The sequence below is a fragment of the Dermacentor albipictus genome, chromosome 2, assembly GCF_038994185.2.
Source record: "Dermacentor albipictus isolate Rhodes 1998 colony chromosome 2, USDA_Dalb.pri_finalv2, whole genome shotgun sequence".
Taxonomy (NCBI): Eukaryota; Metazoa; Arthropoda; class Arachnida; order Ixodida; family Ixodidae; genus Dermacentor; species Dermacentor albipictus.
In genome coordinates, this window is record NC_091822.1 from 151521547 (window position 1) to 151665725 (window position 144179).

The 144179-nt window shown below is 45.6% G+C and overlaps 3 protein-coding genes and 1 pseudogene across 13 annotated transcripts in view; 2 read left to right on the plus strand and 2 right to left on the minus strand.

The window, feature by feature from the left end:
• Positions 1-1015: 1015 nt before the first annotated feature.
• Positions 1016-26249, plus strand: LOC135899851 (succinyl-CoA:acetate/propanoyl-CoA:succinate CoA transferase). Its single transcript, XM_065429238.1, has 7 exons — positions 1016-1407; positions 11430-11582; positions 14599-14838; positions 15849-16037; positions 17579-17794; positions 21882-22019; positions 25051-26249. Exons 1-7 carry the CDS (start codon positions 1233-1235, stop codon positions 25362-25364), a joined length of 1425 nt encoding a protein of 474 aa, XP_065285310.1. The 5' UTR covers positions 1016-1232; the 3' UTR covers positions 25365-26249.
• Positions 26250-27177: 928 nt separating this feature from the next.
• Positions 27178-102623, minus strand: LOC135899850 (arginine-glutamic acid dipeptide repeats protein-like). Of its 9 annotated transcripts, none has more exons than XR_011512190.1 (18): positions 102399-102620; positions 88655-88895; positions 87992-88190; positions 87464-87544; positions 87115-87259; positions 86372-86467; positions 80766-80962; positions 77130-77291; positions 73197-73521; positions 67275-67515; positions 64373-66022; positions 57227-57371; positions 55051-55409; positions 50080-50379; positions 47310-47640; positions 44436-44608; positions 33173-33397; positions 27178-31250 (listed from the first exon to the last, which is right to left on the minus strand). XR_011512190.1 is itself a non-coding variant. In XM_065429237.1 (18 exons), exons 2-18 carry the CDS (start codon positions 88726-88728, stop codon positions 31169-31171), a joined length of 4539 nt encoding a protein of 1512 aa, XP_065285309.1. In that variant the 5' UTR covers positions 88729-88895; positions 102399-102618; the 3' UTR covers positions 27178-31168. The 9 variants fall into 9 exon arrangements, 7 of the variants coding, with proteins under 7 accessions (XP_065285309.1, XP_065285306.1, XP_065285307.1 ...); XM_065429237.1 differs by lacking the exon at positions 33173-33397 and having other exon boundaries at positions 27178-31316; positions 47310-47539; positions 47627-47640; positions 102399-102618; XR_010563737.1 differs by having other exon boundaries at positions 31181-31316.
• Positions 102624-110474: 7851 nt separating this feature from the next.
• The window catches only part of LOC135899852 (polyamine-transporting ATPase 13A3-like), a 165075-nt gene continuing 131370 nt past the window's right edge, over positions 110475-144179 (minus strand). For all 3 annotated transcript variants that reach the window (XM_065429240.1, XM_065429239.2, XM_065429241.1), the window contains exons 13-28: positions 142871-143133; positions 141842-141989; positions 139125-139259; positions 138164-138323; positions 135262-135501; positions 134382-134569; positions 132875-132970; positions 130744-130823; positions 128816-128858; positions 127814-127923; positions 125729-125898; positions 124725-124875; positions 122285-122442; positions 120578-120666; positions 117195-117281; positions 110475-116294 (exon numbers count right to left, since the gene is read on the minus strand). In XM_065429240.1, the coding sequence (XP_065285312.1) occupies positions 115974-116294; positions 117195-117281; positions 120578-120666; positions 122285-122442; positions 124725-124875; positions 125729-125898; positions 127814-127923; positions 128816-128858; positions 130744-130823; positions 132875-132970; positions 134382-134569; positions 135262-135501; positions 138164-138323; positions 139125-139259; positions 141842-141989; positions 142871-143133 (2439 nt within the window). In that variant the 3' untranslated portion in view covers positions 110475-115973. The remainder of the gene's footprint in view (positions 116295-117194; positions 117282-120577; positions 120667-122284; positions 122443-124724; positions 124876-125728; positions 125899-127813; positions 127924-128815; positions 128859-130743; positions 130824-132874; positions 132971-134381; positions 134570-135261; positions 135502-138163; positions 138324-139124; positions 139260-141841; positions 141990-142870; positions 143134-144179) is intronic.
• LOC135899918 (U2 spliceosomal RNA) lies at positions 141494-141653 on the plus strand (annotated as a pseudogene).

Sequence of the window (144179 nt, forward strand, 5' to 3'; positions counted from 1 at the left end):
AAAGTATCTCGACCTTGCGAGGCACGGCTGCGCGTGCCAGGGGAGCTGTCCGTGCGAACACTCCCTGGCACATACCTGCCTCGGCGGCCCCAACCTACGTACCGTTCTGCTTCGAGCTTTGATCCCCCCACTGTCCCTCGGGTGCCCTGGAGTTCCTGCGCCGCCTACTCTACTATCATCTCAGGTGTTCTCCTGGGACTTCCGTTTCTCGGTTACATGTGCCCTACAGCTGGATCATTACTTATAATAATAAAAAACCCGAAAGCGGCTTTTGCAACATACCGCGCCCGAACGAGAATTACGGAACGCCAACGAGGAATGTGACCACAGCTTCGAGCTCGTAACGTCGTCGAGTGACACTCCTGCAACAGGCGTGACCGCTGAAAACCGCATACCGCTGGAAACTTGAACAGGATCATCCCTCGGTTGCATAACTGTCAGCTGTACGGCCAACATGGACCACACCCACACCATCCCGCAACATAGAATAAAGAACCGACTTATAAAGCCCAAACACACGGCTGCACGCACACAACACAACACTTCAAGCGAGACGCCATGCTGCTACGCTGCTACTGTTGCCGGATTAAAACTAACTACTGTCACCAAGTCTAGCAAGCGTCTCAGGAGCTGGCAACCTCGGCGCGTAGCAACATGGCGGCGCTCTTGCGGTTCCCGATTTTAATGCATGGGCCCTATGGGTAGCTTGTCCTCTAGAGTCAGTATAGTAACTCTATGATATATATATATATATATATATATATATATATATATATATATATATATATATATATATATATATATATATTGCGTTTTCAGCCCTCGCGCAAATAGTCGCAAATAGTTCCTTATGAAAAACTTTCGTATCAAATGCTCGTGGGCTTGTGAAAAGGATCCTTGAAACATATGCCATGCCTTGAAATCAGAAACTCTATGCCTTGAAACGCTTTTTGCTTCGCCGCCAAAACGGATGCGAGAAGCAGACGACGTCAGAGTGACGTTTGTGACGTCGCTTTCCGCTTCAAGAGCGACGTAGCGAACATTCACTCGTGCAGGTGCTGCGAGTTCCGCTGCATGTTTTTGTGTTGTTTAGTTCGGCATACCTGCGATTACGGACTGCCGGATAACGGCGGGGAAGATCGCGAGGACAACTCCACCGCTTTGTAGAGCCGTACCGTGCCGCGTCTGACAAGTCGCGCGTCTTCGTGTTCACGCTTTCTTGCAACCCAGCCATGTCATTCAAGTCGAAAGCGGCCTCGCTCTGCCAGCGGTTCATCCGTCCGGGCCTGGCGTTGAAAAATGCGCACCGGAGAGGCTACTACTCGTACTGCAACGAACCTTTTCAGCCGCTGAAGCGCGATCCGAAGTGGATGAAGGCTGAGGAAGCGGTCACCGCGATCAAGTCCGGTAAGTATCTCGTAGTAGCCGACAAGAAACGAGCGAAGATCCGCCCTTCGTGAGTTCTAAAAGAAATTGCGTTCGTGATCTGTGGACACGCCTTTCACTTTCTTCGTGTTCCCTTTTTTAGCGCTGTCGCATGTTTTGTTTATTTACTTTTCTTTCAGAGCGGGCGTCTAGCACCGTAACTGACCTTGCGCCGCCTATATGACTTCCTTTACCATAAATCATAAAACCATAAAAGCTCATGTCCACGCCGCTTGTATTGGCGCAAATCTTTTCTTGCGTTACGACGTTTGCTGTCTATTTGACTTTCGTAAAATTCGGAAGCGAACTTAACGGTGTCATTAGGTGAGGTTTTATCTTCGTCAGCAACGACATCCTCTGCATTTGTGGTGCGCCCGTAAGCGGTCTGGAAGCGATTTTGGACCTGTTGTTAACGGTAATTTTAGCCCACTGTGAACTGTAAACTGCAACGAAAAAAGAAACAAGAAGCAGGAAAAGAGTTTCAGACTGCCGTCTTCGTAACATACAGCCACGCTGTCGGAGAGGCACGCATGTGTGTATTTATTCGTGCGTGACCTTGAGGTCTGCTCTTGCTGTATTACGTTTCCAGATACGGAGTTTCATATTCCTTGCGTAAACAGCCAAGAGTTGCGGCGCGCCCGCGCTTATGGGGCGCCTTCTATTTTGGGCGTAAAAGTCAATCAACATCGAAGTGTCGTGCACGGGCACTTCGGCATCGATGGCTCGAATAGATTTGCTACAACACCGCGCGTTGACCTCGTACCTGTTAACGGCGCGTGCGGCAAGCTTTCAACCGGTACTTGGGAAAGGAAACGAGACCCGCAAACGAGAATAGACAAAAAAGAAAAATACAAAAGAAAAGCGCGCTGGGCAGTTCTTTCGACTGCATTATTTATCAGGCTGCCAGTTTATTCTGTGCTTCCATTCGTGGAGACAGCAGTTGTGGAAATTTTCTCGTTCGACCAGTTCTCTCGTCATTTGGAGTGAGGTGTACCAAAGCGCATTTGAGCACTGTGGTGAACGAGACGTCTTCGTGCGTGGCAAACAGAGGATACAGAAAGAAGGGCTTTGAAATATTTGTCTTTTTTTTTTTTACTAACTGACGTCGTGGTGGGAGGCTGACTAGAAACATCATTGTGCTGTCTACCCAGCGAAAGTCAACCATGTTGTCTAGCGGTGACGGCCACTTTCGATCGCTATCGAGCCCGATCCGGATCGAAATTCTCAACCGCAGCTCGGGCGAAGGAGTCAATCGCGACCTAGAAATTCGATCCCGAGCTGGCTCGATCGCAATCTAAAGTGCGCCGTGTGATCGCCGTTGGTATAATATTCTGTAAATGCACACATATTGGACAGAAACGGAGCCCGGTCACAGTTTCTGTTGTGTAGGTGGAAGTATTATTATTAGGTGTAGGTATTACCGCTTTTGCTCCTCAACACTGTGACAGCAGAGGTTGCCTGCTGTTTTTTTCCTGACACTTCTCTTGGAAAGACAGACTGAAAGCTCTAGGCAGGTGTGATTGGCAGGTGTGATGCATGTGTCAGGTTGGCTTTGGCCAGATCTGTCAGCTTCTCCCTCTTTCTTTGTTTTTCTTGCCGCTTGGGGAAAGAAAATGAAGCCATATAACTAAAAAGCACTTTCGCAGGGCACTTGCCAGGCATTGAAAATGAGAACTGCCGTTATCTTCAGCTGTGATATGCCTGCAAGAAGGGGTAAAACAACTTCCCCTTAGTACCTTGACGCGACCACAGTCCCAAGCTGATAGGGAGGTCTTTTGTACCTTTGGAACTTGTTTTGGTCACATGACGGCATGCCCGATTATCTTCTTGTGCTAACATGCAAACAAGAGCTCGCTCACTTCGAGAGCGAAAGGAAGGTTGAAGCCACTTCTCAATGAATGCAAGGCTCTCGAGAGAGAACTCGAAAGATAGTGCCTTGGCTGCAGTGGGGTTTCTTTCTTCCGTGTTCTTCTCTCTCTCTCTCTCTGTCTATCTCTCTCCTTTTTTTTCCCCGGTAGTTGCTAGCTTTTGTCAGTGTGCAGAGCTCCACAATTTAGTTAGCACACATTAAGTGCCCTATATAACTTGCTCAGTTGGCAGTGAATGAAACGTGATAATAAAAGCATGGTTTCAGACATTGTCTGATACGTGTACTACATTGTGTGTATGCTATGCCCTTGCTTCCTTTCCTGAAGGACGCATATAGTTCGTTTGCAAGTTAACTATAAAAGGTGCAGGTAGCACGCACACTCACACTTTTTACCCTAAACCCTTGCCAAGTCTAAATTTTGCAGGGATGCTCTCTCACAACACAGAACACTTCATGGCTGCACACTTGCCATGTTGACTGAGTGACTGCAGCATTCCACTGTTGTGAATGGGATTGTGGTGTCCACATTCTTATGGGGACACAATGCAAATAACTTCTCTTCTGAAACTTTGTGCACATTAAATAAACCTAGGCGGTTGAAATTAATCTGTAGCACATGCTGTGATGTGTTTCGTTGTGCAGCTGTTGCTTTTGGATGATTACAATTTAGGGAAGCCTATAAATTGGAATCAGTTGGCACAGGACAGGGGTAATTGGAGATTGCTGGCAGTGGACATAAAACAGGCTGCTGCTGTTGCTGCTGCTGCTGCTGCTGCTGCTGATGATGATAAATTGTTAATCATAATGCAGTATGGTTTCATTATTGCCTTTCATTCATTGCCAAATGTATCGGAATTTATTTAATTGCAATCAGTGGAAAAGGCTCATTCACTATCCTGGTTTGGTTTAAAGAAAGCTGCAAATCTCAACTTGATAAATTTGCAGTGGTGTGTGCAGCTAATGACCTCTTGGTATGAAGCTTATGGTGTTGTAAAATTTTCTTTTGCCACTGGTGCTTTGCTGAATGCAAATAATCATGTGTACATCACACATGAAAAGGAACATTTTAGAGAGTGAGATGGTAGAACAGACACGAAAAAATAAAATCCAATGAGATGAAAGGACAAGTGACAGCACGATATAGGTTGAAGTTGTCGCTGTGTGCCTTTAGAGAATGTTGTACAATTATTAATGTGAAAACGTTGTCAGAACAGCATCCACATTGTTCATTGAAGATTGCAGCAGCATGGCTGATCCAAAACCAGCTGTGACCCAATACCTAGCCATTCGGAACACCTGGCATTCCATTGTGCACACGTGTACACTTTTTCTGAAACGTGTGAGCCTCAAGTACTATGTTTGGAAGCATTTATAGAATTTTCGTATAGCAATTGTATTTACCATGAGCAGAAATTTGGTACTATGCCTGAAAGGAGGCAAAAACAATAGGAAGCCCACCGATGCCTCAAAATTCCCATACCAGCTTCTCATGACCTCAGATTTTAGTGGAAGCATGTGCTAGAGGCCATTCAGTTTGCCGATAAAGATAACAGTTGAATCTTATTTGAGAATAAATGCAATCTCAACCTGGCCACTTTTTTAGAGAGTTCTTGAACAAAAAGGGGGAGCTCAAAATAAGTAGAATGCTGTGGTTCAGTCAGAAAAAATCCCTTTCTAAAGCTGCACTGATGTTTATCTTCAGTATTCTATAAAGGGACACCGAACAGAAACATTAATGCAGCTGTATTAGCAAATTAAGCTTCTACAATGCCAAGAAAGCCATTCTTACTGCAAAAGGAAGCTTCGTAAGCCAGAAGAAATGCAAGAATAATAGAAGTGTGGTGATGCCATGCCAGTTCTCAAAAGCCACTCACTAGGCCACATAGCAAATTTTGTTTATATGCTGGAAGTTGTCACGTGCCCTCTAAGGAATGTTCTACTGCAAGAATTTTTTGAATTATTTCATTAATAGCAGACTTAGAAATACGTGAAGTGCCGCGAGCCCATGTTTTGAGGAGGCGAGCGTCACCGCCAACATAGAAACTCTCTCCACTTGCCCCGTCTAGCCTCCGCAAGCGAAATTCCTTCCCTGTGTTCTCGCATATTAGAGCCAAAGGATCGCATGGTGAATATGTCAGGGGCCCCACCTTCTCTTTAATACGAAAGCATTATATGTCCCATGAGGCAGAAAATTCGGCGTGATCAAGAGATGGTACCAAAAATGGCTGACAGTGAAACAGTAAAAACACGTCAAAAAATGTTGGGATTGACATCAAATTTTTAAGGAAGGTTCCTATAAACAAAGTAAATTAATGGGTTTGAAAATAAAATTTAGTTCATTTGGGTTTGGGTGGGAGTCAAACCCGGGTCTCCGTGGTGCGAGGCGTGCACATTTCTGCGATGCCACGCTGGTTCCACGGTTCTGACTAAAGGTGTGCCTATTTCGTATGTCTTTGCACACATCACGTTGCAGCTGCGATGTTAGAGGCTTAAGGTGGAGTAAAGTAAATGAAGGTGAATTAAAGTTGATGAAGGTTGATTAAAGTGGATCAGGGTAGAGTTGTGAAGGACATGTGACAATGTATGATGTCACATATCATGGACGCAACCATTTCATTAGAAAAGTCAAAATGCTTTTGCATTCAAATCACGTAAGGATACTTAAGTGACTGTCCGTTTCTTTCTTTCTTTCTGACATTTTTGCTTAGTGGTGCACTTCTGGTGACGGTCACGCAGCTGAGCTTTTGCATTGGTCTCGTTCCACACAGTGGACGATTTTGCGTGCTCGGCACGAGAAACCTTATTAGGGGTATAAGTCAGTGCCACACTCACGAGCACTGAGGCAGGTGCTGAAAGAGCATGATCGCGGCACTGGAACGCGGTAGGAAATGACACAGTTTCATTCTCTGCGCGTGACTGCACAAAGTGGGAACAAGCAGACAAAATGGAAGTACACCTCTCTTGCTACGGTACAAAGTAAAACAAAAACACACTGACATTCGGTTTTCTTGTTTGTTTCTCTGAAATTTAATTCATCTATTAAAGCAACAGATTAAACAAATAACTGACGTTGCCTTGATTAATTCTCAAACTCACGTCCTCCCCTGTCACTATGAGTGACGTCACAGCACGGCCATGTACGTAGGCACACATGGGGCGTACTATTGCGATTGACATCTACTCTCCAGCTGGGAGCATGGCACCCGCAAGGAGAAGGGCAAACAGCGTTTGGTTTGAAATTTAAGCTCTTTCCGTGGCGCGTAGGGATGTAATACATAGCAGGCACAATCGTTAGCATGCATTCTATGCACTGCGCTTGTAACCTTGTGAGGGGCCCTTTAAGTTCCCACACCGACTCGCTAAAATGTCATCGATTTTAATAGCATGTACTCGGGACTGGTCTGTTGTTAATTAAAGTTGTACTGCACTGTATTCTGAAGCAAGATTTGAGAACATTTGCTCCGCCACAATGGCCTAAATACAAGAAAATATTTTAACATTTGTGACTGCACAGTAGTGTACTGGTGCTTAAGTTTCAGTGCAAAATATTTAAAAACTTGAGGATTTAAAGAAATGCTTTATCAGTTAGAATTGATTGAGTATTTCAATTTGTGTTCATTTAGTTACAGCTGTCTTGCATTAATCCAGACTCTTAACGAACAGAAAATTTGTTTGAATTAGCAGAAGTGTCCGAACTTGGATAAATGAGAGAGAATTATGAGTCATTATATAAGCAAATAAACATGTGAAACAATTCTTTACACACTATAAAAATGAAGGACTGGCCACCACTGGGTTCCATGATAAAGAGACTGGGAGAGTGCCACTCAGTCTTTGTTATCGAAGTCGTGATTGTGTAAGTAGCTTGGTGGCATCACTTTCCAGCGGAACCTGTCATCACGCCCAGTAATCTAACCATAAAACCATATGCATGTCTTGGCTATGTTCTGTGTTATGAATGTCCTCTAATCGGATGATTTTGGCCATGTTTCTGTGCCCCGGAAAGCGCAAAATCGTGGGTTAATCAAGGGCTTTGTTTGAATAAGGCAACTTTGAAATTTGCTCAAAACATAGTGAGCCAACCAGAATATTGAAATTTGTTTAACTCACATTATCTGTATTTGAATTGCTACAAGTGGGTTGGACAGTCGTTTTCTTCAGCTCTTCTCTTTACTTCTTTTTTGCTAAGGGAGAGAGGCTGTGTAGATGCAGTTTGGTGCGAGCCCAGTGACATCAATAGCATTCAACGAATATCCTCTGAACATCTACTGACAAGACATGTATAACCTAGGGGTGTGCCGAATGCATCCTGTGAAAATCCCTCACACGATCATTTGGCTGCACCTTCAGTGTTCTGCAGGCACCCCTTGCATGTCCACGAGGGACATCATGCGGACAGGCTGTATTCATTTTGTGCACATAAGCTAGGCCCTTTGGCATAGGGGTGCCATAATGCCTATCATGTTCACAGCATATGCTGTGTGACAGATGCAACGGTCAGAGCACTCACGCACCAAGAACGCATACATTTTGTGCGCATGTTATGCACACACAAATGCCAGTATACTCCTCATTCTTCTAGACCTTTTGCTAAGTGCAAGTGGCTTATTGAACTGAAGTTTCCAAAGGAAATTGCATCAGAAAATTACCCAAGTACAATGTATATAAGAGCTGCAGACATGATGGCTTCGGATTGTAATTGAACATGCGAGAAAACAAAATTCTGTTAGGAGGAAACTCGGACAAAGCCTTTTGGATGACAAATATTCACATGTATGCCAAAAGATGTCCATGTGCAATATCCCTGGGACAACCGTGGTAGGATATCCGAAGCAGGAAGTCCATTGGATGTCCTGTTCGTCTCTGAAACAATGCATGGACATGAGACATGATTCAAATGACCTACGGACTAAGCGTTTTCACTGGGATGTTCAAGTGATGAAGCTATAACTGTTCTAGATAAATCAACACACCAACAAATAGCCAGAGAAACATTCATATAAATAAAGCTTTACTCCGTCACCAACATATATTTTATTAATACAAGGTGTCATGTGCGAAGCATGTCCATCGTGTAGATAGGAAATAAGGACACTTGGTGGGCACGTTTTAGTCTTTGACCCTTTGACCTCCTTGTGCCACTGTCTCTTAGCGGCATGGATTACTCTTTGGCCCTATCAAAGATATGCTATATCTCTGTGGCACCGATAAGGTAACAAGCTCAAGAGGGATTCTAAAGGACAATGTGAGAACTGATAATACTCATATAATGGCTGCCTTTCTGTACCGGATCAGTTCTGCTCTACTTTTGGCTCTTATGCAAGAGAACATGTGAGATCACAGCTACTGAAGGCAGCTGCATCCATGTGAAGTGTTCAGACTGCCTACGTGTCTGTAATTTGGGCTGGCTGTTATAGAATCTCTCCAAAACTTTTTCAAATTGCAGTTTGGAACACGCTCAAGAAGGGTACTGCAAAATGGGACCTAAAAGCCAACTGCAATGAAATCTTGTAAAGCAAGAAACTGTAATTTGAAATAGTGAAGATACAAAGGAGCCTTCATGCAAAATCTCAATCGCTACTAATAGTGGCTCAACCTGCCCAAGAATCCAAATTAAAATGCGGCAAGCATCATTAGACGTTGGCTTGCCCATAATAAAATATGGACATTCTATGTTGCTTGTCAATGCATGCATCCATAGTGTAATACTTTCAATGTTGGGGTTCTGTGCAAGAGGTCCTGTGTTTGAATCTTACTTAAGGATGATTTTAATAATGTTTAATTATTTATTACACAGTTGTTGGAAATGACGAACTTACAAAGTCGAAGAGATGTTTAAGGTCGGAAGGACGAAGTTTAGGCAAATGCACATACTTCCTATAATTCCCATGCCGGCTGAACCGCCCCGACTGTAACTCCCATAGACACTAGCATCAGAATTCCCTCTAGTAATTCTTGTATGAAACTATGTATTGGGTGGTTCCTTAGCTTTCCTCTTGCTACGCTAGGTGTCAGCACATGTCTTACTGGTTTGCTTTGCCTCCTCATAGAGGGTGCAGGAGCCTTGAGGCACGTAAATTGAGAAATCTATGGTCGGGTAGACATATACAGCTCCTCTGTAAAATAATGGTTTGAGCCCACCATGATGTTGTATGTCCTAGCCTGTGTGGAAACAAAGCATCGTTGGAGCAGCATAAATTATAGACTGTGTGCTCACAATTGGAAATGAGCTTGCTACATGTTTTTCTTGCAACTCGAAACTTCATCTATCTCACATTTTGTACAGATGGTCAGCTGTCTGCTGCTGTCTTGTTTATGGCAGTTTAGTTCTTTTCTTTTTCTGAGCCGTTGCTGCTGTCGTGCTGCTTGCTAAGAAAAATTCCATTAGTGGTGTGTTACTGTGCAACAGTGTTAAGCAATGCCTTGATGAATCATAACCTGTTCTTTATTTTTGTAAAGGTATTACAAATACCCTTTCATTCCTAAGCCGACCATTTCATCTATCTGGCATAAGTTGATGCTTCTAAATAATTTACACATAATGAATTCCTTGCTGTGGAGGAATATATGTACAATGCAATATGACATGCAGTATAAAGTCATTGTCAGACCAATTATTTGCGGACTGTAAGAAAATTATGGAAATTGCAAAATTAACCTGCCGTAGCTTCCTTCAAAAAAGTTGTTTAACTGTGGTAAAATGGCACATGTAGCGTCGGCAGAGTATTATACCCCTGTAACAAGGCACGTGTAATGTCATTTGCAGCGAATGAGATTGTGTCTTAATGCAATTTTTGTTGCTCCTACACGGGCATAGTGAATGATATTTACAGCTAATGACATTCGCCCATTGAATGAGTTTCCCAAACTCATGCAATCGTGACTTGTCATTTCGACAACAGGCGCTTAACTAAAAATTACAAAATCGATAAGTTAAAATGAAATGTCATCAGAGTAGAGGCTGTCATAATGGCTGTTATGAACTTTTAAATAATTTTTTGATGTACAGCACAATATTTGAAGTAGTTGTGAAAATATCTTCTTGTTCTTAGTCTAGACTGAACACTACCACCTCTTGTCGGCCATGTTTACAAACACTCGTCTGTTTCTTTCTTTCTTTCTTTCTTTCTTTCTTTCTTTCTTTCTTTCTTTCTTTCTTTCTTTCTTTCTTCCTTTCTTTCTTTCTTTTTTTTTCGTTTCTGCAACCAACCACGGAAGCAAACTCTGCAGCTTCGTCAGTGGAGAACGAGAAGCCAAAAGCGCACTGGACCGATGCCGAGGCGCACACATTGCTGAAAGTGTGGAAAGACCACCTCACTGATTTGTGCAGGGCGAAGCAAAGCCCAAAAGTATACATGTCGATACGCAAGGCGCCAATAAACATTGCCATCAATTGCGAATGCCATTTTGTGTACCTGTGTAGACAGGGAACACAAGACCCCAATGACTTTCGGCATGAATATCATTAACTTTGAATAACATTACATGTGCCGTGCGAGATAGGTATAACACACTATGATGTTCATTGGAAAAATAAAATCTGGCCACTTAAGTTCAGTCAGGAAAAAAATCTGGCCTTTAATCCTTTAACTGCTAAAGACGAGTGCGACTCATCTTAAAATTGTTTAGCAAATCATGCTGAAGACGTATCAGACTCTTCTTTTGTGTCACTGTCAGGAACTGCACTCGTCTTCTGTAATCTAGCACTGTAGTGTGTTTTTTCTATGATAGCAAAGGGCCCATAGAGCACAAATCTCAATAAATTTATTGGATACCAGTGATCTTGTTTGTTTGGCAAGTGGTGTTGAGAAATGCCATTGTCCAGTCACATGCACTTTTGTTTCTCACGCAATTGCATATTTCAAGTGACCTTGTCATTGAGCTCCTATGAGGATTTTGGTGCTTGATGGGTCTGCCTACACATTACTTGCATTTGAAATCTTCAAGAGTAGTTCTGTTCAGATGTGCAGTAAAAAAAAATATATATATATATATTCTCTTCCTTTTTTTCTTCCCCTGAATGTTTATATAACATATATTTTGACTAGCAGTTAGAGGCTTAAGGTGCTGTATGTGTGTAATTTTTCTTTGCCTCTTCAGCACCTAACTCTCTTCTTCTTCTGATTGGCCACAGGCGACACAGTGTTCATCCATGGAGCGGCAGCCACTCCTCGAGGCCTCATCCCTGCCATGGTGGAGCACGGAAAGAAGGCTGGTCTCAAGAATGTCACTGTCTGCCACATCCACACAGAGGGTGCAGCGGAATACAACCAACCAGACTGTCAGGGTGAGTCGGTGCTTTTGCTTGTGGTGTGTGGAGCAGGAGCAGTCGCTGCCTTCAGTGTTGAGTTTACTGTTTACTTGTGATGCTATATAAGTTGCATCGGAACTCCGTCAGGCTTCAGCCGAACCTTTTTATTAGCTGAGCACAAAATGGACTGTACTAAATTTGTTCTGCCGCTGTGGTTGCGCTTAAGAGTAGACTGGAAGGCCTTACAACAGTCACCACACGATCGGTTCTGTTAATAATCTCGTTTTGTATTCAATATTTATATAAGATGCATTTTCTTCCATTGGTTTCTGTTTAGGTGCCTTTTCATATGCTGAGAAAGCAGTAGCACATGTTTACATATTTAAATGGCAATAAACTAGTATTTAGGGGAAAGAAACGTTCAGTATTAACTTCTGCACGAAAGCGGAATACAGTTAATTGGTCTAACATTGAAAATCTTCACATTGTAGCCTGCTCAATGCTATTCAATCAAGTAACAAGTATTTGTGCAAAGAAGCTTTATTTTTTCATTGTTTGTTAAGTGGTGCAAAGCTGGGAAAGTAAGCTCCTGAATGGCTGAATAATCCACTTGATTTTCTTGTAAATTCGTGTGCCATGGTGGCTTAGTGACATGACATTTCGCTGACAAGCATGGGGATCTCGAGTTTGATTCCCAACCATGGTGGCCACATTCTGATGAGAGTAGAATGCAGAAGTACCCTAGATTTTGATGCACATTAAAGGGGCCCAAGTGGTCAAAATGAATGCAGCACACTTTGCCACCTCTCATATCCCAGGTATTAGATGCAAAACCCTATGCATTTTTGTTTTTTCTTAATGAAAATGCAGCAAGCGACTAAATTTTGTGACAACCTTGTTGTCGCCATCTTCGCAATAGCCTATTTTCGTGTGACAATAGACCCCACCTAAAATTACTGAAACCAGGTTTTATTACATTTCACTCTTCAGTAGCATGATTATCTACAAAATTTAGGTCATAAATTAATGTAAAATTTCATCATGGGATATTTTTTTAGTCACTAAATCAATCAATCATTTATCCAATCAATATATGCAAATAGTTGGGTAGATACGTATAGAGAAGGTGTGAAATATTTAAAAGAAGCTGAGGTTCCAATAAGCAAATAAGTTGTTTTACACCTCTTCATTTGCTGTTGCTGTTACAAACGGAACTCATTTTCATGCAGTGTAGCTCTGGCATAAACATTCCAAGGTTATTTGGTGTTTGTGGCCCACATATTTATGCATTGCACCAAGTAAAGTTGCTAAACTACACGTGCACGTCAAAGATTGTGAAACCCCCCCAGTGTCTGTGTCTTGGGAATGTAGTGACGCAAGTGCCTGTTGACAAAGGTAGCGGCCTGGCATGCTGAAATGCCACGGCACCCTGCAGGGTGAGAAGAAATGAATGGTGGCAAACCATAAGAGCAGTCAGACACTTAAAAAAGAAATGGGCATGAGGAACTGAGAGGTCGTGCTAAACATAGCACGGGTGGAGCTTTGACAGGCCCACACTGCACTTAAGAAAGCTTAAACGCATGGTTTAAAACAGGAAACAGGTGAAGAGGAAACACCACTTTGAAAGCAGGCCAGGTTGCAATGAACTTGCCTGCGTCAGTTCGCGTTGCTTGTTGGTGTTGTGAAATTGTTGACTGCGCACGTGCATTTTTAGCTGGTGTGGCATTCATGCAGTGCGAGAATCTTGCTTTGTATTTTGTGTGGCCATTTATAAAAGCTGACTGGGACATTGTAAAGTTGTTTACAAGCAATAGGGTGTCTTTTCTTTTTCTGTGTTTCTTTTCTTTTCTAAATGTGTTAAGAGTTCAGAAAGTTTTTCGGCTGCACGATGTGTACAGGGTGTGGTAATTCGTATTGTCGACAGAAATAATTATGCAGTCAGACCTTGTTGCCAGGAAGTCAGATGCGGCGCAAGCACTCTCTTCCTTCGCGTCTCTGCCAGCTTCTGTCCCTTCTCCTTCTTCCCCACACTGCTGATTGATGTTCAGGTGTCAGCCACGCGCTAGACAGTTACGGCACGCTTGGGTGGCTTTCCTCTTCTCTGTCAATCAATCTCTCTTCAACATGGGAATACTCTTGTTATATTTGATACTCGTTGAAAGCGGATATTTGTCACATGCGGATATCGGCAAGAAACATTTGCTTTACTTTGTTATATCCAATAATTTGTTGTACCTGTGTTGTTTATGTGAGGTTAGAATGTAATTATACCTTCACTCTGGTGTAGTGAAGAGCACTAGTACAGCATGCAGGGCTTGGTGTCAGTGACTCGTGTAATGCTCAGAAATAAAAAAAAAGGGGGGCAACATGATGTGAACTCTGTTATGCTTCCTATAGCTTAAGTGGAAAAGGAAGTAGATGATCGTGATTCGGCAAACATCATGAAAGGGGCTGATGCACAATGTATCTTTGGGAATGCAGTCCGTGTCTTACAGGAATGCTGTAATTCTGTACTGTGGTTGTGTTCAGGAGGCAGACACACAAGCTTTCAACTTGTTTACTCTCTATTATTATTATTATTATTATTATTATTATTATTATTATTATTATTATTATTATTATTATTATTATAATGATGTCCACAAAGGATTAAAAGAAATAAGAGAATACTGTGGAATCTGTGCCGTTGTGCTGATGTCAGCACTGTGGCCTTGGTGCAAGGTTGGAAAAAAAAAAAGGGCTTGATTGTCAAATGTTTTTTTGGTTTTAGAGTTGTAATGTACTAGTCAAAACTGATTCAGTGCTTCTCTTTACCGTCCCTGCTGCCAAGTGTTGCTAATGAAAGTGATTATTATTATTATTATTTTTTTACTTTTATCACTCCCCTAATGGATAACTCCCCCTTGCATGGCGACCCATTACAATCAATCGTAGAATTGATTTCTACAATTGATCTTCCTCCTAGTCAGTGAGATGTGAGGAACAGACCTGAAGCAAAACAGATTGCACTGAAAAGATTACTGCAGAGCACCTTCGCTTCCTCGCTGCGCAGGCATCTTCCGGAGCATGTCGTTCTTTGTCGGAGCCAACTGCCGGGAGGCCATCAATGCTGGTCGTGCCGACTTCGTGCCCATCTTTCTGAGTGAAATTCCCCAAGTCTTCCATCGTGGTGTGCTCCCTGTCGACGTCGCTTTGGTGCACGTGACACCGCCTGACATTCACGGTTACTGCAGCTTGGGCACCAGCGTGGACTGTGCGCGAGCAGCTCTCACCCATGCCAAGTACATAATCGGTAAGCAGGAGGCTGTGGCAATGGCTAGAAGTAGTGTCTATCGTGCAGTATACTTTTCTTTCTCATTGATTGTGTGGTGATGATAATGACACGTTATTGACAAAATGAAGGAAAAAAAGCATTGTTTTCTGGTGTTGCATATATATATATATATATATATATATATATATATATAAAGGTTAGTAGCATCCCTGAAGATATGTCCTGCATGCAAAAATCTGGCGGGGTCAGCAAAATGGAGCACATATGTTAAAATGTGTTAAAGTGGTTCAACTCTTCCAGGCGTATGCGCTCCTCATATGTGTGTATCCACAAGTGCGGATGTTAGTGGGTAGCTTGGAGTCTGCGACAATGTCACATGAGGTGTCTGGGGGAAAAAAAAAAGAGAGAGAAAAAGTTGGAAGGCGATTCAACTTGTATTTAACATTGACTAAAGACAATGTCTTCATAAGCGAGTTGGAGACGAGACTGAGGCGAAGTCACTGTGCACAGCACTCTGTCACATCACTCCTCGTGTAAGGGGAGTAGGAGAAGCCTTGCACTGCCTGACTTTTTTTTTTTTACTTCCCTATCTTCAGGATAAGCCCACATTTTTAGACTGCACTATCACCTGGATTGGCACATGAGAGAGGCTAGAAACACACACATCCAATATAGAAAAGTGGGGGTAACTTGATAAGGAAACATTGCCTTTAAAATCTTTTTTGTTCAAGTCGCATGCACACGACAGTAGAACTGTTGTGGCTTATCAACAGTCGTCTGTATTGTTGCCTTTCTTCGACTTGAAATCCTGTGCGCTTGTGTTGTGGGTGCCAACTCACTTTAAAAAAAAATTTTCTCTTCTTCCTCACCCCCTTTATTCTTTTTTGTACCATGTGCCTGAGATTGATGAATATACGCTGTGCTTGCCATTTGCCTTTTGCCTGTGTTTAACTGGCTCGCGTGCTGCCCGATGTGTAGGCTGACTTTCCAAGGTTTTGGTTCTTGTTCTGCTTCTATGCTACTTTCAGGGCAGGTAAATGAGCACATGCCGCGCACGTGGGGCGACGGAAACATCCACATCTCGCATTTCGACGCCCTCGTGAAGCACGATGTCAAGTTGCCCGAGCACATGCCAGCCGTGTTGACCGACGTGGAAAAGCAGATTGGCCGTAACATTGCCGACAACTTGGTCGAAAACGGTGCCACGCTACAGCTTGGTGAGTGAATCCAGCCTCGCAATTGGGGTCGCATACCATAGAGCTTCCTATATAAAAAAAAGGGGGGGGGGGACTTTTGTGCTAGTCTGTCAGTGCAGCAAATGTGGTGGCTTAGCCAGCGTGGGATGATGATGGTTAGGACATGGAATTACCTAAACTTTGTCTTTCTGGCTTCAAAAGGCCTCGCGAGAGCAAGATAATTATTTTAAACAATATATTGCATATATTGCATTATAAATGCCACAATTCTCAATGGTTATGCATATAGACTAATTGCCTTCTTGTGCTTAGAAAACTATGAGGGCTTGGAAGTTTAGAAAGACATAATAAATAGCGTCAGAAGAATGTTAGGAACTACAAGCACCAGGATTAGACAAAGTCATGTATATCCACTTACCACCGTTCCCATGGTAACTGAACGACTGCAGCTCCAGAGTTTGCGCCAGTAAATTTTGTAGGAAACTCTGTAGTTTCAACCACTGTAGTGCGTGCAAGCGTGAAGTGTGCTTCCATTTCTTGGCTGCACTTCTGTGATGCAAAAAGCGGTTTACATCTCTGAGCATGGATGACGCATATTTTTTCCCCCAACCAAAGGCTGCTGAAAATTTTTTTTCTTTTGTTCAGCGTGCAACATTCGCCATTGTGGCAACAACCAAGCAAGTGTCTGTGCAGTTCATTTGTTTATGCCTCCTACCTTTCACCAAGCTTCCGCACTCAGTCTTGATACGTTTACTGTACTGTTCTAACAGTCTTCGAGGAATTTCAGCTAGATTATGACATAAAGGTTCATGCAAGGATAGCTGGTTCTGTTGCTCTTGCATTTAGTGCACCATGCCACGAATGGGATTCAATAGAAAGATAATGTTTCAGGAATAAGATAATGTTAATTTTTTGAAGGTTTTAACAAAGTGCCCATTCATTTATCTTTGATAAGGGTCAAGCTTGGGCAACTCTTGAAATCAATCACGTTCTAACTACAGTGCCTAGCTATAGTGGCATTGAAGAACTCTATTGTGCTGCTGAGTGGGTCGTATGATACGTGTTAAAAACAAGTAAGCCTTGACATGCAGATGTCGCTGCTGTATGCTGTTGGTAAAAAAAGTTTGTGGACCATGCATGGTTGCTACAGGTGCTCAATGTTTCAGCAGCGTATGTGCGCACAACGCGAGATCAAGATGCTAGGTGTGCACCTGAATCTGCGACACCAGCTGAGGGGAAGTACAGACTTTTGTTGGCAACTGTGGCTCGCAAACTTCTTTCCCCCGTAGTACAGGCGGCTAGTGCAGCATTGCAAGGGGGTCCATGTGCACCAGTATGTTTGTAAAAGCTGCTTGAAGTTTTTCCCCCTTAACTAGCCCTTTGTATGATTTTCGTTCTGCCACCAGCTGCTCACTTGCATTTCTAGATTGTTTAGAGTGCTGCATGTGTTGCGACTAGTACAAGTAAACCCTTGACCAGTTGATAGTTGGTACTTCTTTTGTCGTATTTCTTCTTTTAGTTTCTAAACACCACCCATCCTTGTTGCGCAAACTACATGCCAGGTATTGGGTCGATTCCGGACGCCGTGCTGAGCTGCCTCAAAGGCCACAAGGACCTGGGAATCCACTCGGAGATGTTCAGTGACGGTGTGGTTGACCTGGTAGAAGAGGGCTGTATCACCAACAACAGGAAGGTCATCGAGAAGGGCAAGATCGTGGGCAGCTTCTGCATTGGCACCCAGAGGCTTTTCGACTTCATGAATTGCAATGCTGGGCTTGGTTAGTGCTGCGCATTTCATTTCTTATGCACATAATTTTGTACATATCAAGCACCCTATGCTCGGGAAGTAGCTGCTGAAGCAGTTGTACCAATGTACCAAGCACCATATCAGCATTTTGCTGGCATCCAGGTTCAGCAGTTGGATAATCCTTGTCCCTGTGCCAAGTACGTACTACCACATCTACGTGCAAAATGATTGCACTTTTTGTCAAAGAAATTGCCGCTAATTCAGGGGTGCAATCATTATGCAGGTTAAATTTCCCATCAAAAGTATCATTCTTTTTCATCCCGCTGCGGGATGACAACAGGTCAACAAACAGGCGGCTACTGCTGTAACAGTGCGGGACACCAAAACAAAAATGGCTACCGGCGGAGCAGGCCGAATACGCCGAACGCATTTTTTTTTCTTTTCGTAAGTACATTACGCGCATTAAAACAGTTTCTTCCGTATCAGTAATGAATATTGGCATACCGTTAATATCAGCAAGTCTGTGGCAATAACGTAGCCATGTCCACTTTGAGGGGACAGAAACAGAGACGGGCGTGCTTAGCTGCCAGTGGCATAGAAACACATGGCGGGTATGCTGCGAAAATTGCAGCATTCGTCTTCACTACTATCCTAATACGGCATGTTTCCGCTAAGGGTGGGCGAATATCTTAGCTGTGTTACAAGCGTCGGTGTATAAATACGGTACACATCTAATGTATCAGTGTAAACGTGGCTACTATCGTTTCCGCTCGCGATTTGTTGCGTGCCCATGAGTGCAGACGAGAAGAATCGAAAGGTAGCCTTTTTTGTTCTTTTTGTTTACCACACTTACTATGAAGCCTACAAATAATAATGCCAAGGCAAGTTTTTTTCATGGAAGTGTAGAAAGTGATGAAAGGAATAAAACGGGGCATCTGCTTAAGAATGTTTGGTACATGCAGACCGCTTGGTATGTCTTGAAGAGTCGCATTCGACAGCATTCGACAGATGGTAAGCGCGATCATCATTAGCTAGACTTGGCACACGACATATCGCTGCAGCAAGTTCGGGGTGCGATCATTACACGGGAAAAAAGAAAATAGAATTTTGACTACAAAATTCAGGGGTGCGATCATTACGTGAGTGGGATCATTATGCAAGTAAAAATGGTACGTGCTTGCAGTCGTTCAAATGTGAACAGTGGAATGCATGGTTTCTGTAGGGATAGCTGTGATGGGCCCACTACCCTGGTCGTTTGATGTCTACTGGTGCCCATTGCTGTAATCCCGAAAATTTCTTGCAAGAAAAATACAGAGAAATTAATATTCTCATTATGTTATACCGCGAGGATTCAAACTTACGACCAACAGATTGGCAGTCCAGGATTCTACCCCTCAGCCACTCTGCCACCCTGCTGATGCTACAGCAGTGAAAAAAAAAAAAAACTTATTCTGAAGAGTGTGATCACGGTAGCAGCTGCCATGATTGGCTAATGCCCTCTGAATGTCCGTATAGAGCTGGAATCCTGGCCTTCTTCGTGTTCTAGCACATTGCCTCCCAGTTACGGTGGCGTTCCTAAGTTTTCTTCATCTGCATATTGTAATAACATTGATTCAGCGCTTCTTCTTCGTCTTCATTAGTCTTCTAGTAATCCTCAGCCTATTCTCGTGTTTACTGGATGGCGCCGACGTCCTTTTGTTTTCATTCAGGATAATGTGACGCCTATTAATGGCGCAACCCAAGTATAGATTTTAGAAAAGCCCAGTGAATCTAGCAACAAAGAGCTAAATGGTTGATTTAGCAGAGACCAGTAGCTAAGTTCGTATGGGTAAGAAGAGGAAGAAAAGCTGTCTTTCCTAATTCACCGCCAGGTGGTGCATCTTCCACCGACAAGTACGACTCGGTCTTCGTTTACTTCTCGAAAAGAGATTGCTAGCTAGCACCTGCAAATGTTCGCACCAACAAAGACTGCACGAAACAGTCTAAGGCTTACTGCACATTATATTTCGCCAGCTATCGTACGACTGCTTTGTGGTATGGGTGAAGCTGCAATTTTTTTGTGCAACATAGAGAAAACCAAAGGGTGTGATCATGTATGGCCTTCTGTGATGCATCTTGAGTGGTGTCTGTGATGCATCAGGATTCCTCATACAACTCTTCGGCCTTTGCTAGGTTGCATAAAAACCACTTACTCTGCTAATTTAATTTGGACTGCAGGTATAGTACATTAAGCACTGCCACACTGTCATGTATGTTGGCCACAATGGGGAAAAGATGCTGAAAATGTCAGTGTTGGACTCTTGTGTAGCTAATTTAGTCATAAGCATAGCGTGTGCATTGAACATATTGGTGTAGACAACCTTATGGCTTGCTTTATGCGAGGATGCAATGCTGACTTGCTTGTTTAAGGACTTTGGTAAGATTATGTCAGTGAAGCACATTGGAACAAGTAAATGTTGTAGGTCTCCAAAACTGCTAGCGGTTACCATCACTGCTTTGTTTTATTAGGTAAATCTGGAAGATGTTGTTCTGCCGTAAGTGTGGTTGTGTAGATTGAAACGAATTCTAGGAAGCAGCTTCCTTTCTGCACCAACATTATTCTTGTAAAACTCGAAGAATATATCAAAATTCATGCTATGCTCGATTCTTCCTCCCTAAACAACTGCATTTTTCTTGACTTTCCAACACAATTGACAAGGTGTGCTATAAACTGCTTCTGTACAAACTACAATAGCTTGACATAGTCCCTAAACTGCTCACCTGGCTATAATTCTTTCTTACTAACTGTTCCCAGTTTGTGCCGGCAAATAACGTAAACTTTGAGCACCCTGCTGTCTGATCTAAAAAATTAAAAAATTAAAATTAAATTATGGGGTTTTACGTGCCAAAACCACTTTTTGATTATGAGGCACGCCGTAGTGGGGGACTCCGGAAATTTCGACCACCTGGGGTTCTTTAACGTGCACCTAAATCTAAGTACACGGGTGTTCTCGCATTTCGCCCCCATCGAAATGCGGCTGCCGTGGCCTGTCTGATCTGGGGTACCTCAAGGGACAGCGCTAGGCACTTTACTGTTTCTTGTTTGCATAAATGACTTACCCACATGTGTTTCCTCATACCTGTCTGCCAATGATTGTGCTGTTTATCAAGAAATAACCTGCGCTGATGATACCGAAGTCCTTCAATCGAGCCTTGATACTATTAACCGTTGGTGCAACACATGGTTGATAGAGCTTAACATAAGAAAATGCAAACATATGTGCACATCTAGAACATCACGTGTTTCTGCCATTTACTACATTGGTAACACTTCTCTGGAGACTTGTGCTTTCATACAAATAGAATATTGGGATGACTAACTGGTCATCCCAATATTGGTCATAACTTTACACAAGCACCTTTATCCTTAAAATTACGCCTGTACAAAACACTCATTCACTCTAAATTAGAACATGCTGCCTCAGTCCTCGCTAGAAATGGTTCAAACTAAGTCGGTCCGTTTCATTCTTTCAAACTGCAACAGAACAGCGAGCATATCCTTAATGAAATCAAGCCTTGACCTGTCGTCTCTTGCATCTCGTCGCAAGTTATTTCATCATCCTCACCTACCCACAGAGTTTATATTGCCTCCACGGTTTGTTTCATCTCACTTAGGTTATGCACAAGAAATTGGAATTCCTTTCTGCAAAACTGATCTTCTTTTCAGTCATTCTTGCCATGGATATCAGAAGAGTGGAATCGCCTTCCTGCACAAATAACCATCACAGGCCATCACTTGTTCAAGAATGCCTTCGCTAACATTATATAATTAGGATTTTTTCATATTTTTGCTAATTCTTTGTTTTTCCATTGCTGATAATTTATGACCTTCTCTAATGCCATTGGAACTGACGGTATGTTAAATAAATAAATAAATGGTGATGGTAAATTCGCAAAAGTTAGTGTGGTTTACTCTACATTTCTTTAAATGAAGCAAAAATGATCTTTTCTCACGCAATGTAAGAGGATGTGTAGTGAACAAAAGCTGTCGCAACTGTATGGGATATGTATTGAAGTTGCCAGCAGGCTATGTGCCGACAGATTCACCACAACATCTCCAAATCTATTCTTATTTGCAGTGATGCTGGACGTTTCCTACGTCAACAACCCTCAGATCATCTGCCAGAACCCAATGGTCACAGCCATCAACTCTTGCATTGAAGTTGACATCTGTGGTCAGGTTGTGTCTGATTCTATTGGCCCAAGAATTTACTCGGGTAAGTAGTGTTCATGATGCATCACGCTAGTGCCAGACTGCTGCAGTCTTGAGTGGTGAGGCGATATAAAATGTGTGGGCAAAAAATGACGAAGTGCATCTTCAGAGTTCACTTGTGTAGTAAGAGAGCCCTTCATAAGTGGAACAAGTACTGGACAAACCTGCTAATAGCACACACTTACTAAGTACTAGCTCTTGTCAACGAACATGCCCGTTTATGCATTCTCCGTTTCTGTTTCCATCACATGTAAATTCAATGTTTTGTTTCACATGGACTCCACTGTGAAGCACAGTAGACTGGAAAAATAGTCCAGCAAGTTTTCGCTGGTAAAACTCTATTATATCATTGTATCTGGGGCCATTTTACAAAGTTTCTGTATAACAAGTACTACTAGTAAACCTACCTGTTACGAAAGGCCAGCCACCCAAAGTGGACTGCAGTGTTACTAGTTGTTAGGCTTTGGTTGTACCGTTGTACCATGCATTTGCTAGCAACACTTGCCAGAACTTGCATAGCTTCAGCCTGAGTCTGCCTTGGGCCTGGCAATTTTTATTGCTCACAGTGTCATAACAAAATGCCATGTTCATGTTCGTTCACATTCACTGGTGTGCATAGTCTCTAATGGCGAGTTTGGCAAGTTGCACTCGTGTGCACCAAGGCGCCCTGGTGCACTGTTTCATTCAATCATGGTCACACCAAGGTGCCCTGGCACAATTTGCCGGGTTTACCATAAATGAAATCTCATGCCTAATCACAGCCCAATGTTGCGCTTCCTGGGCAGACTTGATGCCATCAAATGTGCATTGCAATCTTAAAAGCTGCTGCCTAAAGCCTGCATTTGTCCGTATTTTTGAGAAAGGAAATTGCAAAAATACCGTATTTGCACGATTCTAACGTGCGCCTTTTTAAATATAATGTGCGTTCAAATTTGCATGCACATTACAATGGTAACTGATTCTACTCAAAATAAAAAACGAAACCAATACTTACTTACAAAAGCTTAATGCAAGCTAGCTAGCCATGCTGCCATCGAATGGGTCATCTGAAGATAGTGACACTAAGAGAGATTGTAAGGTGTGATCATGGTGCGTGAAATGCCCTCCCACTACAATGGTTGCGCGAGCCTTCAATAAGTGCCATTTCTAATGCATTAAATGGAACCGAGCGAAAAGGAGGTGTCGTCGGACTCCAATAGCAACTAGCCACCAAGGTTCAGCTGTGTGCGTGTCCCTTTCAACATGGTACACATCGACTCGGGTTTCCTTACTTGATGTGTGCATTAGAATGGACACCAAGTTACTTCTCTTTACAGCGAAAGCCTTAGATCTCTCTTTCAAGGTTACATTGCGAGGCACAGAAAATTCGAGCACTCGTGCATTCGTCGTCTTCCACATAGAATCCACTAATCATGCTTAAATAGATAATTAATATGAAGTGAATTAAGGCACTCAAACCCACGAACATTGGTGGGAGTCAAACTCGTGACCTGTAGTGTTAATTAGGGTAATGTTGATTAGGGCACAGTTAGGTTATATAGAGTTAATTAAGGCATTCAAAACCCACAAACTTTGGTGGGAGAGAACAAGTAACAACACATTCAGATAAGAATGGCAAATAACTTAATGGATGTCTCTTGAGTGCGCAGGCTTTTGCCTTCACCCTCTTTGGCGCATGCTAAAGTGACTAAATTTTTTTAATATTTGGGCAGTAATATAACTGCATGTTATGGTGGCATGGTAGAATCTTGCAAATACTTCTGTGATGGCTGTAAATGAAAGCAAACAGATGACCTTCCATTAATTTGACCCTGACAAGTCTAACGAAATTGATCTATTTATCTGGCGAGTCACATTAAACGAGAAAAAAAAAAAAAAAACGCCAGAACACACTGCCGGTTAATTTTGCAGTACTTGCGCGAATCGAATGTGCACCCACTTTCTGTGTGTGCAAAGTAAAAAAAAAAAAAACTAGCGTGTGTTGCACAACAGCAGCCAGATTGCTAAATTCAACTTCGCCACAGTACATTTGTGTTATGTGGCAAAACATGTGAACACTGCAAAGGCAGTTTTTGTTTTGTATTCTTTAGCTCTGCACAGGCAATTTCTGGCCCATTTTTCTCTGTGGGAGGGCAGGAATAAAAGGCATGCATTAGAATAAGGTATATGTGTGCTGAAGAGTCAAGATCAAATTATGCGGCAAAGCTCGAAATAATATTTAGTGCTCCTAAATGTGCATGGCTGCCAGCCAGTACCGAATCCAGAGTCGAATTTAATGGAATTCTACTGTACCAAAATCTGCCTTTTTTTATGGTGTACTTCTGCGAAGCAGGCAATCACAAATATTTTAAAACTGTATTAGTAGGTTTAACAAGCACATCTGTTTGCGTGCTGGCAGACGTAGTGTCCCAGGTAATGTCTACCTAAGTTAAAAAAATATAACAGATCCAATACAAAGCAATGAAACAAATTGGTTACGAGTTCTCTAGCACTAGCATAACGTTTGTGTACTAATTGCTTTGCTAATTTGAGATCAATTGAAAAACTTTCCATATTGAGGGCGCGACTCCAATGAAAAAGCTGTTGTGTCCCATAACTTCCCATTCAATCATTTTCCCGAGTGCTACGTCATGCGTAAATATTTTCCCCTTTAGTTGTAGCGTGCTTAATATGATAAATGCCACATTATTACATGCTCGCGCAACACTGGCGGTCCCGAAAGTGATTTGAAGGAACGAACTCCTCCCACTGCCCAACCTTGGTGACCACCTGCACGAGACCGTTGCTGCTGGCTTCTGCTAATAGCAAGGTACGAGTTGCGCACAGTTGTAGTCTGCTCAATGGCCAGGCAGATGACCAGGCAGTGAGGCCAAGCGAGGCAATGAGCGGAATTGGTTCTTTCAAAGCACTTTTCGCACTGCTGCAGCGTGTAGGCATGAACAGCAACCACATTAACACGGGTTCCGCTGCGGTGCCGTACTGCTGTCCACTCGTCTCCGCGAATCTCATTGCTACTTCATCACCACATTTTACAGGTTTCGGTGGGCAGGTCGACTTCCTGCGGGGAGCAGCTATTGGCCAAGACGGAAAGGGCAAGCCCATTCTGGCCATGCCTTCTGTGTCTGCCAAGGGCGTGAGCAAGATCTGCACCTACATCAAGCAGGGTGCCGGCGTCGTGACGACTCGTGCCCACGCCCACTACGTAGTTACCGAGCATGGAATCGCCTCGCTCTTTGGCAAGAGCATCCGCCAGCGCGCCCATGCACTCATCAACATAGCTCACCCCGACCACAGGGAAACGCTGGAAAAGGAAGCCTTCGAGAGGCTCAAGTGCATGCCCTCCCCCTAAAGAACTTGCCTTGTTCTGTAGAGGCACTCGTACTTCATCATTTCTACTTGCTCGGTGATTTCAGTTTATGTCCAATGCAAGCAGCATTCGCGGGATAGATATAAAGGAACTTTTGTGTATAGCATTTCTTTGGCACATATTGAACTCGACAACGTTCTTTGCATAGTTAATAAAAATGACCAGCACTCGTTCAATGGGGCTATGGATCACCACTAGTTTTTGACAAGTTTTCCGTTATGGCCACTTTCACTAAATCCAGGTGCAGGCTGTGCACTGCAGAAAGAGAGTGCTGTTGGCTTCACCAGTCAGTTAAGTTACATCAACACTGCCATTTTCAATTTAAAAAACGGTGAAATCGGGCTGGATGGAGTTGTTTCACAGCTTGGCTAGAGGTCCTAATGACAAGTATTTTATCGCCTCAAGCCATTTTACATTGGCCATAGAAACTGTTGAAAGTCTTTGTATATCGCCGTTGTTAGCAAGCTGAGAAAGTTTACTGCATTTTTTTTTGTTTTTGCAACACTGCATTTGACCAGTCTTCCAAGCTGCATGAACTGTCTCCATCAAGCTGTGCCTATAGAGGCTCACGATATGTAAAATATTGAAGCACAGCACCCCCCCCTGCCCCAGACATCCTTATATATATATAGCTCATGCTCCTTTCAAGTTCTACAGCCATTACATGTCCCCGGTGCAGTTCTCTCAATGTAAACATTTATGTGCACAACTTTCGAACTTGAAGAGGAAGTGCTGAAAGCATAGTGCTTACTTTTTAGCTCAGAAGCAAAGTTGTTGCTTCTCCTCACTGTGTACAATTGTACAATAAGTTTAGAAAAAGATGCATATACTGTGAACAAGTCAAATAAACAGCAATATTTTCCAGCAGATTGAGTCACTGGTGTCACTTTTTCTTTTAGGGGAAGAAGTAATGAATATTTATTGTCTGCGATACACAAGTTTTACACAAACTCTTCCAGGTGCCCAAGTAGATATAAAATTACAGTCGCCTCGCGCACTTCACAAAATGTACACCATAGGGAGCAGCAAGGCTGGGACAACACTGGCTGGGATGGCCTCGGAACAGAAATTTGCAAGGTGGGACGGGACAACATTTAAGTATGAGACGAGAAGAGACTTCCTCCTTGCTGGCTGCATCTTTTTCTTTAGTCCTGTGGCCCAGGAGGCACTTGCAAAAGTAATGGGTGGGGGGAAACCCTTGGGCAAGGTCATTTTCAATGCCGAGGAAAGGCAACCTACAAGGAGCTGCATCTCGGTGCTCGTTGAGGTGTAAATAAGATGTAGAAAAGGAAAAGCAATGCTGCATTTGTTTTAGAAGGCACCTGTATAGACAATGCACGAACAAGGAAAAAAAAGAAAGTGCAGGAATACAACTATTTTTTTTTTTTTAACGGCTGGCCCGTCCCACCGGGCTGGAAGCCGCCATTGACAGAGCGACATGGAAACAGTCAAGCCCTTGCCAGCGCACCCCACAAGGAATATGCAAGAGAATCGCGGGGGTGAGGAGAACTGTGCCCAGCTTGTACTAGAAGAGTCTTATTTGGTGCGACTGAGTTGAGATTTTGGCAGCCCCACTGACAACGCTCGCGGAGGAAGAAAGGCAGGGGACACGGCCACAGTTATTTACATCGATTGGCAATAAATACACAAACAATGAAAGCATTTGCAGGCACTACGGAGGCAGCTGGGCAACTTGGAAAAGATGCTTGGAAACAAAAAAAGGGGAAAAGCAAACCTCTCAACTCCAAAGGGAGTTCTTGGAGGACAGTGACATATTTCGGGGAAGGTGCGCATGTCTGAATGAGCACATTTATCATTTATTTACACAAAAAACAACATTTTGCTGAAGTTCCGTGGCATTGCACATGCCGGTCGGTGACTGACCTTGCCACATTTTTTTTTTTTTCTGAAACTGCCCACTTGTTGCCTTTTCGATTAAGGCTACGAGCGATGACAAAAAAATGAAGTGTGAGGGATGGGACAGTCTGTACAGATGCAGTTCGTATCTTCGTGTGTTCGCTTCCCGGCTCTCCCGCTTCCAAAGCTCGGGAGGTCTGCAACGAGGAAAGCCTTTTTTTTTTTGCTCTTGTACTGTGGCGGTTGATGACTTTTTTTTTTGCATTGTTCTTGTAGTAGTTGTAGTAGCGGTAGTAGTTAGTAGTTGGTGATGGGTAGCCTGTCTTTGCACTAACTTTTGTTTAAAAAGTTTTGCGAAGGAGTTGTGTGTGTTTTTTAAAAGTGCATTCGTTGGGGGAACACCCACATTTGCATACAATTGCATTCCTAGTGATACGCGCGACACAGGTTGGCACGCACTACATGACAACAAAAGCATGCACGTGTTGCAGATGCCAGAGAAATATCCATCTAGCAATTTTTATATATATGTATATAAAGAAAAGAAGAGACAAAACAAACAACTTGACAGACCACCCACTGGTACAGTGAAAAGTTGCATTTTCTTTCCTTTCTTTCCTCTTGCAAGTTGGCTAGTATGTACAGGGAGCGCTATCTCATAACTATGTTACATGAACAATGCGTGGCTGGCCCATGAAACTCTTGCAAAAAAAAAAAAGTTACAAAATAAGATTAATTTATCCCTTTTCTTTTAAACGTAAATATACTACCATGCTAAACATGTTATGTTAAACACAAAAACAGCACAATAAGGCCCTTTTAAGAGGTCAGTTGCCATCAACACCCCCATGCCACCAAATTGAAAATGGCGCACGTTTTTCATTGTCTGTGGATAGAATCCAGCGGGTGTTGTGTGCCGTCTGCCACTTCGGACACATTGAACAACATCCACACGCTAACTGCGCTGATCGCCTCAAAGCCAGGCGTACTGCCCAAAATTACTCTCAAATGACCGTGAAAGAAAATTGATATCCACCCGACTGCAGCACGAAGCTACAAAAGAAATGCATATGGATTTCTCGGAAACAAACCTTCATGGCTGAACAATGATTCATTACTGGTCCAGGGAACTTTCACTGCAAAATCAATATGGGTTTCCTTCATAGCGAAATGCTACAGTCGGATGGATGACAATTTTTACGTTTCGTGAACCTTTCTCCGCCTTTGCTGATTTGCCATATCCAATGTCCCTGTGCTTCGAATCGTCAATCAATTCGGCCTCACTTTGCAACTGCTAGCCTCCCGGTTGTGGATGGTAAATGCCATGAAAAGGCGTCGGTCCCGGGTTCAATCCGTGGACCAGGGTGAAGCTTTCTTTCTAAAGAACTCATACGGGCTTCCTTTATAGCATTGCGCGACAGTCAGGTGGATGAGAATTTCGCCCTTTCAAGAACCCTTCTGCACCTTATGGTCTTCCGCCAAACTGACTTGCCACATTCGACCAACCGTATCTTACAAACCTTTAAAAAAATTATATCTTTTAAAAAATCAGCCAGCCACTAGTCGGGCTTCCTCCAAAAATCTTGCAAGAACACTCACACACACACATACATGGCACCAGAAGAATTGCTTTTGCACAGATACAAAATAAGCACATCTGAACAGGCACACACATACAAGCCAAGAAAAAAAAAAAAAACAAACCTTATTTTCAATTACCTATTATACCACACCGCTCACTTGCGAGCCCTTTTCACCAGCTCATTCAGTACGGAGCGAAGGCTACCACATTAACAGGAGAAGGAACACGAGGTCGGGGAGGGGAGCCATTGCATGATGTGAAAACTTAAAAAACGTCTGTGGTCCTAACTAACACTGGGCGAGGTGAATAATAAAACTGTTCGCAACAACTGGCGGCACAACAAGTTTGCAGGAGGAATAATAAAATGCCGCAATGTGGGGCCAGAGCATCTTGTAGCCTTGCGAGAAAGGAAAGGCAGGTTCTCTTTCTTGACTAGTAAAAAACCTCTACATGCAAAGTGTCCACAAAAAAGAAATACAAACAACCTCTGCAAAATGAGGTGCTGTGCCGACTGCTGTTTTCACATAAAAACAAACTTGATACTTACGTACTTTAAAATATTAAAAAGTAATGCTTGCAAAAGGGCAGAATAAACACTTTACAGGACAAGTTCAGTACCTACACATGAAAGAGAGCCAAAGGTATCTTTTTTTTTCCCGGAACAGGAAAACAATCGTCAATGAAAAGTGTGTGCGTGCACACACACGCGCACATATATATAATATATAACACATCTGTTTGTGTACATACATGTAGAAAATAACTTTATGAGAATAAACAAGAAATAAACACACCACCTTTTTATCCTTTTGGGTTTCGAGGAATGACTCAACTTGCCTCTGTCACAAAGAAACACAAGTCCTTGCCAGAGTGATCAGATTCAAAGACACGCTGCAGGCTGGGATGACACAACCTCATTTTGTCCTCGTGAGGGGTGGGGTGCGGAAGATTGAAAAATGCCATCGCATAGGGAAGTGGGGGGGTTGAAGATCGTTGTAGCAGCAGCAGCTGCAGTTTGCAAACACACACTGGGCCACCGTCGAGGAGGTTATATGATGTGCCCCCTTTTGCACCTTGTCACATACTTCTCTCTAGATTGTGGTAAACCAGTGCATATTGACTTGGAGAGCGCAAGAAGGTGCAGACTAGTGCTATATATATAAAGCAAAACCTTTTTGTAATATCTCTGGCACGGCACATCCCTTATCATGTTAAACCCGATCAAATCATTATTCCAATGGAAAAAAAAAAATAACACTACATAGTGAACTGCCACAGCAGAGAAGCTTGAGTCGATGGTTATGCATGCGTTATGAGCTGGGCGTTTTCATTCCCTATCTCGAGGTCGCTGAATTGTTTGGGGGTCTGAAAGTCCCGTTTCCTTCAAGACATTTATGTGTAAAGGTCGTTTTGTAGAATTTTGATTTAAACTACTATGCTCCTTCTTCAATACTTTAGTACTCCCTGGCTGTCCAAGCACACACTGGTGCAGCCGAGTCCGCAGCAGCTAGCCACTGAGCTACCACGATTGGTGAAGGGCTAACAGCACTGAAATCGTTAAAAGCAATTCAATCGCCTGTACCAAGTACTCTGAGCAACTTCCCTTGTTAGGTGAAGCTCCCGTTACGGCAAACACATCACCCAGAAAAATGTGCCAGAGTAACTAGAGATATTGTCCCGGTGTACCCCACTGCATCAAGTGTGCTTGATTATCCATAAATTTAACAATAATTAAATTATGGGGTTTTACATGTCAAAACCACGATCAGATTATGAGGCACGCCGTAGTGGGGGACTCCGGACCACCAATTTGGACCACCTGGGGTTTTTAAATGTGCGCCTAAATCTAAGTGCATGAGTGTTTTTGCATTTTGCCCCTATTTCCGGAAATGTGGCCGCCGTAGCCGGGATGTGATCCTGCGACCTCATGCTTAGCAGCCCAACACCATAGCCACTAAGCGACCGTGGTGGGTGTCCATAAATTTAAGCTGGGAGCCCGTAACTTGTTTGATGACTTTCTCCACCTTACATCATGTTAATATGGGCTGGTTTACCACAATACAACACCAACTTCAACAAGGCGACACCTTGTGCAGTTCTCTCTTAAGCTTAGGTCATAAAAGCCTTGTATTCTGTGGAGAGTGAGAAGGTATGGGGTGGAAGAGTGGCCGGGTGACGGTTGTCACGGCGATTGCATTTCCCGTGCCGGCCTCTGCAGCTGCTGCGGTGGCGGCAGTGATGGCGGGTCGAGCCAGGTGAGAATACCGCCACCAGATAGGGGAAAGTTCGCAGGAACCATTGCGTCGGCAGCGGTGGCTGCGCTGTTGACGGCGTCTGCCCCGCCGCCTCAGTTGATGGGCGGCCGGCCACCGCGGGCAGCCTCCTCCAGTGTCCTGAGCTTCAGCTCCCGCTCCCGCTGCTGCTGTTGGCTGCAGCGACGAGCCGTGGCACTACAGTCACTGGACAAGTCTTGCCTTGGGACTGTGGGGCGCCACCTGACAACCCCCAGGAGATGACAAATCACTGGCACACCACTGTCGCGGCAAGATTACGTGCCCCCCCCCCCCCCACATCCCCACTATGCTACGTCCTTTACGCAACATCGTCAAGCTGACATGAGAAGGTATACACACATGAAAAGAAGGAAGGGTGACGACGTTTTACCACTGACCTCTAAAAGGACAAAAAAAGAGTCAGTATGCTACCCTTCTGCAATACTCACCACTCCTTCTGCTCCTTCCTCCCTCTGATAAAAACACTCTTATTGTGAGAAGAGGCTTGCTAAGCTAGGAAAGATGCAAAGAACAAAAGATGGCTGACTATGCCGCGTGGAAATTTGTGCATCAGCTTGGCATGACATCACAGACTTCGATGGCATCTGCTCAGGCTTAGCTGGCTTTCTGTCGGTAAAGAAACACTGCACTAGCTGCGTCCACATGGATGTGGTAAAAGCACATTGTATTAGTTTATTGTATCACACATACCCATACAAAATTGTCTAGATTATTGCACATTTTCCTCTCCAGCAAGCTAGCGCCATTTAGTGTCATATTTGAAAGTTTCCGCTCTATCTTGCGGCATCCTGGTTTTGCTGTTGCACTGCGAAATGCACCGCAAGTACCTGCAGGGTGTCGGCTACATTCCGTCAGGTTTTCCTTCATTTGTCCATATACACTAATTTACACGATGGTTATTTTGTGGAAACGTGCCGTACTGTATCAGGATAATAAACTTCCCAAGCGTGTCCGCAACATGACACGTCCAGTGATATTTGAAATCTGTGACACCACATTGCTGTGCGGGCGATGCGGTTCAGGTACAACGTTAAAGGAAAAACTTTGACAATTTTTTTTTTTGCCGTGGTCAACCTCTTGCTGCAAAACACTTTCAAATCCGTGATGTCACACTGACGTGCAGGCGATGTGTTTCAGAGGCAACATTAGAGTAATAACTTTGACCTTCATTTTATTTTCTTGCAGCAAAATGCCTTGAAATCCGTGATGTCATACTGACGTGCAGGTGATGTGGTTCAGGCACAATGTTATAAAAACTCTGACTTTCATTTTCTTTTATCATGCTCAACCTCTTGGAACAAAATTCACAAAAATTGAGTTCTGGAAGATTGCTTTATCAATTGAATGCGATTTGGGGTTTCTCTTAAACAAATAACACCTGGGAAGTACAGCTAAGTAACCTGAGAAGGCACCCAAGCAACGATGCATTCAGGCTTCCAAAGTGAACATTTTGCATGGCTCTGTTGTTTCCTTGCTGTTTGATGACATACAGTCATTCTAAATGCAAGTATGTACTGAGGGAAAGTAGAGGACATCACACAACTAGACCCCACCAAACGAAATACTAAAAACAAAAGCGTGTTTAAAAACAATAAGAAACAAAAAAAGAATGCGGAAACAATGTGTGTAACAAACTTGGCCACCCACTACTCCAATAAGCTACATCATCATACTTACAGTTGGCACTATTTTGATATGCTACCATCACAGTTCAAAGCCATCTGGGGAGTTAACACATTAAGTTACACTATCAAACAAACATTCTCAGCTTTCAAATTATGAGCAGTGATTGAGACACTACATGTGAATAGAGTGGATGATCCAAAGCTAGAGTGGAATACGCAGCTGCATGGCCAGTGCTCTAGCGCATGCAATGTGCCAGGTGCCGATTGATGACCAATGAGGTATAACATCTCAAGAAGCTGGGCAACGAGTATTGCACATGATCTATCGTAAGACATTCGAGTGTGCTGGTATGCGCAGGAAAATTTTCGCAAATGCAGCTACGGGTACAGTTGGAGAGCTGCTGGTTGAAGCTGACTTGCACTTCCATTTACCTTAGTCTGAATTTTCACGTAACTGTCTGGACACATCCGAGGCGAAGCTAGCACATGGTATCACAGCATCCAGTGCACAGGTGTTTGCCTCCACAAAGCTATGGGCTACTTGCAGCTCAGCCACACCCTCAGAAATTCTGAAGGCAGTTGCACTGTCAGAAAAAAGTGCTCCTCCCAAAGGACGTAAGCGAGTGAGTAACAGGAGGGGCCCCGGTGGAACAAGCCCTGAAAAAACCAAGGGGGGCGCGAGAAGTTGTACAGAGATCTGGCTGAAGAAACAGATTCGTTGATACAATCGTGGGAGCAATGTTTGGGCCATTACGGCTTTACTTTGCTAAAAAAGTGGTGCTAGGCTGGAGGAACTACTACATGTGATGTTGTTACGTGAAGTATCATACTTAAAAACACAAAGCAAACATTAGGCACTACCTTTGCTAAGCAAGTAACGCTAAACTGAGAAAACAAAAAGGGGGGAGGCGGGCAGAAAATCTTAAAAGGAATCGTAGTGCGATTATGATGTCAATAAAATTCACGAAAAAAGAAACTGCAACCTTTGCTTGTTAAATTTGTTGCTGTGCTAAAGCACTGCACAGGCCTGGGCCCGCCCGAAAGTCTCGGCTGTCTACAGCATTTTTCAGTGGGCCCAGGCCTAGGCCGAACTCGGGTTCACTCATTAAAGGGCCTAAGTCGTGCCTTTGAGCACACGAAAACATGTATTGCATGGTCGATAGCATTCTGTGCGAAGCTGAAGTGAAACAAGAGCTGGCTCTTAGTCTACGTTAGCACAGAAAATAGAAAAACAGATGGCCAAATTTTTTTTCTTTTCCACAAAAACGAACACTGTTTCCATGTAAGGAACAATTATACAAAAACACTGCTCTTCAAACCATTTCCCTGTTACCGTTTGTTATGGATGCATACAGCACGCCGTGATCCCCTGCGGAAGATTGTGATCGTATGATATGCTTTCCTGCTGCTAGATCCCGCGTAGAACAGTAGCTGCCCATTGCAGCAGCTTCCCGGCAATACTCGCCCACCCGTCTCACGTGAAAATGACGGCACATGCTCAGTTGCTTGTACTGGCAAATCTGCTGGCAGGATATTCACAGCTATCACCGCCAAACCTATTGTGATAGGCATCTTCACCTATATGTTTCACAGTGCATGGGGCGTAGTGCTGTTGGAAGCGTGCTACACGCTTTTACTAGCTGTTAAACCAAACGTGCCACCGTTCCCTGCTGCAGGCAACGCAATATGAGCATGACGTTTCGCTCCAGCAGCATCGCCCCACCAGTTTGATTTCATTTTGGTATCCTATCACCTACGCAAACAGCTCAACGCAGGGTGGCATCTCGTTTCGTGCCTGGTGCCGCAATGATTCATGCAACCCTTCGCATTACGTAGCTGTCAACTACAATTAAGTCTCACAGTATTTACTTACTTTGGATTGTACATTTCCTCTATTAGCAAGCTTTTTTTTTTCAAATTTATTCAAGAATGTATGAACGAGGTTCTACTGTATTCAATTCTTATAAGAGTCGAATATTCGACTCTTAAGATTGCAAAAAGAAAATGAAGTTACAAAATACGGCCCTTAGCTCATCACAGTTGCACATCTATGACAAGAAATAATAATAGCGCTCCGGTATTGGAACCATAAAGGGTTTCCTATTAAAATTACTAGAGAAAAACCTGGTGCTGTGATCATTACACTGCCATGGAAGTGATGGCTAGCACACAAATTTGTATAATCTTTGTACTTGTGGCTTCAGATCGCCCTGTGGTTTTAATTATCATGCTTACACTTTTCAGGATGCATGACAGCAATGAGTATCTACAAAGACGCATAATCATTGCAAACTGTTGCATCATTAATGCTCACTGCTGTGCCCAGAGAAATCCGTCAATTTGATCGAAAGTTCTTCTGCACCTTGTTGAACATTTCCATTGGAATTTTTCTGCTAGTGATGTCATGCACTATATGAAATGACAACTGAACTTTCACTATCACTGAACTGATCAAATTTGGCAATTTTTGGCAGATTGGGAAGTACGGAGAAATAAAACTTCATCTGGAGGTAACTTTGAAGATAGCCTCCTGTGGCCCTAGCACTTTAAGAAAACGACGCAAAACTTGCGCTTTGGTTGACTCAGCAATCTAATTTTGAAGTGACAGTAGCAGTGAAGACACATAAGCTTCCGTCGAGCTGTCCAATTTTCTGATCCGACGTTTACGCTGTTTAACGATGTCTCTACAAACAACGGTAGATGCTCATGAGTGCACGCTATTCTGATAATAGTGTTCAGCTAATATAGAGTGCCATTTTATTGTTCCCCCTGTGGGTTACTTTTATCCATCATCGTTTTGACAGTGTATGTACATATTATTATGAGCAATTCTCCCCATCGTATGGAGTTTTCACGCACACAAGAGCTGGAGTGTCAATTTCAGACCTACCTTTGGCCAAAGCTTGACTAGCTTTTACATTTTGAACATTGCCTGTGCAAATGCCCTTATTCAGTACTGTACAATGTTGTGCAACACTCCACATTACTGTGCACACTACTGTACAGTACTGTACAGCAACTCAACAAAGCACGTGGAGGCTACCGCACCAGTTGAACATGCACTAGTCAAGCTTTCTTGCACAGGAAAGCTGATCGAACACATTAATCAAGTATGAGGAGGCTTCTGCATGCTTCCTGCATTGACCATAGCTTCACGAGCCTAAAGAATGCAGTAAAAAGCGAACCAGGTGCCTGCTGCAATGAGTGAAAGCAAGTGCTCCCTGCACAATAGGAACTTACCCAATTTCACATTTTTTCCACGCATAGCATGGGCATCACTATGGCTAGTATTCATGCCAATAAATCTACGAGATAATATTTATTTCACACGGTCTGACTTGAGTAAGCTGAGAACAGGATCTGGGCACATACTTGGTACATTTAAAATTTCAAAATCAGGGAGAGGCTTTCATCCTGCAGTGGACATAAAATAGGCTGATGATTTATGCTAAAAATAGCTAATTATTACTTCCTTTCATGTTCCTTGAGACACTTCCTTGAAGTTTCACATACCACTACTCAAAAACTGTCTGAGCAATCATTACTTCTCTACATCCACATTCGGGGCACCAGTGATCAGGGTATAATTTTTTTATAACAGTAAAAGCTGCGACTGCTACATCTTGAAAGGAAGCATTAGAACATAAAAGCAACAAAAATAAGCACATTTCTAGCAGTAAAACAATATATAACAGAAAATTTTGTTGAAAAAAGTCAATCTGTGAAATCAACAAGTCGTTTCAAGCCAGAAGGGTGATGTTTGGGCAAGTCCCATCAAATGTGGGGATCGCAAAATGGCTGCACTTGCAACTTGAAACTCTGTTAAACACAATGGTAGCAGACAACTTTCTGTGGCAATGAAGAAAGAGCTCATGAGGCATGGTGAACATGTGACAGCGCTCCTATAAATAGTCCCAGAGTCTCATTTGTGTTTAGGCAGGGGAACAGAAAACATAAAACAGCATTTATATTGAAGACATAAAATACACCACTTTATGTTACCATATTTTGCACTTGCACGTGACAGAGTAAAGGCTCAATAATTCTAATTCCACGGGTATGCTATGAAAATTCCAATTATACAAAATCCGAACTAATGAAAGCCAGTGGAAAAAAAAAAAAAAAAACGCTCAATTAGGGATGTATATAATCCAACGTAGTGTGAGCGCGTGCACACGCTACGTCACGTTGGCGAGAACAACTTTTATAGTTTGAAGCACTGGTGCAGCCAACCTAACTAGACGTGGCTAACGCAGCCCGGCGTGCCTGATGTCGAGATGGCTCTTGCTCCATCTACGCGTTGTGGGAGTTCCTTCGGTCTACCGGGGTGCAGTCGTTGCTGTGCCTAAGGCTCCGGACTTATTCGCCATTGCGAGGAAAACCTCTCCCAAATGCCTGCCCCTCGACCCGCGCGCCGTTTTCGCCGGGCGCCGCGGCCGCGTCCCCCGCGACGTCATGCTACGCGGCCCTGCGATTGGGTCGTGGGGCGTGACGTAGGGAAGAAGCCCCGACTGGGGACGATCGCGGTGCGCGGGAGAGTCGTGCTGCGAGAGGGACGAGCGCCGGTCACGAGAGGCAAGCTGCAAGGTACGTGAGCGACCAGCTATTTGTGTCCCCAACGCCCCGGCCTGGGGACGTTCACGTGCTTTGTTAGCTTGCGTAAGTGTGACTTGCTGAGTGGCTTTGCGTTCCGCCCTTGCGGTAGCCGCAGGCGCTCAGTGCATCACATCTTGCGTGTCCGAACCGTCGCAGACCATTGTCGGTGACGGGAAGCGCTAGGTAGCGTTTGCGAACGCATTTCGGCCCGCACGCGTAAACCATTGTTCGACGCGGCCTGTAACCCGCCTTCCTCGCCATCGGGAACCGCGGGCGCCGAGTGTACTCCGTGTGTTTGGGTGCAGTCTGGTACATGTTGGCCATTGGTGATCAATAAACGCCTTAACTGTCCTGGACGCCGTGTGTTCCTTGGGAGAGCGCCCATGCGTACGGCCAGAGCCGTCCAGGTCTTTCGGCTCGGTGCTCGAACCTGCGGTGGGTCTATCGCCGTGCACCGTCGTGCCGCGTCGTGGGGCTCCACTTCTCGGGGGCCACTTGGCGACGCCGTGCGCGGAGACGTACTGTGAGCCCACATTTTGGCGCCAGAGGGAGACCGTCTTCGGGTCCCCACCTATAGAGGAGACTGCGGTAAAAGAGGTTTTCGGCGTTGTACAGCCGGGCGGTGGCGAGAGTTCTCCATCAGTGGGGGAAATAGTTGTAAACGAGCCAAAGGGGAGCGTTGTGAATAGATCGACCGGCACTGGTGGTAACTTAACCGTTCATGACTGTGCCTTTAATGAACACGATGTCACCGCGCATGATGTTCTCGCACGGGTGCAGAAGGAGTTAGCCGCAGAAAGACGCGGCTGTCTTTCCCGCGTACCACGACACCGGAGAACGAGGCCTTTGCAGTATCTCCAAAAGGAAGTAATGGAACCGGCTCTCACTCTAGAGGGACCGCGATTATTTTCAGCCGAGAAGAGCTCCTAAAGGCCCAGCAGGAGGATTCATTTTGCAAGGAAATTTCTGGTAGAGTAGCGGAAACGGAGCGCCGTAACGTTGCTGGTGTTGCAACGAGCGCAGAAGTACCCGGGCCAGCTTTTATTGCTGGTACTTCCGAAGATTCCTACCTGCTGGACCACGATGGGCTCGTGCTTAGATATATCGCTACCGAGGATGAATCAATTAACCCGTTTAAGGTGGTGATACCGAAAAGTCTGAGGCGCGCACTTTTGCACTACGCTCATGATGAACCGCTGGCTGGACACCTCAGTGGCTCTAAGGTCTTTGCAAGACTCAGCCACACTGTCACCTGGCCCGGTATGAAGCGTGACGTTTTCCGTTATTGCCGGACTTGTCACGTCTGTCAGACGGTGAAATCTCGCGGTGGCCGTCCGCCGGGTTTAATGAAGCCGATCGACAGTCAGCGGCCTTGGCAGTTTGCTGCCTGCGACTTAATTGGGCCTTTTCCAAAGAGTAAACAGGGCTTTCAGCGCCTTTTGGTAGTGGTCGATCACTTTACAAAGTGGGTGGAGCTATTTCCGCTCCGCAAGGTGACGGCTCGGGCAGTGTTGGATAAGCTAATGGAAGTTTTCACACGCTTTGGATTTCCGGAGCGTTTGATTACTGACAATGCGTCTTACTTCACTTCTCGGGTGTTTCGTGAGACGTGTACATCCCTTCAGATCGAGCATCGCCTCACATCGCCCCATACCAAAGCCGTCGCGGGCACTTGGTCGGCGGCCACCTCTTCATCGCCTGGAGCTCCCTGCCGAACGAGCGCTGCGAATCCGGGGACGTCTTGCCGTTCTATTTTGTACGTTGGGTTCATTAACTTTTTTTTAATGTTTATTTGTTAGCGTGTGTCTCTGTGCGTGTGTGTGTATGTTTCTGTGTTGGTGTTTTCCCTCTGAGTTATATGGTTGTACACGATTTTCACTGGGCTTGTTGTACGTGTTAAATAATTGTGCTATTAGTGTATTTACCCTGGTTGTATCGTTCTCGTTTTCTTTAATATGTGTTTAAGGGCTGGAACGGAGGCAGGAGGTTAGCCGTCCTTGCAATATCTAGTGCTGGCTGATACAGGGGACTTTTCCTTTGTGTTACATGCCGCCGGCTTATTTCTCAGCTGGTAGGGACATTTAAGGGGAGAGGGATGTGGGAGTTCCTTCGGTCTACCGGGGCGCAGTCGTTGCTGTGCCTAAGGCTCCGGACTTATTCGCCATTGCGAGGAAAACCTCTCCCAAATGCCTGCCCCTCGACCCGCGCGCCGTTTTCCCCGGGCGCCGCGGCCGCGTCCCCCGCGACGTCATGCTACGCGGCCCTGCGATTGGGTCGTGGGGCGTGACGTAGGGAAGAAGCCCCGACTGGGGACGATCGCGGTGCGCGGGAGAGTCGTGCTGCGAGAGGGACGAGCGCCGGTCACGAGAGGCAAGCTGCAAGGTACGTGAGCGACCAGCTATTTGTGTCCCCAACGCCCCGGCCTGGGGACGTTCACGTGCTTTGTTAGCTTGCGTAAGTGTGACTTGCTGAGTGGCTTTGCGTTCCGCCCTTGCGGTAGCCGCAGGCGCTCAGTGCATCACATCTTGCGTGTCCGAACCGTCGCAGACCATTGTCGGTGACGGGAAGCGCTAGGTAGCGTTTGCGAATGCATTTCGGCCCGCGCGCGTAAACCATTGTTCGACGTGGCGTGTAACCCGCCTTCCTCGCCATCGGGAACCGCGGGCGCCGAGTGTACTCCGTGTGTTTGGGTGCAGTCTGGTACATGTTGGCCATTGGTGATCAATAAACGCCTTAACTGTCCTGGACGCCGTGTGTTCCTTGGGAGAGCGCCCATGCGTACGGCCAGAGCCGTCCAGGTCTTTCGGCTCGGTGCTCGAACCTGCGGTGGGTCTATCGCCGTGCGCCGTCGTGCCGCGTCGTGGGGCTCCACTTCTCGGGGGCCACTTGGCGACGCCGTGCGCGGAGACGTACTGTGAGCCCACAGCGTTCATCGCGCCGACTGCACCGACCCACAGTGCATGGCGCGGCAAAAAAAAAAACATGCTCACACTGCTTCGCCAACAGTCACAGGCAGTTGTTCAAAGCGGCGCGCGGGTTGGGGATTGTTCTGCGCGTGCTTTGAAGAGAACAGCCGATAACGTGTGTGCGTTGTAGTCTGGAGGGAATGGCGTTTCGGCTGGTGCAGGGCAAGCGCCGTAGCGTGACTGCGCGCATGCGGCGCACGTTGGCACGCGCCGCAGGAACAAGAGCTGCACTCTAAAATGCGCTCTCGAAACACATCACAACCTGCTGCAATGTTTTGGTCTCTGGTGTACTTTCGTAGATGCACCGGCTGTACACTGCTGAGTTCCAGTGTACGCAAAGGTGGCGTTGAAACACGTATCCCAGCGATGCTTTCCATTTAGTAATAGCCACGAATCTCAAAAGCTATGCTTTTTGGTTCTGCAAGTGCTGATAAACATCACGCCTGCTGTGTGAGACGCTTCTCGGCAGAGCCCCTTCGTAGATAGAGAGCATAACCTCCAAGATGTGACATAAAAGAAAGAACGAAAAACAATGACGCACTTTCGCCCGAAAGGGGGAGCATCGATTGCGATAGCAAATTAGGATAGTAGTAAGGATAGTACTTTTGTCGGCCATATCAACTTGTAAACATTCGCTTGCTAACTAAAATTCTAAGCATGGCGTCAGTATGCACAGCAAACATGAACACACCACACCCGACTACGGACACTTGCTGTCAAAATGCTGGCGCGAGAAGACGCGCCAACAGCAGCGAGCGAAGTGACATTTGTGCTGTCTACCGCTTCAACGCAAAGTGAGCGCCGAGAACACACAGCCCGCACAAGGCTAAGAGCTGCCACATGCGCAGTTGCAGGCGGAGAGAACCCACTCCTCCTGGCGCCTCGCAACATTGGATGCCTCGTGCATGAGGGAAGACAGCGTGCTTCCTCTTTGCCTTCGTCTCTTTCGCACGGACGAGATTGAGCCACAATCGTCTAAAGCCCCTTAAAACATTGTCGAGACACTCTCCTGCTCCGCCTTCACTCCTCCTCGCTATACTACAGTAGAACCCCGCTGTTACGTTCCTCACTGCTGCGTTTTCCCGGCTGCTACGTCGTTTTCATCCGGTCCCGGCATAGCTTCCATAGGATACAATGTATAAGGAACCCCGCTGTTACGTTGTAGCTGTGAAAACGTTCCCGCATGGTACGTCGCAACTTAGCACCCCCCAACTGCCTGAGCTAAACTAGGAAGCGTGTTCCAACCGCCATTTTGGATTTTGACGAGTTTTGGCTGGGCTTGGCCGGGCTTGGCTATGGAACTGGCTGCAAGAAGCCGCACGCCAGTTCGAGAGGCCGCCACTAAGTGGCCATTCGTGAAAAATGCTCTCACTATCATCACTGTGATTACGGTCACCGCATCGTTGTTGGACGTGTTGACCCACGGAGGAAGGAAACTCAGGAGAGGTCCTGACTTCATTCTTTGTGAAGCTAAAGTGAAACCGGAAGTTGGCGTTGCTGGTGGCGTTGCTGCGCCTACCGGGCCAGCTCTCCTCTCTTGTTTACATTTCTCCCACGCCGCGCTGCGCGCAACCGGGCTGCTCGGACGCGCGCGCTCCGCAGCAATACTAAACAATCGTTAGCACGTCAGCATGATTACGCCAAAGAGGGCAAAATTTCCCGCGGATATTCCTTCGTCCGTTGCCATTGCCGTGACGCGGTGACGACGAGGAGCACGAGCCGCATGGTGCCGGGGAGTTGCCGAATCGTAGCTATGGAGAAGCCGTCGCGGCTCTGGACCTCCTCCGCAGGTACGTCGCACCTCACGGCGACGCTGACAGCAATGCGGCCTTCCAGGCTATTGAGAAACGTGTGGCGATTTTTAGCGAGCGAAATAAATGGCAAGCCGCCATTATATACTTTTTAAAGTCCTAAGCGCACTCTGTGGAAATAAATTGTCTATAGTTGAAGCTGCATTTTTTCATTCATTTTCGGAGCTTTCCTCACTGTTGCGTTTTCCCGGCTGCTACGTTCTTTTTCCCCGATCCAGTGAAAAACGTATAAACGGGGTTCCACTGTACATCTCTTTCAAGCTCCCTCCTCGACCATGGCGCCACCTGGCACCATGGACCATGGCACGAGCGTAGCGGATGACCGTTCGCAGAGTGAATGCACGCATAGCAAGGTGGTGCGCTTTAGGCGTTCGCATTAACTTTTAGCTCCGAGTAACTTCGTGTACAGCATAGAATTTCTATGTGGACGGTTATACCAAGTCAGTGACGGCAGCTTTTTCTTCCTGTTTTGGTATTTATTTATATTTAATGTATCTGAGTGAGCGCTGACGCTGTGCCATGATGACTGCAAATGTATCGCATGCGCTACAATGAGGTACGCAACATCTGTCAAGTGAGTGTCGAAAGACGCTGTTGCGAATGGTTGTAACTAAGACGTATTCGATCGAATGCCAACATCCTGACCTCCAGCAAGCTCTCAGTAGCCTAAATAATCTGTGCCGTCCTTACCATGTGAATTTGCGGCGCATCTCAGCTATGACGCACAAAGGCTGACAAAGGGCACAAATGATCGCTGCTCTGAAGGTTCGAAAGAGTATTACAAGCTACAGTGCTGGCAATGTGCGTGCTTGCCAATCTTCTGAGCATACGCAAAGGCTCAAAGGTGGGCGATGGTGCTATTATGTTTCTCGTGCCTAGAAGTCGACAGAAATACGCACGGCCAATCATGTCGAGATTCTGCGTATATAGACAATGAAATCAGTTTTTTACTATTTGTTTGTGAAGCGGTAATGCGGTTACAGCACTTATTCAGGCTCAAACAAGTGCACAATTTTTTCAGGTTAGTGACTCATCACGAATAACATTTCATTGTGCGTTAGCTCATCTGTTCATGAAGTGGCGTAGCAGCATATTGGAATTTATGCTGCTATGCTGCTACAGACCTGGCATGCCAGCTTTTTTATTCAAAGAGCCATTTGACAATTTCGCATTAAAAGAAAGCAGCATATTTGTGCCACGAACACCAAAATACAGCGCAAGGCTTATTCTGCAGCCAGAAATTTGGGGGGAAGAAAATATTGTTATTTTTTTTGTACTAACATGGTACATTTTAATTTGATTGGCAAATGTGAAACCTTTGATACGATCAATCTATGCTGATCCTATATCAGCTCTGAGAAACCAGACACCTTGACACAGTACCGTATTTGCCCAATTCTTACGCGCAGCCAGCTTTTGCGGGCTTAAAGTAAGAAATTAGAAGTGCAACTGAATGTAACATGCTGGCGATTTATAGAAGAATAATATAGCATGTCGCCCACCTATTTGCAGTCACTCACTCTCTCACAAACAAACACACACGCACGCACACACGCACACGCACACACACACACACACAAAATGGAAACGGAAGGGAACCTTTTTTTAAGGGAGCCTTCGTAATGAAAGTGGCATGTCGTCACTGCCATTTGTGCCTCATTGGCCACGATACCATGTAAACAGCGGTTGTATGCTTGAGCAATTACTTTTACTGATACTGCTATCAGTTTTATGAGACTGAATTGCACTTGTTGAAGTATGTGACCGACAACATTCCTGGTACTGTGTGCAGGAAGCAAATTTGGCACAGCGCGAAAAAAGGTTGTGGCCCTATACGCCGCACATCTGGTGCCGAGTCGAGTGAAACCTCGCAGAAGTGATAGTATCTTTGAAAGTTATTGACCGAGCATACACCACACACTAGGTCTATAACCATGGCTAGATTGTAGTTGAGCACGAGACGTGGCCACAGCCCATTCACAAAAATGTGCTCTGTCGACATCTTTGTGATGGCCACAGCCAACTGGTAGGCTATTGCCGACGCAGCAAACACAGTTTTGGTTTCGTATCCAACTGTAACGCGCAGGCAATTTTCGGACCCATATCCTGGGAAAAACGGAGCATGTTAGATTCAGGTAAAAGAAGTAACACGTGCTGGAGCTCTGTCCCAGTAGCTTTTCTTTCATTGCCACAAAAAGTCATCGGCGAGTCTGCAGTACTTTAGTCATTTTCGTACAAGAACTGGCCTCGCCAGAATCGAGCAGCGAGAATGTCTCCGTGCCAATTCCACGATGATTTGAGACTGGTAGTGGAGCTGCTTACCGTAGGAACTCCTCATGCTGGGGCAGCAGCTGCGCGGCCGAGGCCTGGTGGGCCGAGGCCGCGTGAGCTGCCCCCAGGGCACTCAGGTGGGCCAGTCGCTCGCGCTCGAGCAGGAACTGCCTCTGCAGCTGCTCTTGCTGCTGCTGGGCGGCCGCCACTTGGGCTGCATTGATCTGCACAGGAAGGGTGGACCACAACATCAAAGTTGGACAAAGTTGGGGAAGGCACAACAAAAGCAGAGTGCTAAATAAGGCAAAAAAAAAAAAACCTTATGCAGATTCGACAAACTGTGGAGATGAATGGTACGTGGAGTGTTTTGCGGGTAAGCTGGTAATCCAGCCTTGTTAGGGGTTGCGCAAAGTGTTTCCAGATGACGCAGTGTGGGTACGCAAGAGACGTAGACCTTCTTCAAGCAATCCCACTGTGCACCACGGGCGCACAATGCACTAGTGGGAAAGAGATACGTCGAGCGAACAAGCTCATTTGGCTGCAAGCCACCTGTTTGATGTGTTAGCACTGTGGCAATATGAAAGAAAAAGATTGAAAGAGAATAAGGCACCGTTTCGTTCCTGAAACTTTTCACGACTTAAAAGGGGGGGACGTGGCTTTGAAAATCAACTTCCTTATTTCTTCATGGATTTTCATGAAAATTGGCACAAATGTATAGAATGTCTCTTTCATCCTTCCATAAAAGGTCAAAGCGATATCTTGAGAAGATTTTATTCAATTTTATTCAGCAGAATTTTTCGCCCTCTTACTTTCTGGAGTGCCTGGGGAACTTAAAAAACATGACAGAAGGCTTGTTAAGTATTGACTGCATAGCTAAATGCATGCTGAAGGTCGTGACATTCTTGCATATTTTTTTCGCTACACAAATTTTTTTGGAGTGCCAGATTTTGTGTTGCCTTCACATCAAGCACACTTTCGGGGTAGACGAATAACCATATCGTAAACTTACAAAGAGTCAAGATAAGAAAGCGAGGATGTCACAATCTTCACTGCAGCCCAAGGAACGTGACCAAAAAAACGGAGTCAAAATATGTTAAACGGTAACAAAGAAATCAGCTCCAGAAACTGAGCAGAAAGGCAGAAAAACAGTTTTGAGAAAACAGCTCTCAAAGTTTCACCTTCTCTTCAGTTCTCTAAAAGGCACCAAATTTGTAGCCTTTCGGGTCTTTTGTGAGGTGGGGCTTCTTGTACATGTGGCCTCTGGTCTGGCGTGCTTCCCCCCCCCCTTTTTTTTTCTTTTTATAGGGCACTCTTTGCTGCTGCTGCTCTACAAAGAGCATGGTGCCTAGGTTTCAAACCAAGTGATGTACAGAACTCTGAGTGGGCATGAATATAGTTCCAGTGTACATTCAGGCAGCCTGTACCCGCAGGCTGCCCTATTGACAGCAATCTCCAGTACAATCAGTGAGGTTTCTTCTTTCTTTTTTTTTTGTAGAATTGACCAAGTAACTGAATGAAGGCCCATAGTGTCAGCAGCCTCCTAAGTCATCTTTACTTGACGATGGCTGTAGAACTTAGGATCAGAGAGCCAGTGATAGATATGCAGCTGCTAGGTGCTTTCCAGAATTTTACTTTTGTATGATGCCTCAATCACTTCTGCAGCCAGGTGTCTGTGCCAGCCCAAGGGGCCTAGTGAACAGGGCTCATGATAAGGTTCTCTTTATGAAAGGGTGGTATTATAGATATCGTTACGAGCTACCGTGACAATATGATAATAGAGTGAACGCACAATATGCTTGGTTGCGGGTCCGAAGTGCTGACATGCGAAATGCCTAGCTGCAGATACAAGGAGCCGATGTGCGATGTGCTTAGTCGCGCAGCTCGAGGTGCTGACGCCCGCAGTACCTAGCCACGCAGTCCGAGGTGCCGATGCGCGAAATGCTTAGGTGAGGATCCAAGAAGTTCGCGCGCGATGTGCATGATCGCCGAGTCGGAGACTCCCTATACACGAAATGCTTAGCCACGTGTCCGAGGATTATGTGCGCGATGTGCTTGGTCATGAATTCTGAAACACCGAGTACTGAAAGGCTTAGCCGCATGTCCAAGGATTCCACGCGTGAATCTTGGTCGTGAAGTCCGCGTCACCGATGTTCGGAATGCTTAACCGCGGGTCTCAGATGTCCAAAAACACAGGGATCGGCCACGCTACTGCAATGTCCACGTAGAGCTCATTTTGCCATGTCGAGATCACGGCCAGCGGAGTCGTCCAAACTCGCGAGGTGCACAGAGCCGAGCAGACGATGAGAGCGCTGGACCAATGGTGAACCGCGCTGGAGTCACATGGTGGGCACGGCCAATCGCAGACTCCTTCGCAGGCACTACCTTCAATCATTTGCTTTTTGTGTGCTTGCTTCTGTAAGGCGAAGATAGCTGAAGCGGCAGTTTTGAAGATGGAGAAATGCGTTTTCCCACGAGACCAAGATGGCGGCACTTGGTCGCACCGTTCTGGAGATAGTGTGGCTTGAAAAACACTGTTCTTTCTTGATTTCTGCGAGATTTTTCGCAACCTTGGCTGATAAAACGAATTTTTTTAGAGCATTTCTGAGTGGTTTATAGTGATGATATTTGGGTATAAGAAAAAGGGTTATAGAAACTGAAAATGTGATTTTCAAGGAATAGATGTTTTGACAATTTTTCGCTATGCGAAAGCTGCGTCAACCCCTTAATACCTTATACTGGCAGGCGCCTTTAGAGCTATTTCGGACATGGCTGTGGTGAGTTGAGCCTCTGAGGGCAGTAAAAGACGTACTTATTTTTCTGGACTCCACGATTTTCCAAGTGTTCACTGTATTACATCCCACAACCACAGGCTGGCTGCAAGAAACACAGTATCAAATAAAAAGGGAGAGAGGCAAGTGGGCTAACCTGATGCGCGAGCTGCTCCTCGTAGGAAGAACGCATGAGTGCAGCAGCAGCAGGGTGCATCAGGTCCTGGGGCCGCGGGCCACCTGGCGGGGGCCCGTGTGGCGCGCCTCGTGGAGGACCACCGCCACCCCCGGGGGGCGCCGAGCCTGGCCCACCAGACGGGTAGCCAGTCACGTACGGCCCGGCCGAGGGAGGGGGCTCCCCACCGGGGGGCATCGCCATGGCCACTGCTGCTGCCGAGAGCGGGTCATGATGAGGGGGGTGCAGGTGCAGGTGTGTGTGGGCGTGCGCATGCGTCGGGGGGACGTGGAGCTCACCTGCCATCTGCAACCTGAAGAGGGGGCAAAACAACAAAGGAAGGAAGAGAAGTTAGCAATGCGCATTGTGTCACACAGGTCCCATACCCAGGGAAAAGGACACATGTAAAATGGATGCAAAAGGAAAATTTTATGTCTGGCTAGATTGAAAGATTAGGCTTCTGTAGTAACGAATTTGTCATTTATGGCAATAACAGAACTTCTGTAAGCGAGAAAATGAAAAGTGAGAGAAAAACAGAAAGAAAGAAAGAAAAGCGTAAATTCAGAGTGGTGCCACCTGTTGTAGACTATGGTACTCCACTCATGGCATCTGCACTGGCAGATTCCCAGAGCGCCATACAGGGAGGTTACGTGGATATTCGTCAACTCATCCATTTTACCGTGGGCAGTTCAAATTGAGGAGCAGCAGCAGGACCTATAGCAGCAATTACCTACACAATTAGGTAAGATACTGGCATACTGAAAACAATGACAGACGTCTAGACAAATAATCTATCAATCTAGCTTGACTTTATATTCTCCTTTATTGCCTTTTTAGAAGCCACTTCATTTCAAGACAAGATATTTTGAAAACTAAAAAATGGGGAGGAACCCGAGACATTTTGCTTAGATAATAAAGTTGATGAATGACACCAGGTCCGGCATTATCAGACCTGGTGTCACCAGTGTTATGATTAAGTCATTTAGTAATCAGGCCAGGAACAGGTGCTGCCCATGAACACATAAGCAAGAGTGCAGCATGTCTGCCTTTCTGTCTGAGCTCACGTGTGGCAGCCGCAGTGATTGCAAGAACAGAATGAGCCGACGTATGATGACACATCCACCTCCTTGGTTAGAAAACTGGCTTGTTTAAAACCTTGTTTATAAGTCTTTTCTTCAAGGGCGGGGGGGGGGAGACACAATAAAGAAAATGCACTAACTTCAAAACTTGCTAATCAAAGTCACTAAAAAATTTGGCATGGATGTACGCCAAGCTAGCAGGGCCCGAGGAACTCGAGGCACGCATTCTCATGATTATGTCCGCTAGCTCATGCTTGCTCTCCCTGAATTCGGACTGGGTCAACAATTTCTCATGGGCAGGGCTTCTTGGCGGTAAGCTTTGACGTGTTTACTCGGCAAGAATCCATGTGGCATAAGATGTTGACGTGCGTTGAGCTGGTATGGCCCAAAAGGCCTGAGATGCGCTTGTGTTATTTTCCTACTGCGTTGCCTTTTAAGGTGGCCACGAAAAACAAACTAAATTGAGCTGGTGTACATCAACCGAAACATAACGCTACCAGAGCGAAACATGGTGCTCACTTCACACCACCGGCAGCAAGGAATGGCAACACTTGGTTTACTGCCTATTAAAAGTGTGCAGTACATTTCAAATGGCATACGCCAAACGTGCTGTGAAACGAGATAGGTGAAGATGCTTGGCAGCCATAGCTGTGAATGTGATATGCGACGGCGTGCGAGGACATCTGTTGATACCGGACGAGCAAACGGTGCATGCTGGCATTTTCACGTGACACAGGCGGGCATGCACTTCTAGGAAGCTGCCATGGTGAGCGCCCACTGCCCTCTATCACACGTGCCTTACACCTTTTCTTGTTTACATGGGATCTAGCAACCAGAAAACATGTACAATCACAGTTTAGCGATGTACTGAACATTGGTGCCAAAAGATTGTGTTTTCTGGGACCTTATTAACTAGTAAAAAATAAGCGCAGCTGCACTGGGTAACTTTTTTGTGTTCTTGATCGCAAACATTGGTGCCGGGAAGTCGTATGAAACGGGATCGTACCAACAAGGTTCTACTGTATAACAGTAAATTATTTAGGATGCTCTAAGACATTACAGCATTTTTTTCTGAGGTTTAGAGGGTTTGGCCCTTCATTTATTGCAGAAAATGAGAAATCAGAAGTGCATGCAAGCACTCCACTAAAACTCGTGACAGGACACTTAGGACGTGAGAGTGGCAAAAGAGAGATACACAAACAAAGCTTTGTATGTAGCTTTGTATGTATGTGTCCCTCTTGTTGCTGTCGCAGCACGAGCGTGTAGTTGGCAAGACTGAACGCAAACGCTGAACTACCAAATCCAGGCTCTGAAAGGACCACACTATTGAGAGGAGCCAACCAGCCACTGACTAATTTTGCAGACAGAGAAAGGAGTGCAGCAAAACTGCTTAAATGATTAAGCAGGTTCAATTAACAAATTTCGAGAAAAAGTAATTTCATTTCACTGTCAGTGACACATAAGGGTCATTAGTAAAAGTTTGGTTGGCCTTGCTTTTTTAATAACATTTAAATGAATGACATACTTTTGTGTATTATACATTCACCAAATATGCATATCACACAGTGACATCCATGTGACAGATGTGCACAGCAAGTAGTTTAGGTCAAATTCTATTCAGGGCTCAAGAAAGCAGCCACAACTAGCAAAATGAACAGGCCTTGTAGGCTCACCTCAGCAGGGGATCGGCGGCAGCGAGGGCGAGGCGGTCGGCGGCCGGGTGGAGCCGGTCGTCGGGGGGCAAGCCCAACCGTTCTCGTTGGTCTCCATAGATCGCAAAGGGGGACATGCCCGCCGCAGCGGCCCCCAGTGCGCCCCCGGCCGCCCCCAGCCCCGCCGCAGCCGCGTACCTCCGCTGCAGCTCCAGCCAGTGCGGGTCGTATGCCTGGGGGAGCCGTGACTTGAGCTCCAGCTCGGCCTTTAGCTTGTCCTGCAGCTCGCGTTTCTCCATCTCCAGGTCCAAACGCAGGCTGCTGCAGTGGTGTCGGGGGGAAGAGCAGCCCACTCATTAGCGCCATCAAGTTTGCAAAAGAAGGCATCACCTGACAGCCCAGTGGGAATGCATGTCCTGCAGTTAACTGCCAAAGCTTCCTGTGCTACTGTTTAATGTCACCCTCATTGCATGCATCTCTGACCAAAGGCAGCGTAGCGCATACTATAGAGAGTGTGCCACTAAGCATTCGATCCTGTAGGGAGTTTATTCTGTGTGAAAGCAGCTGGTTACCCTGCATTGAGATAAGCGGTATAGAGAATTAAAGATGATAGAGGGAGGCACGAAATGAAATGAGAGACAGAAAAGAAAGAAAAGAACTGTGCGTACAATGCAGTGCAGACTGTGAACACTCAAAGTCTGTCACTTATAAGCCGCACATCCTCAGAAAGTAAAGCAACATGTTTAAGGCCTTTTGGGCTGAGAACAGTGTGGGCCACTGCTGAGCAAGATAAGAATCCAAGGCCTGGGATTGGTCATGCGGGAGTGCCTATTGCCATCGCATTAGAAACTGACGGAAGTGAACCGCCAGTAGAGGGTTGATCCCAAGCGAAATACTGATGTTGCCTTGCAAGCATCTGTATCGAGGTACAGTAGACTTCCACTAATTCAATCTCGACTGAAGGTCCCATCCCGCGTCCACACAATTCTTTGGGCCCAAACTATTTTGATCCTAAAATTTACTTTCGCCGGATAACTCAAACTTTGCTGTTCAGCACGTCTGCACCTGACCCCAATGGTGACCCATATCGTGACCCCTTTAGCAGCAGTGTCAGTCTTGACGGACCTAAGGAGACAGTGAATACATCGAACACACGCCATCCCCTGCTCGAAACACTTGTTTGCGGCCAGATTCTAAAGCCAGAACAGTAGCTCACAATGCGTAATTACAGTATTTACCTGGTCTTAATGCGCAATCTCTTTACCCTATAAATGTGGTCCGAAAATTAACGACGCGGTGCAAATGAATACAAAACCAAAACTGCATTTATAACAGCCTACCATCAGAGCCAGCGTCATCGTCATAGCCATAACAAGATGGCACCTCGCATACCATGCTCGCATAGCCTAACATTGATGATGCGCCGCTTGGTCTTCGATTACGAAGGCCCATTCTAAGTTATTGTACATATTAAGCTAGTGGAAACGAGTCGCAACATGAGTTTTTTTGGCATTGCAGAGAATTAACGTATGAGGTGCACCTGTTTGCCATGACCAAAAAAAGAAAAGACAAGTCCTTTGCAGTACCGCACACCTCATTTTTCTCATACAGAAATGCAACCTTCTCTCATTTGGAAAAAACAAAGATTTCCTCCCAATGCACAGTTGCGATAAATAAGGAAAAGTCGGAGCATCGATTACGATAGTAAATTAGTAGACAGCTATAAGAAAAGTAAATAGTTTTATCGGCCGTATAAACTTTTAAACATTCGCCCACTAGCTATATTAACAAGCATGGTGCCACGGCAGCTAGGCTCGAAGCACGTACGAGGCAGCCATTTTGAAATGTCGATAGCGATATGGTAATTCAGATTTACGGTCGTACTCGATTCTAACGCGAACGCAACTTTAGGACCAGTTTTATCGGGGAAAAAAGTGTAAATTAAATTCGAGTAAATACGGTACATCTGTCTCAGGAAGAACTAGCAAAGTAGTCGGTCAAGGCGAGGGCCACTACAGCGTTTGCGATTGTTGTGGGATCACTTGAGAAATATTAAACATGCAGTGGATCATAAGGTGGACATGTTTTGGTTCATAGACAGCAATAAAGTGCTCTCTAGGCATTATGAAGATGGACATAAGGGGTAAATAAATCTATATTCTGTGAAAGTAAAGTGCGCATGCTTCATTTTCTTTATCTTAATGACAATATCAGAGGCACGCTGCTTTTTTTGCTAAAAGATTGAGTGCATGTTTGATTTCCAATTTGTTTAGGAGCCCTAACGTCTTTTTTATGTTCATTTTCTACCACACATAGAAAGTGGATGTGCGTCAGATTCGGAGGTGTGAGAATCGGGCAAGTACTGTCAAATGAATCAGGGGTGTACTTGGGGATTTTTCTACTTTTTGTTTAATTTGACCTGCTGCATAATTAAACCAATTTCGTCAGTTCCATCACGGTTGAATTGACAAAGGTCAACTGTATCACACACACACAAAAAAAACTGCTTAGATTCGAAGATCCTTATTCTTTCTTCCCGCCGAATAAAACATGCATCTGATGAATAACAATTAAAGTTTAGCGCTCCATGCTGCTGAGATCAACTGAGGGCTTTCCCCTACCACAACGTGCACTTCCGCTAGCCCCATGCATTGATTAGTGTTGACAGGCGGAATGAGAAGCTTGACTGTCGCCCTTTCTCAGGTGCCTGATACCATGGCCTTGGGCCGTAACTTCAGCACAAGCATGTATTTTGTACTTTATGCATGCCAGGCCCCCATTGTAGTCATGAGCAAAATGCATTCTTGGTCACTTACTGTGCAATAGAGAACATACATCCTTAATTTGCTAATATACAGTTCACAACTCCTCATTAAAACCTCCAAAAAAAGCAGCACTAAGGAAACAAAACATTCCCGCACGTAACCCCCAATAGTAACTATGTGTATGCTATGAAGCTTTCATAATGTCTACAAAAATATATTGACACCCAGACAAATCTTCAGCTATCGAAAAAGCATTAGCGCAAGAACGAGACAAGTGAAGAGGCAACACACACAAGCACTTTTTCTGTCTTTCTCTTGTTTTTGTGCTGTTATCCTTTTGCCATGTACCAACACAACAAAACTGCTCTCGTCAATTTCAGCTACCATCCCTCAGTAATGCATTCTGATGGAAACCAATTAGATGAACAGCGCACCTACACACTAATTTCTCTGCTGCAGCCTCTACATGACTATATCCTATACAGTCGCCGACCGTTTATTCGGACCTCACGGGGACTGCGAAAATGTCCGAATAAACAGGTGTCCGAAAAAACAGATTAAGAAAAAAAAATTAAATGCTTTATTTCCACGCACTTATTCGGGCTCGGCAGTAGGCTTGGAAGAAATCGTGAATGCGCCGTTGCACGCTGTTCCGTTTACGCGCAATTAGATAAGCCTGAATCTCGGAGAGGGTCGTGCGGTCACTATTAGCAGCTGAAAGCACAGTCACTGCTTGTACACGCTCCTCATGCGACGGCAGCGTAGCACATGGTGCGTCATCTTCCGACTCAGTCATCGTCCGGCGGTGCAGCAGAAACCTGACGAATGATCTTGCCGTCGTCGAGTTCTGCGCATGTCAATACAGCAGTGTCAGCACTTATGAAACTGTCAAATGAGACGGTGTCCGGAATCGTAATGCAACCACTGCGCAGGTCTCGGCAGAACATTTTCCGCGTCAGTAGGGAGCACATCGGAAGGTGACAAGTCTTAGGCCTCCCGGCACCCGCTTGCCGGCATTCCCCAGCGCAGTCTGCGCGGGCACTGTCGGCGCCATTAGAACCTTGACGCGATGTTTACGTATGCCGCGTTGGCTAACGGAAACCTCGACACGGCACACAAAGCAAACGCCACCGTGCCAACACCAGTAGCACGAACGAAAAACGCGGCCTGCTCGCAGCGTCTTGCGCGAAGAAACAAATCAGCTGCTGGATTGTCTTGACATGGCTTACTAAGCTGAAACCGGAACTGCTGCAGAGCCACTCTATCTAACCAGCCAGAAACAATGATGAGCGGGGATTTCCAGTAGCGCCACTTCGTGGGGCAGCAAGGAAGCTCCGTTCAAAACAAAAATGGCGTTCAGCGAGTCAAACCATGCATCGGTCAGAGTCGGTGCATGGCGCTCTCGACCGAGTTGGCTCAAGGAGTGTCCGAAAAATCAGACGAGAGGTAGCAAGGTGTCCGAACTTTCGGCAGTTGTTATACATTATGTTCTATGGGGAGAATGGCGGTGCCGCGAGGCTGACCGAATAATCGGGCATGTCCGAATTTTCGGAGTCCGGAAAATCGGTCGGCGACTGTACTTTGCATAGCTGCTGGGCCTTGATTCTGAACTTACTGCAATGTTTGCATATAATTTTGCTTGCAAGATAAGGCATGCTTTCATCACCCCCACAAGCTACAATGACTAGACGACGCGGCACACATCAGTCCCAGAGCACACCTAGAAAAATCTCATGCCTCATTCATGCTTTCGCACAGATCTTCCAGGGCCATGCTTTTTTGTTGATCCCATTTTTATCATTTACAGGGCCAAGCAACTTATCTTGGAGCACATGACTGGGTGACAAATGGCAACGAGAATAGAACAGGTCCAAGCATGTCAGCCAGTTGTTTACTGTACAGAAGCAGGAACAGTTCCAAAGTCACCGACATATAAATATCTCATCATTTTTACGAATGCCTTTTTTACAACCGCTTCTTTCTCATCCCTTTCTCCCTGGATCAAGTATACAGCACAGGGGTGGTGTGCTCAGATGATCACTTTCAGGCCACGAATGCTGTTTGCCCATAGATGTCGGTGTGTCTAGTGCTAGTCAAGCCATATCTTGCAAGAGTGTGACCATCGGAGAATATGACCCCAGGCCCGACTGCCCAAAAATGCAAAACCGTGCCTACAGTGTGCAAAGGAAGCCAGTATCGAGCGTCGCAAAAGTGCAGAAACACTCACTTCTCTCTCGAGGCAGCAGCTGCTGCAGCATACATGCCCAGTTGGTAGTGTAGCATCATGGGGTCCATGGCGGCGGCAGCCGCAGCTGCTGCAGCGGCCGCCGGATGGGACCGGGGTGACGGGTACCCGCTGGGGGAGAAGCCTGCGTGTGGTCGGGCATACTCGCTCAGCTGCCGCAGGGCGGGGGTGTCTGCTGCGGCTGCTGCTGCGGCTGCCGCCGCATACGGGTTGGTCGCGGCACCGCGCTGGGGTGCCGCCCGGTACGGGTTTGCACCAGGGGGGAAGTCGCATGGGTGGCCACTGGGGCCCGCTTTGTTCTCGGATGCCCCGCTCCTGTGTTCCAAGGAGCTGAGCCGTTGCTACGAAGAATGAGAACAGAGGAGCCAGCCACATGGCCAACGTAAGCGAGCGCTAGTAATAAGAGCAGCGAAAAAAAGAAAAAAAAAATGCCAGATCAGTGCAAGTGTTTGCGATTACAGACCTACACAATCCTTTGGAATACAGGGGAAGGCTTTCTAAACGCACTGTCATCGTATGTGTGTGGAGCTAATGGCACAGTATTGCAGTAGTATGCTGAGCTATTACACAAAACCGCACTTGCTGTTGTATTCATGTGTGCCTTTGTCAAAATATTTTCTGAATATTACTTTCAAGCAATTTAAAGCATGAAAAGTGCAGTGTGTGCTCATAATCTAAAATCTTCCCCTCGTGTACTACTCCTATGGTTATTGATTGCACTGGTTTGAAGGTAGTGATATTAGTTACATATATGTGGGTAAACAAAAAATTTCATGATTGAACATTTAGCAGCTACATAACCAGTGTCGGAGGCAGAGACACAAAACAGAAGATGTCAAGAGTGGCAACTGCAAATTGCGATTTCTGCCACGAATGCTATCATTGCTGAACCTTTCACAATTTTCTACAGCTTACTACAAATCACGACTGCTTCCTAACATCAACTTACATCACAGATTAGTTTGCATAAAAGATAACATTGCAGTGGCCCCTATAGGTGCAAATGGTCTCCTATATTTTCAATTGCAATAGCATATAAATGACCAAAAACACTGCTCACAGAACACGAAGCAACGGTCATGTGGATGGCAAGATCTTTTTCCATCAATCTACTTTCATTATAAGGATTGAAACAACCGATTTCGTTAAGCATCTTTCTAGCTACCAGCACTTTCAAACTTACCAATAATCTACCCTTTCACTCTGCGGTACTAGCTTTTTAATCAAGTGCATCAGCTGGGAGAGCGACTGAAGTGAACAAGTGGTGCTTCTGGGTATCAAGAAAAAGTTCATTTTAAACTGTGAAGCTTTCCGAGTAACACGCATGGTTTTTGGTTTGCGATGTTATGCTTTTTTTTTTTAGGAACAGTTGCACCTAAGAAAGAACAAACACAGGGAAAGAAACGAGCTAGACGAAAAGAGCGCAAGTGAATCGCAAGTTTTCCTCTAAGTGATAGCGACATGCAGTTATAAGTGTGCCCTCAGGACTGATGAAAGGTCACAAGAATTGCAAGGTGTGCACATAAAAGCATTATTTCGTAACAACTGGGCCGTATAGTTGTATACATGGCACTAGATGTGTTATACATGGCCATCCTCCTTACAGCAAATCAATAGTTTACCTTCTAATTGCTACAGCTTGGCTGTTCACATACGGAATATTGCCAACAAGCTCCATTTGTTCTTCCAAATAAATGAAGATAAAATTATTTCTAGGGCTGACTGGCTACTAAGGCAAAACTGCCGAAGCCGCAAACTTTATGGTACATCAATTGGCTCCTACCTCACTCTAACTTGGTTTGCAACAATACAGAGCCTGCTCGAAATTGTAGCCAAGGAGCCAGGGCTCAAGCCAAATGTTCAGCTCTTCCCAGACTACAGTCAAATTCATGTAACCAGAGTTTGTAAGGTCTTTGTTGAGCTACAACTTTAGAGGTGACAGCACCTCCAAGCACTCTTGGCTGGAGGGGCACTCCGATGAGTTAGGTGAATGTGTTCCAAATGCTCTAGAGCACTTCAAAGAGACCAGTTGAATATACCGTGAGAGTGACAAGGCCTCTTTGAACTATCTGAACCAAATAACTGCAACAAAATGCAGCTGGCCACACCTTCGGCGCCCTGAGAATTAATGTGCCTTCTACACTGTGTCGACACTCACCTTGGCTTCCTCCCTTTCTTTCTCGGCTGCCTTGCGTGCCCTCTCCTCCCTTTTTCTCGCCAGCTTCGAATCAGGAACGGGCTTGAAGGTCAAGTCCGTGCGAGCGCAAGAGTTGAATTCGCCTCGACTCCAGTGCCGCAGAAAGCTGGCATGTGAGCGAGGAAGAGAGCGACATTCAACACTGCACACTTGGCAAGAGCAACTATGTAAATGCTTAAAAGGACCATTAAAGAGCAACACTAGATCAGTTCAAACTGATGCAACTGTGTTTCACATTTGCATTTACTTTGCATAAAAAAATCTTGATTGCTACAGCAGAAAACGAAGGCCCAAAGTTGGTCTCTTTAAATTTCACGCCATGACAATGCACCGTTAGGGATTTCAAAGTACAGTTGACTCTAGTTACAACGGACCCTGATAATCCGATAAAAAACGTCCATTTTATCTTAAGTCAGTAACACCCGAGATGCCTTAGTTCTGAAACTATCGTTGCAATGTCTAATAACCTTATTTTCAAAGAGCGAGTGACGAACGTCCAAAGAAAAGAAAAAGAAAAAAAAAGTCGTTTTTACCACTCGATAGGCGAAGCATCAATTGTGATAGCAAATTAAGAAAGGTAACCGCGGCAGCAGCAGCGAGCGAATTGACCTTTGTGCTGTCTCGCGTCAACGCAAGCTAAACGTCGAAAACACAGCACATATGAAGCTACCGGCACTGGGCACACTTTGTCCACATAGCAGATCGCTTTCAAGATACGGCTCCCGCACGAGCATGCCGTTAATAGCAGCCACCGGAGTAGAATCCCCCTTTCTTTCCCTTGCTTTCCCCCCATGCCTCGTGCAAGAAAGACCGTGCGCTTTCCTCCCTCCCTCACGCACAAAATATTGAACCACGATGGTTGGCTGACCCTCGCAAGTCAGTTGCCAGCCTGTGTGGTCATGGCAAAAGTCCATTTTGTACGCCTGATTGACAAAAATTGCCGCTAATTTCGTCTGCTGTAGCCAATAGTTCGTTGTAGCATGGCCTGTTAAAGGCGAACTTGGTTGCTTTAATAAAATAGCCGGACCAAACTAAGGTTGAAATATGGTCCGTTGTATCCAAAAGTCTGTTGTACGCAGGTCCATTGTAAGGAGCGTAGACTACACCTTCATGTGCTAGGGTAGTTTCTAGTGTAGCAAACATAATGAAAATTCCTTAAGTTCAGTCTTTGGTTCATTCAGAACGCTATGTAATCGCCATTTAAAGATAAACTACGAACTAATCAGTGGCAGGCACTACTTAAGTCATGACATCAGTATAGCTTTTTCAAGGTGGCCTCACAACCAGTCCTTTGCTTTTGAATCTTATCTGGCATGCCAAGTTCCTTTGCTTGGCTAATATAGAACTTTTTGGTATTCCATAGCCATTATTTGCCAATCTAGCTTAATCTAATACAGTGCAGTCCACTTATAACGATACCACGTATAACAATATGCTGGTTATAACGACGAGTGAACTTAGGACTCTTATCAACTTGTGCATTAGGGCTACAAGAAAAAAAACATATAACGATATTTTATTCACCGAATATAGGGTATAATGATCAAAATTTTGCCTTCTGAATGGCACTTTCCATGCAGAATAATCGTGACATCTGTTCCCAAGTTATCCTTAAACGTATGATGCTGGGTCAGGGCGAAAACTTTGCCTATGTGCATTTGTATCTGACACCATTACTGCGCGGCACATCCCGCTGTTGGTCCCGAACGCACCGTTTGCAAAAGCCACGGAGAGCATTGCGAATTGGTGTGTCATCTGCGATGGTGCTTCACGTGTACAGAGAGAGACAGAGAAAAAGCGAAAAGCAAAGCAGCACCTGTCCTTTCTACGCTCTCCCAGTGAGCATGGAGATGCACTGCGAAAGCAGCCCCGAAGCATCAGGAGACGTATTCTGGGATTATCACTTTCGGCAATACTATTGCCTTTGATGATGTGGTGCTCAACCAGCCAATCCGCTCATACAGTTTTGCTCGAGCAGCCAATCAGCATGTGCCTGATGGCCGAAGCAATAGTATCGACGAAAGTACTCGTTCCAGAACACATCCCCTGGGAGCACGCTGCTACTGACGATGGAACATGATGGAGGAGTTTCTGAGTGCAGGTAGTGCTGCCTCCTTCTGCAAAGAGATATCTGATGGGGTGATCGTTGTCGCAACAGACGGCACCGCTGTGCGACGAACGTGATGAGACTGACGATGGCCTGCCTTTGACCAGCAGTAGTTGAGCGCTTAGTAAAGACGACAACAAAGACACATGGGGGCACAAAGGGATATCGTGTGTCTCCTTCTTTGTCCTCGTCTTTACTAAGCGCTCACATCTTGGACCGCACACATCTTGCACCGCTTGTCTTTGACATCGACTCCGATCGAGTTGCTCATTGATTTCATCCAAGCTAAATTATTTCCACCAGTGCTTGCACAGCAGCTGGAGGCGATGCACACTGCAGTAGTGAACCTGGAACTCCCGCAAAAGCAAGGCTAGATTTCTGGCTTTTTCAGCATGCCTAACACTTGACAGGCTATTTAGAGGTATACATAAACATTTTATTTTTCACTGTCCACTTTCTACGTCTATTTTCAACGCAAGTGGCAAATTTGGTTTCGAAGCTGCAAAAGTATTTTCGGTCCAGATATACATATCGTTATAAGTGGACTGCACTGTATTCCTCTTTCATTTCCCTTTAAACTCTGAAGTGGTCACTGCAGAGAGGCACGAGTTTGCGGAGTGAATGTATGCCGTAGCTAAATAAAGTGCAGTTCACTTATAATGATATCAAGAAAAACGAGAAATCTGATTGTTACAACCGATCATTGCTATATCTGGACTGCTAAAAAAAGAAGGAAAAGAAAAGCTGCCAAACGTACCTTTATAGCTCAGAAACCAAATTTGCCACTTGCGATAAAGAATTGACGTTGTAGAAAGAATGCTGCGAAAAATGAAATGTTTATACGTCGCGTCCAGTGGCTACGCGAACACTGGCAGCTATAATTTGGCCTACATGAAATAAATGAGCAACACGACATAGCATTTTGCAGGAACATTGGGGTCTGTGTAAAAAATGGGCCACTGTCGATCTCCTCGCCTCAGTCGCACAACGCTGTCATCTGCCGCAGAACAAGGGGGCGCTATCTGCACTCAGAAACTCCTCCATCGAAGCACGATTTATTTTATCCGCAGTAGCGACGTGCTCCCAGAGTTCGGTAATGTCAACGGCTGCCACCATGTTGGTTTTACACATGGGGGTTTCACCCTGGCGCACAAAACCCGTCGTTTCCATTCATCGGCATGGTCCCTGGTTCTAGCCTTCATGATCGTGGTGCCCACAGTTTTCAGAATCGTCAATATTATCGACTGCGCAAGCTGGTACTTGGAGCCTTGCAAAATTTGCAGCTTCATCTCAAGCTACACAGTTTGCACTTTGTCAGGGCACCTACCACTGCTTCCGCGCTCACTGAGGAAGACAGGGTAGAAAGGGAGCGCAGGCGCAGTTCATTTCTTGGCCCCCCCACCCTATGTGGATGCTCGCCAGCGACGCAGATGCGAAGTAGCTGGCGCCATCTTGTGGCACACGGCACCAAATTGCAATGCTCTCCATGGCTTTCGCAAACGGAGTGCTGGCAAGACACACTACGCAGTAATGACGGCGAATACAAACTCACGTAGGCAAACTTTTCACACCGTCTCGTTTAAGAGAAACTCAGCAAAGCAAATTTCACCATTATTTTGCATGGAAAGCGCCGCCCAAAAGGCAGAACTTCAATCGTTATGTCTGATATGCGGAGAATAACATATCATATATGGCTTTTCTTTCTCATAGCCTTAACGCGCAAGTTGATACTCTGGAATCAACTCCTTGTTATAACCAATATATCGTTATATGTGGTGTCATTATGAGTAGACTGCACTGTAGTACTCAACGAATTCAAGTCATTCAATAAGAATGCTTCCGCTTTAGGCAGCCTATAGATTTGTTTCACTGGCTTAGGAAACTCAGTTTATTATGGCAGACCATCTCATAATGTTTGCATACCTTTAAAACCACTTATGGTGCTGCAATATTACGCTTTGCTTCCACAACATCCAATGACGAGCTGTTCCTGTGTCTCCTCATTATTTTGTCATGGTGTGCCGGATAGAACTACATTTCAATTCTTTATTTACAAGCTCCTCAGCTGACAAAGTTTAGTTGGGAATGGTATCACATTTATCGAATAATGCATACGAACCTTCTTATCATTACAAAACAAAATCTACACAGCCTTTATATTTCACTTTGTTTATAAATTAGGAAATACAGTTAAACCTTAATATAACAAACTTCAATATAACGAAATTGCCGATTTAACAAAGTATTTAACTTTTCATAAGTTCTTGTCCATAGAAGGCCATGTATTTAGAACCTCAATATAATGAGGTGAGTTTGTATGAGATTTCAATATAAAGAAATTTCACCGCTGCTGCAAAAGAAAGCTGAGACAATAAATGGAAACTCCCGCGATCTCAAATGGTCAAATGATTGAATTAGAAGCGGCTGTTTGCAAACGTACCTCTCAAATCGTGCTTGACAAGAGGGACCGTTGAAGTGGAGCCGTATCATGTTCCGTATAAGTGCAATAAGATCCTATTGTTCCCCACGCGCTGTGCGCTTTAGGTGCAAGTGAAAGCGTGCAGAGAAGAAAGATGGTGGCTTCAAAAGTGCCGCCTTCCCGCGCAGGTGATGAAAAAAAGCCGGGGAGTGAGCTTGTCGGAGGGGGCGGGGGGAATTGGCGGGTAAGTTGGTGAGCGTCTAGGCCGTGGCTGCGCATGGCTGTAAGAGTAGCTGAGCCCACCCTGCTTTAGAGATAATCTGCTGCATATGCAAAGAATGTGTGCCGCGACAGCATGGTGCCATGTAAGCTGCCTTACCACGCATTTAGTATTGGAGGTTGCGTAATCTCGAATTAAGGTGACCCGTTGAAGTGAGAGGCAGACGAAGTATTCACTGCCCCTAGCCGGCGCTTTTCCTGATAGCGTCATCCCAGAGCGGGAGACGCTATTAGAGGCTGGATTGCACAACATTTTGACGAGACACACAGAAGGGAAACACAGAGCGCTACATGCAACTATAGTTTTATTCCCTTGTCAGTGGAATAAATATAGGAAGACACTCAACCTTGGCAAGTGACGCTATCAGTCACAGCAATGGAGTGCACGTGAAGGCGTGGCAGGATTCACTCAATTTGTACCGTTGAGAAGATACCATCCACGTACACGGCATGAAATTGCATCATTCGTTGCCGACTTCCAAATTTATCAAAATAAAATGTTTTCTCATTCAAAATTTGCTTTTTTCGATTGCCCGATAAGTTGGAAAATTTTGCGGCCCCTTTTCGTGTAAGAAAAATAGATCGGTGACTGGACTTATTTGCATAGAAGTTTGAATTTCAACAGAACGAAATTTTGAAATAACGAAGGAAATGGCAGATTTTACCTACTTTATTATATCGACGTTTAACTGTATTTGGTTATTTGCCTTGATACTTGAACGTAGTTTTTTTTTAACATTAGCATTTGATTTGGAATGCTGCTATTCGCACACCCGCAGTTCTTGCGGTTGCAATAGCAGTGCTGATACATGTTGAATTCCAATGGCAGAGTGAGGGCGGGAGTAAGGTGTTCCAATGAGAGAGTCGGAGGGGATTCAGAGCGGGAGTCACTCCGTGGAGCACAAAAAGCTGCTCCGCCAAAATCGGCGGAGTGGACCGGAACTCTGCGTGACTTATTTCCTTTACCACGTTTGTCTGCTAGGAGGCGCCACCGGTCACGACTCGCCAGGAAGCAAAAGCTGCTGCACGCTTGGCGAGATATCCATTCCGCACTTTTAAAAAAAACAACAGGTGAACGGCGCTGAAGAGACAAGTGACCGGTGCGGCGGTGCTGTGAACAAACAGCGGAAGGAAATGACAAAACGCAATGTATCCTGGGTAACTCGGTGATAGCACTTCCGCTTCCGCCTTGCTCCGGCGGCGCAGGTTGTGTTCCATTCACGGATCTGGAGGCGTTGCTCTGCGCCAGAGTCAAGTGCTTGCTCGCGGAGTCCGTCGGCTGCTCCGACTCCGCCATTGGAATTCAACAACAGTCAGGCCAGTCAATAAAAACTGTAGCATTGCATTCTGTTGGTCTCATGGGCTAGCTTCTGTCTGCCATTAGAGGTTCCGTGCACTGAGAAATGGGAGTCCTAAAAACTAAAGCACGGCTACTACACATGGCACAGTGGTGCTCCCACGCCCACCAATATGGTCTGTACCTCTGGCACAGCACGTGACTATGAGAAATTGCTGTGAAACAGGCTTCCTTTAAGGGGGGACGTGGATTCTAGAATGATAAAAAATCTAAGAAAAGTTGATTTTGAGAAAAATTCATTTTAGAAATGTTTCTGCCTTCAAGTACTTGCCCTCAAATGATTAACACTGATTTCGATTGGTAAATAGGAACAAATCGGCTTTCAAAATGCCACGGGAGCCACGAAACGCCCTGCGCCAGGCAAAATTTGGTCAAACTTTCCACGCAAGCCGTGGCCGCAGCCGCTAGCCGACCACCGTCATCTTGGACTTGTTTTGAAGCTAATTTTGTACGCATTTTACGCAAGCTCAAATGGTTGACATGACTGAAGCGGCCGTTTTATTGTGATTTGTTTTACGTGGCCACTGTCTCCACTACTGCTGCCGGTTTGCGTGGGCCATCTTTGTTTAATTTTGCTTGTGCTCATGCAGCTGAAGACCACGGTCAATGGCGTGTTGCCGAACGGCTGGCACGAACGGAACGGCCGCAACCACCTGCTCTGTCCAAAGTGGCATTCTACTACCACCGTGGGGTCTACTGGGCCTAGCTGCAGGTTGATGTCATCAGATCATCAGCCAGCATGTCCAGCTGCATTCTAGACTGCACTGATATGACACTATTCAGTATTCAGTGGGCGAGACAGTTGAGTTCTCAAGAAGTGCAGCGATTGTGTTTGAAGGAGTGTCTGGCACCACCGTGCGCAAGGGTGTGGGAATTCAAGCTGCTCGTCGCAAAGGCTTCGGAAGTCACAAAGGGAGCAAAGAAGGAAGGCAGAAAACTACGTACATGGCGGACTGGCTGCGGTGGCATTCGCTGTCTTCAACCTTGGGCTCGGGGCTGGGTCCCCTCACCAGCTGCTGGGCCTCGGGCTCTTCCTCCTCCTCTTCGGGCACAACGTGGTGGACGGGGCCACCATGGTGGGAGCTGCTGCCGTGATGCGACGACAGCCCACCACTGTGGTGGCCACCAGAGCCCCCGTGGTGGGAAGGTGGGGCCACCCGGTGCCCGCTTCCCCCGCCACCACTGTCTAGCGGAAGCTGAGGGGGGAGAGGCATGGACACGGGGGCACGCGAGGGAGGAGTCTTGGAGTGGTGCTGCGGCGCCGTTGCCTGATGGGCTGGCGGCGGAGGTGCGGGAGGAGGGGCAAACTGTGTATGCGTCTGAGGAAAGTGCAGGTGTGGGGAGTAAAGCTGGGGACTGAAGTAGGGCGAGTATGGGAACCCCGGATGCATTTGTGGTGGTGCACCGGAAGGAGGCACATTACCCGGGTGCTGCCGAGCCACAGTGACCAACGGGCTCGGGTATCCACCACCCAAAGGAGAGGCAGAAGTTGACACGGCCACCGAGGAAGTGGCAAAGAGGGGGGGTGAAAAGGGGTAGTGGTGGACGGAGGCTGTGGAGGCGGGCGTGGAGGTTGGGGTTGTTGGCATGGGAACAGAGCAAGGAACCGGCTTCACATGTGATGGTGAGGAAGAATGAGAAAAGGAGGGCATGTGGTGAGGGGAGGAAGGGGCACTCACGCGTTCTTTCGGGGGAGAGGGTGGGGGCTCGGTTTTGACATGGTGCGGGGGCGGGCCCGGGTAGTCCACGGGGGCTCCGGGCACAGAGCACGGCGAGGACCGAGGGGGAGCCGAGGCACCAGCGGCCGCCAGAGAAGATGCTGGCAAGCAGGAGGAGGATGAGGGGGGAAGGGGCGCCAGGGGAGACAGGCCCCTGGGCGCCCCCAGCGGTGAACTATTAGCAGCCAATGACTGTGTGGCTTCCGGTGGAAGTGGACTGACCCCGCTGCTGCTATTAGGGGGATAACCCCTGGGGGGCCCTTCCATGAGGAGCGTGGGCGGTCCGCTCATTTCTTCTTTGATGCGCACAAGATGGCTCTTGATAGTGGGGGGCATCATGCCCGACGGGAGCAGGGGCTCCACAGGGGGTGGAGGCATGGCCGACAGAGCTGCCAGGGATGGGTTGATGCCTCCCGGCAAGGGCAGTGGAGGAGTTGGGCGACCACGTGACAATGGGGATGACACCAGCCGAAGGGGCTTGGACTCTTCCACTTCCATCTTGATCAGGGACAATGGCATGGCATCAGGTGGTGCTGCTGGTGACTTCACTCTCGGGTCTGGTAGCGAGAGGGTGGGTGGTGCCTGAGGAAGCAACTGATCAAACTTGTCCTCAGACATCATCAACTTCGGCGACGGCGCCAGAGTCTGCGTTGGAGGTGTTGGCACCCCCCTGCCGATCAGCTGATGTGCCGGTGGTGGCACGGGCGATGATATGCGAGGCAGAAGTAACTGTGGAGAGCGCTCCAGGTGTGGTACTTGGCTCGGCATGCCTGGCATCACCAAAGAGACAGGCGAAGGACATAGTGGTCGTGAAATGGGGAGGGAAACAGGCGCATCTTCTGTAACTGCTGGGCTACACCGTGCTTCCTTCGGTGGCCTGCAAAGTAATATTGCAACATTTTAATACTGTCAAAGAAATTCAAAACTGCAATTTCTTGGCACGTGCTAGACGCTAATGGAGCAAGGTAATATCTGCCTCACGATTCACACTAATATCACGTACACCTTTCCACAGCTATAAACGTGCAGCTTCTAACATCACAGCACTTTAATAAGGGAAAAGCTTAGGCCAACAGACTTTACACGAATGCATACGGTAACTCCTCTCACCTTGCAGCTCATTTATGACTGGCTATGTGACACGGCAAGAGCTGTGTGGGCATTTAAATTAACCCTTTGAGGGTCGAATTATTTTGAAGAAAACTTTCCCGGGTGGTCAAATTATTTTATTGCGGATATTGAATGTACAAGATGTATAAAGTCGGGAATAAATAGTAAAAAAAATTAGGGAACAGTATTTTGGTGTCGGCATCACTCAGAACTGCAATATGTTCAATAGTATTTTAGAGTGTGGTACTCCTTAAAACACGAGTCTCCGCGCCGCCGCAGAGAGCGAGAATACCTCATGAGCGGCGGTGATAAACGAGCTAAGAGCCGTGCCAATCAAGATAGAAATCAACTTCCGCCGCCCCCGCGATAGCGTGCCGACAAAGATAAAAATCACGTTTCGCGCGCCTCTGTTGCGGCGGAACCGAAACCGCGAAAGCGCGTTGCCGCTGAGAGCGAGAATACCTCGCGAGCGCCGGTTATAAACAGGCTTAGAGCAGGGCCAATCAAGATAGAAATCAACTTCCACAGCATTTGCAAGAGTGCCGACAAAGAGAAAAATGATGTTTCGCGCGCTTCCGTTGCGATCACGCGGTGAAACCGAAACCGCAAAACGGGTGTGGCCGCAGTCTGCGCGACGCGCTGAAGCTTGAAGTAATTTCTGTTTATCTCCCCAAGAAGGTAGCACACATTTCAAACGCTTCTTGTAAGACCTAAGAGGTGGCAGCACCTCCCAGTAAGCGTACATCGTCATTATGGCGCGAAATTTCAAACGGAGGGTCGAAACCGTACCCGTACGGCGAAGACCTTGCGGGACAGAAAACCGCCGCCGTACATGTACGGCAAAAACCGTCAAAGGGTTAAGAAGATGGCAAGGACTTTAAGAGCATTACCATGAACTTCAGTGCAGCGATGGGCGATGGATTCAGGGAAGGGAGTCTTGACTTACAAACAGAAAGTAGGCAGGACTGCCACTGTACGGGGCAAGGACAGCTGTTAATTGTAAAAAAGAGGCTGCTCACCCATCATTTGCTACAGGGCTAGGCTCGGGCTGCTGAGAGCTCGGCCGAGAGCTCGGTTGAGAGCTCGGCCGCTCCTCTTCCACTGGCGACGGTAGCCGCAGCGGCATTGATGCGGCCTGCGAGGGCTCTTCAGGCACATTTGTCACTGGCGGCACTGCTGCCGGGATGGGGGCCACAACTGGAGACGGTGACACGCTGGGAGGGCTGACCGACGTCGCCTCAGGTTCTTCCGGGGCATTCTCTGCAGCGGCAACAATTCACGGGACTTCACACAGTGTTGGCTGCTTCGTGATCAAGTACCGTATTTACTCTCATAATGATCTCACTTTCTTGTAAAAAAAATTCACGCAAATTGAGTGGTGCGATCATCACGCAGGTTAAATTTCCCACGAAAAGAAACATTTTCTTTTTTTCATCCCGCAGCAAATGCGGGACACCAAAACAGAAATGGCGGCTGGCGGAGCAAGCCGAATGCGATTATTTTTCTTCTCGTGAGTACATTACGCGCATTAAAACAGTTTCTTCCGCATCAGTAATGAATAATATTGTTAACATCGGCAAGTTTGCGACAATAACGCAGCCATGTTCACGTTGAGGGGACAGAAACAGAGATGGGCATGCTTAGCGGCCAGTGACAGAAACCCATGGCGGACATGCTGCGGAAACTGCGGCATTTGTCTTCACTGCTATCCTGATATGGCACACTTCCGCTAAGGGTGGGCGAATATCTTAGCTGCGTTACAAGCATTGGCGTATGAATAGGGTACACTTCTAATGTATCAATGTAAACGGGGCCACTATCATTCCAGCTCGCGATTTGTTGCGTGCCCACGAGTGCAGACAAGGAGAATCGAAAGGCGCCCTTTATGTTGTTGACCAAAACCATTATGAAGCCTACAAAGAATAAAGCCGAGGCAAGTTTGGTTGTAGCTTTCTTTCCCACGGAAGTGCGGAAAGTGTTGAAAGGAATGAAATGGGGCATCTGCTTAAGAATGTTGGGTGCGTGCAGGCCGCTTGGTATGTTTTCAAGAGTCGTTCGCGTAGCATTCGACACATGGCAAGTGCAATCATCATTAGCTAGACGTGGCACACAACATATCGCTATGACAAGTTCAGGGTGCAATCATTACACGGGAAAGAAATAAAATGGAATTTTGACGACAAAATTCAGGGGTGCGATCATTACGCAAGTAAATACGTAGCTTAATTTAGCAAGTGTTTAGTCATCTTATTAAAGGGGTGTGACATGGTCGACCGACTGTTCTCTGTTTATCACTGTAACTGAGAGTAGAGAGACCAATATGATTATACAAATAACTGTGCTCTCAGCGCACATTCAACAAGAAATTTCAGTATGAAGTTGCTGCCTCAAAACCCCTCTCAGCGATGGTGACTTCCATTTCGGTATAGACTGTGTGACAGTCACAAAATGAAGGATCAATGCTGTGTCGTCTGCTTTGAACCAGCCCAAGACCAGATCGGACGTTGCGCTGAAACATTGTGTAGTGTCCAAAATTTGTTTTCTAAGAAATTTCACAGTTTTTTGCGTGTGCCACATCGAGGAGATGACAGTGATAAGGAAAAAAAGCGCAGTAGCAGAGAGGAGCTGTTCACCAAGATTGTGCCGCGTTTCTATGTGTACGAGCCGTGCTGCACTGTATGCACGTGCATGAGCACGCGGATGCGAGCTTGCACGCGTCCTTCAACGTAAGAGGTTAGCAGCGATGATGACGTAGAGCGAGCTCGGCAAGTTCATATTAAATAAATACTGTTTGCATTTTCTGAATGCTGCCCTCACTTTTTTGTTCGGCCTACATTCGAGGCAAGTTTTTTTCATTTTTTCTGGCTTCGAACATTCGGGGGTCGGTTTTGAATCGGGGCCTGCCTAGGTTCGAGTAAGTATGGTATGAATCAGTCAGGCATTTCTTATACATACATTCATATCTTGTATTTTTTCCATAAAAGCATCTGTGCGTGTGCCTTTCTCATGTATATTTCATGTTGACGTTGTTGAATAAACAGTTGAAAGTAGCGCCTGTCCTACGTATGGCCTTCCTTTTATGCCATGTGTCTTGTTTTCGCCTCAAAAATATATTTGTCGAATATGCACCAACTAGGCCCACAGAAAGCTCTATGTATTAATGCTTTTTGCACATGGTGTCTGCCCATATTATCGCTACAGATGTGCTGATTAACAGTTCTGTTCTCTATGGAATTATGCAATACAGCAACAAACGCTACCCAAAGAACCTCGCTGCTACATGTATGAGCAAGCGCACCATTCCGTTAAAAAAAAAACGAATAAGTTTCTTGAATTGTTCGGCTATTTGCTTACGTCGACCATCATCGTCGATGGTTTCTGCACAATTTTCTTTTATTTAAGGGGGGACACGGGTCTTTAGACCCAAAATATCATAAAAAAACGAATTTTGGAAAATAGCATTTCTCTAATCTACATCTATTATTCTCCCTATCTGCCAAGTTTCCAATCTCGTAAGGTCATATTTCAGCCATACGAACAATTTAAAAACAGATAGGGCACCTGATTTTTCGCGTGTGTCGACGCGAAAACGACACACATTCAATGACGCCGCGCTCGCGTACTAGTGCCTTGAGGGCGGCCATCTTGGTCTCGTTTGAAAGAACGCGGTTTCGGCTTCAAATATCGCGCGCTGCCGCTTCGTTAGGCTTGCTGGTTCAATACAAAAACCGGCGGCAAAAATAGGTGAAACGCGCGTTCTCATTCGCTGTCGCATGCACGTGACGAGATAACGCCACGTGATTGGCTGGGCGCACTCCCGAGCTGTTTGCTAGCCGCAGCAGAGGCGCAGGCGAGACGCCATGTTCGATACGATCGTTGTGTGAGTACGCGCGACGATGCCTCCTCCGCTCCGAAAGTTTGACTCCAAGCACAAGTATGGAAAGAAAAGGAAGAAGTCCATGCTCAACAACTTCAAAAAACGCCCCACCGCGTCGCAAGTGGTTGAGGACGAGCCACCAACGGCGTCAAGCGACGGAACTGATGGAGCCGACCGAGTGCTAGGCCTAGGTGGTGCGACAACGAGTAGCTGCGACGAAAACGCCAGCCGCGTCCGTCGTGACACCGTTATGCTGACGCCTTCAGATTTGGAGGTAATCGACATGAGATCCGACGAGAAACTACAAGAGCTCGCATCAACCGCAGCAGTGAGCCGTAAGTCGGAGATCTTGTCCGCTGGCGATGTCGCGGCCGGCCCGATTGACGACACAGTTTTCACCGTGGTGTGCCTGGAATCGGTGAACGCACTTCTGGAGCATATGAACTGTAATACATGCGGCGGTAGCGCGAAAATCAGCCGGAAGGAGCGCGAATATGGCCTTGCAGTAAGTCTGGTGCTCATATGCTCGAAATGCGGCGACAAAGCGTCAGCGTGGAGCTCGCCGCGTGTGAATGGGACTCAGAAAGTGAATCCGTTTACCGTCAACATTCTGGCTGCGCGCGCGATGCAAAGCACCGGCAATCGGCAAACTGCGTTCAATGATATTTTCGCAACAATGAATATATCGCACCGCGGGCTGCATACGAAAACGTGGCAGGGGTACGTCAAAACGAAGTTGACGCCCGCCGCGACCCGGGCAGCTGAGACGCTTACAACAGAATGCGCGAAGTCGGTCCGGCAGCTTTACAGCCAATTAAACTTCGGCAACCCGGGCAACGTTGCTGTATCGTACGACGGGTCTTGGATGACTCGCGGGCACAGTTCGCACATCGGTGTCGGCGCCGTCATTGAACTTTTCACGGGACTTGTCCTGGACTACGTTGTGCTGAGCAACTTTTGTGCCGGTTGTCAGCGTGGACCAAAAGTTGGTGACCCTTCATACGAAGAATGGAAAGCCAGTCATGAGTGTCAAAAAAATACGGATAAGAAGGCTGGTGAAATGGAGGTGGAGGCTGGCCTCATTTTATTCAAAAGATCGCTGGAAAAGTACAGCCTAAGATACACAACTGTGCTGTCGGACGGTGACAGCCGTACTTTCTTGGCCCTAAAGGAGGCCAAAGTATATGGCTTTATAGAAGTTGACAAAGAGGATTGTGTCAACCATGTCCATAAGAGGATGGGGACAGCACTACGTAATGCCCTGTCAAAGCACAAGGGGCCTGGCTCAGAGCCACTTGGTGGAAGAGGAAGGTTGACTGGAGATTTGGTCAACAAACTGAGCTCTTATTATGGATGGGCTCTGAAGTCCCACACTGGTGACATTGAAGCCATGGAGAAGGCCGTGATGGCAAGCTACTATCACGTAACATCAAATGACGTCACCTCGAATCATAGCCTTTGCCCAGAAGGTCCCGATTCCTGGTGCCGGCAAAATGCTGCAAAGGCCAAAGGCCAACCTGTGCCGAAGCACCGCTACAATTTACCTGCTCATGTAAGCAAGGCATTACTGCCAATCTACCAACGGCTCTCTGACAAGATGCTGCTTGAACGTTGCCAGCGAGGCAAAACACAGAACAACAATGAAAGCCTGCACTCGCTAATATGGGCGCTCGCACCGAAGGAGCAGCACGCATCACTCTTCAGCGTTGAGGCTGCAGTGGCGGAAGCAGTCATGAAGTTCAATGCTGGCTGCAGGAGAACCTTGGCAAGCATTTTGCAAGAACTCTCGATGAATCCTGGCGAAAAGTGTATGCAGCGCATGGCGGAAAAAGATCGGCGCCGATCAGCCGCATCTGAACACAAGCATGCATCGGCAGAAAATGTGCAGTGCTTCTTCAAAAAGCGCCACAGAGACACAAATGCCCAAACTGACTATGCCCCAGGAGCCTACTAATGTTTTGGGAATGTGTATGTGCACACATTTGTGACCCTTCACAATTAAATGTGACATTTATTTGTTTTCTTGATTTTCTCGAAATACTAATTTTACCCACCCAGCAAGACATTTACTGTGATATATCAGTAGCTATCATAGTTATAGTATTAATTTTTTTTGCATCATGAAGCTAGATGTTTGGAGCACCAAACATAGGAAGCAGTTTTTCAAGTTTCTTTGTTTAAAGTTTTTAAAATTTGTCTTTTGTCTGACTAATGCAAGGCCATGTTCAGAACAATGGAGTTCAGTGCACTATAAAGTAGGAAATACTGATCCAATCATAAAAGTTCTTCCTATGTTGGGAAGCTTGTGCTTTCTTCTATTGGACCATATGTCATTTGTCTATTTTTGTGCAGCGGTTATTTGTCTATTGTAGTAAGAAAAAAGGCATTGTAAAATACATTGTTTTCTTAATTATGTAATGAAATAATGAACCTACAAAAAAATAACTGCATTTTTAGAATCAGGAGAAGGAACTAAATAAGCATGCCAATTTTTATCAAGTTTGGTTCATAAATAAATAATGATAACTTTTAATCGCCATGTCCCCCCTTAAGAGGCACCAAAGGAGCGAGGCAACAGCCTGCGCGTTATATCAAATGCAAATGGGCCCTGCTACTCCTGCTGCATCTGCATATCAGATGATGCACCTCAGGAACTGTATCCAGGGCAACAGGGCACACAGCGCAATGCAGACGCGGACAAAAAGTGACGAGCCCACCCCGTCTTTTCCTTTGCTCTTGCCCGTGTCTGTGTTGCGCTGTTTACCCCAGATACCAACATGCCCCAGATGTCAGTTTTATTATGCTCAAACTGCACTTGACTACAGGGGACGTATTCTGAAACGTTCGCCGCGGCGAAGTTTCGCACTGGCCACGCCTCCGCCGTTGCGGCGTGCGCTGAATGGCTGCTTTGACAAAACCGGAAATCCACTTGCGCCACCTGAATTTCCGGTTTTGTCAAAGCAGCCATTCAGCGCGCGCTGCAACGGCGGAGGCGTGGCCAGTGCGAAACTTCGCCGCGGCGAACGTTTCAGAATACGTCCCCTGGCCTCGGGCCCCTCCTCACCTTCGTTGGAGGCAGCACCGCCACCGACACTGCTGCTCCGGCTCGAAAGGCCCTCGGCTCCCCCTGGCGAGTCAACGGGGCTCTCGGCTGCCTCGCTCTTTTTCTTCTTGGCAGCTGAGCTCGCTGCCGTTCTGTCGTCCTCCTCGTTTACTGGAGATGGTGCGGTCGCAACAGCAGCAGCTGCCGCCGCTTCTGCAGAGTCCTCCACTGGGGAGACGCTTGGCGTCGTTGGCGTCGTCGGCGTCGTGGGGAGTGCATTGGATGCAGGGGCAGCATCGTCCCGGCCTCGCTTTTTGCCTTTCGTCGGAGTGTCGGGATTGGTCTTCTGCACATGCAGCAGTGAATGGTACATTGAGTAGACAGTGGGAGCAACTAAAGCAACAAGTGCTGGAACAGGTATTGAACAGACTCATATAATAACCAAAGTATTTCGAGGTTTAACCCACATTTGGTCTTGTCCATAACTTTCAGAGGACATGACTTCTAGCAGAGGGGGAAGAAAGCAAGTCTGGCCATCTCAGGCCCTACTCACAATCATATGTCAAAGTGTTTGTGCTTGCTCGCCAGTGGCATCCGCCTCAGCCCATGAATAATCAAAGTCTCAAAGTCCAGTTGAAAGAATGTTTGATTAGTATCCTCACGTGGAAAGTCAAACACATCTGATGCTTTAGTGCGTCTCACTGAGAAACTATTCCCTTTAGTTCAGCTAGCTGGCATTGTTATACAGTAAAACCCCATTTATTCAGAAATTTAGGTAATTTGGATGGTCCCACCAAACCTGTACATATACCTATGGCACAAAACTTCCGTTATTTCGAACATAATTGGTCGTACTTCGGTTAATTTGGACAGTTCGCGGAGCTCAGAGGCACATGAGGCATATAAGATCGGGTGGCACTAGGGAGAGTCCAAATTGCACCACAAGCGACGGAGTCTCTGAGTAGCGTGCACCAATCTAAGTGCCAAAAGGCTGAAAATACGTCAAGGCCTCCGTGTTTATTTATTACTGTAACAGACAAGCCTGTGTAAAAAAAAAAGAGAGAGAGAGAGAGAGAGAATCTATGGCGGCTATGATGTACTTCTGACTTTGCAATCGCTTCTGCCATTGAGCACTACATCTGCATCACTATGGTTGCAGAGTAGTTACTGGTCTATGCTAGCTACACTATCTATACATACTTTTTATTACATCCTCCCTCTAGTTTTTTTTTTTTACCTGTGTTACAGTCTGCCATTTTCGATGTTTTTTTGCTTGAGCAGTTGTGTGGTTGCAAAGTTAGGCATTTTTTTGTTGGCGTTTTTACTGCGTTTATCACTTTACATCAAGTGTGTACGAGAATTGCGAAACTTTTTTATTTGTGAATCTGTGTGTTAAATTCTGCTTGCACTTTTTTTTTGTTTATACTTTTTTGTTGTTAGCATCCTGTATGGCGGTTCACTGCTGTGCCATGCCATGGCACAGCGCTTCATTGCCGTGCCACCATGTGCTCTCGTGCCCCACCGAAATGGGCGAAGTATGAGGCAAAGAATTTGGCGGAAGTAGAAATACGAAAGCCGTGAAGGTAGGGGTGCCTCAGCAGGTCATAATGAATAAATTTAAGGCGAAGAGAAGCATGCTCAGCACGTACGTGCAAAATGCAGCGCAGATTGCTCAGGCGTACAATATCGACAAGTTTGCTGACAAGAGGAAGAGACTGTGAACGGCAGCGCACCCGAAACTTGAAGCGTATTATGACGGATTGCTGATTAGCGCGACGCACAGCTTCCTTTGAGTGGCCCCCTTATCTGTGCACAGGCTGAAAAGTATGCGCTGAATCGACCGATTCAAGAAAAGGCACAGCCTTGTCTTCCGAAGCGTGTGCGGCGAGAAAGGGGCTGGTGAATGAAGGCGTTGTCGAAGATTGGAGGGCCGGATTACCCGCAGGCCTAGCCGATTATGATGCCTGCTACATTTTTAATGCAGATGGGACAGCCCTCTTCTACAAAGCCTTGCCAGATAAAACAATCACATTTAAGGGGGACCCTTGCGTTGGCAGTGAACGAAGCAAAGACAGGATAACTGTTTTGCTGGTTGCCAACATGACTGGCATCGAGCGGCTACCGCTGTTGTTAATCGGCAAAGCCAAAAAGCCGATGTGCTTCAAAAGTATCAAGAACCTTCCAGTAGACTATCGCTCGAATTGAAAGGCGTGGATGACTTCAGAAATATGACGAGCTTGGCTGCACAAGTTGGACCACCGGTTTTCTGCATAAGCGCGCAAAGTGCAAATTGTTTTAGATAACTGCACTGTGCATAACAACGTGTCAGGGCTGACGAACAGAGCTGCTTTTTTTGCCTCCAAACACAACGGCTTTCCTGCAGCCACTCGATCAGGGAAATATTCATAATGTAAAAAGCCGACACAGAAGACAAGTGTTGCCCTGTATGGAGGCACAGAAAAAATATGATGTGACTCTACTCAGTGTATTGCACATGGTGGCGCACGTGTGGAGCAACACGCCGCTCGCAATAATAGCGAACTGATTTCGACACAGCAGCTTTGTCCGTGAAGCTGCTGCCTTGGAAGCCGGGGATGCGAATTTTGACGAAGACGACGAGCAAGACGACAGTCGCTTCTACAGACTTTCCTTTCGCGAGTACATTACGTGCATTGAAACAGTTCCTCCTGTATCAGTAATGAATCATTGTTATTATCGGCAAGTCTGCAGCAATAATGAAGCCTTGTCCACTTTGAGTGGACAGAAACAGATGGACGTGCTTAGCTGCCAATGACATAGAAACACGTGGTGGGTATGCTGTGGAAATTGTGGCATTTGTCTTCACTACTGTCCTAATATGGCATGTTTCCGCTAAGGGTGGGCAAATATCTTAGCTGTGTTACAAGCGTCGGTGTATGAATAGGGTACACTTCTAACGTATCAGTATAAACGTGGCTACTATCGTTGCCGCTTACGATTTGTTGCGTGCCCACGAGTCAGGACAAGAAGAACCGAAAAGCGCCTTTTTTGTTGTTGTTGTTGACCACAACCATAATAAAGCCTACAAATAATAAAGCCAAGACAAGTTTGGTTCTAGCTATATTTTTTTTTTTTTCATGGAAGTGTGGAAAGTGATGAAAGGAATAAAATGGGGCATCTGCTTAAGAATGTTTGGTGCGTGCAGACTGCTTGGTATGTCTTGAAGAGTCGTTCGTGTAGCATTTGACAGCATTCGACAGATGGTAAGCACGATCATCATTAGCTAGACTTGGTACAAGACATACTGCTGCGGCAAGTTCAGAGTGCGATCATTACATGGGAAAGAAATAAAATCGAATTTTGACTACAAAATTCAGGGGTGTGATCATTACGCAAGTGCGATCATTATGCAAGTAAATACAGTAGTCTGCATTGCATTCTAAAGGAGCCCAAGACTAAGGAAGTTTTAAGGAACTTTTACTAAGCCACAGAAAGCAATACTTTGATTACCGTGACACCACGGTAATGTACTGGTGCGAAATTCTGCTTTCTGACAACGCTCCTCAGTAGACATAAGGGGACAAACATATTGCAGGAAAGCATAGGCTTGCACTACTCTAGCAGCATGATATTCAAATGCTGATAAGGTAGGCCAAGGTTGAGCAAATGAGGGTGGTATGCAAAGTTGCAAACACTGTTAAGAGGGGGACGCAGGGATCAGATCGCGAAAATCGCAAAAAAGATCGATTTTCGGCAACGACGCGTTTCGGTATCTGCAATGCCTAATCTACATTGTATCAAAATGGTTTGACTGAAAACACGCTAAAAGTGCCCGAAAAAAATTAATTTATCAGTGCGTAGGGCGAGAACACAGCTTTAATTAATTGCACATGTGGAGAGCATATCGAGGCTACAGTTAGACAACCCATTTCAATCCGTTGTGATAGAATGGCCCCAGGGGGCCTGAAAACGTACTTTTTTCTTGTCTTTGTCGGCTGCACTGGCAGCGGGTGACTTGCGGCCTCCGAGCGTGGTGCGGTTGTTGGCAGTGAGTGCTCCATCCATGATTTCTGGGCTTGCACCGTCACCCCCATTGTTGCCGCCGTGTTTACTTCGGCCTTTCATGTGGTTCTGGTTCTGAAAAAGAAAGACGCAATGGGTAAGCACAAAACAAATTGCAGCTTCCAGAAAGGCAAACCAATCGATTGCAATGGCAAGTTATTAGACAGCTATACAAAGTAAGGATAGTACTTGTATTAGCCATACAGTCTAACCAGACTATATCGAACCCGTTTACGTAGAATCATTCTTTATATCGAACAATTTCTGAACACGGTATAGTTACAACGAGTATATACAGCAAAAGTTACGCTTACATCGAACAAAAATAGCAGCGACTACCGATATACCAAACGTCAAGCAGTGGAAAAGTGCCCCAGAAGTTCCCTTTCCCTTGCGGTGACGAGGAAATCCGATGGCGCAGCTCCATCAAACCGCTCTCCCTACCGTGACCACGCTGCGTCGAGCGAGCCGTCGACACCCCCCTGCAAAAAATTACCGTGGCCCCCCTGCAGCGCTTGCTCAGACAGCCAATCAGAGGCTCTTGCGCCCTTGTCGTGCAAGATGGCGCAAGTGCGAGTTGTCTCGCTGCTTTTCTGGTTCATTGTGTTTGCGCCTTGCGAGCCTTCTCCCGCAGTGTTGCCATGATGAAGTGACAGAATTCGCCTTTCACCGCGAAGCTCGAAATCAAATCGGGTCAAACGCGGTGAGAAGTTGGATGCCCCGCAGCGTGCAAGATTCCGAGGGGCACTCTCAGCACGATCCTGAAGAATAAAAGGGAGATTAGAGCTAAAGCAGACAAACTCGCAACCCGGTGCCCATGGCGCCCGATGCATATGCACGGCCGTGCACAAGTGGTTCATCCAAAATTGTTTGAGACGTGCCGGCTCCCGCGTGCCCAGTGCCAACTGTAAATTCTGATGAGTGTGAGCAAGCCTAATAGCTGGTATTGCCGAAGTTTGGAGCAAGCTGTAAATTTCCGGAAGCTGTTGACGAATCAACGGCCGATGAGTTTGTGAGTGCAGATGATGGTGTCGTGACCACGGGAGAGCCCGAAAACGAAGCCTGCCGACATCATACCAAGCGCAAGTGAAAGTGGACACAATGAGGGAAGCAACGACGGTTTTTTGCCCACGTCCTCCTAGGTGATTGGTGCACTCGCATTAGTCCAATGCTTCTGCATGAATGTGGAAGGCTGCGGCCTCAGTTGCTCCGACTCCTTAAACAATGTGGAGAATTTTGTGCGTTGCACACAGCGAAATTACCAAAGCAGAAGAAAACACAGGACTATTTCATGCGAAACTAAGCTAGTTTCATCAATAAAGTGATTTTAGAAATGGTACGTGTTTTTATGATATCCAATTCTTTAGCAGGCTTATATCGAATTATGCTCTATATCAAACTGATATGTCTGTATATCAGTTTCAAACTGATATCGACTATATAAACTAGTAAACATTTGCTTAATAATTAAATGAACAAGTAGGATGTCATGCGCGCACAGGAAAACATGAAAATGGTGTCACTCGATGACCATGGACACTCACTGTCACAACACTGGCATGAGAAAGAGCGGTAGCAGCATCAAGCAAATTAACCTTCCTGCTGCCTCTCAATTCATTATGAATGAAGTGGAAAGAACACAGCACACATGAAGCTATCAGCCCTCGGTGCACCTAGACTCCGTACACATCGCAGATCACTTTTAATAGAGGGCTCGCTCGGCTGTGTTAAGTCGCATCATATGCACCCATTGTCGCAGTAAAACTGCACATCTATGGATATGCGCGGGGCGACCATAAGAGGAGACTATAGCATCATCGTGTACAGCAGCCAATAGCAGCTGCAGGTTAGGCCGCTTGCTCGAGGAACACGCGCTTTGTCTAATCACAGCTTTGCATCTGAGACTTGGGGAAATTCGAAAGCCCTCGCGAGCTCTTCAATCGTGAGCGAATCAAGCTTTGATCACGCCACTGTGGCTGCCGCCGAGGGCAGCAATAAGAAAAGGACAGGAATTCACAAACAAAACAAGACCAAGACAGCAGTGGTTGGTTAGACAGTGCGAGAACGGCACTCACTCTACGTTTAGGTTTTACCAGTGCTTGCTCACTGCTGCCGCGGCTCGTTATATATATTTGACTAGAGGTAGTTTAATGATGAAAAATTAGTTTATGACATATCCAGCCCAAAAATGTTGCTTTCTAAAAACCTAGTTTTTTATATGATTTTTTGGCTTTCAAAGGTTGCATTCTCTATTAAACACGGTGAAACAGGAAAACAACAAAGTGTGTCGGACTGCTCGAGCTCCACTAGCTCAACACGTGTCGGCATCTTGAGTCACAATTCTTTCGAGTAGGTACGGCAAAACTTCCCGCCAAAATGACAAAATGACTTGTGTTCATCGCATTCATCATCCCCTAAGCTCCTCTTAGATGCTACTACTAAAGGAGTTGCTATTGAGATCACCATAGTAGTCAGGCACATGCGTGATGATGTGTCAAAAGTTAGAATTATATGCAGGTAGCGCAGCTGCGGCTCGTGCCCTCATTTGAAGCACTTTTCACCACCACATGCACATCCCGATAATTTTCTCGCCAGTGAGCTAGTTGTCAACAGATTCTCCGTCTATCGCGATGTAGCTGATGCTTTCATCCTCAATAGCTTTGGACCGAGTAAAAACGAAACTACTGCTTGCCACAACCGCTGTGGATGAAACTGCGGTCGCTAATGGCACGATCATGAAGGCAACCTTGCAGTTCTGAAGGCATGCGGCTGACACAGGCACCGAATCTAAACGGAACTACCATCTGCTGCTATAACTGCGGACAAAGCCACGGTCACAATCGATGTGATCATAGATGGTGACTATGCATTGTTGTGTGCGCATTGGCCACGCGGCCAACGCGAATCCAAGCGGAACTACTGTTAGCCACAGCCACTATGGACGAAGCCGCGGCCACTATTGATGCGATGACTGATGGTAACTACGCAGTTATGAAAGCATACGGCTGACGCATGCCCCCATTAGGAACGACCATTTGTCGTAACTGCTGTGGACAAAATTGCCTAAGTAATCAATTATGGAGGGCGACTGTGCAGTTGTAAAGGCAAGCGGTGTTACACGCAGTTGTGAACGCAAGAAAAAAGGAGTCGCAGATAAGCACGAAGCATTCCGGTGTTGCTGTCACGAACAAACTATTTCCGCTTATGACTACAGCAATGAGGACTCCACCGCTTTGTTTCGGTTCGATGCTACACCGATGTAGGTCTTTCGCATCACACCACTTGTGGCGCTAATTGCTCGCAGAGTTCCGAGAGTTGTCCGAATTAACCGATGTGCAGCCGAATGCGCCCGAATTAACGAGAGCTTCATTGCATTAAGTATTGCGAACACCTGCCGGGACTAGAGAATGAGTTCGAATTAGTTGATTTTCCGAATTAATGAGGGTTGAGTTAACGAGGCTTTACCGTAGTTGACATTCGTATTGACAGTTGGCAAAAGTACTGAGGTTCTACTGTAGTTCACACCTGTGTGTCAAAAACGGTGCCCACCTCTTTGTTTCGGCGGGTACGCATCACATGCTTGCCGTTGAGTGCATCTCCATCAACAGGCTTGAAGAGGAACGGTGAGGAGCCATCCCCATCACTGCCCGAGAGGGGCCTCACCGCCTCGGTGCCCTTCTTCTGCTGGCAGCAGTCCCAGCAGAGCACTGAACCTTCCTTCCCCGTCTGGAACCACTCCTTCGAACCTGCATTACCATACCATGCCTGAATTAGATAGGTCAACGTATACATAGAGACACTACAAAATCTGGACTGCTGTGAAGGGCTCGAAACCCAAAGAATGCTAGTTTAGCCTTGGTTTTCCACCATCAATGACAGAGAAATGCAAATAAGGTTTGGAGAAACATGTTACTAGTGTATACCGATTTAGCATATCCCTTTAGTCGTCCTACAAAAATCTGCGAGAATAGACTTTCAGTAAAGCACTTAGTCTTTTAGAATCCGTGTCACTGGTTTCGTGTTTCTGCTCTACAATTCAGCGCAGTTGACAACAGGATAAAAGGAAGCACCTACGTAAACAACACTGTGTCAGATTACAATAAAATAAATTCACCGGAGGCCTTCCTATCACCCATACCATTGACCACTCTACAAACAATTCTGTTAACAGCTCTTCAGTTCACTTTGTCTTTTTAAAAAGCTTTGTGTTGGGCTAAGGCCTCACGCTAGTGCTTTCAATCAGCAATGCGTTACCAATTTTCAACGAGTGCTTTCGGTCAGCAAAGAAAGCAGTCACTTGTCAGTCAAGTCATGTACTGCATATAAACATGTCGCCCCTTGTCGCATTTTTAAGGGGGGACGCGGGGATCAAATCTTGAAAAACGACCCCAAAATCACTTTTTAGAAAGTTGCAGATATTGAATCTTTGACCCCTTTTCTATAAGTTTTCCAAGTATTTCCGCTGAAAACGACTGCTAAGTACCATAAATAAATATATACATAAGGCAATACAGCGAAAATTTCGTGAAAATCGGTGGAAAAGTCGCTGTTTTCAAGCGTCCCTAGCTCCGGAACGGCAGTACGCGGCGCGGCCATGCTGGTACCGTTGAAAAGCGCGCCTCTTCGCCTTTTGACGCCTCTCTTTCATTTCCTGATAGAGAGAAGAGCAAGAATAAAAAAACAAAAAGTCTGAAGGTCGCGGAGCTGCTTGTCGCGGCCGCCGATTGGCTTGCTCCGTCACGTGCGTTGTATGAGCCGCCCCATTGGCCGGTTCCGGAGGCGAGCTGCTGCGGCGTCTGCTTCTCCCGTTTCTTCGCGCGCTGGCTGCTGCCCCTTTGTATACGTGTTGGATATTCGAGGTGCGCCGCCGCTTCATCGCTTTATTCGGATTTGAGTTTTCTATTTTCATTTTGTGGTTTCGAGAATGACTGGGCGGACGTGGACGACGAAATACGCGACCAAGCACCGCTTCGGCAGCCGCAAGCGCAAGCCGCCGAACTTCCGAAGGATAAGTAGTCCTAGCAGAGATGCGTCCGCGCGCGAGCTTAGACTATCGACGCATTGCCGGGCAGTTCGCAGACTGTTGCATCCTTGAGTTCCAGTGGTGATTATACCGAACTAATAACGGCCTTTTGCCATGCTTCCGGGCCTGCAACGCCCCGCAAATGCTCCGCGACGTACCCCGATTGTGCCACCGCCGTCACCGAGATGAACGACGAAAGTGCGGTCCAAGCGCGTGCGTCTGCCGGCCGTGAAGACGAACCGTGCATCAGCAACGGTCGCACCATACAGTCGCATCTTTAGTCACAAGTAATCTTGTCGGAGGTGTTGAATATGACCGCCGCAACTGTCCGCGCGTCACTTGGTTCTGTGCCGGCAAACGAACGGAAGATGGGGTTTACGGCTGGAGGAGCATGCTCGGTGGCGACGGACTCAAGCGAGTCGAGCGGCTAAGAAAGATGCCTTGTGCAAGAAGAGGGCACAAAAAGCACATGAAAGCAAGCATAAAAGATCCAAGAAGCCAAGAGATCAACCTGACACCTGCACCTACAAGGCCGGTGGTTTCTAGTCGAATAAATATGGCCCAGAACTTCGAACGCCTTTTTCTCAAAACTTTTTTCTGCCACCAAGGCCAACTTGCAAAGCCAATATCTCAGCCACCGTTATGAATATTTTTACACCGTTTGTTTTGTTACACTCATAGTGCAGCACTGCACACAGTGACATGTTTTGTTTTCAAAATACTTGCTTTGATAATTTGTTATCTTTTGTTTTCACAGTCGAGATTTTCATGCAACTGAAGTAGATGCCAAAGAATGAAAATATAAAAAAATTCTGTTAGGCTAAAAAAATTACAGGAATGTCACTGTGTGGAGAATACATATAGGAGTGTTATCAATGTTTGCTTGAACTCCTAGCATCAATATACAGGTGTGCAGGCATTTTGCAAAAATGAAAGCAGAAAAATTTTGTAAACACTAAAGTACTTCAGATATTGCAGCCATATTTTCACCATATTTTCACAGTTTTGTTTATGTAGTATTATTAACACCTGTGCAAAATTTCATCAAGATCGGCTGGTAAATAAAAAAGTTAGTTTTGATCCCCATATCCCCCCTTAACTCTTTCGTTACCGCGAGAAAATGGCCGTTTTTCATAGGTCTCGGAAGAAATTTTTTTGCCAGTACAAATAATATTCCAGAACCCGTTGCAGCATGCCAAATTGCACATAATGAAATGCTCTTTCCAAAAACATAAGTTACAAAGCAAACAATTTATTAGGGAACATACAAAAAATTCGGAAAAGTGCCATTTTTGTGGCGAGTTGATAAAAACAAGAAAGAAAAGGCACAATATCTACATACACATTATTAAGAAAGAAAATTTAGAATATACATTTTGAAGATCAATGACTCAGGAATACTGTCTAAAAAAATTAATTCTCTGTACCGCGCCGTTCTTCAGCTACATAAAAAAAAACTAAAGACCGGGAACAGCTTCAGCGCTCGTGCCATGCGGTGAAGCAGTTGCGCGTTTTCGTGAGGCACAGGTGCACTTCGCAGTTTTCGCAGAAAACGTTTGTCTTTTGTTCGATTTTGCGTTCCTGATAGCACATCCTGCAGTTTCGCCTTTTCGGCATCTTTTGCGGATGGTGCGGCACTTCTTTTGGGACAGGATGTACTCTGGGAACCTCTTCATCATCAAGCTCGAGCAGCTGTTGGGTGAGCTCCATCCGAAAAGAAAGTTGGTCGAAGTGGGCGCTCCTCTGCAATTCCGGTGTTGAGAGGTGTTGCTGGCGGTGCTCTTGAAAAAGAATGAAGCTATTCACAACAGCCATGTCAATACAATGTAAGAAGAGCGTCTTCCACCATCTCACGCACTTCATCAAAACGTTATAGGATGCAATCAGCTGATCGGACTTATCAACTCCAAGCATCCCGGAATTATAGTCGTCAATCAGCACCGGCTTTTCGATTGGGATGATAGTCCACACGCCGTATCTTCTCTCTTTCCTTGTGGCTGTAACATGCCTGTTGGCAGTGTGCGCTGTTGACATCATGTGAACAACCTTCCTGTCCTTCCATTGCAAATACAGGATGTTGTTCCGTCGGAGCCACCGAACATCACCTCTCTTTGCCTTTTTCTCCCATGACACGTCCTTCAATTCAGACGGGAAGCACCGACGATCTTTACGTGTCGTGCCACAAGCGAGGGTTTTGCCATTTAGCAGGTGAGCAAATAGAGACGCAGATGTGTAAAAGTTGTCCATGTAGATAACATATCCTTGATTGAGGTATTTATCGCACAGTTGTGTCACCACATCAAATGCTAGTCCACTTGCACTAGCTGTTTCCCGTTTGCCTGCGTACACATAAAATTGAATGGAATAGCCAGTCTGCGAATCAGCAAGCACCCACAATTTATATCCCCACTTTACAATTTTGTCCCGCATGTATTGCCGAATACCCGATCTTCCTTTCGATTTGACCATTCTTTCATCCACAGAGAGGTTCCGCGCAGGTTGAAAAAGTTCTGCCGATGTAGTGTTCACGTGTTGCAGAAGCCACAATACGCGGTGCAGCCTGCCGTGCGTAGCTACAGTAGTCGCCTCCGGATCAGTGACACTTAGGAAGCGCAGAAGTGCAGAAAACCGTCTCCTTGGCATAACGTTCCGAGGAAGAAGCCCTGAAAAAAGCCTACTGGTATTCCAGTAAAGGTGGATGCGTGGCACGTTCACAATGCCCATATAAATGAGCAGTCCAATGAACTTCACTAGTTCGTCGGGAGTCACTTCCTTCCACGACCCATCTCTTTCAGCATAGCTTGGAAGCTCCAAAATATGCATCCAAGCATATTTATTCGTGTTCTTGCAGATAGTATTTATTACTTCTGCGGTGAAGAACAGGAGGAAAAAATCGCGCGCCGTTGTAAAGCGTCTTGCGCTGCTCCGAAGTGCTGGGCCGAGATGTGCTCCGGGCGGCCTTGTTGGCGTGAACTGAAGTTTCTTCACAGCCGGTGGCAGCACATCCTGGCCTAGCGACGTACGGACCCTGCAGATAGCAAGAATAGCTCTAAGCTTGTGCACAAAGGTCGGCAGATAAGCGCGCGCGACGCCGGTGACTGCTCAAGGCCGTAAAGGTAACTCACCGGTGAGCAGCTGCGGATGTCCCGGGCTGACTCGAAACATCGTCGCCGTCAGAGCTTGAAGCAGAAGTACTGTCATCTTCGGACTCGAAGCTCGAATCCTCGTCACTAAAATCAGGTGCGGGTGAAGAATACTTTCGAACAGAACGCTTTCCGCGCGGCGCAGTTGCGTCCGACGCCGACGCCATGGCAGAGACCGGAGCGACTGGCGTTGTTGCGATAGTAACACCGGATGCGGCCCTCTGGCGGATTTAACAAGAGAAGCGAAACCAAAACTGCTGCAAACTGGCTGTAAAGGCTAGGTATACATGTTGGACATGCGGCGGACCTTCAGGAATGCGTTTTCGTGGAATAAAACCACCCGGACTCCAAGTCAAAGCTCACTAGTGAATAGCTGGCGTCATTTTCGGGTAATTATCCCCACTCAACGCCGCCAGATAACAAAGCCGACAATATGATTCAATATTTGACTTGCTGGGAGCCTTTTGATCACAAAAATTTGACGCTAATGCTGAATAACCCCGAGTGGCAGTATTTTTTCTCAAGCGCGGCCGCCACGCCCCCTTTTGCAACAACACGCGCACATTAGTTCTCAAAAAGGCGCATCAAAAATCAGAACGTCGCCAGAGCGGGAAAATTTAAACTGGTTCTACAAGTGCACTGCCTAGACTAACCACTGGATGGCGCTAGCTGCACGAGAAACGATTCCAACGTGTCGAAATCGGCCGTTTAAAGCATCGATCACCGGTGATCGATTTGAATAGGCGTGGTAACGAAAGAGTTAAGCAGTGAAGTTTTTCAATAAGTAAATCCACTGCATACTGAAAGACCTGTATTGTTCAGCTCTGCTCTTGGCAAGAAGTCGATACAATATGTCAGACATAGGGGGCAACATGTCAAGCACGCCCTTTCAAATGGACAAAACAGAAGTGTTTTGCAGCTGCAGCAAAAGTCTAAGGCCGAGACCAGAAAAGGTGTCGACGTGTTGGGAAACGCAGATGAGCACTCACTGGTAGCAAGGCAGCTGTGGCACATGTAGGCCGGCACTTCCCGGGAATCAGAATCATCAGCAGACTCCTCTTCTTCGCTTGCTGAACTCGCGTCCGCTGCAACAGACAAGAAAAGACAGCAAGTAAGCAGCAGATACAATACAGGAACGCAAACTTCGGATTGCTCACGCTCAGCACTCCTCAAGGCAAGCAAAGTTGCCTGCCGAGTTTAAACGCCCAATGTGCGGCTCATACAGCGACATCCATCTGCTAAAATCACCGTTAAAGAAAGGGGGGGATTTAAGATGAAATGATGACTTTCGCTCACTAAGAACTACAGCAACTGCAGAAATCAGAATTTGAGGTACAATTGCAAATGAATGACCTTTTGAGCCAACTAAGTTTCATTAGCTAAAATTTAAAGCCATTCACTTTAAGGTACATGTTACAACGACAGAATCAAGGCCAGTCAATGCATGAGGAATTTTCACTTAGTAAGTATCCCGATTGTGGCACAAGTTTAGAGATGTGCATTACCAAGCTTGACGCAGTGCAAACTGGTGTATCACAAATATTCATAGATAATCACTATCTTTCGTTTCTTTTTTTACGACAGCAACATGCCATCGCCATCATTGTGGAACTCAATATTATGCTTCGCATAAATGCCTATTCCCACAGTGCATGAAATCTGCGTATCTATTTTTATTTTTCTCTCCTCAGAGGGACTCTTGCTAAGTGAGTCACAGCTGTTACACACTTACCGAATTCATTCTGCGCCACTTTGGTCAGTCGGGATGATGGTCTGCTTCGCCGAAGCACGTTCTGCCTGCGGTGTCTCCGGTGAGGCCGGGAAGTCGCCGCGCCTGGGGTCTTCTTCCACAGGTAGTAGAACTCCACCAAGTCAGCCTGCCACCCCAAGTCACAACCAATCAATCAATCAATCTTTATTAATGATAGAACAGAAGTGATACATAGGAAAATATGCAGAAAATGGCAAACATAACATTGCAAAACTAAGCCAAATGTCGCTCCGTAACATAATTAAAAAGAAAATCATTTGAACTACTCGAGGGGGAAAAAAAAAACTTCAGTAAAACGTGTAATACTGACCGTCTCCTTATGTGAGAGGAGCTCCTTGCGTATCTTGAAGAAGTTTTTGCCATATTGCCTCAGGCCCTTGACAAAGCGTTTCTGCACAGATGGATGACAAACGAGACACCATGTCAAAAGGTAAGGAATGCGTCATAGCATAAACTTACAGGCTACCAAATTATTTGTAGTTACACAGAACTGAGCTCTCCCCTGTCCCGTAAACTTTTGTGGCCAACAGTACTTCACCTGCTGACCTCCTCCTAACAGATGGTAAACAGTTTCTCATTCATGCTGTGCCTTTTCTTCCCACTTCTCAGTGTTGCCAAGTGGTTTCTCATTCCACCTTTGAACATTGAAGAATGGCTTCGTGATCAAAGTGCAATTGCTAAGCCTCTCTTGTAGATGCTAAAACACACCTTTTTACAATGCTTATCCTCACCTAATAAGCAACTTAAATGAATTTGAGATCCAAGCAGACAACTAGGTGGAGCATCACTTGTCTCAATGAAAATTCATTTAGAAAAACACTTGCGCCAGAAAACCTACCTGGTCCTCGTCGGTCCACTTTTTATCGAGGCCTCGGGGAACGGGGTTCTTGACCAGAGCCTGCAGGGCGCGGCCCGTGTCATACTGGCTGTCGTGCAGCAGGTCCAGTGCATTGATGGTCGTGTCATCCCGTGAGGCCGCCAAACACCCGTCCTCCGCCGAGCCCCCATCACACATGCCCGCAAATGCCGCCATGCTCCTGCAACAAGCCCCATTTAGAGAGTCAGCATGCAGGAAAGGGCAAACTAGGTGTTGCACAGCACTTTTGACTGCAAGTGTACTGTGGCAGATGATCTCATGACCAGCTGCACTGTGCCACTGCTGCTGCAAAGCACGATGGTAGTAGTCCTTAGCGGGATGCAGGGCAACTATGTTGAGAGGCATGTTGTGTTTGTACTATGATAAACCCAGTTAGCTTCCACGATCAAAAGGCATGGAGGTGGGAATATGATTGTACAAATGTAGCGTAGCTGAGAAGACACGTGCCCTAACTTCCTCCTAATGTTGACTGGAAAAATTCACAATGAAAATCCCCTTGGCGTTCTGAGGGGAAGCAAGAGAGTGGCAATGACTACTGTCATTGCAATGCCTGGTAGGGGCCATGGCCCATGCAATCTGAACGTGGTCAGACCTGTCTACCTGCCCTGAAAGAAAGCAACTGACCTGGCGGCCCTGAGGTACATCATGAGGTCGCAGTCGGGAACCCCGGGCGTCCAGCGCAGCTCCTCGCGGGGCATGCCGGGGGGCTCGTGGGCGGGCCGCAGTTCGGGCAGCCGTGCCTGGTGCCCGGGCCCAACCCGGATCTCGCCCCCGGACGGCCGCTCGGGGCCTTCCCCCGCCACTCTGCCTCCTTCCCACTGCGGGGATCACCCACCGCTGCTGCTTCTTCTGGCCACCCCCCTCCCTGAAAAACAACAAAATGAAATCACGCTCATTCTTGCAGGTACAGGTGCAGTGCATGTCAAGAGGAAAGCACTCAAACACTTTAACTTCATGCACAAAGGACATTGGTTAAAAATGCATCAGGAGCACTAAAAGTGCGCATGCTGGGTTGCATATGCAACTACGCTGATTAGGTAGAAAATGAAGATAGAAGTCTTTCAGGTCATATGGCTTGCTCAGACAATCAACGCCATCATTACCAACAGCTGCAGCCAACTGCTGCCTACTGTAGGACGAAAGCCTTTCACAATGACATCCAGTTACCCTTTCCTACATCAGGTGACTCTCTTCTATGACACCAAGCTACGATACATGTAACATTAAGGGGGGACACGGGTCTTTAGACCCAAAATATCATAAAAAAACGAATTTTGAAAAATAGCATTTCTCTAATCTACATCTATTATTCTCCCTATCTGCCAAGTTTCCAATCTCGTAAGGTCATATTTCAGCCATACGAACAATTTAAAAACAGATAGGGCACCTGATTTTTCGCGTGTGTCGACGCGAAAACGACACACATTCAATGACGCCGCGCTCGCGTACTAGTGCCTTGAGGGCGGCCATCTTGGTCTCGTTTGAAAGAACGCGGTTTCGGCTTCAAATATCGCGCGCTGCCGCTTCGTTAGGCTTGCTGGTTCAATACAAAAACCGGCGGCAAAAATAGGTGAAACGCGCGTTCTCATTCGCTGTCGCATGCACGTGACGAGATAACGCCACGTGATTGGCTGGGCGCACTCCCGAGCTGTCTGCTAGCCGCAGCAGAGGCGCAGGCGAGACGCCATGTTCGATACGATCGTTGTGTGAGTACGCGCGACGATGCCTCCTCCGCTCCGAAAGTTTGACTCCAAGCACAAGTATGGAAAGAAAAGGAAGAAGTCCATGCTCAACAACTTCAAAAAACGCCCCACCGCGTCGCAAGTGGTTGAGGACGAGCCACCAACGGCGTCAAGCGACGGAACTGATGGAGCCGACCGAGTGCTAGGCCTAGGTGGTGCGACAACGAGTAGCTGCGACGAAAACGCCAGCCGCGTCCGTCGTGACACCGTTATGCTGACGCCTTCAGATTTGGAGGTAATCGACATGAGATCCGACGAGAAACTACAAGAGCTCGCATCAACCGCAGCAGTGAGCCGTAAGTCGGAGATCTTGTCCGCTGGCGATGTCGCGGCCGGCCCGATTGACGACACAGTTTTCACCGTGGTGTGCCTGGAATCGGTGAACGCACTTCTGGAGCATATGAACTGTAATACATGCGGCGGTAGCGCGAAAATCAGCCGGAAGGAGCGCGAATATGGCCTTGCAGTAAGTCTGGTGCTCATATGCTCGAAATGCGGCGACAAAGCGTCAGCGTGGAGCTCGCCGCGTGTGAATGGGACTCAGAAAGTGAATCCGTTTACCGTCAACATTCTGGCTGCGCGCGCGATGCAAAGCACCGGCAATCGGCAAACTGCGTTCAATGATATTTTTGCAACAATGAATATATCGCACCGCGGGCTGCATACGAAAACGTGGCAGGGGTACGTCAAAACGAAGTTGACGCCCGCCGCGACCCGGGCAGCTGAGACGCTTACAACAGAATGCGCGAAGTCGGTCCGGCAGCTTTACAGCCAATTAAACTTCGGCAACCCGGGCAACGTTGCTGTATCGTACGACGGGTCTTGGATGACTCGCGGGCACAGTTCGCACATCGGTGTCGGCGCCGTCATTGAACTTTTCACGGGACTTGTCCTGGACTACGTTGTGCTGAGCAACTTTTGTGCCGGTTGTCAGCGTGGACCAAAAGTTGGTGACCCTTCATACGAAGAATGGAAAGCCAGTCATGAGTGTCAAAAAAATACGGATAAGAAGGCTGGTGAAATGGAGGTGGAGGCTGGCCTCATTTTATTCAAAAGATCGCTGGAAAAGTACAGCCTAAGATACACAACTGTGCTGTCGGACGGTGACAGCCGTACTTTCTTGGCCCTAAAGGAGGCCAAAGTATATGGCTTTATAGAAGTTGACAAAGAGGATTGTGTCAACCATGTCCATAAGAGGATGGGGACAGCACTACGTAATGCCCTGTCAAAGCACAAGGGGCCTGGCTCAGAGCCACTTGGTGGAAGAGGAAGGTTGACTGGAGATTTGGTCAACAAACTGAGCTCTTATTATGGATGGGCTCTGAAGTCCCACACTGGTGACATTGAAGCCATGGAGAAGGCCGTGATGGCAAGCTACTATCACGTAACATCAAATGACGTCACCTCGAATCATAGCCTTTGCCCAGAAGGTCCCGATTCCTGGTGCCGGCAAAATGCTGCAAAGGCCAAAGGCCAACCTGTGCCGAAGCACCGCTACAATTTACCTGCTCATGTAAGCAAGGCATTACTGCCAATCTACCAACGGCTCTCTGACAAGATGCTGCTTGAACGTTGCCAGCGAGGCAAAACACAGAACAACAATGAAAGCCTGCACTCGCTAATATGGGCGCTCGCACCGAAGGAGCAGCACGCATCACTCTTCAGCGTTGAGGCTGCAGTGGCGGAAGCAGTCATGAAGTTCAATGCTGGCTGCAGGAGAACCTCGGCAAGCATTTTGCAAGAACTCTCGATGAATCCTGGCGAAAAGTGTATGCAGCGCATGGCGGAAAAAGATCGGCGCCGATCAGCCGCATCTGAACACAAGCATGCATCGGCAGAAAATGTGCAGTGCTTCTTCAAAAAGCGCCACAGAGACACAAATGCCCAAACTGACTATGCCCCAGGAGCCTACTAATGTTTTGGGAATGTGTATGTGCACACATTTGTGACCCTTCACAATTAAATGTGACATTTATTTGTTTTCTTGATTTTCTCGAAATACTAATTTTACCCACCCAGCAAGACATTTACTGTGATATATCAGTAGCTATCATAGTTATAGTATTAATTTTTTTTGCATCATGAAGCTTGATGTTTGGAGCACCAAACATAGGAAGCAGTTTTTCAAGTTTCTTTGTTTAAAGTTTTTAAAATTTGTCTTTTGTCTGACTAATGCAAGGCCATGTTCAGAACAATGGAGTTCAGTGCACTATAAAGTAGGAAATACTGATCCAATCATAAAAGTTCTTCCTATGTTGTGAAGCTTGTGCTTTCTTCTATTGGACCATATGTCATTTGTCTATTTTTGTGCAGCGGTTATTTGTCTATTGTAGTAAGAAAAAAGGCATTGTAAAATAAATTGTTTTCTTAATTATGTAATGAAATAATGAACCTACAAAAAAATAACTGCATTTTTAGAATCAGGAGAAGGAACTAAATAAGCATGCCAATTTTTATCAAGTTTGGTTCATAAATAAATAATGATACTTTTAATCGCCATGTCCCCCCTTAAGAGTTAGGAGGACGAGTATGTCGATTACCAAGCACAGCGAGCTAATATTGCAGTTGTAACTAAGAGAAAGTACACATGGGTAGGTCATGTAATGTACAGAATAGATAACTGGTCATCAAACAGAGAAAGAGAACAGGTTCCAATCACTATGCCACATAAAAAATGTACAGCAAGCAGTTGAACTAGACTGCTGGTTAATTCAAGATGCACATGCAGCTATGCTTTGTTTCTTGTTCTTGCAATGGCAAGGGTTTCAGGACAGAACAGTGCATGTCATCACATGAAAGATAATTCTTGACACCAATGTACCAAGTACTCCCATCATGTCACACTCATGGTCAGTTTTATGAGCAAACTCCCGGAGATAAGCTCACCGTAACAAGACTGTCACACGATTCACATGCAGGACTAGCTGACACTACAGTCAGCCACTCTGCGACACAAATAAAGCCAGTGCCGAAAAGGGTAGACTTCACCTTGGCAATCCCAGAATGGCTGAACCGTTTAAAATGTTTCTCCAGACACTGATGTAAACATCTACTGTTCAGTACCCCTTCACCTCTGAAAGACTGCCTAGTACTCCCTGCATGCAAATAAAATTCTGTTTCAAAACCGATGAACGGCAGTGATGTAAAGGACCCTTTCACTTTTAACAAACAAACCCTGGACGGCTTCCTGTTTTCCCCACTGACATAACCCGCTAAATTTAGCAGGGGAAAAAAAAGGAAATGGCAATTAGGACGAGCGGGATAGAACAGAAGCTCGCTGATTTTTCAACGCTCTTAAACAGTACATAACCACAACTTTATAAGTCAAGTTTGTCATAATACAAAAACTTAGAAGTGTTAGTCTTGAGGCACTATGCGCCTCTATTTTTTCCGAAAACGCTACCAGATACTTTTCGTATGTTGAAACAACTAAAAAGCATGCTTCTTGTTCTGTTTAGTAGTCTGATAGGGCACGTGACCAGAATTCTTGTGGGGCTGCACGCTCACTACCGTTATCACACACTCGTGAAACCATCCATACTCACATTTCACCCACAGCAGGCAACACTATAGAGCAGGGTGTTGGAACAAAATATTTTTTGTTCTGGCTTTAGTTTCGTTTCACTAAAAAAAGTTCTGTTCTGGTTCTGCTCCATAACAAAAACAAAAAAAAGGGGGGGGGAGGAAAAGAAAAGGTCCATAACGGTCCATAAAGGTTTTCGTTCGCATGTAAAAAATTTTTGAAGTACCGTAACAATTTAAAAAAAATAGTATCTATTTTTGTCAGTAAGTTAATCAAATTTTGAAATCATGGTCAGCGCTTTGAGTCCAGGCACTGAGCATGATCTCAGAAGCAGTACGTCATCGTGTGTACTCACTGAAATGCGAGGGCACAGTTCCGATAAAAGAAACAAACGAATAAATAAAATGATTAAACAAAACAAACCATTGTACCCGCAGTAAATGAAACGATAAGCTCTTCGGCACACAAGCTCTGGGTTTTGCTACGACGCCGATGTGCTAGTACACCGAACGGCGGGCCTAGATTAGTGGACCGTTTGACCAGCTATTGCTCGCACTATCCCTGCCCGAGATAAGCACTTATGCAGACCCCGAGATGTGCCCTAATGCTGACGTTTCGCAACATCGGTTATTTCGGATTGCAGATTTTCTCCTTGAATCAAAAACCGATAAAAAATACTTTGGTTTCACTCCGAAACAAAATAACAAATAATGTTTTTGTTACACTTTGTTCCAATAAAAAATATTGCTGCTGCTGTTCTTTTTCGTTTTGTTCCAACACACTGCTAAGGAGATTTAGACCTACTGCTCAATAAATAGTGCACCCCATATGAAAGAAAGATATGACCCCACATGAAAGAAAGATATGGGAATGTGTTATGTAACAATTGAATAATGAATGTAATTCACTGTAACAATGTGGACTTTTGTGCAGCAAATTATCATGTACTGGCACATAGGAAGCCTTGTAGATCTGAACTGATTTACCATCAAATGAGCGGAGCGATACATTTCTGCAACCAGCAGTTACAGCGCACCGCTTGCGTTTGCAACGAGAACATATTACGCCAATTACTGCCAGCACAAAAGTGCACAAATGATGCATCATTTGAAACAACCTAATGTCCGACGATTTTAGCTGCAGATATATGAAGTAGTTATTCTATAGAAAGTGCCACAGAACAAAAATAACTGCACTGCGAAGCAAGTGAAGTGAGACTTCTACGACCGCACTGCCTGTATTATTTCTGCAACATTGCGTGCGAAGTATGGAACAAACTATGGCTCGACCCTTTGCAGCTGTTTCAGTTTGACCGACAGCGAAGCAGGGTTTTCGCAGCCTAAAAGCAAGATGCCCAGCAGTTTCACAGGAAATGTTGGAAAAAATATGCCCCCCCCCCCTCCCTTTTTCCTTCCGTGGCAGTGATTGATGACAAACCCTTGTCCTTAAATGGGGTGAATAATTTTTACAAAGGGCTGTCTTGCTGCCAGAGGCTGCACTTGACAGCCAGATTACAGTCAATTTAACGCCAATAAAAGAAAATAACACTTTTAACAGCAACACCGCAAATCTGTGTTCCCAACCTAGAAACTCGGCCACTGCAGAGTGACGAAGCTATACTCAGTGCCAAAGTCAATGTTAGGCGCCAGTGCAACACAACGCTGAAAACTTTGACTCTTTACTTGATGTAACCCCTTACTGCAGGAACAGACAAAGCAAACACAAGTGTATCATACATTCGCTAGAGGATTAGCAGGCACAGGGTATTGGTAAAAGCACGCGAACTGCATGTCTTCATTTATTTCCTTTGCATTTGGACAATCATTGCTCTGGAGAGAAGAATTCGAACATGGTGAAACATTGAATCAAACAGCATGCTGCCTATGCTCCCTCCCCCCCCTGCCTAAAAAATAAATTAGGAAAAATAACACGGGAGAGGGGAAGGCAAAAGAGCAGACACAAACATCAACCCCACAAATGTTGGATTGGCTGGCATTCGGCACAGCATTCCTTGACGAGAATACTTAAGAGATTCAACAGTAGCGGGTGATGGAACATGATACAGCACTGTTAGCTCATAGGAGTCTGTGTTCCTGCTTCTAAGAACGAACAAAACAAATAAAATTACAGCTTTTTACGTCCCAAAGGCACTTGTTGTCACTGACACAGGCTTCAACAGTCACCTTCATGCATAATTTACCAAAGGGCACATCTCTTACATTGTTGCTGTCACCACCCAGTAACTCTCAGAGCATTTGCACTCCAACTGTTTGATTGGTGGGCATTTAATGTCACAAAGAAATGCAAGGGCTATTAGACAGCACAGTGGATTAATTTTGGTAACATTAGGTTTTTAAACATGTGCCCATAGCTCGGTAAACAAGCACTTTCGCACTGTGCACTTCTGAAACAGAGCTGCAGTAGTTGAAAATGAGATCTGCGAGAAGAATGAGTAATGGCTTTAACTTGTAGGCTGAACAGGACCAGCTGCTTTGTGGTGCCAAAACAATTGAGCACTTGTGACAGCAGCTGCTATTTACTGAGAGCAAAAAGCCTGTCTCAGGGTTGAGTGAAGTGTGTTAGGAAAATTCTCAATTGCCAATAGTACTCCTGACCTGGATGAAATTGAGTTTTTCAAATAAAGCGTTTTGCTGCAAAATGTAAAACCATTTCATCGTTGCCAGTCCAAAGCATGTGCCCAAATAGTCGACCAACTTCTTTGATTGTTCTAGTGCCAAATGAGTGCTACAATAGACTTCTTGGCTTTTCCTTCCACGTAGTGCCTTTCACACTCCTCATTCTACCAAGGGCCACGACTTAAGACACAGTTAAGGGTCTCTAAATTTGTTGGATGTGGATGACACGCGAACTTGAAAACTCTTCAGAGATCTGTCAAGTGACTTTACTCTGAAACAGAGTCTAAAATTCTCATGCAAACAGCTCTGAAAAAGAAAAGGGGGGGGGGGCTAAACCCACAAATGCGACACTTCAACTTGCCATTCATGCCCTCTGATATCCAGCACATTTTTCTACCCTTTCCCCAACAGCAGTTTGTTCAGAAATTTCCAAGCAATGCCACTACACACTCACCGAGACCATGCCTATGAGAAGCAAACTGGACAAGCAGCGAGGCCTCAAAAATCAGGCGCAGCAACCAAGTTGCAATATGTTTGAAGCCCGCTTAGCGCTTCACCGCGGGCAGCAGCTGTCGCGGCTTGCGGGTCTGCCATGGCCCACTCGTTCTCTCTCTGGCTCTTCCTCCCGCAGCAATTCTCCAGTGCCTTGTGATTGATGGGCGTGCAGCATCACAATGCGACAATAACTGCCAGCGGCACAGATACTAGCATCGATGCACGTCACGCATACGCCATGGGACAATGGCTGGTTCACCCAGATGCACGGACGGGGACACGGGCAGATACAGATGTGTGACTTAGGCGGGCTTTCAACACATGTGTGCCTGTCTCTAAACAGATGGACGACACGTACCACTAAAACGTCAGGATGGCCCTCAAACCAATGGAGAGAGAGGGGGATTGTATTGGATATCGGCATGTCATAACTTTTCAATGCATTGTTTTGGCCTTCTAATGAAAATAGCAGGTGGAAAAATTGATGAAGCGAAAATATTGTAAACAGACTACGGTAAATAAACGAAATTCTAACAAAAACTGAAAGCACTGAAAGACTACGGAAGACATCACTTTAGGCAGAAGAGACAGCGTCGATTACAATACACCATTCTTTATAGGAGAAAACACATTCCACCTTTATCTGAAATCCATGCACTCTTGCATTCTTTGTGCTCGCATACAAGTGTCACTGTTCGCATTTCATCTGTTCTAGATAGGGCAGTGTGTGTTGGACTTTGAAGTCACAACTGGTCAACATTCCATTTTCAACTACAGCACAGATTAGACTTGGAAGCCTACAGACTACACTTTTCTTATTCTGCTTGATTTTTTATATGTCTAAAATTGCAGTACTGGCTGAAGCAAAAAATTGGTAGATGAATGCAACACCTCCAGGTGAAACAACTATTCATTATTACAGCCTCGGTTAGAAGCTTTCTTGAGTACTAAAAGAATTGGGAGCAAGGTATCAGCAACGTAAGGTCTGCTGTCTAGCTATTTTTTCTTTCTTTTGTACATGTCTATATAACCCACCGCGACAGTCACCGTTGCTTGAATAACAGCAAAAATGCAGAAGATAAAACCTGCCCTAACACTACTTCGCATTTTTCTCCCGCCAGCTGTGGCAAATAACATATTTATTCAGCCTTAAAAGGTTTGCACATGGACACGCAGATGCGTAAAAGCAATTTGCCACTCTACCCACGTTTTTGTTTTTCTTTTTTATATGCAGGGCTTTCTATGACACTTCATAAGCTTGGCAGCTGCTCCACTTGACTGATATATGAACACGAAGGTTGCCCTTTTGAAGGATCACCACTTTTGCAAACATGCTCACAAGCGAGGTACTTCAGGTGCATACTACGGGACCGACTATCACAAGGCTAACAGAAAACAAGAGAAAGAAAAGGTGCCGCTTTGTCCCACGCACCAGCTCGAAGCCCTCGGAGCAGCCAGCCACTTATGTTTAGACAGCCAGATAAGAAATCTCTGGCACTGTGAAAAACGATACAAGCGGTGAGACTGTTTGCGCAGCTTCTTCCCCTCGCTGAATTACTGTTATTTAAGCAACTGCTTAAGCAGGTGTTCACACTACACGCCTTTTTTCCGCTTACGGCATAATTATTCGTGGCTTTCACGCAGCTCACTTTTCTCCCAGGCTGAACAGTAAGAACAATGCGCTCGTCTGCTGCCTTACGAGCCATTTATAATGATAAAGGCTAGTTACACAAGGCCCAGGTTTTTCTTTTTTGGTTTGACAGCACTAACTATGCTGATACTTTATGGCCGATACTCATGCCCAACAACCACTCAGTCCCTGTGTATAACATACATAACAAAAGTAGACAAATGAGGAACCGTTACTTGTTTTATGCCACAACTGAGATGTTTGTTTAAACCCTATTTAATGAGGTAGGATGTAGTGCCTCAGCTGTGTGCATTTATAAAACAGGTTCCTTGAGAAGAAGCCTTTATCGCTATTAGAATGCTTAAGAAAGAAAACTTGAGAGAGGTGCCAATTGAGCTGTATATATAAAAGACAAACAGAAAACCATGAAGCAAAGTGATAGCAAGTGCTTTCTATTACATTAAAGATTGCCAATTACTGATTCACTGCTGCAGAATACCGGATTGCTGACATCCGATTTTCGCCACGCCTCTTTCACGATTAGTACTGATGCAATCACGGTTGGTCAAGCTTCCTTTCACAGAAAAGAAACAGCCTTGCCAGCGAAAGGTATTGCAGACTATATGCAATACTCTCCCTAAATCTCTTTTGTTGAAAGGCTTCTGAACCTTCAGCAGCACTAACGGAGAGAACATTTGGTTTGTTTCTTTTTGCTCCATCTAACCAAATTAATAAAGATGGGCTTATTGCTTTCAAAAAGTTTTCAAGGACCCTGTCGACTGGCAAACCAGCAGGCTACGCTAGAGCCAAGTTCTATTATGGGTAGAGAATCAAGTTCTCTTGTGGAACCAGTACTGCAACTCGAAAAAGCGACCTGGAATTGCTCCTGGGCAGACAGACTTGTACTAAACTTCCTATATTTCAAACATATCTCTTGGAGGCAGCACCAGAGTGAACTATAAAAATTGCACAGTGCCTGAGAGCAATAGCAGATAGAAGTCGGTCAGCACACAAGGCATGACTCAAAGGAAGGAAGAGCAATGCTAGGTAGTCAGCGCAGCCTTCACGCCTCCCCAGTGCACAAGCAGACGACGAGAATTAGCTGCCACTCTCTTCTTGTCAACGTAATAACTCAGGCCTTCTCACAAGGCAAAAAAAAAAAAAAAAAGATTTTAACGTCCCCTCTCTAAACTTGGCTGCAATGTCCGCGACATTAGCTGTTCACATCTTTGCCATGCTGTTGACTATATACTCCATCATTCCACACATGGAATGAGGTTAAATTATGGGAACTCATGTTCAAAAGCGACCAGCAAGCTTAGAGACACCATGGAGGTGAGTTTTCGGAACCCCCCCTGGGGCGCACTTTGACGTGCAGACAAGGCACGGTACATGCGCATCCTTGTATTTAGCCACCATTGCAATGTGTCCGGGAGTCGACCCTTCGCTTGCCAGCAGAAGGCCACTGAGCTGCCTCGGCAGCTACGCGCACATCCATGTAAGCAGGCTCATTTCATCATTCACATCTAGAATAAAAACAGGAACAGCACAACACAGGATGATCGAGTAAAGAGCACAGGACAGAGCGCTCTCTCCTGTGCTCTTTACTCGAGCGTCCTGAGGTGTGCCGTTCCTGTTTTTATTGTAAAGATGAACCAAACTGCCCCATTGAACACACTGCCATCATTCACATGCTGGTTCCGATTTTCAGGCTTCATCAGAATCACTTCAGATTCCACACGGCACTGCCGGTCGTTCTGAGCTCCGCTTGCTTATCTCCGCCGCAAGGCATTAAGAAAATTGACCACGTCGGGACATGCTCCTCTATTCTGCCTCACTCGGGCAATGAAAGACACCGAAATTCGTAAAGATCGCAATCGCCCCCCACTCGGGCGGCGTTCGGGTGCCCCACATGCAGATGTGCGGTTGCCGACACACGCCTCTGTTTCGGCCCCCTTGCACAAAGGCCGCGAACTAATGATTGCGAAGTCCCACCGCCCAGAAAGACAAGAAGGAAAACGAGGAGGCGACGGGAAAAACAAAAACAACGCGCGGAAACAAAACGCCGCGTGCCCAATAACAATGGAAAGGCAATGGAAAGAAGGAACGCAGCTGCGCGTGCAACCACGACTCCTCAGCGCGCGCGCGTGCAAGTGGCGAAGTGCATACAAAAGGCCATTTTGTGAAAGGCCTTTTTTTTTTTTTTCAATACTCCTGTTTCGGTTCTCGCAACTTCCCAGCACCACGGCTATGCACCTTTTGCTCAAGTCGGCGCTCGACGCGAAGCAGTCGCGTGCAATACAAACACAAGTAACGGCGGAGTAAAATTAAAGAAAGAAAAATAAAAAGGAGCGACACGCAAGACGCAGACGGCATTCCTTTCACGTAGTGGGGATACCTTTCGGTGCTGTTTGACTCATCGCGAAAGAAAAATAAGGTGGCTGAGAAAGACGCTCCGGGTCACGAAACCGCGGCGGCAGTCGACAACCGCCGCCGGCAGCCAAACACATCCGGAACATGAACTAGAAGAAACTTTTTTTTTTTTACGCGATAAAAATGGGGGAGGAAGGGAAAAGGGGTGGCGAGAAACGTTTCGCTTCGACGCGAACGTCGTTGCCGCCGACGTTGCCAGAAGCGCGAAGAGCTGCCGCTCCTCTTTTAGCGCCTCGTCGCCCCCCCCCCCTTCTTTTTTTTTCTTTTTGACGAAGTCAGCGCGTTTGAGAACAAACAGCTAAACGTGTTGACGCTCGCTCGATAAAGGAAAGCGGTTGCAAGACTCGTTCGGAGGGCGGCGCGCAAGCCCGTTCTTCTTGTTTTTTGGCAACGGCGGCACAGAGAGAAAAAGCCGCGATCGGGGCTCATTTTTCGAAGCCTTTGACGCGCAGCGCAGGAGTGCCGAGAACAACACATCGGGCGCGTGCCGCAACGCAATAACAACGGCGCCAAAATATCCATCGACGTCGAGGCGGAAATGCAAGACGCCACGAAACGCCCTATCCATCCCCCCCACTAGCCGCCGCCGCTGCGCTCCGTCGGGTTCTCCACGGCGCGAGCATGTCGTCTTGTCTTCTCGCTCATTTTCGCGGCCTTCTCCCGTCTCGGCGAACCGTTCGGCGCAACTTCCTCTAACGTCCAACAAAAAAAAGCGGGCTCGCGCTGCTCTGTCCTGTTCGGCCCGCAAAAATAAAGGTCAAGGCTCGCCGCGGCGAACTACTAGTCGACGATGAAGGAACTCGTTCTTCGTCGCATTCTTCGTCGATGCTCGAGACACGCACACACATGCACAAAAAGTTCACGCAGACTTTTTTAAAGCTACCTCACACCGACCTGCGGCAGCCGAACCTTGGTCCCACGATGAATCAAGCATTCGCGCAGACAGCCGTCGAAAGGGAGCGACAGTCACGATTTCTCACCTCCCGCAGAGTTTTAATCGCCAGCCGTAGAGAACCCACCCCGGTCGCCGCAGAGCTTCAATTCGTCGCAACATTGCCACGCGCGGACGAATCGGGAAGCAGATACTAATCGTGCCAATAAAAACATCCACAACACGCGCACGCCAAGTTGGCACGAATGTGTGAAAAGCGCTTCTTCCTTCTTTCTGCCTAGATTTATTTCATACAAACTCCGCGCGAAGTTGCCCGATCGCCCGTATCACACGGCTTCCGAGGCCGCCCACACTGGAGCGTCGAAGCTCATCTTTTACAAATAAAAATTTTGCGCGCACCACGCGATTCCGTGCAGGGGGGCAAGCGCTGCGTGTGCGGCGATGATTTCGCAATGTAGGTGCGCTAGCGGACCTCGTCCAAAGTGTTCCACTTCGCCAGCGAATTCCGAAATGATTGAAGACCCTGCGCAGCCAGGTTCGCAGTGACGCCAGCGTGCAAGCAATGCGCGACTGCAAAGCGGCATAAAATCGCAGGCATAAACACAACACTCACCGCAGTAGGAAAGGAGACCGGGCTTTCTCAAAGGCTCTAGGTATCGAAAGCGATTCACGCACCGGATTAGCCGCTACGGTGCAAATTGTTCCGAGCTTATCGTTAATTACTTCCAGCCATTGCTGCTACTGCTCTCACGTTCGCGTGAAAACGCGTCGGCTAGTGCGGACCAATTCGCGTGCTCCCGTCGCAGAACACGTCGCATGCGTCGGGCACAGTTCGACCGAATGCATACCGATGATGCACTGGTGCGTATGCATATTACGCGGCGTTTAATATGCAGTGCACCTCTAAATATGTTAGGCCTAGCGAACAACGCTCTCGCGGGACACGGTCAATTAGTCCGCACGGCTAACGCGGACGGAAAGACTTTTTCGCCATCGGTACGCAAGGGAGACATTTACCTTTATATTGCGAAAAGTTACTCCCTCGATGCGGGGTCATGCCTTCTTCGCCGAATCGATGATTCGGCTACAAAGAGGAGGCCAATCCATTTCTATTTACTTCCAACAGCTCCGCCATGTTGAAAAACGGAGTGACAACTACACACGTCACGGCGACGTCACGCCCTACGAAAGCGATAACGATCGCTGCGAGGGAGTGCGAGCCCACTCAACCCCTGCCTGCGGTCTTAATCGGTGTTAATCGGGGGTCGCCCCTGCGGTCGCTACCTAATTGTCGACGCTGGCGAAGCGATGCGACACCGCTCGTGCCGCGAAGGCCCGACCAATTTCTCGCGCTTCTTTACTTCTCGCTCGCGCTGCATGGCGGCGGCGGCGCGGGCTGCGTGCCGCTCATCACCGGCATCGAAACTGAAACCACAGTCCCTGCGTTCCGCACAGCCATTGCCCCCTGTGATGACGCAGCGTTGAAAAGCGAAATTTTGTTTGATCAAAGGTGCCCGAGTATTCAGGGTCGCACAGAAAGCCGTAAAACATTCAACCCATTTACTGTCAAAGATGTGCTCGAAGAAGTGCTCTAAAGACCACCGGCCAGCCCGCCAAAAGCGCCTCTTTCAATAAAACACTCTTCAAAGCACCATCGCGCATGCAACAGGAAATTAAAGATGCAGTAGCATTCATACGGCAAATAGCCTTAGACATTTGTGCTGTTGCGAGCCGATGCACGACCGACAGCTCGGTTTGCTCTTACCCTCATCGAGTGGTAGCGGTGCGCGTCTCTGTTGTACAATTTTTAGCGCGAAAATAACTAACAATTTAGCACGAAAAATCCATTTTAGGTAACATAAAATTAAATGGCGTACGCAATACACGAAAGTATGCACAGCTCAATAGTGCTGTATTTGTCACAAATAATGAAAAAAAAAAGAACTGCTTGAAAAATGCCAAGGCATCTAGAGCAACAATGGTGGTCTTGCAAGTCTGCATGTACCACGTTTCTAGAGTGCTTATATGTAGTGTGGCGTAGTTTCGTCGAGCAGTTTGTGCCATAAGTACGGACGTTTCTTTGATTAACAGTTCGAGCATCTTTCCAGTTGCAGCTTTCAGAGCGAAAGATGAAGTAAAACGAGTGATAGTAAAACGTCCACCTTCTATTCAGACAACGCTGTGGAAGCTACGCACGAAGTTCGGTGACGGAAATGTATCACACCGCGCGTTGCGTCCGTGCCGCGCGGCGTATGCTCGCGCGAGCGCGCACGTGAAGCTGCCGCGACCGGCTGCCAACAACAACAAAAGATAAACTATATAACAAAGATAAACAAATTTATCTAAAGCGATGCACAAGAAAACCGTATACCACAGTTTGTTTCTAAGGATTAAAACGTTTTTCATTTGATACTGAGCCTACATAAAGAACAGTTTTCGCATAGTTGCGATAAAGAACATCAAACTATTTCTAAGTGCGGACGCGGCCATTGCAAAAAGTACCTCTAGCTTCCACAGCGTTGCACTTGATGTCGGAAATGCAGTATAGATGTTCCAGACTTCAATGTAATCGCACTAGCCTTGCACACCAAGTGGACAGCAATAACCCTAAACACTGATATTCAGCTAACGAAGACTCTAACTTCGTTTTTTTCCCAGTACGAGAATTGTTTCTTTCACCGATCCCCACTCCTGCATTCTTCCCCCGTTTGGAATTCCCTCTACCCTTTTATAAGGATTGAAGCTGCGAACGCGCACTATGCACTGAAGAAGGGCATCCCGAACTTTGATCTGACAAGCATATCTCTCAAAGTGCTTATAGATTTGTCGCCAAAGCCATGGTACCTTTCAACAAACTGGACGAAAGACTAAACTGGCAATTTATCTTAGCAGATTTCCTTGATGCTCGAAGAGCATCAAGGAAATCTTCATGTGGTGTTCCGCAAGTGGGTGTCTGCCTATAAGAAAAGAAAGCTTTTGTATCCGCTAAAGGCAGTCTCAACAAAAACTGCCCATATTGCAATGTGAAAGAAACACCAGAGCATATTTTCTACGATTGCTTGATTCCGGCAGCATTGATTGAGAGAGTGAAGAATATTTTCATGCTGCCCGGAGTGCCATACCAGACTGTCCGATACTTAAACCCACTTCTGAAAGGAGGAGTAAACCAGTTTGCTCTACTGATGCCTGAGTGTATAGCTATCAGGTATCGCTCGCAAATGCAAAGCGACGTTCATGGAGAAACAGCCAGGACTTCACGAGGTACTGGCAAAAATAAGGAAGGAACTGTGGTTCCACCTGGAAAGGGAGAGACGTCATTTGGGTACATTCCAATTCTCCCAAACATTGTGCCGACCGATGATAATTTTCACCCAGCGACAGGGAAAGATCGCTGTGGAGTTCTGAAGAACTTGATCATCATCTACAAAGGCACTGGCAGCGCGCTCGAATGCGGTGCTATGGTGCTGTGAGCCGCTCCCGCCAGAGTATGGTGGCTCGAACTCATTCTGAATATGACCTCCGCCTCGAACCCCAAATCTCCTTCACCCCTGTTGTGTTGGAGGCTTTGCTTGAGGCGGTTGTATGGATGATGATGGTCAGCTGAGATCTGAACTCTTACTAGGGGACAGTACTTTTTGAGCTGCCCTCTCTACCACCTGACAAAGCAAGCTCTACGACTCCATGTCTCCCAAGGTCATTCATTGTGACGCAATGACCTTGAGTGGCCGTAGCATGTGTGTGGTTGGTGTGATGTCACGCCATGCGATCCACTGCGAAGAGGCGTCGCAGCTGCGGTACTGCGTGACTAGATGGCTCCTTCGCCGATGCTTGGTTGCTCAGTTTCACAATGTCTTTCTCTATGGTCTCGCCATGGATGGCGCGCCGGCTGGGCCATCCATGTGTGCGTTTCAGTGCAAGCGACAGGCTGAATCCAATTGTCTAGTATATATAGCTAGACGGCCGGCTGTGAAATCTCAAGCAAAGGCGAAGTTGCCTGCTGAAACACAGGAGCAAAGGAGGCCAGATTAGCACATTATCGAGAAGTGTGTGAGCATGCCAAGGTCGAAGCTACTGCAACTGCCATTGTCGTTCAGCAACACGAACAACAACAAGGAGAAGGAGACGGAGCCATAGATACAAGCAACAGTACCCACACTGAATGTTTGACAAACCACATCCTTTGGCTGGTGGCAAACTCAACTGTGATGGCCTAGTTTCACCACAACTTCACAGACAACCTGTTGACAGTGTGTGTAACGTGTGCGAAAGATTGTGGCCTAACTTTAATGAAACACTGTGTGCATAGTCTTTGAAAAACCATGCCAAACAGACCTTTTGTTCGTGATGACTAGGTTTACAAGAGTTAAACCTCAGCCAGTTTTTTCCGTCCTTACGTATGTGCCATGCACATGTGACTCCAGTTCCAATCTGAACTCGGCTTATCTTGGAGAGGGTCCTCTTTCTGTTCCTTTAGAAGAAGTCTACTGGCTGTGTGGCTTGGCAGGTGCTCAAGTTACCCAAGGATAAGGGAGGACGCATAATTCCCAACTTGGGGATCATGGCTCGCTAGACGCCAGGTGGACACAGGTAGCTGATAAGTGGGATATGCTCTTGACTCGAAGCTTTACCTCCTTTTTCCTTAGCACTTCACTCCATTTGTTTTCACAAAGCACATTATCCCAATGTGTGCTTCATTCAGGATTGCCTGCATCCTTCTATGTGATGGCTGCCAACTCTCTGGTATGCCTCCGTAACGTCCATCCTGGGATTGATGTAGTTTCCACTCCGATTCGGGAATCAGTCAACATCCTAACCCCAGATTTCCCTCCACATAGTCAATGATCTCCCTCCGCATAGTCAATGGTATGATCTATCCTTCCGCAGGCCAAGCTGGAAACTCATAATAGCCAGCTTTCTTGATGCTAGGCAAGCTACGTTCATGCACAGCCTAGTGTGTGGCTGTCTACCCATTAGATGCAGATGCTTCACAGCCATCCCGACTCGTGGGGCGTCCCTTTTTGTGATGGCTACGAAGATACGGTTCATATCTTTTCGCTGTGTTTGCTTTCCGCAGCTCTCCTTCAATGAATAGCTAGGCTCTTTAGCCTTCCAGATGTTCCATTTCAAACTATCTGCTTCTTGCGCCCATTGCCTAAGCAGGCGATCAACCAGTTCGTGCTTCTCCCTGTCGAGTACTCATACCAAGTTCGGTTAGGATGCTGTGATGCAGTTTTCAGGGGACAGGCACTGGGTCTTCATGAAGTGCTTGCAAAAGCACGGATGGAGGTCCGTGCACCTGCGAGAAGCTTCGCTTAGGCGATAAGTTTTTCGAAGTGTGGGCTCGCCCTGCTGTGTCTTAGGATGAGTCAGGAGGAAAGCTCTCCACAAAGCTGTAATGCATGCATTTAAGGCCAGTCGACTTGGCCGTATGTGGCAGTCGATCTACATGGTTTTGTTTCTCTTTGTGGAACTCGGAGCCAGAACCAGTCGTGGCACATCTGAATGCATTCACGTTGCCCCGGGTATGGCTTTTGTGGTCTCCATGGTTGTTCGCCTCAACCTCTTTTGCGTTAAGGCAATCCGGGGGTCTGTTGTGTTTGTGTCCCTGACGATAGACATGGCTGTTTCTGAGTTGAGCGCAGAAGCTCAGTTCGTGCTGCTTCACAGCGGACCCCTTGTCCGGAAAGGATTGTCGGCCCAAACCAAAGCCCCTCACCCTGTCAACCCAGGTAGCACCATAGTGGGTTGTGCAGTGTTGAATGTACCAAGTGATGCTGGGTTGAAAAGTACACGTAAACTACATGCATATGTACATGACGCGGCGCTTACAGGTGCCGAATCCTCTTCCCATGCGACGACACCTATACAAAGCTCAGTAGTTTGTATTTGTTGTCGCCCTGGTGGTATTGTGCTGTCATTGTGAGTAAAAGTGTTTGTGTCATGTTTTGCTGAAGTAAACTTCTTCTAAACCAATAAGCAACATAGGCTGATGCTGACATACGTATGTCACCATATGAATACATAATCTTTTCTAATGTCTATCGTTTGGCCGAAAACCCAGTAATTACTGGTTTTTACATCCTGAACGATATTTATAAATATTGAGATGACCTAATTAACCCTTTAGTAATGGATAATTATAAATGCAGGTGTCACATACAAAACCAAAGGGTGCAGCCCACTTGTTGTGTGTATTTATTAATGTATGAATATGGTACACAACTTGTTTTTTGTTACCACTCAAGCAAAAACTGGCATATATAAAAATATAGTATATTCAGCACCTGCCTGCATTGAGCGGAGGAAAGTGTGTTGCTTTTATTTAGTTGTCACATTTACATGAATATGACAATGGCACATTGCATCGCATTTCCTGCATGATGCATATATGTAAATGGAGGTAATGTGCTAGCAAGCAAATTAATGCAGCACTGATGTTGCTCAGCATTGCAAATGGTAGCTGCAACGTTGAGAAGATGGTTACCCGACTATGTTACATTCAAAGAAGTAAGCCGATTCGTCAAGTTGGTATTCCATTAAAAGAGTGCATACTGGGAACCACTAAAACAGCACGACAACAGACAAGGATAAATGGCCTGAAATGGCCTCCCTAGGATGCATATGGAAATGCTCCCAATGCAAATATGCAACTGATAAAGCGATTCAACAAATGCTTCCGTAAGAAAAAAAATCCCATCTCCTGTGAAGCGGGCCCATGTCACAAATGTTTTACTTCTTTCTTCTGTTAAAGATGTGCAGAGAACAGTAAAGAATGCTTTGCCAAACATATCTCCATTAGTTGTTTTTGTTAATGCGATTTCTTTTAAAAACATTAATAATGCCTGACAACAAGGGTTTGTATAGATTAGTTCGTCACATGATTTGCAAGCAGCTCTCATTGTTATTATATGCTCCCTTGAATGGTTTTGTTTGTTTATATAGAACACTTATGTCCAAAAAGGGACCATTGCTTTCGTTAATTGTTTGTAAAAGTTAACAGAAAGATCCCAAACTTTGGGCTGCAACAGAACAATATCCAATATCCCCCCCATTTTCCTCTAAAAATAACACCCTCCAAACTAAAAGAGTATGCAGCCCAAAAACAAAGGACCCTTAATCCCAAGTAAATCTCCCATATGAATACAAATCTGAATACTACGCTTTGATTGCCTGCTTCTAGCACATCCTGAAATTAGAGTGTGCTTTTGATGCCGCACAATAACAACTCTTGTTTGGATGCGTGGGGTATTGCACTTGCTTTCATTGTCTAACCCTCCCCAACTTTACCTCTATGGTGCTAAGATGCAAAACAGAAGATAGAGCATGTTAGTAAAGGCTGATCATATCTAACTCCAGTGCAATAAAAATGTGCACAAGGAAAAGAACATCTCTGTTCAGCTTGTGCTCAATCTCCTCGCAATACAATCGAATGTGGTCAGCATCGAGATCAACACCATTTTGTTGTCGACCTCGCCTCTTTGTGTAACCCCGATGTAGCTTTTGTACGTTTTGGTAATGCACCAAAACCATCGCCCCTCTCAGTCTTCCCTCTTAAACATCCTCTGTAGTGCCCACAATTTCGAGCACATCAGTTCCAAATTTTTCCTTGTCGCTGCAAAGATTTGTTTCATTTTAGCCACATCTTCTTTTCAGCCGTTTGCCTTTTGCCAACACTACAAGAGTTCCTTTGTTGCTTGGGAGTTGCAACCCAGCAACTACAAGTTGAGCAATCAAGCCATTTACACAAGAAGACTGTTCTTGTTTCCAGTACGACTGTTAGTTTCTATACCTTGATTCTTCATCTTGTCAGAAACATTGTCTCTGCACTATTCCTGTTAATGTATACTACGGAACAAAACTGTTCAAAAGTAACCATTACAGATGACCCACCCTTTTGTACTGACAGACATCAGTCGGTATAAGTTAGAGCTATCCTTACATATTTTTGAACCAAACTTGATAAAAGTTGGCACGCTTCTTTAGTTTCTTCTCCCGATTTTAGATTTTTTTGTAGTTTTATTATTTCATTACATAATTAAGAAAACAATTTATATTGTTCTTACTACAATAGACAAATAACCATCACACAAAAATATACAAATGACAGATGGATCAATAGAAGAAAGCACAAGACTCACAACAATGAAAGCACTTTTATGAATGGGTCAATATTTCTCACTTTATAGTATATTGAACTACATTGTTTTGAACATTGCAATGCATTGGTCACACATACGACAAATTTTAAAAACTAAAAAGAAACTTGAAAAGTGCTGCCAATGTGTTGTGCTCTAAACATGTAGCTTCACGCTGCAAAATGAATTATTGTATCTGTGATAGCTACTGATGCATCACAGTAAACGTCTTGCCGAGTGTGCAAAATTAGTATTTTGCAAAAACGAAGGAAACAAATCAATCATCCACCTTATAGATTCAAAATTAGTAGATTATGGCTTAAATATTGGCATACGAGATAAGAAACTTGGCAGATCAAGCGAATAATAGATGGAGAACCTGAATATGCAATTTTACAGCTTGTTTCTTTGGTAAATCTTTAGGCCTAAAGACTCGTGTCCCTCCTTAACAGTGAGACAGCACAAGTTCACAGCTTTGGAAGTCTTTGTATACTTCTAAGTCATGAAACGCCACCCTCAGGAGCTAGATAGGACTTATACCCCAGTCGCACTGGGCTCAGTGAAACACAATATAGCCCCAACGGGATCGAATTCCTGCACCACGATTGACACAATCCCTTCCGCAGCGTCCACAAAAAGCCAGTCATGATCAAGATTTGAAAGTGCCTTGTGTGACCAAGGTATTATTCTGTTGCGAGACTCTGCCAGTTGACGACTACATCTTCAAAAAAGTAGAATAACAAGGTGCAGTTGGCCTAAATGTTATGAAACCTGCTTGAGATGGAGAACATCTTATGTTACCTCATGAATAGCTCAGAGTTACAGTACCTTAACAAGGTTTCAGCATGGACGTCCCTGCAGCCTATACGTTCGTTTGAGTAGAAAAAAAAAATGCGAACCAGCCCACACACACTTGCTCTCCACGATTGGAACTATCAAACAAGTAAGACACACAAAAAAAGGCAAGACTGAATATTTTTTATTTTCCAAATAAAAACAAGTTTCGCAGTAGATATGTCACATTTATTGTATCTTCTTTTTTTTTACACCTAGCATTTCATTTTTTTTCCACGAAATTCACGAGAAAAATGCCCTCATTGTTGCTACGAGCTTTGCTGTTGCAAGTGGAAGCAGTACAAACTTTTTTTTTTCACCACTCAGTCACTTATAAATACAAGCATGTAAAGAGAAAAACCAGACTACAAAGCACACACACTGCAGAAATCTGCAAATTTTCGCAGTGTTCTTCCTTCCGTAGCTTTCAGGGGAAGGTTGACTTTGACCGTTTTGTCTCATAGTTTTAACCTTGGCAGCATGCTATTGGTCATCACCGTACAGCTAAGTTCAAGGCCTTTTGCAAGACAACCTCAGTGTATGTTGCACGTACAGCGCTTCTTGGCAAGGCAATGCTTATATACTTGGAAGACTGAAGTTGCAGTCATTCAAAGGTCTCTCGAGTTGTAGTGAAGAGCCCCAACCAGAGTCATGTCTCAGCATGTGTTAGCAGGAGTGCCAATGTGACTTACTCAGTCTGTCAGAGAAGTTCCGACATCGCATATCGACGAGCACATCACAAAGAGCTCATCAGTGAGCAGCAGTCAAAGACTGCAGTTCCTGGGGTTTTCAATGCAAGTCTTGGCTTGGTTTGATGCGGACTGCAACTGGCTCTGGCTGTATTTGTAGACACTGTACTGCAGCCGATTAAGGTATACCAGTGCATGTAATCCAAGTCTGTGCCATATTTCCTCACATGACATGACACGATAAAACACAGAGGCACGAAGGCACATGCCGATACATGTTTCTGATTGGGATTTCAAAGCTTCGCACTAAATGTGTACACTTAATAAGCTCAGTCTGATGAAGAAAAAAAAAAAGTGTCGAGAAACATTAAGCAGACAGCATACGTGGCAGATGTTAAGCTGGAAGAACCAGCAACTTATTCACACTTTTAAATGTCAGGTGTAGCAGAATTAGCAAAGCCTAGAAAATGTTCCAAGTTGCAAAGAAATTTTCAAGTGGCAGTAAGCAGCTGCAATTGATGTCACGGCAATCTGCATGATTGATGATGAGTTGAAGGTGTTCAAACTGTTGCTGACAAGCTTGAGGATGAATCAGCAATTATTATATCACTTTAATACAATGCCTCAATTAAAAAGGAAATAGCTACCGTTGCATTACATGACTGAGTGTAGGAGCTCATTTTTTTTTAATTAGTGTGACACTCATAATTGACCGAACTGTACACATTGTGAAGTATGCAAAAGCAATTATCTTGCTTCGCCCAGCCTACAATTTATGCAGCATAGCGAATAAAGTAAAGCATGCGTGAGATTCGATGCAAGAGACATCTGAACGTACAGAAAGCATACACGTACACACACTTGCCCAATGTGTTTGGACGGAAATTGCTTTACCACTGAATACAGATTGTTCAGAGAGAGAAAATGAAATAAAGAAGGAAAGATTAAGATACTGGCAGCAATAACAGTCATGTGGTCCACAATCAAACAGTTCTGTGCAGTATATGGCACCCAGCAAAGGGACATCCATGGGGAAAAAAAACTTGAGTGGCTGAATTTCGATTAGGAAAAGTGGTCACTTCTGTACAATGTGGATACTGTTGCAAACATGTGTATACAAAGCCAAGCCATTTGTCACCTACCAATTACAAACAGGGTATGCTAGTTTAAGTGCTGACCTGCATGAAGTCGTGGATCCCCACATTTGATTTGCGTAATATAGGCCGAGCACAAGTGCACAGGATCAGACCGACTCTCCTCCCGAGCATCGCACGGAGTACACTGTGGCTGTTAAAAGCCAACTGCAATGACATATTGAATGTGTAGAAAATTAATTTGAGGTAACGCAGATATAGAGCAGCCTCCATGCAAAACTTTACATTAGAAATGGGAGTGGATGCTTCACAAAAAGCTAGTAAGAATGAATGTTTCCGATACCGAAATTGAAGAAAACACCATCATTACCCCTAGCTGGAAATGACGTAGGTCCTAGGACTTTGAGAACCAGGGGTGGTATTCTCGAGCGATGACTAAGTGATACAATCCTTTTAGCAAGATTTCGCATGACTCTGTACTCGACGCAACAAACGTAAGGATGACAGTGTTCTTATATTGAGCTGGGCACTGTGCTAGGAATGTGGTTGGCCATTTACACCGACGTGTCTGGCAACAAGTCATGCAAAAGTGACCGCATCCCTGACAGTGATTGCTTCAGAATACCGCCGCAGTGCAGGCACCTGGGCATATCCTCCGAGATTGGGTGGCACCTGCGGCAAGCTGAAAATCTCGGAGGCGATGTTCCAGCTTATGTGTCATGGCCACTAACCAACCTGCCTTCTGCTAAGGTGCTATTTAAAGGCTGCTAGTAAGAAAATTAACGCAATTACCAGCCTTGCAGCTCTGCCAAGATCACTTCGATAGTATGTACCATTCATTAATAACCCAATCGGCAAAACTGAAATTTCATTGCACTTGGCTTTTAATCAGCGAACGGTCCACAGACTCCACTGTGCGTACCCTAAGAGTTCAACAGGGACTAGCAAGAGTCAGTCTATAAGTACACACAAGTAATGCTTCTCAACTGCATATACATAACAGATAAATCACCGGGGTAACATGCAGCTGAAGCGCTACAATAATAAATAATTCAACCAGGCTTGGAGAGACAAAACTTTCAAACTTACTTCTAGCCTAGCCCAAAGGCCTGTTAAAAAAAAAGTCTGTATGCACGAAAGAAGAAAAAAATAGCGCGCCAATACAAGTGAGCAAAGTACGTAGTAAAGCCTGATGAACTTATCGAAAAGACTGCTGCCAGAAAGTGTAAATAACACTCCTCTTCCTAAACATGCCCTGTTGCAGTCAAGTTTAGCAGCACCGTTTGCTTGACTAAAACAGAAAATACCCAAGGGACGAAATTTCTGGCAAAAATAGGTGGCGGTTGAATCTGGGTATTTTTAGTTTTTCCCGCTCGCCACTTTCTGGCAATCGCAAGACACAGTCAGGTTGCAATAAAAGTACCCGACATTGAGGCAGGCAAGCATGATGCATAATCCCATACCATATCCCCTATTAAGACCTTATCTATCATCATCTCGTAGACTAGAAGCACCATGCAAATCAACACACACTCTTGCAATCCCATGCCAAACAAGTGAAGTGTGGCAAAAATGCCAATGTTCTTGCCGAAGGTCCTTATCAGCTTTTGCAACAGGAAGTCTGTAAAGGCAAGGCAGTGATTTCACTGTAGAGACTCTGCTGTGAAGTTTTCATGACCTCAATTCACCATGAAGACTTCACTCTGAAGACTTTGTTGTGAAGACTTCGCTGCTGTGAATAACCTGAAGACTTTGATGAAACAAATTTACTGCAAAGGGGTTCACTGCCATCTATTCACTGTGAAAACTTCGAGCAACGAGAAGACCTCACTCTGAAGACTTCAACGCAGCTACTTTAGCTTTCAGCCACAGCAACGAGCAGCAAAGATCCAATATATGAATAAACAAAAAGAAAAGAGAAAGAGAAGAAGGCATGTGAAGAGACATAGACATGTTTACGAACATTTCTGTGTCCAGTTTAAAAGGAAAACACCAACTGAAACACAAGTAAATCGGTTCTTTACGTGTTCAAGGGAATGTAATAAACAACTGCTTCTGGCCAAAGCAGAGTACGAATTGCAACATCCTTAAAAAAAAAACATACTACAGGCATAGCAGACCGTTCAATCTTTTTCACGTCAGGCTTTTTCTTTCATAACAGCATTGAGCAACGTAATCCTGGCCACAAGCGGCATGCAACAAGAAAGAGAAGGACAGCCTTTTGTTCACAAAAAACTTGACAGCCTTTCTTTGTTGTGCACAGCACATCACTTTCAATTGAAACAATGTTCTAAATCACGAAGAATGGTTTCTCGATTGGGAGGATAAATTTGCAGGCGGTGACCAAATACCTCGTGAAGTTATCTGTGCCCATGCAACTTTCCTGTAGCGCTGGCATACCAACAACACAAAATCTTTAAGTACGGTCGACTCAAGTTAATCCAAACTTGCAGGAAAACAGATTTCAGCATATATTATCAGAAGTTTTAATTATTTAAGGTTGAATGAAACATGTTCCAAGACAGAGCTGACCACACAGGCCAATAATACATGCAAGTGCTTGTGGTCAAATAAATGCTTGACCAGAACACGAATGCAAACAGATGCATGAGCTGCCTTGATGGTTTTCTTTTTTTTTTTAGATGACAGGGTCAGATGAATCATTGACATATAAACAGTACCATGAATATCAAAAATGGGCATGCTTGATTTATTCGCACCCTAATTCTCAGCCACATGTCCTTGCCTCAAGAAAATCTTTGACAGGCAGTTGAACCTCCTTATAATAAAGTCACAGTGGAAATGAAAGTACTTTTGTTACATCTGATACTGATATTTATTAATTCTAAAAATGTTTCTTTAATTCTTTTTGAACCAAACATTGTAAACATAATGACATGGACGGTACAACAGACAATAAAATACGTACATGCTCCAAGTACACGTGAGGTCATCATCACGCTTATCTTTTATTCTTTACAGAAAAATTGATCTTCGTGTTGCATTAAAGCTGACTGCAATGGCATGTTTCTACTGAAGTACTTCAGACACACAAATTTCGTTGCCAGAAATAGGCACATATTGGCACCAATTTCGCTTAACACACCCAAATGTACAAAGAACTATCATGCTCTCATGTAATATAGCCACTAAAAATCAGCGTGTAAATTAATCATGCCCACGAGCTATCACATACATTGCGAACGCAATGCAGCAGAAGACTTGCAACAAGTGGTGTCGGCAACTTCGAAACAAAGCAGTTTAAAAACATACTTTAACAGATGCAACACTGTAGCCCTACCATGTTTTTCGAATACTTTCTCGATAGATTAAAATTCGTCCCAACTAAATTCTGATTGGAGGCATCATGGTCTGAAAAAGTTGAACCCAAGCGTGCAGAGTGACTCGGTGGTATGCTGTACAAGCTATTTAAGTGAACAGCGTTTGGGCCTGTTCACCCCTTTCAAACAATGGGCCTTTCAGATCAAACTGCACAGCCACTGGCAGCTAGCTACCCGGAAAATTGAGCCATTAGCGAACTGTCTCTAACCGCATTTCTCTTCATTCAATTACACTGCAACTTTACTACGACGATCCAGGGACAGCGGATAACGTGGTGCCTCAACTGTTAGGTGACAAGCGCATTTGACACAACTTACAATCACAACATACAATACTTCAATCATCACAACAGGCACCACTCTATTTCCTTCTTCATCACTTTTCTTTTCATTTGCAGTCCGCGACCATCGAAAAGAGGCGACGGTGAATGCTGAAGACCAGCGACTGAAACCGCCCCACCACAAAGCGAGTCACGCGAGAAGCACGAGGGACCATTCGTCACATGTGCGTGACACATGGTGGCGCAGTGGAGTCGCCGCTTTGCTTGTCGGTGGCGGGGCCTTCATTCCCGAAGGCATCGACGACTATCGCGCTGTCGACGCTGGTGTCTTCCTGGGGAGAGGCGAGCTGTAAGGCACTAGGTTGGAGAATGCAGTCGCCCAACCGGCGAGGACCGCCGCTCATGATGGAGGACTCTCGCGACAGCGGTGTCCATGGGGATTGGTCCTTGAGTTCTTCCTGAAGCTCCTTGTAAGGAGCCGAGCCACTGAAGAATCTCAGCTGAAGCTGCTTAAAAACAAAACCTTGCACAAAGTAGTCCTGCAAAATGCAGAAAAGAAAGCGTGCTAAGAATGAGATGACCATGGACGTATCGCTAAATCGAAAAAAAGAACGAGTTACAGCGTGGTTAAACAAATGCGGACATGCTGCTGAACACAAGGTGTTGGTAGAAGGGCGAGCCACTGGGCTAATTTGTAGATATTCATGGTATTGAAGTGCAGTAAAACCTCGATATAACAAACTTCAATATAACGAAATTCTCGATATAACAAAGTATTTAACTTTTCCAACTTCTTGACCATAGAACACCATGTAATTAGAACCTCAATATAACGAAGTGTGTTTGTATGAGATTTCAATATAACGAAATTTTGGTTATGCAGTAAAGGAATGTTGTCTCATTCAAGTTTGCTTTTTTCGATTGCCCAATAATTCAGAAAATTCTGCAGTCTCTTTCCATGTAAGAAGAATTGATCGGCAACTGTACTTACTTCCGTATAAGGTCAAATTTCAATACAAGATTTCAACATAACAAAGCAAATTGCTGATTTTACCTACTTCGTTATATTGAGGTTTAACTGTGCAATCAAAGGATTACAAAATCCTAGATGGGACAAGTGCTTACTAATGCTTGTTTATTCAAAGCATAGAATAAATAAACAGATGATAGGCAGAGCAGGTGCCAGGGCTCGCCCTCGCATGCTCGCCCTGGCACCTAAAGCAATCACGTGACTTCCAACACACAGCGAGCGGGCAGAATGGACTCTGCTGGCTGGGCTGCATGGGCTGAGCATCGACCACCGCACCCAGAACAGCCCGGTGGTGCCAACGGTGACAAAACGAGACTCGAGTGTCCGTACAGTTAAATTGCCATCACAATAACATCCAACTTCGGCACACCTGCAGCCACGTCACCTTGCATAACCGACGATAGCTTACCTCCAGAACGTAAGCGATGCTGAAGTGGCCCACAGCAATGGCGACACAGAGCATGCGGAACGTCATATCTACGTCCGTCAAGTCAAACTGCGGAATTTGGGAGAGAAGAAGGAAAAAGGAAACATACTTAGCAATGCAGATGTGATAAGTAACATTTCAACGGTACAGTGTGACCTACTGTAAAAGGGAACGCCACGTTGACATTGTGCACTTTCAATTGCATTAGAGACGTTGTGCAAGGATCAGCATGCTTTATTTCACAGAAACACTAAGGAGAAAGAGGTTCAGCTGTATTTATAAATTATGCTCCTACAATACCTAAAATGCCTCTGCCACTAGAGGGGTCTCAGTAAGCTAGAAATTATGCAAGAATGAGAGGTGGGCGGTGATGCCTTCTCGAAGTTCCTGCACCAGCTCGCAAAGACGTCATGGATTTTGGCGGAGTCTGCTTGGCCTGGTCAATTTCTCATCTGTAAAGATGGACCGTGTCATATTCCAAAGGAACTAAACTTCGAGAGTTGGAAGAACATTTGCTGCGCCGCAATGACCCAAATAGAAGAATATACTTTCAAATCCATGACATTACACTATCATTGTGGCGCAAAATTCAGGAAGTAGAATTTTCACATTTGCTTTTTCTTTCGTGTGCGACTTTCTTACCACGAAATTAATGCCTGAAAACAGTTTTGAAAGAACGCATTGTCGGTCTCAAGTGACTTAGCGATTCTCTTTAGTGCCCTTTTAGAGAGGCCTCGCAACATTTGTTGATAATAAATAAACTTGCTTATTTACTGGACAATGCTGTCATGAACATTTGAGCCAAATATTATTCATGAACGTACAGCTGGGAGTTGTAAGTTTACGAAGGCTGTCTGCCTTCCATCTGATTCAATTTTTCAAAACCGCCGCCTCTCTTTATTCTCACTCTTTTGCAAGAGTAGACATTTTCTTGTATAGTGTGGTTATGAATCACTTTGGCAATAAATGTTCGAGATTTTGCATAAATATATGCTTAAAATATTGCCTGCATCTACCCATATCCTCTGCATTATTTCTGCGGTAATTTGCCAAATTAAGCTACCGCTATGCCATTTTCTCGGCCATTTTCTCGGGTATGTGCATGTGTGTGTGAGTGTTAGTTAGTGCCACTCATTGCCAAGGTAATAGATGTAAAATGCCTTTTAACCATGGGTGTCACGACATATGTCAGTCCAAGAGCAGGCAACTGGCTGATAAACCCTCGTACTCTACCTCATGGCACGAACATTGCTGAATTCAAGGCCTTCACTATGCAATGAGTGTAAAGAATAAAGGGATCCTAGGGGCTCGATCTTTTTTTTTTGTCAGTGCACCCCATGTAAAGAAACTGAAAAAAAAAAAAGAAAGAAGGAACCAAAGGGCCCCTTTCACCAGGACCCTGTTGAGAAATTTCGGTTATAAACCAGGAGCTGTAAGGGGCCGTCCAGGGAGCGTTCTGCTGCAAGAATGTTTAAAGAGTATTCAGTCGTTAGCCGAGTTAAAAGCAAATGAAATGTCGTGAAGTAGTGGTACAAGGACGAGAGCTACCCTCTCCACATGAAGGCTCTCTCCAGTTGCCCTGACCCGTGCCTGCAAGCGACCCTTCCTGTCCTGCCTTCTCCCATACCAGAGCCAAGGGCTCGCCTTCTTTTTGGTTATGACCGCCTCTCCTTCGGCAACTCTGGGCTAGCTTCTTTTCTCTCAATCTTCTTCTCGATCTGTCGTGCACTTCTAAAGCTAGTTTGGCGCACTCCGCATTTCGCAGGAATCCCTGAGTCGTGCTCGTTGCTGCTGGATCTTTGTGCACTGCAGGTGGAATGTGTGCAACCTGGGTGCACCATGCATGTGACGTCCCTCTGCCAGCAGCCAGAGTGGCTCCTTCGAGGAGAAAAGCACGAGGCCTCTTGCTCAGCAGACCATAAATATTTATGGTCGCTTAGCACAGTCAAGGAAGGCTGGAAGGGGACAAGGGGAGCGGCATAGCAGGCTGCTGTCCTCAGCAAGTTGCAGCAAGCTCAGCGAGCGGGCTCACCACAGCACCCCACGGCGGCCGTGCTATATCTGTGCTACACTGCAGACGTGGCTACATGCAACTGTACCGGCTAAGTATGAGCATGACAAGGCTGGAGTGCATGCTCGCGCTGCTGTGCTCCAGTGTGGCTGTGCTATGTGGTGTGGACCAGCTTTGTTGACCGATGGATAGCAGCCACATGCAAATTGAGCATTTTGCGCAATAGCTCAGTGAACTCTGCCAAGGCATCTAGCCAGGAGCGGTCAGGAGTGAGCGCCAGCTGGCAAGTGTACATCTGGTCTGACTGTAAGTTTCCTAAATTTTTTAACTAATACAAATTAGCGAGACTCGATGGCTACGACAATGATAGGCAGTGCGGCCAAGGTATCATTCTTACGAGGGCAGGCGTGGCAGAACGTTAGCAGATGACAACTGGCTATAGTACGACAGTCGAACTTCCGCAAGTACGTAATTATTATCAAAATTGAAAACTCAGATTTTCACTTACTTTAGCCTCTTTATTAAACTGTGTCAATAGATATATACAGTAATAGTAGGAAGAAGTGCACTATCCACACACCCTTCTTGACTGATGTTAGCTATTAGCCAATAGCAATGGCGTACGGAACTCTGCCATATGACGAAATATGGCAGCCTAGAAAGGAGTGAGGAGAGCTTTCTGTTGAAAAGAGTGTGTTTGAGAAAAAGGTGACTCTGCACTCCGTTTGCGAGCTCCCCGCAGTGCACACGACTCCAAAATTTGGCTAAGATGTTAACAGCAGTGCATGATATCCATGGAGTGTTTTTTTTCTCACCAAGCCCGAGGGATGGTTCACGATCCATATTTGACCTAAACTTAGTGGACACTATTCGCCCTGCATGCAAAATAGTTTGCTTTCCGTATGCACGGTGCTACTGATGCTATTTTTACGGTGCGTTAAGCTCGCTTTAAAGCATGCAAACTGCTCGTGTCTCCTTTCGGAAACTCCCTTTTATTATGTGACCAGAAGGAAGCCAAAAACATTAGAAGGTGAACACAACAGAAAGTGGAAAGCACTGAGTCAGCAAATGTTGCCCAGCAACCCAGCATGCTTGATTGATTGATTGATTGATTGATTGATTGATTGATTGATTGATTGATTGAGTTAAACACCCCGAAGCAACATAAGGGGATATGGTGAACGCCGTAGTGGAGGATTGCAGATTAAATATGAAGACAGTTCTTTTAATAAGAACATAAAGCACTGTGTGCAAGTGTTATTGCATTCTGCCTCCATTGGAACGCAGCTGCCAGGACCAGCAAGCAGAGGTAAGGAGCAAACGTCACCCATGCAAGGGCAGACACTGCACTTACTTCGAAGCCAGCGATGAGAAATTCTGCGGGGTAGAGCACCAGGTATATGCTGAAAGCCATCATCACCACCAATGCCGATATGAACAAATCTGTGGAAGATAGAAAACACGTTCAATGTACTATACTTTGTTCCAGCACACCTTTTTCTCAAGAGTATGAATATCCAAATGTTAGCTTACGCAAAAAAATGAAAGTTGCAGTTTCACCAAAAGGCGAAGCACTGATAGCAATACCAAAGAATTAGACAACTGGACAAATGAGGTTCAGTTTTATTGGCCGCATAAATTGCAGTAAGCCTTTGCTTACTAATAAAACAAACAAACATGATGTCACCCCCACACAGACAAACTCGAATAGATCACACTCGACAATTGAAAGCTCTCGCTGTCACAAAAATAAACAATCGCAAAGTTGCTGTAACTAAGAGCACTGGCAGCATGGAGCAAACACTTTGTGCTACAGCTCACTTCACTGCATCTCCGAAGCTTAGATTGTGCAACCTACAACCCTAGGCATACGTAATACAACCAGCTATCTCACCTCGCACTTAACCTTTTCACCCACTGCAGATTAGTACCTCCAAGGCACGGCCCATGGGCTGCGTATGTGCCCAGCCATGCGCAACCACAGTCTGCCCTAGCATATGCTTGGTCACGTGACCTCGAGCACTGGGATAGCAGGAAAATGACTGGCGTCAAGCCACCATCCTTGTGGACTCACCCTCGCATGCTTTCCCTCGTACCCACACCATGCGGGTCACTCATTTTTATTGCATTGGGACTTAATATGGAACATCATGCCGACAGCGAAGATTTGCCTGGAGTGTGAATGTATTTGCTATCGCAATAGCAAAGTTAAACATACACTTTATCATTACCTACTGTCTAAGAAGCACAGACATACAAACGTTTCTCTCGACCGTGAGGACCCAAATGGGTTTCCCTTGTCTAGCTTCATTCCACTGTCAGGTAAACAATGATTTTGTTCTTTCATGATGACAGGTGTCTGTCACGTAGCACCAGGTGTCTGCCAAATTGCAACCACCAACAGCATGTGCATGAGAGAAACCTGATGGGTGATGTGCAAGAAACTACTATAATAAAAGCTGCAATCCCATGTAGAAATAGCACACCGCTAAAAGAAAGAAGACTGCGCACAGAGGCACTGTGAACAGAAATCAATTGTTGACACAGTCAGTATTCTAAATGAATAGTACTAATTTGATGTCATAGAACCATGTTCACATTTTTCCATTTTTAGAAAAAAAGATAAAACTGCACTTTCTAGATTGATAAATGCCTTTAGCTGCTTCACTTTTCCTTTGAACGCATCTCCGTAGTTTGCAATTCCCCGTATTGCACAATTTTCACTTTCCTTCTTATTTTTATTTGTTGTGTGTTTTCCTTTTGTTGCCAAATACAAAAACTTTCGGGCTGTAATCTTGTTATACAGAAAACTATAGCACATTATTTCCACACCAGTTGCCTGTTATTCTAGTGTTGCTCGTGGTGACAGGAGCTGACAGGCACAAAACATTTCAAAATTTTTTACCTGCAGTGCCATGAGAATTACGCTTCTCCATGTACTACTGTCAGAACTGTAAATAATCCTCAAACTTCGAAATGCCAACAAAATGTTTACGCCTGTGTTCCTCTTTGATAAAGCACTGCCTTGCTTTGTACATGAAGTACAAAATTGAGCACTCACAGTTGGACAGGATTGTCTTGCGGTACGGATGGCCCCGAGAGAATACCATGGCCAGGGTGATGTACTGGAAGACGGACACCGCAAAAACAGCATAGTTGTCGTGACATGCCAGCTCTTCTTGATCATAGGACCCAGCTACCTGTACATGTGGGTGGTACCTGTCACGAAAGAAAAGAAGAAAGGGCTCACGATGTGACACTAGGACGCATCTAATAATGGCCACCACCTGCAATGATCACTCCCTTGTTAACTGCTGAAGATCAGCCAGATATAAAACAGCATTCAGTCTATAAGGAGCATGCTAACTGGACATCTGCCACTTTCTGTCTAATCTTGCCATTGGAAATGTGCTGATCTGCACAGGAGATGCTCCCGTACAAAGAAAGAAGCAAAAATAGCAATGCCAATTTAAAAGCAATGAAAAAAAAAAAAAGCAGAAAAGCTTTAAGAGTTTCTCCACACACACAAATTTCTCCAGTTTCTCCAGAACCATGCTGCTTCCCTGCATGGCTCTGTCCATTGCCTGCCAACACAAAAATTCTGGGGTATTCCGTGCAAAAAACACGATACTATTCTGAGGCACTTTGTATGTGGGGGACACTGTATTAATTTTGACCACCTGGAGTTCTTATGTGTGCTTAAATTTAGGCACAAAAGTGGTTTTGTATTTTGCCACCATCGAAATGCGGCTGCGTGACTGGAATAAAATCCACGACCTGGTGCTTAGCAGTGCAACTGCTATATTCCTGCTAAGGAATATAGCAGTTGCACTGCTATATTCCTATTCCGATATACATAAGCGGTGCAGATGACTCGACACAAAAAGTGCTGTTGGCATAGTTTCTTTTTTTTTAAATCAAAGCAGAGTATGACACGTCCAGACATGATCAGTCTTCTTTTATTTTTTTTTTTTCTACACAGTGCTCAAGTGTTTTTACTTGCAATAGCAAATTGTAATAAGCCATTGCACTGCTTTGTGCCATCTTGTCTGAAGCCTCACGTGTCATAGGTCTAAAGATGCTAAAAAAGAAGAAAACTGCAAACGTTCACAACGGCTACACATTCAAAAGTCTGCATTATAGTCTTGGAGGCAAATGGCAAATGGAGGCCATTTTATTGCAATCGCAATTATACGGACACTTCGGGCGAATTTCTACCGTCAAGGTAACCGTGATGTTCCACATAAAGACCAAGAGTGCTAACACCGTCACTGCGAGCCCTACGCAGCATGTGCGAGTGAAAGCATGCGAGGGGAGCTGACAATTGCGGCTCCATCTTGCCCACACGAAAAGGAAGAGATTGAGGAGGAAGTGCGCCATTCTCCGTTATGTGCGAGGAACATAACGCTGCAAGGCATTGCCGGGAAGAGGAGAGGGAGGGGAAGTGGCATTCTACTCCAGCTGCAACTGTGTATGCGGTGGCTGCGCGTGGTCGCATCTTCTGAGTGATCTGCATTGGGGGCAGGGTCTAGCTGCGTTGATGGCTTGTAGCTTTATGCGTGCTGTATGTTCTTGGCACTTGGCTTGTGTTGAAACCAATAAACAGCACGAAGGTCACTTCGCTCTCTGCCGCTGTCGCGCTTGCTCACACGAGCGTTTTGACAGCAAGTGTCCGCGATCATTAGTGTGATGTGTTCACATTTGCTGTTTGCGCTGATGCCATGCTTGTTAATTTAGTTGGCAGGCCGATAAAAATGGTATCCTTACTTCGTATGGCTGTCTGCTAATTTGCATCGCAATCGATGCTTCGCCCTTCTGGCGAAACTGCGACTTTTTTTCAAGTGCTCCCTAGATGGAGCCACAATATCACATAATGGACATCGCAGGGGGTCTCATCAAGGCACGTGACAATGTGGCCCGTAGTATCTGACTATCTGCACCTTGTTAGTGCGAGTCAGTTATTAGTCTGTTTGTGTGCATGCGAAGCAGCGATTGATGAGCAAGAGCACGTACGCCAGTAGTGACATTATGCGACCTGAGCTTGCCATCTTAGAGAGCTTAATCACGAGGGTTTACGTCCTCAAACAGCAAAGCGAGTTACAAGAGATGCCATAATGAAATGTTTTTGCACAGGCATTTCTGAATTTCGCCCCATCGAAATTTAGCCACTATGGCCGGGAATCAAACCTAAGACCTTGAGCTCAGTGGCGCAATACCATAGCATTATGCTATCGTGGCAGGATGCAAGCCATTTCAGTCGTACTTTTATGTGACGAGTTTTTGGTCTATTCCTTTCCCAAAGTACATTACAGATTACGCCGCAATAAAAACTTGCTACTTAATGCCAGAGCGCTAAATCTCACCAAGTGTGGCTGTTGTGAATGATAATAGAATTTGATCATTGATTTGTCCTCGGGGAAACCTGTCACATGAAGACTCCTGCACAAATGTGCACAGTGATTTATACGTATCACGACGAGAATTGAAACAAAGACACTTACCAGGATTGCTTCCAAAGAACCATGATGCCAAGAACTTGTGCAAGAATGACTAGTGTAATCTGACTAAGAATGGACGTCAGTGGGGTGACTCCCATCAGGCTTGACGGGGGTGGCCGCTTGTCCAGCTTGGGACTTGGTTCTGTACGGCCAACTGCAAAAGTGTGTTTTCTCTCATGTCTCTGCTCCATGCAGGGCACAGTAAAGACCTGAACGAGGAGCACTTAAGAAAGTGCTGACTAAACAATTTCTTGGCAAGTTGCAAATCTGGGGTCATTGTAAAGCCTAACACTTGACAGGCCATAAGAGCACAGCAAATGACTGTGAAAAACAACTGATTTGGTAATTTACATCAGGTACTGGGAGAATGCTGACCTTCCCACCCATCTAATCCCCGATGAGTGTCCTTGCACATGCCAGTGACAAGTTAGTTAAGATGCTGAGGATGACCACGAAGATGCAGTGCTGAGACTGCCGACAGTGCTGGCAAAAAACAAATTTCAACAAATTTTACGGGTATGAATTGGGTGATAACTTTTGTTAGAGGGCAAGACTGATATACCATACACACGACCACGTTTTCAGTAGCTGCCAGGCAAAGATTATTGTGCGTACACTGTGCTGAACAGCTAAGAAACTGAGAAGTGCTGTCTTCTCCTTCTCTCTATGCATTACCATGCTCCTCTGCTTAAAAAACATGAAGCCTTGTTTATGTCAACACTTGAAAAAGCTACACTTGCTGAGCACGCAAGCAATGACGACCAGATTCTTCAAGGCAGAGCATGCTTGTCCTGCGATTTCACCTATGAACTTGTTTATTGCCCAAACACTTCTCACGTCTGCGCTTACCCAATCAAAGCAGGAGTAGATCTGTGCCACAACAGAAAATGTGTCATGGATGTGCGAATTTGATTTCCCAATTAAATTACGTGCCCTACAGCTAGGACTGCATCGTGCAGGCATGGCAGAGTCAATCCTGTCCAGAAGCTCAGCCTTATCGTACTCACACAGGGTGGCAAAGAGAGTGATGAGGAAGAGGTCGATGTACAGGAACTCGAGGTCAGTGAGGTTGGAGTAGAGCGAGAAGAGTATGAGCACCGAGGTGAACTGCGTCATGCTGTAGCATGCCATGTACTTGAGGATGCCAAAAGAAGTCACCAGGGCTGCACGGCCTTCCCTGCAAACAGATGAAAGGACCGCATGGATTATTCAGATAGGACGTTCTGGTCAGTCATTTCCTGTTCACGTTTCAATTTATGCTGTTAGCAGAGTTGAGATTTGTTACAATAAAGTCGCATCCAATGCTAAAATACTTTCACCATAGACGCTTCCGCAACAAGCTTAGTGGCTGGCACCATGTTCACCCTTGAACTAACTGTGAGGTGTGATACAACTGAATAGAGTTGCAGCACGAGATTTTTACCCATGCAGCCACTGGACAAAACTCACAATACCTGCGCTCCGCTGATGCAAAAAAAAAAAAAGCCTATATTTGATACGCAGTGTAAAAGTATAGATTAGTAATTCGAGTGTTTTAACATAGTGTTAGCGTCTTATTGTTACCAATACCAGCTGCCATGGCTGTGCATGCATGAGGTCTAACAGGATTCGGTAAGTTTACTAGGACAGTCCAACTGTATAGTACACTGTGTGGGACAACATGGCAGCACCCAGGCTACCTGCTTTGGTCCTAATTTGCCAGCGTTACTTGCTCTACACCATGACAGCAAGAAATAAATGGTAAGCTCAGTCATCACTTAGTGTCATCTCATGCAAAGAACAAAGTATGAACACTGTTTTGTCGCTAATATTCAGATCGGTTGTTTGCTTGGCGCTGCTAGGCCTAGAGCGACAGCATTGAAGTGGGAAAGTGTGTTGATTTCCGCCTAACAGACGGCGCCGCATGACTGTGCACTGTTGATCGGTGCCAAATGCTCTGGCGCCATCTGTTAGATGAAAATCGACACTTTTCTGCATCGATGCCGCCCCTCTAGGCCTAGCAGCATCAAATAAAAAACTGCTCTGAATAATAGCGACAAAATAGTATTTATCCTTTACCCTCCCAGCATGAGATGAGACAATTCACGAATTCTGCAAATTGCACCGGTGTGCAGCGGGGTTGCCCTGGGGCGATGACGATTGGATCAAATGACATACTAGGGTGCTCCGGTTTGATTGACCAAATTTGCCATAAGCAACAATTGATTTTACCGTTTCTTGCTGTAGTGATGGAGAGTAAAGACCATGGGCAAATAAGGGTCAAAGCGGGCAGCCTAGGTGCTGCCATGTCCTTATGCAAGCACAGTATATGCGAGACTTTCTCAACAAACTTACCAGAGCACGGCAAACTCCATGCACATGTAGTCATGGCAGCCGCTATCGGTAACAGGTAATGCTACGTTAAAACACTAACTAAAATTTCCAATTGAATGTATGAAAAAGAAGTGCAAGTGTGATGCCATCTGTTAACACCCCAAGTGAACAACAGGTCAATGAGAAAGTTTTCTGTTTGCCCGTTGGGCATTAGACTTGGCCCAACCTAGATGCTTGGTGGTCAATCAGAGGATGTTGCCTTGCTGGTGGCTTCTGGTGCCAATACCTGGCACATGAACAGCAATAAATTGTTGCAGAAAACTGCCTGTGAAAGTTGTACAACCAAGCAATCAACTTTCTTTTTTTTTTTGCTACGAGAAAACATACTTTTAATCTGCAACCAAATGAGTACTATTGCCTTCAGTGTAACTGGTATTGCGTCAGACCTAGCAATTTTTTGGTTCACACACACAAAACAGACGCCCATTTGACATGCGCTAATTCGAAACTCTTACGGTGGCCATGTGTGACGTTTCACGGTCGTTAAAACTTATAACAACGGGTGTGACACTTCTGTCTGATCGAAAGTTGCCCACAACGCCAACCGATGATGGGTGCAAGTTACTTTTCCTCAGGTGGGTGGTGCTAAACCAAATGGATAACTTCAGGGGAGTCTGCATTTGTTGAGTGAAATTGGGGATGTTGCGTTTTTTTTTTTTTTTCTCATGCAGCATTTTGCTTCGATGTTGAGAGGCTGTTTCTTGGTCTGAGACACTCACTTGATGAGCGTGGGCACGCAGGAGATGTTGGCCACCTTTGATGTGAAAGGAGATGCCACAGATGCCTCCGTGTCCGAGAGAGAGATGCCAGCATGCGCTGCCTTCAGGGCCTTAAAAAAATCCAATGGTCAAGAAATGAGGTGGGGGGAGACCAGGAACGCTTACTGGCAGACACGCTCCACATGCACTTCCTAGGTAAAGAAATACATTATCCAGTTTATTTCAATCTTTCACTCTTTTGTCTACTGTCAGTAGAAATACAAAGTACAGTCACCTAATTCTTGAATAATATTGGCCAAGACACCAGAAAAGGCATTGGTGCCTTGCGGTGAAGCAGATGTGTTGCAAATTATGAAATAGTCAAGTAGATGATGCTGTGGCTTGCATGCGCTTTTCCTCAACCAGTATTAACAATGTGTGAGCACATTATGCTCGCAAGTTATTAAAGAACTGAGTGGCTTTACAATGGCCATAGTGCTAATAATACTGGCAATAATGATGGAGCTCAAAAATGTGTATTTATTCTCAGAATAAAAAACAAACTACCTTGGCCTGGTACACAAACGTGATAATCAGAGGTTTGATAGCGTGAAATGAAACTACATAAATAGGACAGTACCCAAGCTCTATAGACAATGCAGAACGAAGTCAAGGACTGCGCAACTTGCATCCGCAATCCTGTGTGCATGCGCTAACGTGTGCATATAATTCTCGGCTTAGGCAGCGAATATGCAAATGTGCAAATCGAAAGTTGTTCCTACATTTACTTTTGTTTTTCTTGCTGCAGTGCAAGGCAAATACTGTGTTACAGTCAGTTTCGCTGCCCATAGTTGACACTACAATCGGCAAATCTGCATGGATTTCGTTAATCCCTGTTTGGATTAAGAAACATTGGACCCATGGGAAGTTTCGTAACTGGCTATGTCGAAAGGGGTCTAGACGAATGCTACACAATTCATATGCAAACTCCTAGATGGAAATTCAGCAAGGTGAGTCACTTACCCCACAATCATTGGCACCGTCTCCACACATACCAACGTAGTATCTGAAATACATAAAGATATACATGTTTATGAAACACGTTTCTGGATGAATAATCCCATGCACTCTGTCAGAAGCTGGGCACGAAAATCAGACACAGAAAAAGCTGTCAGTAAAGAGTGGTGATAAAGGACTACAGTGAACACGACTTGGCAAATGAAAATGCATGTGACAACGGCATTACGTTTTCTTCACCTTGGCAATTCTCACTGACTGTAGAGTTTGGTGCACAGTGTGGTGAATGCATATTTGCATGCCTATGTCTTCTTCATTGCTAATCGAGTCAGAGCACAAAAATGTGCCTCGTGGAAAATACCAAGACTGCTCCACTATTTTCTTGCAGGCACCAGTTTAGGTGCCTGAAACACTAAACATTCAAAACGAACCTTTTGCCCAAATAATGTTTCAAATTACTGGCTCCTGCATGCCATTTTCTAACCAGGGGAAATAAGCAATGTTGACCAAGTGGACAGAATTGCCCACTGTCAGCGGAAATGTCCCTGTGTTCCAACATTGATATCGACTTAATTTGGAAATGAACGCAGGCAGAATGGTAGCCATTGATCAATAAATGTTTGTCTGATGTGTTACAACTTCCCCATTGACTCAAACACTAACAATTTCCCAAAGAGCGGAAAACACCATACGCATGGTGTGAGATATTAATTTACTGCTGTGACATTTGTCCAATGACTTCAACAGTCACCAACTGTTACCTAGCAGGACAACATGTCTACGTGCAGTAGAACCTTGTTGTTATGGTCCAGTTCCATATAATTTTCTGGTACCAACATTCATGATTGAGAACACAAAAGAATGACCCAATACAGTTAAGCTCTTTTGTTTTTAACTGGTTAATATTTTCCAGGAAAACACACAATCTTTCGGCTACAATGTTCAGTATATTGCCAAACTGCATTCGTATGATGCATTTTCTGGCCGTCAGATGCCATGTGAACATGAAAAGGCGTGAGGCACATGTGACTGCGCCTAGCTATATTTTCGTTTTCAAACATTGTCGTTCATGTCGCCGGCTCCTCCTCAAAACTCAAGCTAGCGAAGCCTAGTTTACCTAGTATTCGCCGACCATGCCCGAACCGCAGGACAATACAAGCCAATAATTTGTAAAAGGCAACGTTACTAGAAATTCTAGTATCACTGATAAAGGATGTATTTGCACGATTTCAGGTGGAGGTTTTGTTACACTCTTATCATCCACCGTTCATGGCCGGCTGATCCTGTTAATAAAGTGGGCAGAGTGCTGTGCTGACCATTGATGAAGTGCAAAAAGTGGGAAAACGAATATGTAGCATAAAATGCATTGCAATAAAATCGCGGCCACGGAATACCTACACCAAAGGCAAGCGTATGTGGGTGTAGCAATACGCTAACAAACATGGGCTGTATTCTTGGACAATCACTTTCAAAGATACTTTCACTTTCGCGATATTTCGCGTCACTAGCACCACAATTTTGTGTCAAGGTGCGGCAACATTACCGCCGTGTGACAAGAATGCCGTCACTCGTAGATGTCAGTGTGTCTTGCACCAGTCACACAAAAATATAGCGTGCTTGACATTGTGCCAAGGTTTTCGTTGCTCACAGACACCAAAGCATATTGCGCTAATCACGCGAACTTAAAGGCATTCTCCGAAGGTGACAATCTGAGAATGTGGCAAATTATTTTTTTGGCCACTTGTGGAATAAAGTCACTAATTTTCTGGCGAATCCTGCATTTTGGTCTTCCGATTATTAGGGCATTCTGGCGGTTGCCCGTCGAGTCCAAATTATTGGTCGGTGACTGTATGTTAAATGCTAGCAGCATGCTTATGGAAGTAGGTAGTAAACATGTTCAAATGTACTTTCAATTTATGAGCAAGGCCACCTACCCCATCTCTTGAAGGAGTTCCACCAACTGCTGCTTTTGTTCGGGAGCCATGCGTGCAAACACGGCGCCACACACAGCCACCTGCACATTTCCAATAGCACAGCCTTCAGCAACATTATGAATTCAAGGATGTATAGGCAAGAAACATTAATGAGGTTCACTGTATAATCATCTTGAAAGCCCTGGCGGATCAAGGGGTTTTGGGGGAGGGGGAGAGAGGGGGGGGGGTCCCTGGGGGCCCAGGCCCGCCTTGAGAATGCTGGCATTTTAGTGCTGACGGTACCAGATGTGTGGTGGAGTGGAGTGTTGGCGGTTGCATTACGTCAAGTTTCAGAGACATAGTGGGTGCAAAGCATTCACTTTGCGCTCTGACAGCGAGTCCGTGGTCATCGAGTGAGATGTGTTCATGTTTGCCTGAGCACATGTGACACCGACAAAACAACGAACCTTAATTCGCATAGTCTGTTTTCTACCTGCATCAATTCTCCGCTTTTTGACTAAACTGACTTTATTATAATTATTTTTGTTTTTGCTCAGAATGAATATCCATAATTTTTGCCCCTTTGTTTAATCTGTGGCTGCCATCTGATGACGGCTGCAGGCAATAAGCGGTGTCAGTCATGGCATCCAAGATTTGCGGCCCTGCTCGATGCAGCCTGCTCGAATCTCCGATACCGTTACCCACGCCGATGCATTACTCTCGGCGCCATCTGCACCGTATGTGCTGGGGGGGTATTCTGTACGAGTCCACCTAGTGGACTGTCCATTTCGGCTGCTTCTGATTGGATGCAGATGTACGGGAGAGGAGGAGACGAGCAGCCCTAGCCAATCATCAGCGGCCGAAATGGACAGTTCACTAGGTGGACTTGTACAGAATACCCCCCCCAGGTACTCGAATACATGCTACTGTGTTCCAACCTTTCTGTGATTTGTTTATAAGTGCTCACTGACAAGATGCTATCCACGAAGAATGCTCTGGGAATTTGTGAAGTTGTTTTTACTTCTGAAATGCTAAAACCTCGAGAATGAATTAAATTTGTGATTTAACCAAGTTTTTCACTACAAGTACAACTTCATTATATATCAGGATTTGACTGTATTTAACTGATGGTTCAGGAGAAGGCAGTGTGCGCCAATGAGCAGCGGTTATGTGGATAGTCTATAGATAGCAGCAGTACGGGTGCTGCGGTTTCCTCCATATACATACAGTGAAATCTCGGTACAACGAACTTCAGGGGACCGCGGGAAAATGTTCGTTATTCTGAAAGGTCGTTATAGTGAAAGCCCAAAAATTAGCCATAACAATAGCATTTCAGTAACGCAAGCGTCCTACCTTTGAAACGGTACCTCCTTGAACTCGTTTCTCACACAATGCACACGTGATCGTCAGACAAGGCACATTTATTTGAAATAGTCCGTGATCGTCTTCTGACGGGTGCAGCACAGACTCTGCAGCACGAACGATTCCAGACCGTCCGCATTCTTATGCACGCCTTCGGCCGCTGTGCCGCTTTTGGCTATAAATATGCGGAGTTTTCTAAGAATCCTCGCATTTCGGGATATGAGTTCGTAGTACTGAGGTGTTGTTAAGATGACACGGAAATTAAATAACGATCGTTATTCTGAAATGTTCGTTATTCTGAAGTTCGTAGTAGTGAAATATTTTTACATTGAAACTATAAGCAGTCGGCACGGGATTTCATAAAAGTTCGTTAATCTGAAATGTTCGTTAATGTGGTGTTCGTTGTAACGGGGTTTGACTGTACACAGAATGGCGCTAGATGTGAGAGAGACAGTGGGAGATGGCGGTGCCGTTCATGACAAGGATGAACACTCAAATTCTCTATTTCATTGCAATTTTTATGGACAGACAAGTGCTTGTTTATGTTTCACCTGTTCTGTAGGCGCATCTTATTCAACGCTTAAGGATGCAGCAGCTTCACCGAGACGAGTTCTGATATAGCTGTTGTGCATATAATTTGGTGCCTTCGTGTAATACACCCATTACGTTAAGCTAAGAGCATCATGGGCTGGTGCTTTGTACATTTAGAGCAGCTGCATCTTCAGGGACAGTGGGACAAACACCAAGCTAAATTAACAAACAAAGAAGATAGCAAGAAGAACTTGGTTACCCGTTGCAGGACGTCTGGATAATGTTCACGCAACACAGCGAAAGTCTTGCCAGTCACAGCAACAAGTGGATGGCCCATAGAGATGGAAGTCACGCCCTGAGGTGTGTACCATGCAACAAAGAAGACGGCACACGTCAGAAAGCCTCACTGCAGAACGAAATCTGTAGGATATTCTCATGCAACATAATTTAATAACCATTTTATCTGCTAAAGTATTCACTTGAAGTCATTATTGGCCTGTTCAGCTAGCACATTTAAGCCTTATCAATGCTTGAAGGTAGGCTACTCGCTTATCATGGTTGTTATGGGCAACCGACAATCGAGGCTCTATTCTGGAAAGGGAGCTCAAGTGACAACTACTACATTCAAGGAAGGCAGCAAGCACGCATATTAGTGCCCACTGCAGGCACATGGAGGCAGTGATGAAATCGAACGTATCAACATGTGAATTCGCACCTCGGAAGCAAATTTGTATCTGGTTTCAAGGAATGCACTCATTTCCTGTCCGATAACCAACAACTCAAAAGTCTCTCTTGAAATCACCAAGCATTAATTCATTTTTTAATGAATTAGTAAAATAGTAAAATAAAAGGCTAGATGAAGCGGAAAATAAATTAGTAGAAAGCAATACTTATTGCCACTGAAGAAAGGCAATTATTATTACTAGATGAGCAGCAAATTCCTTATCTGCTTCCTCAGTGCACCTGGCCATGTCAGCGTTGCTCACTTACAATCTACTGGAATTGTATGTGATGCCTGAGACTCTGGAACTTAACCATGCTATGTTGTTTTACGTGGCAAACCTTGCGGTCAAGAACTTGGCAGGCATGCAGTGGACTCTGGATCGAATTTAGACCCAGCATGAGAGTTCTTTAATGTGAAGCATTCGTCTCCAAATCAAGTCTGCTTTTGTGGCTCAACAGGCAGGCAACTACTGCCATCTGTAGTCAAGAATGGGAAGTAGTTGAGGCCTGCAATGAGCTGACGGAGGAGAACAAGCCAAGCGTATTGAGAGCGAGCTTATCACATACATTCTCTTTTGATGCACCCTTTTGGCTGTTATTGTATTACCTGGAGCAAGAGAAGGGAACAAATGTCGCTAGTTGAGGCTTGTCGCTAGCTGAGGCTTTGGTTGCAAAAGTTTCAGTTCATCAACAAATAAATGATAGTGGAGTGCTCAGCAAAAAAAAAAAAAAAAAGAGGCTTGTTCGTTCATTTGCTCGCTCGCTCAAAGTATGAAAAGACTAGGCAATAGGTAAACGACAAAGTGCGTCATAAGCAGCTAGTGCCCCACCGGCTCAATGTGCGCTGGTGTCTCGTGCGGCAAAGATTCAACATTGTGTAGCTGTCAATTACTGCAGAGTCCGCCAAACATATTTTTCCTGCCTGTCACAGACCGTCTGTTTCGTTGAGGACATTGCGACTCAATTCCAGCCAGAGAAAATGTCTCAACGCTGTAAAATCAGAGCCCAAGATGCGAATGTGTAGAGGAGTTGTTCCCACTTACGTTGGGGAGGAGGTCGCTGCCCTTGCGATGCGACTTCGCAGGCGGTGGTGGTGCCTCCGAGGACTGCCAGCTGAGGACAGGCACCATGTCCGATGTGTCTGTGCTCGACGAGAGGATCTGCACCTCCTGGCCTCGTTCGATCATATCGCAGTCGCGCGCCACACTCACTGCCGTCAGCATGTTGTCGCCTGGCAGAGAATCAAGTCAAGGACACAGTGAACCATCACTGTACCGCTATCCTAAAGAGTTGCGCACTGTGGCTGTGAGTTCAACACAAATAAAGAAGTGATGACAAAGCCGAGAGAAAGGAACAAAGTAGACGCTCACTAGAGTTATCCTTTGCTGAAGCCGGCATAGCTCGCTAAATATGGACTAAAGATGTGTGTGCGGGAAGGGGGTGAGGGGAAGCATTTCTACACCAGCCACAATGCAGTGCGTTTTTGCTAATCCATATTCTAAAAGAAACAAGAATTTGTATAACACGGAACCTCAATCAAAGCGAGATGGACTGATGTGCACGCTCTGGAGATTAGTAAAAGAAATGCCATCTCCAGTCTACTGAGACCTATCAGACTAATTTGCAAAATAAAGCTGAGCGAAGACATTCAATTATCAAACAGGCAATGCAGTAAAGTAGGCTTCCTTTAAAGCAAACATGACATCAACTAAAGCAAATCGATCCTATACGAGGTTCAGCTTAAGAAAGTATGCCTGTTGGAAAGTGAACAAAAGATGCCATACAGTTCAATTCTTCAGAGAATTAATCGCAACAGTGCATTCATTCTAATCTAAGCCTCCATAAAGACAAAGAACGAGGAGAAGTCGACCTGCCTCTGAAGAGACAGATTCTGAACTGTTAAATTCAGCAGACGACACACACCTGTGACCATGATGGTGCGGATGTTGGCAGCTCGAAGTGTTCGAATGACAGAAGTGGTCTCTGGCTTGAGTCGGTTCTCCATGACCAGCAGCCCGACAAAGGTGAGGTTGTTCTCAACCTCTTCTCGGGGAAGTCGATGCACTTTGGCAAAGCTCGATGTGAACGGTCTGTGTGCCAGTGCCAGTACTCGGTGGCCCAGCTGAGTGTAAGACGTCAGTGTCTCCACGAAGTCCGGCGGCACTGTGAATGCACGTGAAAAGACCAATTGCTTTCAGTGCCACGAATGTATGTTTAACATAACCTTGCTCTTCCAAAAGGCAAACAGATGGGAAAGCAAGCTCCTTGCAACATTCACTAGACTTGTACAACACATGTGTTCTCTGCATTGGGACGATATGAAGCCCAAAGGCAATGAAGCCCAGGAATGCCTGCTGGTTTTATATGGTTGTGATGAACAAAAATTGAGCCCCTCTGCTTCCCTTTTTCTTGGTCTCTCTACATTAGGAATATTAAAGCTGTTCGCAACCTTTCTAATAGTACCTCTTTTTATATTACTATGCTGTTGCCAATATTCTACGAGTTCACCAACGAGTTCTACGGTTGCAGCTTCCTTTTGTCTCAATACATGCCTGTGAGCTATGAGCCCAAGCTGAGGTAAATGCCGTGAACTGTGGGGCTATGAAACATTGAGCCATGCATCGACTTTTATGTGTTGTTCACGGGCTAGTACATGGTCTATTTCCATTGACATTTCAAAGCTTTAAGAGCGTTGTCATCATTCTTCTATTGCATTAGATGTGGGTTGCTTATTGAGGCTACTGGACACTCCACGCTGCTATATTCTCCATAGTGATGCACATCATGCAAGTTAACACATGCGGCTCTATATAGTCTTGTAGTAGTTATAACACACACACACAGCTAAACGTCAATATAACAAAGTACAGTGAAACCTCGATATAACAAACTTTGAATATAACGAAATTCTCGATATAATGAACTATTTAACTTTTCATAACCTTTTGCCATAGAACACCACGTATTTAGAACCTCAATATAACGAAGTGTGTTTGTATGCGATTTCAATATGACAAAATTTCGCTCCCGCCACAAAGGAATGCTGTGACAATAAATGGGAACTTTCGTAGACATAGATGGTCAAAACAAATGAATTACAAGCGGCTGCTTGCAAATGCACCTCTTAAGGCAAGGGGGGCATGACAAGAGCAACTGCCGAAGTGGAGCCACATCATGTTCCGTATAAAGTTCAAGTGCGATAAGATCCTATCGTGCCCCACGCACTTTGTGCTATAAGCGCGAGTGAAAGTGTACGAGGGTGAGACAAGAAATATGGTGGCTTCTGGAGTGCCGCCTTCGTGATTTCTGGCACACATCTTGGCCATGGCTGTAAGCGCAGCTGAGCACATACGCAGCAGCGCAGTCTGCTTTAGATATAATCTACAGCGTGTGCAAAGAGTGGGCGTGCCGAGATGGATTGGCATCACCTAAGCTGTCTTCTTGAGTGTTGAGTATAGGAGGTTGCGTAATCTCAAGTTTCGGTGACTTGTTGGAGTGAGAAGAAGATGAAGCATTTGCTCCCCGCTGCCGTCGCTCTTCATGATAGCGTTGTCCTAGTGCGGGCGACACTATCAGTCGCGAGGGCAGAGTGCACGCAAAAGTGCGGCTGGCATCACTTAATTCGTACCACCGACCTGAATATATCATCCGTGCGGCATGAAACCTTATCATTTGTGGCTGTCTCCCAAGTTCATCAAAACGAATTGTTTTCTCATTCAAATTTGCTTTTTTTCAATTGCCCGATCATTCAGAAAATTCTGAGGCCCCTTTGCGCACAAGAAAAATCAATCGGCGACTGCACTTAACCGGCTTTCAATCTGCCGCTCGTGCAAAGAGAGGGTGTACCGAGATGGCATGGCATCATGTGTGCTGTCTTCTCACGCATTTAGCACTGGAAGTTGTGTAACCTTGAATTTTGGAGCCGAGGTAAAGCGAGAGTCAGAGAAGGCATTTGCTCCCCACTGCAGGTGCTTTTCATGATAGCATTGTCCCACTGGGGGGCGACACGATCAGCCACGGGGGCAAAGCGGACGCGAAAGCGCGACTGGCTTCACTTCATACCATCAACGTGAAGGTATTGTTGACACATCATGAAACCGTATCTTTCATCACCCAGTCTCAAGTTAAACAATTTTTTTTTTTTGTAATTGAAGCTTGTTTTCTTTTTTTTGACTGCCTGATTATTTGCAAACTTTTTTGGCCCCTTCTGTGCAAGAAAAATCTGTCAATGACTGTACATTATTTGCATGTTGAATTTCAATGTAATAAAATTTCGATATAACGAAGCAAATTGCCAATTTTACAGACTTTGTTACATTGAGGTTTAAATGTACATCTATAGCTACTTATAACCTTACAGACTGAGTGCAGACAAGCAAATGCTGACACGCATGCATACTACAGTAAGTGAGAAATGCTCCATCTCATTCGCCTTTTGTGTGCGATCAAAGTTTTATGACCAGTCTACTACAACATGCACTCAAAAGAAACACCAATTGACCAAGAGGAAATTTTGCAAGCTGTAACCACATTTCCCCGACTGTTTTCCCAATTCACAAGCGTGCTTCTTTGCACTGCACATCTGGCAACTAAGGGTAGTACCGGTCATCATTTGCTTGCTGAGGCTTCTCTCTTGCACATGGTTTCACCATGACAGCCATGTCTACACTTTCCACGTCATATTACAAGCAAACTGTTTTTGTGCAAGAATGACTGCACCACCATTAGTTGGGCAAACTGCCTCGCAGGAGAGCTAGCTCTGCACTTATGAAAAGGGTCTACTCTAGTTGACTGTATGCCCTCGGCTAAACGTGAAACAACCAACCTGTCTCAGCCTTGCAGAGAGAGGCGATGGTCTCGGGGGCACCCTTGCAGAATATATCGAAGTGGGTCGAGCCCAGCACACGGGTGACCACACTCATGCGCTGGAGGCCCGAGGAAAAGGGCAACTCCCGCACAATGCCGACCTCGAAGAATGAAGGCACCTGGAAAGGATATTGTTGGGCAAGTTAGACAAGGATACTGAGGGGTGAGGAAAACAATGCGCCAAGTATGAGGAAAGCGATATTGTCGGCAAGTTAAGTGAGGAAGATACTTGCAGCATCGAGTTATGCAGATAACGAAGCCCCATTTCGTGGACACAGATGGCCAAAGATAATGAGACCACTGATCCAAGCGATGCGATACAGGCGTGTGCATGCGTTGCCCACAAGAAAGTAAAGAAATAAAATAAAACACACCAATAAATTTCAAACATGTATGACAATGATCCCTTCACGTGGTCAAACCAGCTAACAGCCGTCGATTTACAAGATATGTCACTTTACCAAGCGTATGACTGGGTTCATTAGATGCACCTATCTCGCTTCGCATATTTCACAGCCAAACTCTTGTGAATGAAACTTGTTATTTTGTACATGTATATGCATGCTATAAATTGCCACCGATGTTTAAGGACTGTTGAGCAAAATCTGACTTGCATAGGTACAAAGAAACATAGCGCATTCTAGTACACCGTATATAATGTTATATTAAAACAAAGAACAAGTGCTGTTGCGTAAAACGGCTACAAACAACTGAAATTTCACAGCACTACGATAAAAAACAAAGCCCGCGATGACACTGAAGCAGACGCTCCAGCACACAATCCAACTTAACACTGGTGGCCATGCCACCAACAGCAGGCATGGCCTCAGCATGTTCTCACCCCCAATCAAGTCAAACGGTCAAGGTTTTCAACACGAAGAGAATGTTTAAAGTAAAATGTTAAGGGATGTAGTTCAAACCTCAGTCAACTCTCCAGCGGCATTCAAAGAAGGCACAGACGGTGCTTTGAAGTTGTTGGCAGGTCCTGGTCGCACAACTGTTGGTGCGATGATGTCATACTTTGAGTTGTCGTCGATGTCTGGCTCCTCCAAGACCTGTTTTTCAAAGCCATAGTGTGAATACTTATAGTAAAGATTTAGACAAGACAAAATACACAATACAATATTAATGTCGTTATTATTATTGTTACTTAGCGTGCTTTACAGGCCCCAAGGTAGGGCATAGAGTAAGGGAGGTTAAAAAATGACAATCACATGGCAAATATATATGTATGATTTTCTTTGCAGAGTATTACTTACGGGATTCGTGGCTACTACCGTAAAAACCGGAATATAGGTCGAACTTTTTTTCAAAAAACCCTCGCGAAAAGTCGACCCTCGACTTATATACCGGACATTGGCGGAAAAACTACGGAAGTCTTGCAACAATGGGCGGATAATGTAAACAGCCGCCATCGCCATCAGCAGCAGCGCGGCGTCTATAAGGCGTGGCGACGCTGTGGCGCCGGCATTTTGCGTTTCCGTTGTCGCAAAGTTATATTAATTAAAGGCTGCACTTTCATTTTGTTTCAAAATAAGCGGGAACGGAAGCCGACGTCAATTCACCGTCGCCTTCAAGAAAAAGGCGATTGTGTACGCGGAAGCCCACGGCAACCTGGCGGCACAGCGCGAACTTGGAAGTATCCGAAAAGAGCATTCGGTAGTGGCGGAGGCAAAAGCAACGTATTACAACTGGCAGCAACCAAAAGAAAACGTCATTTCGTGCCGGATCGCAGCGGACTGCAGAACTGGAAGGCAAGGTTGCGGAGTCCGTCCGCGAGCTGCGTGTAAGATCGCTGCCTGTGACTGCCGAATGCATCCATTTGAAAGCGGTAGAGATCGCACGCGCCCATGGACTGGGCAGCGAGAAGCACTCGTCATCCGACTCTGATCAAAGGCGTTGCTCTGATTCGGAGTAGCGCTTGCGCACTTCGTGCCCTTCTGTGTGCTGTACACCCGACGAATTTTTAACAGTATCGTGCGACCATCGACCCACGTGTTTGTCAGCACCTTATCATCTCGGCACGGAGCGGCGAAATAGCGAAAGTAATGGCATGTGTACACATGCGCGTATCTCGTTTGTTTCGCTGCTCAGCGCCGTTAATAAGGCGTTGACAAGCACGTGTGTCGATGGTCGCGCGATACCGCTAAAAACTTGGCCGGGTGCACATGCGAGCAGCATTTAAATAAATACTGTCACCATTGTGCAACCCCCTGAGTCGCATTTGTTTCAAGGTAAGGGTGTCATGTCTTTCGGTACTTTTGCCATTATAATTTTTTTTTTTCATTTTGAGAATTCGTTAGTTGGGGGATCGACCTATATTCCGGTCCGACCTATAGTCCGGTTTTTACGGTACTTAAGTTTTCCAAGTGCATAGTACAGATTAATCCAATAGCACTGGTAAATGTAATAGCACCACATGGTACCGGTTAATCCAATGAGTTCTTAACCCAATTGGTCCTGCCTATGTGAACCTATCTACACCTGTAGTGAAACCTCTCGTCTTCACTGACAAAAATTCAAATACACAACGGCATTCTTGGTAATACTATACTAATGCCATTCGACCTTTGAGGGGTTTATTCGTACACGTACAGCGCAGATCTTATGCTTAATATTTCGCCTGTATTCAACACCACTAGTCGATGAGAAGTGTTGCCATCTCCACGAAGGGTTGAAAGGGTAAAAAAAACCTCGAGAGATGAAACCTTGAAGGGTTAAAAAAACATCATCTGTATGTAGCCAACACTGTTTCCTTTGAAGACTTGACACCGATAATTGCAAACAAGTCCTTTCTAGATTATAGTAATATATAGCCAGACATGGCAGATGAGAGCAGATATTTGATTTGGTTATAAAAAAAAAAACAGGAAAATTACTTTAGCAGCTCTTTAGTTGAGAACATTAAACATAGAGGAATAACGAGCCAGCAGCATTTTGTAAATGTCTCTATCTTTTCAATAAATAAATAAATAACTAAATAACTAACTAACTCAATAAATAAATAAATAAATAAAAAGTCATTCCACTCTGTGAAGGAACGACCAGCGCAGCTGTTTAGCACCCGACACAAAGGTGATACAGAATTCTGAACAGAGGTACAAACTCATTTAGCTTGATTTTTACATATATTTGCGTAAACGATGGGATCACCGCTGCGAGTAGCCGGAGGAAACAAGACACACATGGCGTTTCAACGAGACTGCCACCACGGGAGAGTGGAAGGAAAGGAAAGCAGATACACGAGCACTTGGAATGCCGGCAAAGAGAGGGCGGTGCGAACGTAGACATGGCCGACGCGGGTCAAAGTGTATCTGTTCGTATCAGCTTAATATTTGATACGAGTTGGAAACTTATTTTTTGCAATTTGGGAGAGTGCTTGAAGCCTGCCTCACCTCCACCACGGGTCGGCCCTGTATTGCACCATCTCCGGGATTAGCCCATGGTTTTTGCACGTGCACAACAAGAATGTAGGGAACCCTAGCCATAAACAGCTCCGCGGAAAAAATATGCGTGACATTATGTTACCACTAGTTCATCCATATATGTGTGCGCTAATTCTATAAGACCACCTGATAACACAAAACAACATGGACAAAGCAAAACGGCATGGAGCTGTATAATATGGGTGACGCACCCAGCTGGTGGCCTCGAACATCTTGAGATCAAGCGGATCACCCGAGAGCTGCCGGTCAATGACCGTGATGGAGTGGCAGGTGGCCATGCCTTGCAGCAGCAGAGATTCCAGCGGAAGCTTACTTGGGTCGGGCACGTGTTCCTGGAATCTAAGAAAAAGAAAAGAAAGAAGGTACGAGAAATAACATGAAATACCATCCATCACTACAAAATACTCGGCAGATCGACAACTTCGATCCAGGCTTCCCGAATGCACGGCACTGGATAAAGCAAGTCTTTCTGGCTACTAATTTTGCTAGGAATAGCTGCAGACTTCGCTAAAATATATTTAAGTACGGAAAAGATCTTCGGCTAAGGTCCAAAGCAGTTAGAAATTAGTTTGCAAGAACAAAATGAACATTTTGAAGACTTGGTGCTACTAATTCCATGCAAGTTCTCTACGTTAACTGACTATGCTACATTCTGTAGATAATCTGCAAAATACCCCTGAATTAATAAGATAGACCAAGTAATGATGCTTCTCCGAATCCACCGCTTCTCTGTAGAATATATTCACCAGTGAGACACTATTTTGTAAACACTACTACACACTATTTAAGAAAATGGCACACATGTACTATGTGTTTGAAATGACTTTCTCCATTAGTGACTTCGGTGATATGGTGTACCCCATAATGTAAGACCATCCCAGGATGCCAAATTTTCATACAGTACCGTTCTACAGAGGTAGGTTTTTCCAACTAGTGCACTGCCAAGCCAATCCAATTGTTCTGTGCTTCCTTGTGGGTACTTTCAGTACCCACAAGGAACTGGATACTGAAGTCATACACTGGACAATGAAGCCATGTGCTAGCCCAGCAATGTCTGAGCTAACACAAAACTAATGCCCCTTGATCACATGCAGCCACCATGAGGTGGAATAAAGCTGCAGCTTTGCGCACGACAAAATGAGTCAAAGCAGCTGAGTCACTGCAGCAGCTGATGCTGGGCCAATGAATTCATCAGTATCATGTCGTCAGGGTTCGCTCACCTGCCACCGCTGGCGGGGACGACGCCCCACAGGTCAAGCCCTTCCTCGGTAAGCGTTCCAGTCTTGTCAAAGCAGAAGCAGTTGATGCAGCCAGAGATGTTGATGGAGCGCGGCGAAATGCAGTAGATGAGCGCCCGTCGCAGCCGCGACTGGGCGAACACGATGCCGATAGTCATTGCGGCCGGCAGCGCGGGCGGAATGACGATGGTGACCACATCCAAACTGCGCACTATGATGTTCGAAGCGGGCACCCCACGCAGAGTCTGCAAGAAAGAAATAGCGAGACACATGTCTTGAAAAGAGAAAGGAAAAGCCAATGGGGGCTGAATGTCAGTTAAAAAAGAAAAGAAAGAAACAAGTGAAATCAGCTGCAATGAAACACGGCTAGCATTTCTGTTTTGCCCAGGCTATGTGTTTCCTTGTGGTAATGGAAATCAAAATGTTGCAGGTCTGCCTTGAGAATAGCAAAACAAAGTGGGACGAACAGGAGTTGTTCTAATTCACAATGTTTCACTCATGCAGTGGTGGCTTTCTTATATCTTGTACCAGCTTATCAAAGTGACTGTTGACATGACAGCGAAAGTTGAAAACACAAGCAGATACCAAGCAGACCATTGTATATCTGTCCAATTATTTAGATTGCTCGAACAGTGCATTTTGAAGGGTGAATAGAGGCATGTTTAAGTGCCCAAAATGCATTCTTGAATGCTTAAAGGGTCCCTGAAACGGTTCGGACAAATTTTGTAGGCGCGTAGGGTACAGCTTAAGTAGAACATTCGCACCACAATTTAAGTGAAGCGTAACGTATTAATGGAGCTGCAAGCGATTAGAAGTTACCCTCCTCCCTAGCTATGCTTTTCCTCCTCAACTCGCTCGCCGAGCGAGCGGCGCTAAGCTCCGCCTTCACTGGTTCAGCGTCACGATGCGACGTCGCATCGCTCACTTCCGGTTGTTTAGGAGCACGCCCCCTCCCGCGCGAGACCTCTCCGCTAGCCGCTTGGCCGTCGACCGAGAGCTATCGAAGCAGCGTGCGTTGCGAGCATTCTGTCGTAGCGCCGAACGTGTCCGGTACTCCGCTAAAAACAGGCAAGCTGGTCATTTCGGCAAATGACTGGAGGCATAAACTCAAGCTGATGAAGGAACTTTAGCGTAGATGTACGTGAGCAACCTGATCGGTCTGCACGTTCCAGACACTTGCTGGCGCAGCGCTTAACCAGTCAAACAAAGCGCTAATATTGCTCTAACAAAGTGTAAAGCATTTTAAACATTTATAAATCAACGTGTTGATGATTACACTCCTGCGAAAAAT

Coding starts and splice junctions, on each gene's coding strand:
- LOC135899851 (XM_065429238.1), top strand. CDS start 1,233: ATGTCATTCAAGTCGAAAGCGGCCTCGCTCTGCCAGCGGTTCATCCGT. Junction 17,795..21,881: donor GAATTGCAATGCTGGGCTTG/GTTAGTGCTGCG, acceptor TCTTATTTGCAG/TGATGCTGGACGTTTCCTAC. Junction 22,020..25,050: donor TGGCCCAAGAATTTACTCGG/GTAAGTAGTGTT, acceptor CACATTTTACAG/GTTTCGGTGGGCAGGTCGAC.
- LOC135899850 (XM_065429231.1), bottom strand. CDS start 88,728: ATGCCCCGCGAGGAGCTGCGCTGGACGCCCGGGGTTCCCGACTGCGAC. Junction 80,963..86,371: donor CCACAGCTGCCTTGCTACCA/GTGAGTGCTCAT, acceptor ATGGTAATGCAG/GTTCGAAGGAGTGGTTCCAG. Junction 77,292..80,765: donor GTACCCGCCGAAACAAAGAG/GTGGGCACCGTT, acceptor TTTCTTTTTCAG/AACCAGAACCACATGAAAGG.